The sequence below is a fragment of the Mesoplodon densirostris genome, chromosome 1 (assembly GCF_025265405.1).
Source record: "Mesoplodon densirostris isolate mMesDen1 chromosome 1, mMesDen1 primary haplotype, whole genome shotgun sequence".
Classification (NCBI taxonomy): Eukaryota; Metazoa; Chordata; class Mammalia; order Artiodactyla; family Ziphiidae; genus Mesoplodon; species Mesoplodon densirostris.
In genome coordinates, this window is record NC_082661.1 from 69,027,451 (window position 1) to 69,165,094 (window position 137,644).

The 137,644-nt window shown below is 49.7% G+C and overlaps 1 protein-coding gene, 1 long non-coding RNA gene and 1 pseudogene across 2 annotated transcripts; 2 read left to right on the plus strand and 1 right to left on the minus strand.

The window, feature by feature from the left end:
- Nucleotides 1-21,805: 21,805 nt before the first annotated feature.
- Nucleotides 21,806-61,355, plus strand: WDR1 (WD repeat domain 1). The gene is made up of 15 exons (XM_060104132.1): nucleotides 21,806-21,983; nucleotides 22,450-22,571; nucleotides 32,922-33,012; nucleotides 37,525-37,672; nucleotides 38,900-39,080; nucleotides 45,887-45,964; nucleotides 46,540-46,620; nucleotides 46,951-47,184; nucleotides 50,314-50,406; nucleotides 51,951-52,102; nucleotides 52,842-52,929; nucleotides 55,928-56,038; nucleotides 57,166-57,339; nucleotides 59,153-59,297; nucleotides 60,997-61,355. The coding sequence occupies exons 1-15, from the start codon at nucleotides 21,968-21,970 to the stop codon at nucleotides 61,101-61,103; spliced, it is 1,821 nt and encodes a 606-aa protein (XP_059960115.1). The 5' UTR covers nucleotides 21,806-21,967; the 3' UTR covers nucleotides 61,104-61,355.
- An 18,183-nt stretch (nucleotides 61,356-79,538) lies between these two features.
- On the minus strand, nucleotides 79,539-80,115 carry LOC132481703 (NF-kappa-B inhibitor-interacting Ras-like protein 1; annotated as a pseudogene).
- An 18,501-nt stretch (nucleotides 80,116-98,616) lies between these two features.
- LOC132481801 (uncharacterized) lies at nucleotides 98,617-103,950 on the plus strand. The gene is made up of 3 exons (XR_009530839.1): nucleotides 98,617-98,699; nucleotides 99,586-99,842; nucleotides 103,263-103,950. It is a non-coding gene; the product is annotated as an uncharacterized LOC132481801 (long non-coding RNA).
- The last annotated feature ends 33,694 nt before the right edge of the window (nucleotides 103,951-137,644 follow it).

A 137,644-nucleotide genomic window follows, 5' to 3' on the forward strand; every position in this document is an offset into this window, starting at 1 on the left:
CGTCCCTGTTTAGATGGTTTCTATGCTCACTGTTTATGACCTATGAGTGACATGCGTCACCTGCTTGTCACAGTCAACATCCCATGACCACCTCTAATACACCTGACAGTCTTAACTGCCTCAGGTGAGGCTTGGAGAGCATTTAATCAAGAACAAATTGCACGGAGTCAAGGAGATGGTTCTGCGTACATATTACGCTATACTCACTATGTATGTTTATGTCTAAGTATGTTCCTAATAAGAGATCTTAAAATTCACTTTGTCGGGCTTCCCTGGTGGTGCAGTGGTTAAGAATCCGCCTGTCAATGAAGGGGACATGGGTTCGAGCCCTGGTCCAGAAGATCCCACATGCCGCGGAGCAACTAAGCCTGTGCGCCACAACTACTGAGCCTGTGCTCTAGAGCCCACGAGCCACAACTACTGAAGCCCCATGCCACAACTACTGAAGCCCCATGCCACAACTACTGAAGCCCGCATGCCTAGAGCCTGCGTTCCGCAACAAGAGAAGCCACTGCAATGAGAAGCCGGTGCACCGCAACAAAAAATAGCCCCCGCTCGCCACAACTAGGGAAAGCCCACATGCAGCAACGAAGACCCAATGCAGCCAAAAATAAATCAAATAAATAAATTTATTTTAAAAATTCACTTTGTCATGCAATAACCAGAGGGAATAAAGTAATTGCTATGGTTCATTCCTTTCCTTAGCAGTAATGTGTGCAGAATAAAGGGTCAGAAATATGGGGGCAGAGCAGCATTTATACTTTCCATTCCAAGTCATGGACGAGGACAGTCTAGTTTGAAAGCCCATAACCCTGCCCAAGTTGACAAAGCTGACAGGTATTTTCCAAGGATGGCTTCAGTGTGTATTTTGAAACTATAATATACCCACAGTACAAGAACAGCAAAAGTGAATTGCCTAACGAGCCAGTTAAGGTGGTGATTCTGTCAAATCCACTCACTGCCATCTGGCAGAAGTGATACATTTCAAAGCTTCACAGACAAAAACCATGATCCTTAATATAAAGCCCTTGTTATATACAGGTAAGTCAAAGGGCTTCATGAAAATGTTTACTCTTCAATCACAATTTATACTATTGGGGTCGCTCGTGCCTTCTGAAATGGCCCACGCTCTGTCTATGGAGTATGCCTCTATATATAAACATTTTCGCTTAAAAAAAACAATTTACACTATTGGAAGCTCAGAAAGTCAGGCCACATATCACAGATGACCCTGAAGAACTTGGTTAACCTGCAGATTGCTTTTATAGCCCTACCCACCTATACCTCCCCAAAGCTGCATCATGGCCCAGCCCCCAGCAGTGCCGGCACTTAACTACCAAATGGAGACCAGTAGTGGACACATGTGACAAGTTCTGGCCACTCTGACAGCCTCCTCCCCTCTGTGAGAGCAAGGAGCTCAATCCTCTCTTCAGTCTCTCGGCCAACAGCTCCCTCTGGCCAGAGCCCCTCAGCACAAGGACCGGCACCCCCTTCTCTGCAGGCCCACAGACTACGTTTCAGAAGCAGGAATTATTCTAGGAGAGTGAACTCAGACTCAACAGGGATGGTAACTCCTTGGAGATTCTCTGGGCTCTGAGAGGCACAAGCCCAGGGGTTATAAGGATGCCCCATGTTTAGTGCTGGGGTAGAGAGGGCAAGTTGTCGGGCAGTGCATATCCTCCCCATTCTGCACAGCCACTCGGGTGGGCACACTGGCCCCCTTCAGATGAACACACAGCTTGTTCTTGAGGTTGACCTTCAAAGAAAGGGCTTGGGACATCCAACCTCTCCTTACCAGCAGGTGCCCCAGACGGTTGTACCAAGTTATCAAAAATGCCTCCATGGCCCCCACAGCCCTTTCTGGGTACTTCTCTCACCAGGAAAGACAGGTCCAGCCACAGAAGACCATCCAGGACCCCCACACTCAGTCACTCCAGGGCAGGTAGGTGGTGGAGGGCAGGAGACCACACACCAGGATAGCTTCACAGGTACACCTTATCTATGTGCTCCACTTCACTGCATTTCCCTTTTTGTTTTTAAACAAATTGCAGGTTTGTGGCAACCCTGCATCGAGCAAGTATCAGCACCATTTTTCCAACAACATGTGTTCACTGCATGTCTGTCACAATGTGATTCTCCCAATATTTCGAACTTCATTACTGTATTTGGTACAGTGATCTCTGATCAGTGATCTTTGATGTTGCTATTATAATTGTTTGGGGGCACCATGAACTGCACCCATATAACTGTGTTCTGACGGCTCTACCAACTGGCCACTCCACCGTATGTTCCCCTCTCTTTGTGCCTCTGAATTTCCTGAGATACAACAGCATTGAAATTAGGCCAATGAATAAACTCTTAGAAGCCATTGTAGGGTTAAATGAAAGGAAGAGTCACATGTCTCACTTTAAATCGAAAGCTAGAATGATTAAGCTTAGTGAAGAAGGCAGGTCAAAAGCTGGGAGAGGCCGAAAGCTAGGTCTCTCATGCCAAACAGTTAGCCAAGTTGTGGATGCAAAGGAAAAGTTTTTGAAGGAAACTGAAAGTGCTTCTCCAGTGAACACAAACGCACAAAGAAAGTTCAACAGCCTTATTGCTGACATGGAGAAAGGTTTACTGCTCTGGATTAGAAGAGCAAACCAGCCACAACATTCCCTTAATCCAGAGCCTAATCCAGAGCAAGGCCCTAACTCTTTTCAATATGAAGTCAGGGAGGTGAGGAAGATGCAAAAGTTTGAACCAACAGGCAGAGGTTGGTTCAGGAGGTTTAAGGAAAGAAGCCATCTTCCCTAACTCAGAAGTGCAAGAGGAAGTAACAACTGATGATGTAGAAGCTGCAGCAAGTTATCCAAAAGATCTAGCTAAGATCACTAATGAAGGTGGCTACACTAAACAGATTTTTTTAATGCAGAAAAAACAGCCTCATATTAGAGAATCTCATAGCTGAAGAGAAGTCAACGCCTGGCTTCAAAGCTTTAAGACAGGCTGACTCTTGTTCAGCACTCATGCAGGTGGGGAATAAGTTGAAGCCAGTGTTCATTTATGATTTCAAAAATCCTAGGCCCTGGTCATTTATGATTTCAAAAATCCTAGGCCCTGGGGTTTCCCTGGTGGCGCAGTGGTTGAGAGTCCACCTGCCATTGCAGGGGACACGGGTTCGTGCCCCGGTCCAGGAAGATCCCACATGCCAGGGAGCAGCTAGGCCCATGAGCCATGGCCACTGAGCCTGCGCATCTGGAGCATGTGCTCCACAACGGGAGAGGCCACAACAGTGAGAGGCTCGCGTACAGAAAAAAAAAAAAAAAAATCCTAGGCACTTTATTATTCTAAATGGACTCTGCCTGTGCTCTGTAAATGGCACATAGCCTGAATGACAGCATATTTTGTTAACATGGTTTCCTGAATATTTTAACAGTTGAGACCTACTGCTCAGAAAAAGATTCCTTTCAAAGTATTATTGCCCATTGACAATACACCTGGTCACCCAAGAGCTCTGATGGAGATGTAAGAGATTTATGTCGTTTTCATGCCTGCTAACAACATGCATTCTGCAGCCATGGATCAAGAAGTCATGTTGACTTTCAAGTCTCATTATTTTAAAAACATTTCATAAGGCTATAGCTGCCATGAGGAGTGATTCCTCTGAATCTGGGCAAAGTACATGAGCTTTCTGGAAAGGATTCGCCATTCTAGATGCCATGAAGAACATCTGTCATTCGTGGGAAGAGGTCAAATAAACATTCAAAGGAATTTGGAAGAAGTCGATTCCCACACTCATGGGTGACTGAGGGGTTCAAGACTTTAGCAGAGGAAGTAACTATGGAGGTGATAGAACTAGCAAGAGAACTAGAGTGAGGTGGAGCCTGAAGATGTGACCAAATTGCTGCGGTCTATAACACTTTAACGGATGAGGAGTTGCTTCTTAGAGAAGACAAAGGATCTACCTAGTGAAGATGCCATGAAGACTACTGAAATGACAAACGATTTAGAATGTAACAGCAACTTAGTCCATAAAAGCAGCAGCAGCAGCAGAGTTTCAGAGGATTGACTCAAGTTTTGAAAGTTCTATGGGTAAAATGTCAAGCAGCATTTCATGCTACAGAGAAATCGTGAAAGAGAGTCAACGTGGCAGGCTTTATTGTCGTCTTATTGAGACATTGCCACAGCTATCCCCCAACTTTCAGCAATCACCACCCTGATAAGTCAATGGCCATCAACATCGAGGTGAGCCTCCCCACCAGCAAGAAGGTGATTACTCACTGAAGATTCAGGTGGTGGTTACCAATTTTTAGCAATAAGGAAGTTAATGTACATGCTATTGCACACTTAATAGACTACAGTGTAGTCTAAACAACGTTTATCTGCATTGGGAAACCAAAAAACGTGTGACACTGATATTTGCTTTTTTTGTGGTGGTCTGGAACTGAACCTGCATATTTCCAGGTATGTCTATAATGCATAGAACTGGCCCCCTTCCAGGATTCCTGTAAGGATGTAAACTTTTAATGGCCAGTCAGTCCAAAGAACTTCTAAAAGCATGATAAAAACTGTCCAGTCTTGATTCTGAAAGATGGGATTAAAACTAATATTTCTATTTTCACTCATCACTAGACAAACCCTCTACCCCCAGGTATCGAGGACAAGGCCTGGAAAGATCCCCCAAAATCAAAGGATAAGCATCATGGTGAACCACTCAAGGCTCAAGACTGGCTGCCTAAGGAAAGTCAGGCATGTTCCTAAGTGTTGCAGAGTATAGCAGGAAATCTTGTGAGGCAGAAACAAGATGCTATTGAAGAGCTGCAACATGGTTTCTATTTTCTGCCATTGGATAAGGAGTCACTGGCTTCAAAATCTGCAACTACTTAACAGGGAAGATCTTCATATAACAATTCATTGCAAAAAGGACTGAGTTTTCAGTTCTGTTGACTCTTAACAACCAATGATCCACAAGTGTCCTTGAAGGAAGAATCTTGACCCCCTGAATGGATGGCTGGGCTTCCTCTTCCAGAGGTTAACGTAGCAGATATGACCTTCCTAGATGTTCAGTTTCAAGTATGAAACTACAAGGAGTTGATTTTGTCACCTGTGGGGGGTCTTATTCCAAAAGGACCTTAGGACCTTATGTCTTCTACATAGAAGCACCTCCAGAACCAGTTCATTGTTTGACAGTTCGTCAAAGTGCTAAGCACAGAATTACCATTTGACCTAGTCATTCCTGTTAAACACTCAAAAGAACTGAAAACATGGATTTCAGCAGTTACCTGTACACCAGTATTGACTGCAACATTCACAAGACCCAAGATGTGGAAACTCCATTATCCATCAACAAGTGAAGAGAAATAAAACTTGGTATATCCAGGCAATGGATTGTTATTCAGACCCAAGAAAGGATTGAATTTCTGACACATTGTACAACGTGGATGAAATGTGAAGTTATTTAGAATTGTTGTAGTTGTTCAGTCAGGGACGAAAGTGAGTCCAACACACGAGATGTATGCGTTAAAGCACAGTGGTAGAGGGCTGCAGCTCGCTCAGGCAAAACAGCAAAGCCCTCAGTCCACTATGGCACATTTATTTAAGCTTTATCTAATACAAAAAGGTTCTTTTTAGCACAGGCTGTGTCGTCCTTGAACATCTAAGCAATGCACCTCCTTACTTTCTTATGTTCCCAATTATACCAAGGACATGCGTGGATCAGTGCCCAGAGCAATCAGTACTGCTTGCAGTCCTGAAACATTCTCATGCACCCAGCTTCTTAGGTGAGTCGACTCTTGGGTCACGTCTTTTCCCATGTCCTCAGTTACCCTGCTACATTAATAAATAAGCCAGACAAAAGGACAAATGCTTTGTGATCAAATGACATGAAATAGAGAATAAGCAAGTTAATTAATAGATTAGAGGTTGCCAAGGGCTGGAGATGGGGGGAATGGGAGTCATTGCTTAATAGTTGCAGAGTTTTTGTAGAGTGCTGAACAAGTTTTCAAATTACCCTAACAATATTGTGCAACCATCACTAATGATTGCCACCGATTGCATACTGATTGTAATGATTGTATACTGTATGCTTAAGATAGTTCAAGTGGCAAATTTTATGTTGTAGGTATTTTATCACAAAAGATGTTTTGGGGAAAAAAACAGCTCACCTACTTCAGGAAGAGATAGCTATAGGCTCAGCTGTTATAGACAATGTTTCTATGCCCCCTAAAGTTCATATGTTGAACTCCTAACCCTCAGTGTGATGGTATTTGGAGGTGGGGGGCTCTGAGAGTATTAGGCTTAGATGGGGTCACGAAGGTAGAGCCCCATGATGGGGCCAGTGTCCTTTTACTGCGAGGAAGAGACCAGAGTGAAGAATCAAAGAATCAAAAGGAAACTCCAAGCATCCTTAACAGATGAATAGAAACGAAGGGTGATACATGTATGCCAGGTCTCTTTCAGCCATTAGAAAGGAGTAAGGTTGACACATGTAACAAATGTGAATAAACCTCAAAGATTCTAAATGAAGCAGACACAAGGACACGATGTGGCCTTATTCCACTTGTACCAGAGCGTCCTGAGGAGTTTCCCCAGCTGTGTGGCTCTTTCGCATGCCTTGAAGCCACACATCTCACCATGAGGACATAAACCCAGGAGCCCATGAGGAGGCAGCCAGGACCCAGACACCTAGAAAGCGCCATCTGGTGACAATTCAGAGGGCATCTCCCTGTAAAACCAAGGGTAGCCATCAGCTAGAGCCATTGAACTGTAACTTGCTTCATCATCTGTAAGATGCCCTCACTGGTCAACTCGCCTTGTTTACCAAAACGTGCATATCCTCCCAGCATCACGTAGTCTAAAGTCAAAAGACCCCTTCACCACCCCTATAGATAGTATCTGACATAGGATTCAAGATGTTAGTGTACAGGTTGTTTTCCAAGAACTTGGAGTCAGCTGTTGTCTAGTTCCAGCCCCAGCAGTTAAGACTGGTTAAGAACATCGACCCTCCAAATGGGCATGTGCGAGTGTCCGAAGGATGGCCTTTTGACATCAAAGGGCCAAAACCTCCCTCAGCTCCTACTGCCATTTTCCAAACATGCATCCCATGAAGAAGCCTGTAGCTTAGCTGCACCTGCGCAGCACAATGACTACCTCACCTTTTCCTTATTTCCAATCACCATTCCCCACGCTCCCCAGGCCACCCTGCTTCTTTGTCCCATAAATACCTTGAGCCCCTTCCCCTTTGGGGAGGTGGATTAGAGATTCATCCTGTATCCTTGCTTGGCTTCCTCATGGACAAACCTTTCCTCTGCTATAAGTCTCTGCATCTCAGCGTTTGGCTTGCAGGGCTTCGGGCTAAGGATCCCAGTTCGGTAACACCCGTGCATCAGGCCCGAGTCCACATTTGAAGACTCTTCCCCTTATTCTCAGTAACCCAGACATCCTTCCCTCCACCTCCACGTAAAGGGGCAACAGTTGCCACAAGAAGCACCTGGACATGCGAAAGCTGAGGGAACAGGACCCTTGAGAAACATGCCCCTTACAGACAGGAGGCAGTCGTTTCTGGCACCCAGGGGTCACAAGACAGACCCCATGTGGCCAGTGAGTCCTGTCCAACCAGGGGCTTAGTGAAACCACACCCCACCTCCTCATGCAGCAGCACGGGCTCAGTCCTGCCTGAACACCTCAGGTTAGGCTGCACCAAACTTTTGGTGGGAGAGGAAGGAGCTAAGGAAAGCCTGCTTCCCTGTCCTTAGTGAGCTCACAAGAGAGACAGCAGATAAGGCCCAGTGTGATCCCAAAGCAACAGAACCTACGGAACATCTGAGCCAGATCACATAAGAGGCAACATCCAAGCACTCAACACCCCTGGGAGGCTTCAGGGAAACTTCATGCTGAGCACCAGAAACACCACTGTTATCAGCACATCGTCCCTGCCTTCAGGGAGCTTCCATTCTGGCAGAGACTATAGCTGAGAAGGTACAACTTTGACATCAGGTGACAAGTAGTAGCAAGTCCTGCAAGTTCACCATAATGGCATCCGAGCACAGTGGGGCACCGACTCCAGGGAGGGAGGGTCCCACTTCCACTGGTACCCTTACAAAAGCACTCCCCTGGATCCTGGCTGCAGTCCACACTGTCTGCCAGCCTCTCTTCCCATCATGGCTCTAGGACACCACCCTCAGTGCTTCTGCAGATTTGCTTAGTACACAAACCTGGCAAAAGAAAGTAGAAATAATTCTGAAAGACTGAAACCAAGGTATATCATTAAGTACCATGCAAATGGCAACTAAGAGGCAGAGGCATTCAGTGACGTTATCAGACTTCCAGATTATGGCCTTGACTCCTGTCACCAAGTTCCCTCTCCCAAGGCAGGCGTTCTCTGCCTCCTGGTGTTTGTAGCCTTTTATGGTGGGTAGGAAAAGCCAGACCTCCCACACGCATCTGCCCCAGAAGTTCTCCCAGCACAGCGAACTGCTTCTCACACATCTCGCGGGAAGAGGCCAACCCAGCCTGGACGAGGAATGTCCATTTTGAGGTCCCCAACATCCGCCCAGGGCAAAATTCCTAGGTTTAAAAAGAGATTCTTCAGTTTAGGAAGTCCTTTGTCTTGCTCTGACCTCAAGCTCCAAGGTACCTCTCACTCGTAAAGACACATGTGGGAAGAACTCCACATCCACTGGAGCGACTGCCCCCCAAACCACCTGCCATAATCATCCCCAGCACCACCACCCTAAGCAGATAGCCAAAGTCCCCCGTAAGTCTGGACTGCCATGCACCAGGGCATCAGACTTTACCAAAAATCTCTTGAATTTCTTGTCCCCGATCTTTTTTTCTAGGCGGTCCAGGAAGCCCATTCGGACTGTAGCCTGTCCTGGGCCCCAGGGTTTAGCCATCAGAACTTTGCAGGCGGCAGGTGTGGCCACCCTGCTTGGCGTGTTCAGAGGCTGAGCTGTGTGCCATTGGGGGTGCTGAGTGCCCAGCAGAGGACACAGCTCGTCCTCTTTCCAGGAGTCTGAACCTTGGACATTCTGTCCTGGGATAAGGTTCCCAAACATACGCACATGAGAAAATGAAGGGCTGGAGAGGCCATTCCTAGGTCTTCTCCCGCATTTCAGCCAGTTACCATGAAGTCAGCAGCATCCTACAATGTTCACCTACATCCCCTTCCTTCTGTTTAAGGGGAAACACGGCAATTCCATTACAGCCAAAGAAACTCAGTATCCGTTTATTGAATCTTCAACTACACCAACCCACGACGCAAACCCCAGCACGGGCTCACAGCTCTCTCCCTGTGGTGTCCTTTCCCAGCTGTTAGCACCAACTCCAGGGCCCCTGTGCCCACCTGCCTCAAAAGTCAGGACATTCTCTGCTTCTGCAAGGTGGTCAAGGTTTTAAAATCAGATTATGTTGCTTGGCAGTTCCAGATGTGTTTTCTGGGTGGGGCCTGTGAAGCCGTAGCTTGGTTTTAGCTCAGGGTTGTCATTCCCATAGGGAGGACGTGGCCCAGGGCCTACCTGGACCCTCAGATTCCAGGCTCCAGGATCGGGAGGGAGCCACTTGCAAAGGGACTTACTGGGAGGGGCAGCTGGCACCCTTTTGCCCATCTCAGCCAGTTGACCCAACTCTCCCAGGATTGGGTCTCTGATCCGCCCCATCACACCACTGTTCACATTCAGGCACTGCCAGTGGGAGGGACTGGGGGGCCCACCTCATCTGGGGGAGGTCCCATGATGCGGGACCACAAGAGGTAAAGCCAACCTCTGCAGCTTTACCCTCACAATAGAGGATTTTTAAAAGGAGGCATTTGTTCTTATAGTTCTTTTGGATTTAACTTCATCTGAGCCCATCACAACCTGGTAGCATCCAGATCCCCACAGCCAGCCTCATTTCTCACTATCTCACCTACCCGTAATTTATTGCGCATGCAATTCGGTAGCCAACATCAAGTCATATTTGGAAAGAGGACACCAACAGACCAGCTAACGAGACATCTCATGACTCAACAGGAAAGTTGGAGCAGCATCTGCCAGTTTCCAGGCCAGCCTTGTGTCTGTCTCTATAGCCCTCCCAGGCCATCTCCACCCAGAAGGGAGGTTTTTTTCATCAGCAGCACCAGAGCATTAGCATGACAGATGGCCAGCAGAGAATTGACCAAGGCACAGAAGTGCAACTTCAGCAAAGATCAGGATGAGGCAGTCCCATCGAGGTGCCAGCAGCACAAGGTGCTGTCCCCACAAAGTCAGATTCCTGGCCACGAAGACTTCAGACCAATTCACATAGAACCCATCTTTATTTTCTATCTTAAACTCAATGTCTTCAGTATAACCTACTGAAGAATAGATGCTGTGACCTGAATGTTAGGATTCGTGGCCCACCTAAATGGGCCATGCCTGGGGTTGTGGAGGATCGACATTTCTGACCATTAAAATTTAATAGGATTTTCATCACTGTCTTGCAAAAAAATCTCCATGCTGAATCAGACCAACTTATCTACAGCAAACAAGAGCGAAACATTAAACCCCAGTGAGGTTTGTGCAGCAGGATTCACACTAACTGAAAGGCTGAAGGTACCTCCACATGGATTCCCTTTGCCCTCCAGTGAGGCTTTGGACACATATGAAAGGAGAGGACTCATTATGTTTAGTGAGTGGATGAGGTTCTTCTCCAGTGTGAGTCAATTTTTCCCCAAAGGATGTGGCAAGATGGGAACCAACAGGATTATTCTCCAAGGTGGATAATCACATGTATCCTAAAGGATAAGCATCCAAGGTGCTCCCACATTTACTGCGTTTGGAGAGTCACTCCCATGGGACCACTAGCCCCACATTCCCTATAGTCCTGGTGTTTTCTGGGGTGTGCTTTGGGACGAGTGCTCACTGAAGGCTGTTCACATGGATGACTTTCAGGGAATTTCTCCAATGACAGTTACTCCATCTCCTATGGGATAAGGAACCACTGAATCCGAGTTACTGCATGAATTCATAGGGTCTTTGTCCAAATAGGAGTGAAACTGGAGCGGGAATCATATACCCAGACCAAGACTCCATCCCCCAGCTCAGGCATCTGTATGCTAACAAAAGATCCAGCAAGGCTCTGTTTTCTTTGAATTCCACAGCCAGGCCCCCATAGCCTATTGGTTCTTACCACCAGCCTAGGAACCCCTGCATGACAGGCAGGGTCTGAAGAAGCTTAGCACATGCAGGGTATAAACACCTGCTACTCTGAGATTAATAGTTTGTTTCAATGGGATCCTGAGACAACTGAGTCAGCTCCCCAGCTACTCAGGACAGGGAACAGTCAAATCCTGGGCCAGGGAGGCCAAGACTTGAGGGTGGAGCCTCTATGCTCCTGATGTGCTCATCTGCTCTGGCTTGCAGAGAGCCGGCTCTGAAAGTCAGCCAGTGATGCATCCCTGAGCAGGTTTTTCTGGCTGAATTCTAAGCTCAGGGGTCTATTTCACTAGGATCACCCTCTGGAGGGCTCTGTAGAGCTCACTATGCCACACTCCTTCCATCCCACACCTTCTTAATAAGTCTGAGTTTTCCTACTGAGCACGGCCCCAGCAAGAAGGGGCCAACCAAAGGCATCACGGAGACTCATTCAGTACACGACAGCCAGCTGGGCTCCTTTCTGGGTCACAAGCTCTGGTGCTGTGTCCTCCTGTCACTACCTGCTTTCAAGCCTCTTTAGACCCCGACAAGGAAAATCTGCTCAAATCCTGAGCTCTGCTTAGACTGAGGTTGCAGAAAAGTGTGCCTCAAGTGAGTCAGATTAAACTCCTTTTCTGTTTTAAACCCAGATGGAGCCTAGAACATCAGGACACTAGTCAAGGCCACATTTGATAGTCCAGCTGTTCTGAGTCCACACATCCATGCAGGTTAAAGCCAGTCATAGCCATAAGAGCTGCTAAACTTCAGCCAGCACGCTCACAGAGTCGTCCTCTGGCATACGCAGCCCCCGTCTACGCCAAGGAGCATCCAGAGCAGCGAACACCAGCAGCCCCTCACAGCCACACCAGGAAGCTCATTCTTTTTTTTTTTCTGCGGTACACGGGCCTCTCACCACCGTGGCCTCTCCCGTTGCGGAGCACAGGCTCCGGACGCGCAGGCTCAGTGGCCATGGCTCACGGGCCCAGCCGCTCCACGGCATGTGGGATCCTCCCGGACCGGGGCACGAACCCGTGTCCCCTGCATCGGCAGGTGGACCCCCAACCACTGCGCCACCAGGGAAGCCCCAGAAGCTCATTCTTACAGGCTGGCCTCCAGCTTCACCTGGATCATGAAAACAATGCCCTTGGTGAGAAGTTAATGCCATACCAGCCCAGAGTCTGAGACAAGTTCTCCCCACAGAGCTTTACCATTACAAAAGGGGCTCATCTATGTGTCGTTAGTTCCTTCAGGGCACTGCCTTCTAGAAACCTCAAGGGCAAGGAAATGAAGGTTGGATTTGGGCACCAAAGCTCCACCCCACATACAGGAGGCCTGGATTGGGTGAGTTTACAGGAGGAGAAGTGTACTGCAGGACCCAGTGCAGTCACGGATCCAGCACCAAGAAAGCCAGAGCCAGAAGCCAGGGCCTGGAAGACCGTGACAGGCACTCAGGCAGGAATCTGGTGAGGTTTCCCTGCCAAAAAGCCTCAAAAGATTTGCCTCAATTTGCATACTGTGACCCCTAAAGTGATGCTGTGCTCCAAAGCCATTTCCCCTAAGAGGTCTTCACAGGTCATAAGAGGTAGGGAGCTGCCCTCCCTCATCTGAATTCAGACTCTTCCATTGGTTACAGACTACCTTCCTGTTATCTCCCCACGAGTAATCCAATCTCATTTGCAGGATAAAACCCTTGCCAGTGCAGTTTGTCTCCAGCACCAGACAGACCGTAGCAGTCCTTACACAGCCTAGCAGAATCAGCCATTTAGCTGATTTATCTTGGGCACACAGCACGGTGTCTGGAACATAGTAAAAAGTTAATAGATGTGTAGTCAGTGTTGATTTTGCCACACGCCTGGAGAGTAATTCTACAGTTTACAATGCACCGTTATCTACTATCTGCTCGAAGTCTCAAAATACTATTCTACCACTTATAGAAGTTGGATAGACAGTTGGCAAGGCAAGGCAGGCAAGCAGCTAGAAATATCCTGTGTCAGAGTACATCCGTGAGGCCGAGACTCGTTTGTACGTTCCATCCAATAAAGGATCATCTGAAACAGTCTAGCTTCCTGTCCACAGGGCCAGATTCAAGCTTGGGTACCTTGATTCTTTTGAGTTAACCTGGAATTGAACATAGACAAAACCAAACCTACCTAAACTGAGTTGTGTGCACAGCTGCTGATTATCAAGAATTGCTGTTTCATTTAAATGTCTTACTTGCTGTCATGTCAGTGATCTAATTTGCCGTGGGAATGAAAGTATTTTTACGGCCAAGAGACACAACCCCTTAGTCTGGAGCTCACTTATCGACACTGAAAGTCTTATGTGCTATCCCAGCACTATGAACTCAGCCAATTCCCTTTACACTGAGCATAACTTAGCTCATCATCATTAACAAGTCAGCCGTAGAAGGAACTGGTTGATTTGCTACCTAATCAGATGTAGCTTTATGGGAAATAATTTTGGGACTCTACATCCTCTAAGGTTAAAGATAGTTCTTTCTGTCCAGGTTGAGTTGTTAGATAGCTGTGCCTTCTAAATTTAGATGTTTGTATCAAGTGGGAACAATGCAAGACAGAAGGTACTCGTATTTTCTCAGGACCATGTCCCAGGGCCCACCTCAGGGCACTCAAGGAGAACTGGTTCTACTAGCTGCCGGTAGTTGTCATGACACAGCCAAAGACCACTGCCCAGCAGAGTGCGCCCAACCATGCTCTTACCCTGAAAAGTCTTCATCTATTAGTGTTATGACCATGGACCCACATGTACATCTCCCCCACATCCATAGCTGGGACTCTTCCATGGACCTGAGGAACTAAATCTTTCAACAGTCGTGGGAGATTTAGCTGCATGACATCATCTACTCCATGAAAATTATGGTCCAACTGCAACTCTAAGAATGTCACTATATGTTTAACATGCAGTATGTTTTAGAAGTTAGTTTTAAGCACTACCAAAAGATACCAGACTACCCGCAAGCTGTTCTACTCCTCACACGGCAGGGCCCCTGGAAGCCCAAGCTTACAACTGCAAAGCATGTTATCAGATCATCTGCTTGGTGGCCTAGCTTTTAAGTGACTAGATCACCTACCACCCAACTGCCCAAGCCAGAAGTCGGCCATCACTGGGCTCCTTTCCTCACCCTGAAATTCCATTGCCTACACATCTTTATCTACTTCCTGTCCCCATCACACACCCCACACACTGTAAGTTTCAATTAAGGTCACTTCTCTCAGAAGATATTCCAACACCTTAGGAAAGTGAGGAACCTCATGCCCCATGTCTCTGTAGCACCTCCAGCTACAGAGTTGACACCCAAGATGCTATTCTTCCAAGTTATGTACTTCCAACAACTGTATCTGAGCAAGGTTATGCTTCTTCCCCATAAGGAGCTCAAGTTTTCAAAGGGATAGAAAGTATCCCAGGGCCTAGTGCACACTAGGTTTTCTATTTGTGTCTAACTTTTCAACGCCCATCATTAATGCAATGGATATTTCAACTAACAAACATGATCCCGTGAGTTGACACAGGCCAAAATTTTTTGGAAACATCCTTTAAGTATGTTTTCTTAATTCCACCCACGATCAAGGGTGATACCCAATATTTTGACACTAGACAGTGGAGTGGTTGGGGGGTGGGGAACCCAAGGGAGGGTTGAAATAAACTTCCTGTGAACCAATCCTGAACTATCATGACAAAGTAAACTGACATCCATGCAATGGCTGACTCCACACTTACTTTGCCTAGGATTAAGCACTTACAATTTCCAAGTTTTAGACGTTCACAGTGGTGTTCCTGGGAACATTTCTCTTGATTCTACCACTCCTGGAATTAAACGACCTCTTCCCATTGGTTTCTAGTGGTGCAGTAATTGAGAATCACTTCAACACCCATAGCACACCAGGCAGACACCGGGTGCATGGCTGACTTGCAGAAGTCATGCTGCCTGACCTACATAGTCTCAATCCTCCAGGAGCAAGCCTCCCAAGGACCCACGGTCATCCTCCCCAGCATGTCTAAAGCCTCCAACTGTGGCCAACACTGCAGCATCCTCCAGTCTTGGGAATTTCAAGGGGACACAGATGTGCCAACCTCCTGAGAAACGACAACTACAGCCCAAAGACTCATAGAGCTTAAATGGTATGGACATGCCAGAGGAGACTGCAAGCCTCTTGAAATTAAAACCAGATGCCAACCACTCCCAGACATACACTAGTGGTGCTGCCTAGTGCACTAACTTTGGAGATAAATAAGCTGAGGCTCCGACACCAGCCTCACCCTCTGCAATCTCCCTTTGGAACTACCAACTTAAACTTTAAAGTTCATGTTGTCTGCATACAGAGGCCCTTACTATCCAGTCCCAACAATTCCATCAGTAGAGACTGTGGCCCACACAACCAGGGACAAGGAGTGTGGGCCTTCTCCAAGCCCAGACTCAAGCTGGGGGCATCAAGGCAGAGCTGTCTTGGGCCGCAGACACCACCCTCCCTCTGCCCTTGGAAGCAGAAGTACTTCATGGTCACGCCAGCCAGGCTGAGGAGTTTGGCCTCCTTACATCTTAGAGGCAGACTAGAGAAACGACCAATATATGTGAAGCAGGTTTGGAGATGGCCAGCAGTGATGCCCCAAGGAGTCAGAGGCACTGGCCTGGAGTAGGTGTTGGCAGAAGCCAGGATGAATTTCTAGAATGCTTTGGCAGTCCGAGATCCTCAGTTATTTGGGGCAGGGGTTGGAGCCACTTCTGCAGAATTGGGACTTGAAGACACCCTGCACTCAGTTATAGAGACTCAGAATTCTTCCACGCCTGCAGTGGCCAGGGAGAATGACCCAAGTGCTGACCAGACTAGAGTGCAAGGACACACCTGGGAAGCTTTCTGCAGAAAGCGAAGCCCCCTTGACTCAAGGCTCCATGTCATCACCAAGGGCACCAGCACGACTCTCAGACCAGACACCCCACAGTAACACAGGATGCCAAGAGATCCTGCAGCCAAGTGCCTGCTTCCTGGGTGCCACCCGGACAGAACAGTGCCCAGAGCCCAGCATCACCACCGACCACACAGCCAGCCAGAGACTGTTGGGTCATCTTCTGGCATCAGGATTGAGAGGCAGAAGCACTTTGATTCTGAATATTTGCCCCAAAAGGGCAAACCTTTTCAAATGAAGTGTAATTGATGTCATCCTTGAACTTGCCTGAAAGAGCTACTGGATTCTACCATTTCCTGGGACACAATCGAGTAAGTTGCCTATTCAAGAACACAACTAAGGCTGACAAGTGTTGGTCTGTCCAGTTTAGCCCTTTCTCATGTGCTTAGGACAACAGTTTGGGCTCTGGAGAAAGCAGACCCAAGTTTGAATCCTGGTTGTGCCCCTTGCTTTTGAACTTGGGCCAAGTCATAACCTGAGCCAAGAGCATGCAAAAAAAAACAGTACCTGACTCACAGAAAGTGAGTGCAAGGGCAGAAGTCTGTTGCTCCAGAAAGGGAACCAGGGAGGCTGGGGTGAGGACAGGACTCCGTCACCTGTCCTCAGGGCACTTCACCCACCATGCTGAGTCTCAGGCAGCAGCGGAAAGGCAAGTGGGGCTGTGTTAGTTGTATGACTCATGGGAGTTCTTTGTGCAAAAAGCAAAGGGGAGCAGGGGAATGGAGTGACTGCTGCCCTGTGGGGAGGAGTGAGTGAAGTACTTAGGCCCAAGTCTCTGAAACCAGGTGGGTAGGGCTCCTCTCCTGGATCTTAGAAGGATCAGATAATGGAGGTTGTTGTCTATGAGGTGATGGCTTAAAGAAATGAGGATAGGTCAGTAACTTGAGTAAAGAAGATATATCCCCTGAGCTATGTTTATTAAATCTGGGCCGAAGCTATGCAGTGCTACAAAGTTCTCAAAAGTACATCCACTGGACATAACCTCAAAGGGGAAAGTTTTGTATGCAAGATTCCATAGCTTGCAAGGAATTGCAAACTCTTACAGAACTAGTTAGAGGTGTTAGATACCTGTTTGCAAAGCCCAGAGCCCTGCCAGCCTGTGAAATACTGTTTCTTGTCTTCAACTGAGCAGCCCAAGGAGAGACCCAGTAACAAGCTCACACACAGGGTTGGAGGTAAGAATTACTTCTTGTTCTTGCCTTGGAAGAACTTACAGAGGTTAACACTCATAGGTTTATATAGGCGGGTCAGGGTTTTGCATTATTTATCCTCTGACAAAGGTGTGGAGGACAAAAGCAGAGCTTTTGCTGTCATGGCCCTCAATAGTTCTCCCTTCTAGGAGGGCAGCCCCATGCCCCGCCCCAGGTTTCCAGGACACAAGATGGGTACCATGTAGCTAAGTTTGCCCCGTGCGCCTTCACCACCCCAGTTCATAGCTAATTGGACTATGGTTGTGAAACTGAAGACTAGATCCATTAAACTGTAACTTGCTTGAATAAGTTGTAACTTGCCTTTACTCATCAAGCTTGCTGTAATTGTTCTTGCAAATTGCATCCCCTCCAAGCTTCACTGAGCCTAGATTTATCAAGAGATTCCTTTAACTGCCCCATATAGATAACAGCTGACACATGGGTCAGTAATAGTGAAGAGTTGCCTAAGTGTTTTTCAGGAACTTGGAGCTAGTTCTGGCCCAGCTCAAACCAGTCGAGACCACTGACCATTCAGCTGGGCCTGCGTGAGTGTCTGATGGATGACCTTTTGCCATCACAGGGCCAAAAACACCCTCAGATCATGTTAATGTTGCCATTTTCTGAACACGAGTCCCGTGAACCATGCAACTCAGATACATGTGCAGAGCAGCGATTACCTCTTTTCCTGCCTCCAATCACCCTCCGCTGCGTCTCCAACCTCCCTATACTCTTCACCCATAAGTAGGCCAGGCCCCTCACCTTCAGGGAGCCAGATCTGAGGTTCGTTCTCCCGTCTTCTCTCACTTGGGGGCCTCCTGAATGAGCCTTTTCTCAGCTACAAACCTCAGCGTCTCAGCATTTGGCTTGCTGTACTCATCAGGCGAATGAAACTGGTTCAGCAACAGAGGGACCCTTGATCCAACCTGGGCTCAATTATCAGGGAAACTGGAAGTGAGGGTCTGCTTGTGAAGCAGATTGAAGGTGATGGCAGTAAGACTGGCTTAAGGTAGGAGAGACAGAGGTGATCGCTTCCAGGGACATTGTATAGAGATGTTTCTTGAGTGTGGCTTACCTGAGCTTGTTTACACATTACAGAGAAGGACCCAGGAAAAAATAAGATTCCTAGAGGAGCAGGGCTAGTAATGGGGAGGTTACCCTAGTGCACAGTACATCCCGACATCCCCTTCCAAGAGGTGGGCTAGTCCAACCCTGAGCTCCTGGAGGGAGCAATGCCCACCCTGCTCCCTGTTCCTCATTGCAGCACTCGGCATGGAGTCCTTTTGCACGGGCCCAGCGCACTCGAACAGGAAGGAGATCCCTTTCCTCAGAGCCTGACGTGAGAACACCAGTGTTCAAAGTGAGCAAGCAGAAGTTCAGAACCTGTCCAGCTGCTCCTTTGTTTCTCCCCAAAGCTCTGTATAGACTCCCTGTATAGACTCCCAATTTATGGAGGAGGCAACACGGGCTGAGGCAGATTCCCGTAGGGCCGCACATCCTGAGCCCTCGTTTTCACTACAAAGCAGTTGGCAGAACCAAAGGGGGCAAAGGTAAAGCCTCTTCATACACACATCTAGAGCCAGACTAAGGGTTTCCTCCGAGTTACCCAATTCAGGTAACTGCAACCAGTTTCCCCAAAGCCAGCCTAGGAGTTTTCCTGGAGAAAGACTTAAGGAGTTGCCCCAAAGTGGAGGTTTTTAAGAGACACTATTTTACGTGCTTTGGAATTCAGTGCAAAGTCATGTGATGCTCTTGTGGCTCATTCTCTCCAGGATGAGAATCAGCAGCTTCCTTTAGCTTGTCTGGTAGGCCTTTCACTAAGGATTGGAAAAACATGGTCCCTGTTCTCAAGATGTTTACAGCAGGGGTAAGCAAGCTGGATTAATCCAGCAGGCCCAGCAACAAATGTTAAATGCTGCTTACATACAGTTTTAAGAATTCAGTTGAATGGACTCTGGCCTTAAACTGGGGTGTCAGGGAAGGCCCGGAAACAGGTGCAGTAGCCCCAAGGCGGGCGCTGTGCCAGTGGCAGAGCTGAAAGACTTGGCGAAAGAGCAGCTTGAGAGCCAGGCTAGATCAGATATGGTGAAGGATTGAATGTGAGGGTGAGAATGGGTGTGTGAGGTTTCTGACCAGCGCAGCTAGAGAGATGGGGTCACTGGTCACTGCAGGAAGGGACCCCCCAAAGGAGTCCCGTCTCATTCGCTTTGGTTTGGTCCTAGGCGCCTTCTCTGGGACATTCCCGAGGTGCCAGAAGGCAGTTTCAGAAGTGAGGGTTTCAGAAGTGGCTGGACAGACACAGCACTGAGTCACCGGAGTACAGTAGTTTCAGGGTCCCCACTGGAGGCCAAGGTCACATTGTTAGGTGGTTGTATTAAAGGCGTAGGTGAGGAGTAGGAGAAACCGAGGAGAGCTGGAAACACAGCTAGCCACAGCTCAAGTATCAGAGCCCTTACAGCTGAAACCACCAGACCAGGATCACCCCAGAGAAGAGCACCCCGCACCCCTCTTCCTTCCAACTGCCACAACTCCCTGCCAAGTCACACTGTCTGCGACTTATGTTTTATAAAGGCCAGCATCCCCACCGCACCCAAACTTTTCTCAAGCTCCCAGACCAACCTAATTTACTTGTAAGCTAAGAGCCATAGAGCCTAGCATCCTGCCAGGGGTTTGGAACTTAATTCTAAGTAAGTTTGCTTTATAATCTCATTTTCACCGAGTCCAATGAGGCTTTACCCACATGCATAAGGGCTTGAGGCTGAGGCTTCAGTTTTTACTTTCAAGTCAGTCCTTGCATTACATAGATGCCCTAGGGATGAACTTAAGTTATCACACCTGCTCTTAACCCAGTCCCAATAAGGTTAATAATTAAATCCTGGTTTCTCAGAATAATTAATTACAGCTCCCACCTGTAGAACACTTGTTTTTCATTTCTGCTTTAGAAATCTCACCCTTATGTACAAAGACACAACATTTCTAGGGTCCTTCAATTCACAAAACTACCTTCCCATCTACCCTGTGCCAGGGACACACTCCCAACAAGAACAGGGAACAGAGTATCAGGAATGCACTTGCAAGGGCTGGAAGGTTGCAGTTCAAAATAAGGTGCTCAGGGTAGGGGACTTCCACTGAAAAAAGTGACGCGAGCAGAGCATTTAAGTACTTTTCAGAGTAATTCCAGGTAGCGAACAGAGGTGGGGGGGGACCCCGCAGGTGCAAGAGCAAGCCTGGGGCATTCCTGGGGTACCAAGGAAGCTGGGGTGCTGCAGAAAGCAAGCAAGAGGGAGCAGAGCTGAAGGCAAAGGAGAGTAAGATGGAGTCTCATGGAACCCATCACACAGGGCCCAGTAGGCCACGTTAATCCCTTTGGCTTGAATTTTGAGATTCCAAGCACCTACAAGTTTTAAGCTGAGGAACAGATTTCATTTTCAATTTTGAAACCAACAGGCTGCAGTCGGGAGAGCAGACTAAGGTGAAGGTCGGGGAGCAAAAGCCAAGAGACCAGATAAGGAAACACCTGCGTTAACCCAGGTACGACTTCAGGGCTCTACAGGCCAATTAAGTGGAAGACGCAAAAAATGAACCTGGATGCAGTTTGAAAATAGAGCGAACAGGATTTCCCAGTGGATGAGATAAAGTCAAGGATGACCCCGAGGTTTTCTAGTTTGGGCTTCAGGCCCTTTAACATATTCTCACATTTACCCTCCCATCCCCCAATTCCGATGGAAAGACAGTAGCCCCCAGCCCCTGCTGAAAGGTGAGGTTCAAGGTATTAATAACACCTCAGAATCCTTGCTTCTCCCCTCGCAACGAGCCGCTGCCTCGCTCTTACAAGTGGAAGCTCCCTTTCCCTTCTGCTTTCTTCATTAGAAAATAAGCCCTAGTTTTCTTCGAACCTACATCCCCTTTGCTCTATGGCTTCCTAGCTTTCTAAAAGGGAGTTTTGAGAGAGCTCGGCCCTGCAAGGTACATCCCTAAAGTTCCTCCTGCCAGCTGTTTTTTTCGAGGAAGGGCGACTCCCAGTTAGTCTCGCTTTAAAAAGAAAGCAAGAAAAAGCACTCTCCTATGTTTGCAAAACCCAAGCTGGCGCCTCACAGCTTCTGCAAACAGCAGGCGTCCACCCGGCCGGAAGGCTGGCGGCTCGGGAACGCCCGCTACGCAAACACAGGCAGGAAAAAGGCTTTCCCGGAGCGCTCCGCTGCTTTCAGCGCCCGCAAAACTTCAGCAAGAAGCAACCTCGAGTACCCCAACCTTCCGCCCACCCTTCCCCAGCGACCCCCCCCCACCACAAACCTCGCCCACCAGTTCCCAAGAGCAGTCTGACGCCCAGGGCGGCGGGCCCCGCCTTTTCTCAGGGCCGAGAGTGACGTCACTTCCGGGGGCGGGGTGCCCTGGGCGGGGCCCGCGCGGGGGGAGGGGCGCGGCCAGGTCCGCGCAGGCTCGCCGGGGCCGCTGCCTCCGAGCTGAGCGCTTGACTATATATGGTCAAAGCTGGGGGCGAGCCGCGCGCGGGGCCGCGCTTCCGGGTTCGGCGCGTACTCAGCGGCAGCGCGCAGGGCAGGGCGCGAGCCGGCCTCGGAGACCCGGCCTCGGACCGCCCCCTCCGCGCACTGCACGCCCGGCGCCGCCTTTCGGCCCCTGTCCCCGGCTCGGCCTCGGCCCCGTCTGATTCTCGGCGCGCGCGGCCCCGGAGGCTCTCGGCGAGCGCTGCGCGGTAACAAGTGGGCAAGGATGCCATACGAGATCAGTAAGTGCCGCGGCCCGGTGCCCCCGGGATGGGCTCCGGCCCTGCCTGGCCCCCTCGGCCATCGACGGGGCGCGAGGAGCGGGCGGCCTGGAGGGGTCCCCGGAGCGCGGGGGAGGGGTGCGGGCGCAAGCCGGTGAGCGACCCGCCGCCCTCGGGGGTGCCGCGCGGCGATCCCCGGCCAGGGGGACGCCCCAAAGTTGGCGATGCGGTCGGAGCCCCGCGGAGCCCCCGCATCCCTGAAGGGCCTGGTGGAGAGCGCGGACCAGGAAGTCGCGCCGTCCCCTGCGCTCCTTCAAAGTGGAGACCGCCCCTCCGGGTGGAGGCAACAGGTGACCGGCTGAGACCGGCCCAGGGCCCTTCGCCTTTTCCCCCTCCCCTCCCCTCCCCTGCTTTCTGTCCTCAGCCTGGCGGGGGGCCGAGGCAGGAGCTGCCCCTCATGTGCCCTGCTGCGTTTGTGTCTCTGCAGAGAAGGTGTTCGCCAGCCTCCCCCAGGTGGAGAGGGGTGTCTCCAAAATCATCGGCGGCGACCCCAGGGGCAACAATTTTCTTTACACCAATGGAAAGTGCGTCATCCTAAGGAACATCGACGTGAGTACCTACCCGCTTCCCCCCACCAGGCGCTAGTTCCTTACCTGAGCGCAGCTCCTGGGTGAATTCTTCCCCTTCCACCACCTCACCGGCCGCCCAGCGGCCTGGGGAGAGGACGCCACGCCCCCTCAGCCTTGGGAAGACACCTCGGAAACCCAGGAAGACAGCTTCAAATTTATACAGGCCCAATTCTCTTTCTTCGTGGGGAAGCTGAGGCTCAGATTAGTTCAGTTCAAGAGAAGAAGGGTTCGAGGGGTGGGACCTTGACCTTGGGGTGGTTGGTGACTTGGCCTCTCTGAGTCCCAGTTTTCTCATCTGTAAAATGGAGGTTATGAGATGAGGCTCCCCTCCACTTCCCTCGGCTGCCTGGGCCCCCTGAGTGAGACGCTACATCCCTCCAGCCCAGCATGCCTGGCAGACACCCAACACTGGTTAAATGGCACTCGTGTTTAATCATTTCACATCCAGGGTCCCCCAGTGTGGCAGAGCCCAGACTCACAGCCAGGCCTCTGCATTTCAGCCTGATCTTCCACCTACAAATCTGAGCCCCAGTGCAAAATCAGGAACCAGTGTTTTCCCATGAATCATCTGCATGGGCATCCTGTACCCAGGCTGAGAATGCTTCTAGAGCCCACTCCTTGGGAAATCCTGGAGATTTTCCACTACTGCTCTGTAATCATTGAAATGACCCAGTCTGCTGGTCAGTCTCCCGGCTGCTAGGACGGCACGCGGAAATCTTTCTTCTGCCTGCGTCAGCTGAGTGGTGGGGTGGGGTATGGAAGCCAGAGGTACCAACATGACCATTTGGGGGTGTATGGGGGGGTTCTCTTGAGCTTGGGGTGGGGCCTTGTGCACAGTTTGTAAGTGGGTGATTTTGATTGGCAATGCCCCCAAGGGATGTCAACTTAAATTCACATGTGTTGTGCATGATTACCCTTGGGGGGTTGGAACTGTCGCTTTTGAGATGCCCGTGTTCTCAGGAACCTCAGGGCTGGCTGAGGGAATGAAGGGGCTCTGTGGGCCTTGGTTTCCTTGTCTGTGAGAGGAGAGGCCCCATGTGTGGAATGAGGTGCTTCTGGCTCTGCCCCCATCTCTGTTCAAGCCAAGCAGTCTGCTGGGAGTCAGAGCTCCATTTGGCAGTTTCTCCCTTGCCCAGGATGGCTGGGCACCTCACTGGATGGGGGTGGGTGGGTGTGAATGTGCCTTGAAGGTGCTAACCGCTCCTCTTCTAGATACAGATTCCTAGAAAGTGGATCCCGCCTTGCTCAGAACTGGGGGAAACATTACCAAGGACTTAGATCATAAAGATCTGGAGGTCTCCAGAGAGGTCCTGAGATATTGAGAAAATAAAAGTTGAGATGGCCCTTAGTAGATAGATACTCACTTGTAGTTTGTCAAGTAAAATGGGCGAAAGCATTCTCAGGGATACAGTACAGTGGAATGAATGCTTGGGTTTGTCCCTAACAAGGCACACACACATCATGGCAGGCTACACTCACTTCCAGATGGGAGACCTCACATGAAGACATACTGTGTGTCTGGTACCATGAAAGGTTCTTAATCTTCAGCATCTCCTTTATACCCTACCCGCCCCCCGCCGCAGTAGACCCATTGCTTAGAACCGGGGTCAGGCTCAGCAAGGTGAAGGTAGCCAGTAACGGGAGCTGCTTCCAGTGGAGGAGCTGTTTACAGTCACAGACAAGCACCCTCTTTGCAGGAGGCATTCCCTGACTTGTGGAACCCATTCTGCTTGTTCTTCTGAGCTTTTTATTCTTATCAATACTCCAGAGTTTACTATTCTCTTTTGAGGGTGCATCTGCTTTCCTTTCCTATCTATTTGTAAGTTTCTACAGGGCCAGGACAGCATTGGGATGCTGATGTGTTCCTTCCTCTCTGTTCTGGACATACATCAGGCATTTAGGCTTTTGTTCAATGGGGGTGGACCACTGGTACTTGAGTAAAGGGGGGTACATTTTTAATTAGGGCAGAGTACCCCTGGGAAAAAGACATGAATCTAATGAACATTCCGGAAATAGGAAGGAAGGTGATCTGGTTGGAATACAGGCTCAGAGTAGAGAAGAGACATGAAAGGGAGGAGGGGACCAGATCGTGGAATGTCCAACAGATGTCTGATTGGCAGCTCATACTTAATGTGCCCAAACCATATTTGGGTTTTCCATGTGTCTGTCCCTAGAACAGCGATGCCACTCCCCAGCTGGTCAGGCCCCAACCTTGGACTTCTCCTTGGTTCCCCCTTCAATGCCATATTTAGTTCTTCAGTTAATCCTATTGACTCTACATTCAAGGACTTCAGAATCTGACAGAACTACTCATCCAAGCTACCATGCTCTCTCGTCTGGATTGCAAAAACAAAAGGCTAACCTGGTCTTCCACCCTGGCCCTCCTCTTGTCTGCTCTCAGCACCACGGCTGGGCCAGTTATATTAAAACATGAGATCAAGTTGCTCCTTTGCTCTCCCCGACCCACCGAGGCTGATAGGGCCTTGCTGTCCAGTCTTGCGCCTTTGATCTCACCTCACTGCTCACCTTCTCCTGCTGGCTCCAGGCACCCTGGCTTCTGTGCTCTCCCTGGAGCACGCTCCATCGGGGTCTCAGGACACGGGCATTGTTGTGCCCTTTGTCTGGATATTCTTTCTTCAAATAGCTGCATGGCTCACTCCCTGTCTTGCTTTATGTTTCTGTTTAGATGTTGCCATGTGGCAGGGGCCCCTCCTAAATAGCGCTCCCATCCTGGCCTTCTCTGCCCTTTGGTGCTAATGGTGCATGGGGAGCCAGCCAGCGAGCAGCCACCCTAACCTGCTATGTCCTGGCCTAGCACAGTACCTGGCATGTAGTAGGTGCTCAGTAAGTCATTTATTGATTGAAAGGCCTTGAACGCCAGGCTGTGTCGTGGAGATAATAGGTAGCCACTAAAGGTTTCACTGCATGGAAGTAAGGAAGACTTAGCCTGGTTCAGGCTGCTGGACCTAGATTGTGTGGCACCCACCTTTATTAACACCAAGCAGGTGTCCGACCCTTGCTGACCTTCCACTTGGAGCCACGGCTGTCATTCACTTTATTGCCTTAAAAGTTGTTTTGTGAACCCAGCATAACGGCGCTTCTTAAGCTGGTAGAAAACAGTGTTTCTTATCTATTTTCTTTCAACACATCCCGATTGCCACACCTTGGAGAGGAAATTCTCCACAGTTAAAAGCATGCAGTGATGTGGCCGTCCAGAAAGGAGTATTCCAGAAGGAGGGAACCTGATACACTCTTAACTCTAGGGCTGCATCACCTAGATGTAGTCTGGGAAGGTTCCTCCCAGTGTCTGTGAAGGAGCCTCTTCATATTCTGAACTGCCCAGGATCACTTCCCTGTAAAACAGCTTTGGCAAGTGAGCCTCCCGGCAGAGGCCCCTCTACTGCCAGAAGCAGCCAGCAGGTTTGCTACAAGGGCAAGTTTGGGGCTTGCTTTTTTAAATAGCCAGTCCCTAAATTCCAGAACTAATATGTATATTTTATATATGTGTATACACACACACACACACACATATATGTGTGTATACATACACGTGTGTGTGTGTATATATATTTGGAAAAAATGATTTATATAAAGTTAAACTCCAGGGAGCACAATGTCTGTAGCAGTTTGACGTTGCTCTGCTTCCAGTCACAGGATCAGTGGCCTCATCTCCTTGAACAGAGTCTAGACCAGGTTGGGAGATGTTGAACTTGAGTGCTGAGTTTCACGCAGGATGATCTGCTGCCAGTCATGTGCAGAAGGGCCACTTGTGCGTCCCCTTCAGGTGGGGGAGAAGGACTGACCTCGTCCCTTCTGTCCCATTGCACGTGCCTGCGAGTCCCTGCCGCGTGCCCAGGATGGCCGCCGGCCCCGCGGGGAGCGCAGACACAGAAGCCCTGCCTGCGCGGAGCTCGCTGCCTTGGGTGGGAGTGAAACGGGCCCCCGGATGACGGGAGGAAATAGCGTGTTTGATTACGGCCTGGACAGAAAGCCAGCAGGCAGCACACGTGTGGGGTCAAGGGCAAGGAGAGCACTGAGGAAGCTGGGGCTCCGAGAAGGCCCCGGAGCTGAGTGGAGCCCGAGTGGTGGGGACGTGCCTCACTGGCTCCCAGGCCAGTGACCCTCAGGTGCTTTGGATGTGACCTCAGTGTCACCCCTCCCCCGCCCATTGCCAGTCGTGGTGCGGCCCCCCATGTGTCAGCTGGCTCTGGGTGGGCACTTCCATTTCGCTCCCCACCACCCTTCCCCCTCCATCTCCTTTACTTGAGCCCGAGTTAATCCTGTTACAAGTATTTCTAAGCACCTGCTTTGTAGTGAAGCCCATGCCTAGTTCTGGAGACACCCCAGCAAAAGCGTGTCCTCATGGAGCTTACAGTCTCCCAGGGAAACCGACACTCAGACGGGACTGATGCTGAGAGGAGGAGACGTGCCGTGAGGACTTTTGAGCAGCTGGGAGCCCGAGGAGGGACCAGTCAGTGGAGAGGGGGTAGCGAGAGGGCCCCGCACAGGTTGTGGAGTTTTGTGGCTGGAGCACTGGGGTTGGGGGGAACGACAGGCAGGCAGGAGAGGGTGCGGGGCTCTGGTGCTGGGGGCCGGGCGGCTCTGAGACAGCCCGGCCCTGACCGGAGGCCACCAGAACCATGAAAAGTTTCAGCAGATAAGCAGTGCGGTAGAGAACTGGTTCTGTATCTAAGATGTGAGGCAGGAGGGAGACCGATTAGGAATCTGCTCAAAGATTAAGGCATCATCAGCTGGTTCATCCGATCCTCGATCCTGGGTCTTGGCGTTGCCCACACACATTCCATCTTGCCGGGCCCTGCCCGCAGCCACAATGCCTAAGATTAAATCAGTGGTTCTCAGTGAAGCGGGTTTCGCCCCCGCTTCCACCCTGCTAAGGGATGCTTGGCAATGTCTGAAGACATTTTTGTGCTACTGGTATCTAGTGGGTAGAGGCCAGGGTGTTCCCAAACATCCCACAATGCACAGGGCTGTCCTGCAGCCCAAAGTGTCAGCAGGGGTGATTGGAGAACCCCAGCAGGTAACATTCTAACGCACCAGGTTAGCACTTTAAAAGAAGTGTGTCCTGAGTGCTTTGGGAACAAGAGGGAAGGACCAGCTGTGCCACAGAGCCGCAGGGAAGGCTTCTGGAGAAAGGACACTTTTGAGTTGGGTTTTGGAGGGTGAGTAAGAGTTCTCCAGGAAGGGCATTGAGACAGCAGAGATGGGGGGAGTCTAGACAGGGAGTACAAGTGCATGGAGGTTGGAAGAAGTGGTGAATCAGACCCAGGCCCTGCCCTCTGTGGAAAGCTTTGTGGGTATAAGAATGGCATGTAGTCCAAGGTAGAAAGTACTAAGGGCAATGGAGAGGGAGGTTAGGGAAGTTAGTGTGAGCTTTCTGGGCTGGGAGAGATATTTCCAGCTTGGAGCATCAGAGAAGGCTTCTTGGAGGAGGTAACCTTTGCCTGAGGTTAAAAGATAATTAGGAGAAGGTTATCTGGGACCGGGAAGTAGGGAAGATATTCCAGACTGAGGCAGATAAAGGGAAGAGTGTCACAGCTAGTGATCTGATAGAGGAGGGACGAGGGCGGAATGGGAAATGGACTTTGGACCGTAGGTCCAGACTTATGGCTGCGTTCCTCTGGGTGAGAGGGAGCCTTGAAGGTTGAGCAGGGCAGGCTGATTGCCCTGTGTGTGAAGTCACTGGTTCACTGCTGGACCCTGGGCCAGCCCAGAGGAGGTGCAGGTGTGGGGAGTTCTTCGGAGGTGTGAATGTACAATGCTTGGTGTGTTCTCACCACCCTCTGAGGCACTGTGATCAGGCTGAGCCTCTGGGTTCGGACCTGCAGGTCTGGAAGCGCAGAGGTTTGTGGAGCTGCCTGGCAGCCGGGTCGCTCTGTAGTCATTCGAGTTGAGCCCTTATCGCCAGTGAGCAGAGGGCCCTGCAAGTTGTGTTTGCTGCACAGGTCCCACCACCAGCGCCTGCTTTTAGGAACTGGCTGTGTTTAGAAAGCCAGTGCTCTGGAAACTTAATCCTCCTGAAGGTCGTGCTCACTTTGCCTGGTTTGGAGGAGGCCCAGGTCCTTCTCTGGAGGCCTCCGCAGCACTATGTCCCGCAGCTTCCATGGTTGGGCAGCCTCCCCGATCCCTGACCTGTCCATTGGGTTCACGGGGGGCCCGGTGTGCCGTGGCCGGAGCCACCCCTTAACCTTACCTGTAAAGTGCGGTGGTGACCTCTGACCTCAGCACCTGAGCCTCAGGACAAAGGAATGTGAGAGAGCCTTGAGGGGCTCTTTTAGTGACTTCCCACCCTGTGTTGTGGAAAGGTGTTGAGGGGGAGATTGCTTAGCTTGCTGCTGGTGGGGGGCTCCGCGCACAGGTGGGAGGTGGAAGTGGCCTCCTCCAAGGCACCTACACTGCTGGGCCCTGAACCAGCCCTCTGCAATGATGCGATCGGAGTTGGGACGTGGAGAGCCTGGCGGATCAATGGAAGGCAGATCCGAGCGGTTCGAATTGGGGTCAGTTCGAACGACATTGTCAGGATATTGTCCCGGTCCCAGGAGGGGCAGGAAGAACTGGATGGAGTCTGGCTGGGGTGGAAAGACAAGGTGGGGTTGAGAGCTGTGGCAGAAGATGGGACAGGGCTGGGGCAGGCCTGCGGGGTGCGGGGGTCACAGGTGGGGGGCAGGGCAGGGACAGTCCCAGGGTAGAGGGTGAGGGGCAGGGCTGGGGTGAGCCTGGGGTCTCAGTGAGATGACAGGAGGTTTTCACGGGCTCTGCCTGCCTCTGCCCACATCTGCTAGGGACCCATGGGCCTCAAATGCCAGGGCTTCCTCCTGGTTTCTGCCTGAAGTCCCTTGTCCCCTGATGGGGGCAGGGCAGGAAGGAAGTCCCAGGGGAGGGGCACCCCAGCCTCTCACCCTCTGGCAGGGCAGAAAATCCAGCCCCGCTCTGAAGGCCTCCCTGCGGCTCCTGGAGTTGGCTTCCTTCCCTTCCTCTCTCATTCCCCGTTCCCAAGTGCTTCCCCAGATAAACTGCACAGCCCGAATCCTGTTCTCCCTGGAGACCGCGGAGGGGGGAGGGGAAGAACTGCTGCCCGCCCTGAGGGTCTGAGTCCTGACCCTGCTGGTCTGCGATGAGCCTGGCCTGCAGCGGACACGTAGGGCACAGGGAGGCATCATCTTTGGCTCAAGCAGCCGGCCTCCCTGTGTGCGGAGCAGCAGGGAGGGGTTGCTGCTGGTCGGATGCATTATGTTCTTTATGTTCAGCCTGGAGAACTTGCCCCCAGTCGTATTGGGAATACGGACGAGGTGATGTCGCATCCAGCCCAGAGCCTGCTAGGAGGCCGAGCCTGCTGGGGATGACCCTGGGGTTTCATTCACCCTGACCATTTAGGGGGAGGACTTTTAGGGGCAGAACTTCCTCCCAGAGCGGCTGCTTACTCGTCGTCCACCAGCCACCCACTCACCCTCTGAGGGCAGTGCCAGGCTGTACATCCAGCGTGGGCATTGCCTTCGGGGGGATGGCTTTCCCATCCGTAGTGCCCACGTGTGGGTGTGAGAGTCCTCGGTCAGCCTCGAAATGGACAACTGAACAAGAGCCTTTGTGGAGGCCTGGCCACAGACCGCTTTTGCCAGCTTCTCTGTGAGGGAAGTTGTCTCCGTTAGAATGTTCAGGTACAAAGGACTAACCTGGGCAGGGACAGGTTGGTTTAGACGGACGTTTAATGGATCCTGGGGGTCATCATTTTATTGAGGTGTAATTTAGGTACAATAAAATCCATCCGTTTTAAGTGCCCAGCTTGAGTTTGGACAAAGTGATACTGTCCCATCACCACTGCCATGATCATGGTACAGAACGTTCCAGTTACTCCCAGAAGTGCCCTCTTGCCCCACGCCCTCTGTCGGCCTCTCCACCCTCCCCCCAGGCCCTGGCAGCCCCGACCTGCTTTCTGTCACTGTGGGCTTACCTTTCCTAGACTTTGATCAGAAAGGAACCATGCAGTGTGTTCTGTTTTGCGTCAGGCTTTGTCGCCTAGCGTGGGCTTTCGAGGCTCCTTCCTGTGGTTGAGGGTATTTAGCAGTTTGTTGCTCTCTGTTGGCCAAGTCGTATTCCGCTGGATGAACAGTGCGGTTTGCTTCTCCAGGCACCTGCGGGTGGATGTTTGGGTTGTTCCCCCTTGGGGGCTGTCACGAACCTTCAACCATGTATGTCTTCTCGTGGACATGCACTTTTCTCTTGGACAAATACCTAGGAGTGCGATGGCTGAGTTTTTGTATAAGTGTATCTTTATAAATACACGCTGAACTATTTTCTGGCTGTATTATTTTGCGTTCCCACCAGCAATATATAAGCATTCCAGACTGTACCCCACCCATCCTTGCCAACATTGGTGACATCAGTCTTAATTTATTGACTCTAGTGAGTATGTCATGGTTTCTCATTGTAGTTCTGATTTGCATTTCCCAAAAGGCTAACGACATTGAGCGCTTTTTCATGTGCCTGTTTGCCATTCAGAATATCTTTGGATACCTGATATATTTCTAATTTCATTAAACAAATGTTTATTCTGCAATGGATTAATTTACGAACCACATACATACTGTATCATATGATGCTAAGTGTTAAGTGCTAGGGGGAAAAGGACTATGTAGACTTCTTCCCCCAAAAAAACACTTATTGAGCATCTGTTATTTGCCAACTGCTGTGATGGCTAAAGAGATAAATGCACATGAAGCAGGTCAAAGAAACGTTGGAGGAGAGGGGCAAGAAGGCCAGGGACTGGTATGTGTCATAACCGCCTTAGGGACGTGTGAACTGCTTTGGAAGCACAGGAGAGAGAAGCACAGGAGGCTATGCGCAGATTTCTCCTCAGTTAGGCCTGATAATTGGGTGTTAGCAGGCAGGGAGAGGTGTTGCTGGCGAGGGCACGGCATTTACAGAGACAGGGGGCTTACAGGAAAGGCAGGAGTTTGGTTGCCAGGGCTAGAACTTAGGGGGCGCTCCTCCGGGCTTACTCTGGTGGGAAGGAGGCAGGGGGGATCCCGCGGCCGGGAGGCTGAGAAGAGTCCAGGCCTCTGACCTTGTCGAGGGGCGTAAGGAGGGGGTGAGGGGGGAGACAACGGGGTGGTCGTAAGAGGTGGGGTCAGTTGGGGGTCAGGTTAGGCGTGCCTGCAGCAGCCTCCCTGGGACCCGATGTGTCCACAGCCTGTGGGAAGCTGCCTCTTTTCCACGGGCACTTGGCTGGCGGAAAGCTGTCAGCGGGTATCAGGGATTAGACGGCTCCGTCTTTCAACCCTCCTGGGAGAAGGCTCAGCTGTGGAGACAGATGGAGAGCATCTCAGCACGTGCTCCAGGTTTGCTGAGAAGCCTTGGTTGTGTGTGCAGGGGTGGAGGGAGTGCCGTGATCTACTTGAGTAAATTCTACGTTGAAACCTTACTGCTGAGTAGCAAAGATGCTCCTGGTCCCAGATGCTGGCCCTGTTCTTGCTGCAGAGTCCAGCCAGCCTTGGATTTGTGCCACAAAAGGCAGTTTCCCAAATGAGGGATTTGGACGAGGAGAGGCTCCTGGCTGCCTGCCCCCCTCTGTTGCCGCACCTTAAGGCCAGAGGCTCTGGTTCAGGTCAGACACTGCCTGGCAGCCTGTGGTAGAGTTGGTTCTGAACAGGGGAGACCCGCTTTGAGGGAACTGGACTCAGAGAAGGCAGCAGCAGCCGGCAGCTCCCCAAAGTGGGAGAAAAGGAGAGTCATAGGTTTTTTTCTAATTTTTTCTAAGTTTCTAATGAAACTTGCATTTCCTGTATATATTTCACAAATACATATTTGCTTGTACTCTGGCAAGGAAGGAAAAGCAGACAAAGGAAAGAAAATCACCTCGAATTTTATAAAAGAGTTAAAAACTACCTAGAATTCTATCACCCAGGCAGGTAAGTATACTTCTGGATTTTTTTTTTTTTTTTTTTTTTTTTTTTTTTTTTTTGCTGTACGCGGGCCTCTCACTGTTGTGGCCTCTCCCGTTGCGGACCACAGGCTCCGGACACGCAGGCTCAGCGGCCATGGCTCATGGGCCCAGCCGCTCCGCGGCACGTGGGATCTTCCCGGACCGGGGCACGAACCCGTGTCCCCTGCATCAGCAGGCAGACTCTGAACCACTGCGCCACCAGGGAAGCCCCTTCTGGGATTTTTTTATGGAGGTTTTGACTTCAGTATTTGTGTGTGTGTATGCGGTGGTGGAGGGGTGTTATTTTCCCACCCAAATCCATTAATCTGGAGAGCGGAAAGCAGTTTGCCTGCTTCTTGGTTCCCTGTGTTCATTCTGGTCTCCTCCCTGCAGAACCCAGCCATTGCTGACATCTACACGGAGCACGCCCACCAGGTGGTGGTGGCCAAGTATGCGCCCAGCGGATTCTACATCGCCTCTGGAGGTACCTGTCTGTCCTCGCGCATGGCTCCTTGGCCCATGTGGTGTGCCTCGCCTCCCCCCAGTCCTGGGACCAAGCTGGGCGCCTGGCTTGGGAGGGTGGGGGGTGGAGGAGGCAGGGAGGAAGAGGGAAGACCCTCAAGGAGCGTGGGGATGGCAGGTGGGGCGAACGTGATGAGTTTCAGTTGGGGCTGACAAGGAAAGTGTAAGCCAGCAAAAAGCCCCTTTCCAGAACTCTAGCTGGCCGTGTTCCAGCTGGTTCCAACTCGGAGGTCAGTGGAGATGCTCATGTGAGGTTGGCTGGAGGCCTCTGTGGGCAGCTGTACCGTGATGTATTGGAGCCCATTTTGTGTGTGTGTGTGTGTTTCTGACTTGTAGCTTTGTCTCATGTCACCTTTTGCTGTTCCGTTCCCTGTACCGAGCATACCGCCAGCTTCAGGCAAGCACTTGTTCCATTGGTGGTCAGGCCCTTGGCTCCATCCAGCCGGGCTTTTGTGTGGCTCAGTGGGAGGCTGGGCAAGAGGAGGGACATGAGCTCATCACACTGTAGGATGCTGTATTCACCCGATTCTTCGAGGTTGGTCTTTTACTGTTTACAGATGAGAAAGGGAGGCACACAAGTTAGCATGGCTTACCACGAGTCTCCCATTCGTTCATTCATACACTCAGCAGATGTTGGCTGTCTTGCCTGTGTCCAGCCTGGTCTCAGGCCCCATGAAGAGCCAGGTGGATGAGCTGATGTGGGCCTTGTCAGCCTCCCTGGAGAGTGACAGAAATGAGCAAATTGCTGAAGGAACCAACAGCCAGTTGGGGAGGGCCGGGATCATACACCCCGCAGGCCAGTTGTCTTCAGTGCCCTCACTCCCTGCATGGCAGGCAGTGCAGACCTGTCCCTGAAGGGGTCACCCCTTCCTAGCTGTGCAGCCTTCCTTAAATAACTTACCTTCCTGGGCCTTAATTTTCTCTTCTGTAAACTGGGACTGTTAGTTCCTACCAGATCGGTTCGGGCAGGACCCAGTGCAGCAATTCATGTACAATGCCTGGGGCAGCGCTGTCACTGGTGGGCACCACAGGGGACCGTGGTGTCTGTCACTGAATGCCCGGACACACCAGGGTGACAGGCGTGCTGGCTGACGGCCAATGCTGGCCGCCCGGGGTTGTGTGTGAAGGGTTCGGCCAGGAGCTGGCACAAAGTGGTCACTTCATGATTTTTATGTTTAGACCTACTCTGACTCCATCTGTAAAACTTGCTCTAATTTATATCCTACGATTTACTCTAGCCCTGGGATTTCCCCGCCCCCAACCCCTGCCTGCCAGCAAAACTCCCCTTCATTTAAAGCGCCATGATTTGGGCCTGGTGCCTTTTAAAACCGTGTCTTCTCAGGAGAGAAGTGTGGTTGGCATAGCTTCCCTGGCTGCTCTTTGAGCTGTGGCCCGGCTGCTGAATCACTCATGAGCCCAGGCCTGCCCTCCAGTCCCCAGGCAGGTAGTTTAACCAGACAGGAATCACGGTCTTCAAATGCTGGTGCAGAGACCGTTGCAAAGGACAGTCCACAGAAGTAAAGGCTCCATCTGACGTTTTCCTCTCGTACAAGCGCCCTGACTTGGTGGGGGAAGTGAGGGAGGTTGGGCTGCAGGCAGGCGTGGGCGGTGTGTTTTATGTTTCTAGCAAGCTGGCCCTTTGAATGGAACGAAGACCACAAAACATTTACTGCAGAGATTAGGGCTCTGGGCTAAACGTAAAAATAGTGTGGTGTGTAGGGTTTGGAGATGAGGTGCTGTGCCCTCTGGCTAAGTGGGTTACCCGGCACCGGTGTGCCCGGGGTGGGGCTGGGGTCCCTGAGGGCAGGGGTCCCCGTACCTCAGGAACCCTGCAGTCACTCCTAGACCGGTTTCCAGCCTCAGATCTGCGAGTCTTTAGATCCCTGTAAGTCTGGCTGGTCCACGTTCTGCAAAATGATCAAACCTTCTGGAAGGCCCATGGGAGGAGCCCATGCCAGGGGCTGGACCTCCAGCTCTGAATGAGACGGCAGTCTGTGCCCTGGGGGACCCTGGGTCCTGTGTGATGGTTCTCAGGGCAGAGCCATTCCGGGGTCTGATTTCCCTTTCTAGGGGATCTTCCCAGGCTGCGGGGTAGAGGCTGTCCTGGATAGGGTTCTCCGTGCCCTGAGAAGGATGTGAGGGTTGCTTAGGTGCGGCACGTGGGAGGAAAGACCAGGCAGCAGAGCCAGAGCGGGTGTGAGCAGAGGCCACCCCCGCCGCCGCTGCTGCCCCAGCAGTGCTGGTGTGCGTTCCACACCAAGGCGGGGTAGGGGGCAGGCTCACCACAAACGGTCATTACCGGATGCAGCTTATTGTCTGGGAGGAGAACTGTTCCCAGTGATGCAAGGAGGCCTTGTTGGAGGGAGGGAGCCCCTTCCCCACTGTCACCGTCTGTCCCCTTGCACTGCGGTGCTTTTCTCCGTAGTCCTGTAAGTGCGTGGACGTGTGTGTGTGTGTGCGCGCGCGTGCGCGCGCGCCAGCGGATGCCTGGTCTGTGCTGCGCCCCCAGCACCTGGCACAGGGCCTGGTACCCAGGTGCACCTGGTCAGGGCCGCCCTCATCGGATGGGGCCTGAGCGCCTGGTCTCCAAGCCCCACTGTCTGTTTCCAGCCCCAGCTGCTTCTGAAAAGAATCAAATGCATGAGTTGGGCCCATCAGAAGAGGCTGATGGTCCGGGCAGGGAGACAGTGGGAGAATGACTAGGATGCCTGGCCTGGAGGGGGGTTGAGCTGAGGGAGGTACAAGCGGGTTGCCCGTTGAGTTCAAGGGGTGGAGAGCTGAATTCAAGGGGTGGAGAGCAGCTTCCTACTGTCTAGGGGTGGGGAGGGGAACGGGCTCAGCCTTGCGCCTGCAGACGCTGTGTTCTCCATGACTCCATGTAGCGCCCTGGGCTGACGTGAGCACGGGGACCACACAGCCCGGCGTGTGCATGAATGTGAGCACGCGCGTGAGTTTGTGTTTCCTTCCTGTACACACAGTGCTCCTTTTCTGGCTCCAGCCTCTGCCCCTTCCTTTTCTTTCCCCGTTGGCCCATTTGTTTAGTCAAGGGACTTAACTGGCTCCGGTCAGCCTTGGAGCTCGCCTCGGGCAGCGTGCCAGGCAGTCTGGCTGGACCTCATCCAGAGACCAGGGCCCCCGGGACCTGCTCATTAGTGCTGTTCACAGGGAGGCCAGCATCTCATCTGTGCCACGGCGGACGTGAGCCCCGTGTGCTTGCCCACGGGGAGGGGTCTCCAGTGGCTTCTGCAGAGCCTTAGTTAATTCACTGACAGTGAGAACTAACTCTAACTCGTTACAAGTGTCTGCGGTGTCCTAGGGCCTAGTCTAAGGCTTTATACGTGTTGACTCATTTTATCGTCATAGAAGCCTTCTGGTGGCATGTTATCCCCCTTCTTGTGGGCGTGGTTGTAGGTGGTGTTTTAGGCCTACAGAGCCGTGTGGGGCAGGGGCCATCCCGAACAGAAGTTGAAAGCTGTTCCCACTGGAACAGTCTGTAGACCTTGCGTTCAGTGCTGAAGTGGCCAGGGGTCCTGGATACAACTCGAGCTTACATGCTGGGGGGAATTGGCCCAGACCTACATGGGGCTGAGGTCTTAGCCTCAAGAGTTAGTTTAAAATGCTCCACTTTTCCTTCTTATTTGGGAAGTCAGTGCTCAGTTGGGAAGGGGATGTGTCAGGGTTGGTGCTGGGAACTTGGTGATGGGATGGTGGTGGGGAGAGAAGGGGGTGTTACTTTATCACCCATCCGCTGCAAATGCTGCAGTGAGAACAGGCCTGGCGTCAAGTTCTGCCTCTAGCAAGACTCCTTCCAGCACCCACCTGCGTGTCTTCCAAGAGGGTCTCCGTCATGGCTCAGCCATGAGTGGTGGGATGGTGCCTCGCTCTACCGAGTACGGGCTGCCGATTGCCTGAGGCAGGGAAGGAGCTCGGAGGGGGATGGGGCCCCCGTGCGGGACCCAGCATGCCCCAGGCTGCCCAGCTGCACACACAGCAGTGCCCTCGTTTGTACTGGTGACCGCAGCCCCTGCACGGGAGATGCAGTGTCACTAGTACTGCCGTGTTTTACAAATGAAGATCTTTAGCTCCTGAGTGTTAAGGAAGTGGCCCGGGGCCTGTATGCCAGTTAGGTAACCCTCCAAGGAAAGGAATACAGTCATTTCCCAAGCTGCTTCCTGGGCGGCGGGGAGGGGGGGGCGGTTGCCACCGTGCGTCCCTGGGCTTCCTGTCACCCATGCAGGGCTTGAGATGCCTGTGATGCCTGGAGAACTGCAGAGACCCCTGTTGGTCCTCATGGAGGCAGCAGGCTCCGACTGACGGTGGCTGGGTGGTGGTCATCTGATGAGCACACACGCCTTCTCCCAGCTACGCCTGGCCAGCTCCAAAACCCTGGGTGGTGCTGGGCGGCCATGCCTTGTGCCCACGTGGCCCTGGCACAGTGGTGAACGTGGCTCTCGCCGCCCCGTTGTGTCCGCAGATGTATCTGGGAAGCTGAGGATCTGGGATACCACGCAGAAGGAGCACCTCCTGAAGTATGAGTATCAGCCTTTCGCTGGGAAGATCAAGGACATTGCTTGGACGGAAGACAGTAAGAGGATCGCAGTGGTCGGGGAAGGAAGGGAGAAGTGAGTCTGGCCTCGACCCCTCCTGCCTGTGTCCCTTGCTCTGCTTCCTTTCCCGCACGCCCCCGGTGGGAGGGGTGCGGTGACGTCGCTGCAGCTTGGATGGGTGTGTGTTGAGTCCTGTGGGTACTGGGCTTCCTTCAGGGTGGGCTTCGGCAGCGCACAATGGAAAACCACACGTAACCACGGGGAACCCCCAGGGTTTGTCTCCGGGCCCAGGCGCCTTCTCTGATCTGACGTCCTTGGCCCTTCACCTCCCAGAACCCCAGCTGTCCTGCCCACGTTCCAGGCAGCAGGAAGCAGGAAAGGGAGCAGGTGAAAGCGCTACAGCTCCTAAGAGTGCTATTGCGGTCCCTCCCAGCAGCAATGCCACGACCACCCCTGCCGAGAGTGAGGCTGGTTGTGTTCCCTAGTTGGGCACACCCCATGGCCACCTTACTGAGGAGGGGGCGACAGGACGCTGGGTGAGCGGCCCTGGGGGGCTGCTGCACTCACGGGGCCGGTGACCAGCAGGGTCAGTACCGCAACCCAGGTGTCTTATTCTGAGTGCAGTCAGGGTTCCCTCCCCGGCACCTCTGCCGCCCTCAATCACTTGTACTTGGCAGACACTTATCTTTGTTTCCCTTACCTAGAGGCTCCTCGTAATGTGTGTTCTGATAGGTGTTCATTCTTCCATAGCTTTTCTTCAAGTCATTCCTGTTGGTCTTAATTCCTTCTTCATTCGGTCACAAATGGTAACCCAAACAGTACATTTTCGTTGACTATTGACTGCTGGTTGACAGTAAGGCAGCATCTCCGTTCTAGCAGGGGATGGTAACCGATGTGTCTCCTGGTCCCCAGCCCAACCCCAAACCCTGCCCCCATCCACTGCCCCGCCCCCCACCCCTTATTAAAACTGCTGTGAAGCTGATGAAGCCTCGAGCTGTTCCCTGGCAGGTGCTTTTAAGGCACCTTCATGTGGGAGGCTCCTTGGGTCTGGGCCATGAGACACAGACATGTAGTCCCTTCCCAGAGGCACTTGGGACTGCTTCTGCTTGTTTTCCTGTCCTTCAGACAAATCCTGGGTGCCGTCAGTGTTGGCTCTTTTGGGGAGCGTGTATGAAGCACAGTTGTGAGCAGGGCCGCCCTGCCAGCACCACTGCCCTCTGACTGCTGGGAACACAACTGCCCGTGGAACACAACTGTCCCAGGACTGACTTTTCTCTCCTGTGACTCCCCTCCTGGGTAAAGGTTCGGAGCCGTCTTCCTGTGGGACAGCGGCTCTTCTGTGGGCGAGATCACGGGACACAACAAAGTCATCAACAGCGTGGACATCAAGCAGAGCCGGCCATACCGCCTGGCGACCGGCAGCGACGACAACTGCGCTGCATTCTTTGAGGGGCCACCATTCAAGTTCAAGTTCACAATTGGCGTGAGTGGGCTTCTCCGGAGGGTGGTTTTTCGGTGAACTTTATGGTTTGTATGTGAAGCCAGTGGAGTCTAGACCTGCTAGATGCTGATGGCAGAAGGTCGCGGGCGCACAGCATTAATGCCAGGATGGGGCGGGGGTCGCCCTGGGATGATGGGTGTATTTCTGGGTGGGGGCAGGCACAACTCTGATGCTGTGAGACCAGGCGAGCATCCTGGCCCGGAGGTGCCTTGTTAGAAAGGGGAGCCCAGGCCCAGCAGCAGCCTGCCCTCTAGTTGTACCAGCTTGAGATCCACTGAGCCACCAGAGTGGCAGAGGAGGTGGGCTTCCAGGGATGTCTGGTTTTGTCCCCTCCTGCACCTCCCCGGGAGAGATGATGAGGGCAGGGTCACACCTGTAAAGTGACACAGGGTGAGCAGAGTTAGGAGCTTTGCCTGCGGGTATGTGCTCTAAACGCCCCAGTGGAGTGACACAGGTTTTGGGTATAAATGGCTCGGGGCCTCAGTCCCAGCTCTGCACGTGCTCCCTGACTGAGGCAAGTGCCTGAACCCTCGAAGCCTCACCTTTCCCGTCTGCAAGATGGGCGTGGAGACATGGATGTGAGAGCATTTTAACCATGGATTTGATCTGTGCATAGGGCCCGCAGGCCCAGAGCGGCCCACGATGCTTGTTTCCTGACGTGGGGTCTGAGGCTGGAGCACAGAGGAAGGGCGCCTGGCAGGGGGTGGCCCTCAGGCCGGTGTCAGGGTAGCCATGGTTCTGAACCTGCCCTCCCAGTTTGTCTTGTGAAAACACTGGAAAGGCAGCCAGCACCAGTGGTGGAGGTGGAAGTCAGCGCGGAGGATGCGAGGTGCTTTACGGCCAGCTCTTTCCTCTGGAGGTGGCTGGGCTGGGGTTGGCCGAGGCCTGGGGACGTGTCTCGAATGTTACTGGCTGGCTGAGGACTCCTGTTAACTTTGATGACAATGCAGTGAAGCACGAAGAGCAGGCAGGGCGTGGCCGGGAAGGCGGTGACGTCCTCAGCGGGTCCCCAGGGGAGGGTCCCTGGGGACAAGACTCGGGGGCCATGGGCAGCATGACCAGACACAGGTAGGTCTCGGCTCGAGTGCAGAGGGGCTCTCCAGGTTACCTGTTTGTAGTGAAATGGGGTTGGATTCATCCCGGGGCCACCGAGTGGGGCCTGGCTGGCTTCTGTGCCCTGGCTGGCTTCTGTGCCCTGCAGGGCAGGCAGCCTGGAGTCCCTCCCGACACCCCCCATCTCCCAGAGGCTGGCTCTGGGGCTGCTGCTCATGGGGAGGTGGTGGCACTGTGTTGGAGGCCATGGTTCAAGGTTGGTGTGTCTTAAGTGGGATAAAGTACCCTGGGACACCGGTGAGTCAGGCTGAGTCAAGTAACTGGGCTTCCTGCACGCCGCCCAGGGGAGGAGGGAGGGGAGGTTTCCTTGGCAGTGAGAGGCCGTCCCAGCTCGTACCCGTGAAGTAGCCCCGCTCCCCACGCCCGCCACACATGTTCTGTTTGGCTTCACGTGGCCATAATCTGGGCTGTGGATGGGCGGGGCTCCTTTCCCTGTCCCCACCCCTGCAGAAGGATTCATTTCTTCTTTGCAGATGCGGGTTAAACCCTGCACGGGGCAGTTCGGTGGCGGGTGAGTGGAGCCAGGATTCGAGTCCAGAGTTGGCCCAAATCTGTGCCCCTCACCACCCTGCCAGGCTTCCCCGTGTGCTCACTTGGGGACTTGGCCAAACGTTCTTCCTCTTTCCGTTTTCCTTTCTAACTTGAGAGCCCTGCCCTCACCCTGTGGCCCTGGCAGGCACCTGTCTCCAGGGTGGGCACACAGCTCATCCCCAGGTCTTCCTGGGTAAGGACCTAGCGAGAGATCAGAAGGGGCTGTGGACCAAGAATGGGGGACATGGGGTGGCAGCCCAGTGCTTCAGGTGGTGGCTCTGCGGCTCTCCAGCTGGCCGTGCCTCTGGGTCCCCGGGAAACGAGGTGAAGATGGCCCTCCTCCACTGGCCCTGCAGAGCTGTGGGGACGACAGGCGAGATGCTGGTGGACGTCTCAGTGTCCGTGAGGAATTGTTGGGTTTCTTTCTGCTGGAAAGGACTAACAGGCTCATTTGGCCTCAAGCAGGAAGGACAGGAGGACACTCGGGTCCCCCACACCCACCTGAAAAGCCTTGTAAGGCGCTGACAACTTGAGATCAGCCTGTGACTTTTCCACGTACCCGCCCTAGGCCCTCACGGCCGCAGAGTAAAGCTGTAGCGTGCAGGGCTGCCCTTCCGTCCCGTTCCAGCTCCTGCCACCTTCCTCTTGACCTTGTTCAGGACCACGGGGTAAGGGGTGGTTATGTGAGGAGCACAGAGGGGTCGAGTTCAAATTGCTGCCTCACAAAGGAATAAGTGGTGTTCCGAATTTCAGTACAGGCCAGAGCAACTCCAAGGAGGCTCAGCCCCGCATGGAAGGAAAACAGTATTGCAGACACATAGGGCGGCCACGTGGAGCAAGTCAGGCCACCCGTCCACCCTGCTGGCCTGAGTGCAGGGGTCCAGTTGCTTTTCCTTCTTGTTCATGAGTTCATTAGCTTAAACCAGCTTCTCGTGTTGGCAGAGTGAGAGTGCAGACGAAGCTGATTCATGGCCCAGCTTTAGCCGGACTGCCCTGGTTCCCACCTGGTCCTCTGTCCTTGTTTACCGGAACCTGAAATGGGCTGAGAGGCTGTAGGAACACCAGGTGGAAGACGCTTTCCCCTGGAATTGGCCCCAGCCCACCTGGGGCAGTGACTCCAGGGTCACAGGGGACCGGCTGTGGGACAGAGGCCATGGACAGCACGGTCTCCACCTCTGGTGTCCTGTGCGCAGGGATTTAGGTTCCCCTCTGAGGCCCTAAGGGTGGCCTGAAAAGAAGTGGGCAGGTGGACCTTGCCTCTCCCATGGAGGCTTCTTCCTGCTGAGTGCATTCCTGTGATAGACACGTCTGGATGTGTAGTAACAGGCCCCACTAAGCGTCTCTGGCTCACCTGTGTGACTGTGCACCTGGCCCACTATGGCATTGGGCGAATTTCTATGCCTCTCCAGCCTCTGTGTCTTCCTCTGTCGGGTGAGCAGGTTGGCTGCCCAGGTGACCGCAGACACTCCTGGAGCGGGCGCCTCTGAGGGCTGTGTCCACAGTACATGGGATAGTGTGTGTCTGATGAAATGATTGCTCAGAGCAACAAGGGTCAGGACCCGTATTTGCCCTGGGCCTGCTTGTCCGTCTGTGACCATGTGATCTGGACTGGAAACTACCTGCCGCATCTGCCCAAGCCTCTGAGAGCAGGTCACCCAACCACACCTGGCGGCGAAGGGGACGCCTGGCCTTCCCTCCTCTGCACGGGTGGGCTGTGCACCCTGTCACCTGTGTGTCTCACATGTCACCTAACGGGGAATTACACTTCCTTCTAGGAATCTCTGTGTCTGCTATTATTACAAGTATCACCTTCCTAGACAAGTAAAATTTGAGTTCTAAAATGCAAGGTTTTCAGGTTGTTTTTTTCCTGTTCCCTGTGTCCTTACAACAGGGCAGAAAGGGTCAGTCTCCTTCCCGGTGAACTCCTGAGCCGATGGCAGGGAGTGACCTGGCAAAGCTCTGTGGATGGTCAGTGGCCCAAAGAGAATTAGAAGGAGCCTTTCATCCCTTCATCAGGTCCCCTTTCTCCAGGGGAAAGTGGTAACTGGGCAGGCAGATCTGTGCTGGGTGACGGGAAAGGCAGGGCGAGGGATGTGGTGCTGCCCTTCCAGGCACTTTACAGGAGGACCTCGCAGAGAGAACAGGGAGCCCGGTTTGGGAGGGCGCGGTGGCCTGAAGGAAGGCGAGGCAGCGTTCCAGGTCAGGGTGGACACCCACTTTTGGAGTGCAGACCGTGGAGGCACATGCTGCTCCCAGTAAGGCAGCGGGTGGTGGGCACGGGCGTCTGAACTGCTTGTCCCTCCACAAGCCTGTGACGAGGGAGCGCGGCAGGTGGGCACAGGGCATTTCAGCGTGAGGGTAAGAGTCCTGCTGCAGGACACAGCTGAGGCTGGTGGAGCCGGGAGGGCTCCCAGGGACACCTGAGCTGACGGGCTGGTCAGGCCGTGGCGCCCAGTGGCGCTGCATCCCTGCCAGTGACGTGGACTTGGGTGCATTCCCTAATGATTGCTAATTGCTCCCATCTCAGGTTTCTCAGTGGTGGGGGGAGGGGTAATGACAGGGTCGGGGAGGTAGTGATGGGGGGACAGGTGATAACAGGGTTGGGGGGTGATTACGATGGGGAGGTCCCACCAGAGCTCCGCTTGGCTGTGACTGAGGCCAGGCGGGACAGCCCCACCCCCAGAGGTGGCTGCATGGAGTGGCGCTGCGCCTGCGGGGTGGTGCTGCCCCTCCAGGACGGTTAGCAGGGATGGGGGCCAGGAGCCCAGCCCAGTCATCTGAACCCCCCCCCATGATATTTCCCCAAGCCCGTTCCTTCCTGGTCCTCCGGCCTCCCCTCCCTGTGGACCGGGCTATTTTTAGCCCTCATTTTTTTGGTTAATGGGCTGCTCACTGTTCCTCCCTTTAAATGGGCTATTTCAGGAGCAGACATCAGTCTCCTGCTCATTTGGGCTCTTGGCTCAAGTTGCAAGAAAACCTGACAGAACTTTCTAAAGCCGCAGCGCCCAGTCCCCAGGGTGGGCGTCTGCCCTGTCCAGTCTGAACCCCGGGAGCCCGTGTTGTTCTGGGCCTGGGGAAGGGCACCCTGCCCCTGGCGGGGAGACGGACGACCGACGCGTCCACACGCGTGACATCCCCTGTAGCACCGGGGCGCAGAGGGGGGCAGGCGGTCGGAAGGGGGGGCAGTGGCGTAAGCAGGTGGCTCTGGCCTGGTGTCTGTGCTGCCCCGCTGCGGCACCCTGACCCCTGACCCGGGTGTGTGGGGGGCGGTCCTGTTTTCTCAGGGAACCACTGTGCCTGGAGTTTGACGAGTTGGAACTGCAGTGTAGCCGAGGGTCCCTCTGGTTCACGGCGTGTTCTTCACGCCGCCCACCGCAGCCCCCCTTCGGCCCCGTGGTCTGCTCCACCCAGGGGAGCTCTCGGCATCCCGGTTCTCGGGGGGTCTGGCCGGGGCTCGGTCTGTCCCAGGGAGCCGGCCCCAGCCTCCTCCCCCCGGAGCAGCAGGGGGGGAGGTCAGGACAAGAGGACCAGACGTTTGGGCAGTTGTGTAGGAGGTTCTGTCACTTAAGAGCTTTGCCTTTGACCTCCTCCAGGAGGAGCTGTGTCTGCCTGTCCGTCCTCCCCTTCACACAGGGTGGTCCTGGGGGGATTGGGAGAGGCCTGGGGGCTTTGTCTCAGCAGCCCTCCCACCGTGGGCTCTGAACCACCCGAGGGACAGAGGGCCCCGGGCCCTGGCTGTGCAGCTGGCTCCCCGCCCGGCCTGCCTGCCTCCTGGCCAGGGCCCGGGGCCAGCTTGCTCCCGTAGAGAGCTCTGGACGGGAAACCGAAGACCTAGGCTCTCAGAACCCAGCCTCTCCAGGCCGGGGCTGTCTTCTGTGGAAGGAAGAGTGCCCGAGGTTCCCCAGGGCCCCTCGAGGTGGTAGGATGATGGGTGAGTGACAGTCACGGGGGAAGAACAGTCAGAGGGCCTGAGAGATCCCAGTTTGGAAAGATCATTGCTTTTGTTGTGTTGCGCGCCTCCTGGGAAATGGCCATCCTCCAGCTCAGAACACAAACCTTAGAGCAGGAAAGCTCGGCCACAGAAGCAGGATAAGTGTACCCGAGAAACCAAGAAGGCGAAACAGGCCTTGGCCATGGGGGGATAACCCAGGCTCTGCCTCCATCTTCACGTGGTCTCCCTGTGCCTGCACCGAGTCCAAATCTCCCTCTTCCCTTAGGGACGCCAGTGGTGTTGGATCAGGGCTCACACTAAGGCCCTCATCTCACCTTGAGTACACCTATAAAGACCCTGTTTCCAATAAGGTCACATTGACGGGTACTGGGATGTCAACCTACCTTTTCAGGACACAAGTCAACCCGTAACGTTACACAGTCAAACACATGCAGCTCCTACCACCCCAGCAGCTCCTGTTTTAAAATTGTTGGTGGTTTACCTTGCTGGGTGCAGGTGATGCACTTTGAGTTGAATTGCTTTTCCTGCAGGTTGGGCGTCCATGGCTGCAGGGGCAGTTAACCCCGCATACCTTCAGGAGAGTTGATAGCTAACGCTTCTTGCGTGCTTGCAGGTGGGGTGGGAGAGCAGCCAGGCTTTGCATGGGTGGCTGGTGGGGTTTTCAGAGGATCATTCTCTGATGCAGACCCTTCTTGACTGAGGAAAGAATGAGTTCATTTACTTATTCAGGTAACGGAATCACCCCTGGAGATCACGTCTCCTCAGTCACTCAGACTCTTGTTCCCACAAAGGTCATCACCACTGTTTAATTTCTTTAAAACCTCAGTTCGTTCAGCAAATGCCCGCTGAGCACCTGCTGTGTGCCGGGCCCGGGCCAGGCCCTGGGGGCTCGGGGATGAGGCCTCACGGTCCCGGCCTCATAAGCATAAGGGTTCCGGCCTTGAGCCCCCTTCCAGGGCTGGAGGGTGGGTGGGGGGCGTTTCTGTCTGCGGAGCTCAGGGAGCACATCACAGCGGAGGGAGGCCTTCCAGGCAGAGATGCACCCAGCCACGGCAGGTGGGCTGGGACTCAGGCTGAGCTCTAAAGTCTTCCCGTGGACCGGCATCCACACGCGTGGTGGTTGTGGACCACGTGGTGCATAGAGAGCTTTCCTGAACTGCCTGTCACCAGATAACTGTCCCACTTCCTGCAGGACCACAGCCGCTTCGTCAACTGTGTGCGGTTCTCTCCTGATGGGAACAGATTTGCCACCGCCGGGGCCGACGGTCAGGTAAGGGCTGCGGGTCCTGGAGGGAGGGGTTCGTCTCTTGGTCTTCTGCGATGGTTCAGAACAGGCCGACTTAGTAAAGCTGGTCTCGATGTACAGCTCCCTCCTTCCCCCTCCTGGGATGCAGCTCAGTTAAGGGGCTCTGTCCTCAAAGCATGGTAGGCCCATCTCTCCATCTCTCTCCTTTTAAAGGAGCTCGAAACTCATCTGTTTTTAGATTCTTTGTTGTAAGAGCCACAGTCTTGGTGCCACCCTCTTTTTTTTTTTTTTTTTTTTGCGGTACGCGGGCCTCTCACTGTTGTGGCCTCTCCCGTCACGGAGCACAGGCTCCGGACGCGCAGGCTCAGCGGCCATGGCTCACGGGCCCAGCCGCTCTGCAGCATGTGGGATCTTCCCAGACCAGGGCACGAACCCGTGTCCCCTGCATCGGCAGGTGGACTCTCAACCACTGCGCCACCAGGGAAGCCCGATGCCACCCTCTTGATGGTGGAGCAGGGATGAGGAGGTCATTTAGCGTGCCGGCTGCTGGGCTTTCACACACGCACGCCTGATCCTCACCTATTTGTGTTTCCTGAAAGATCTACATCTATGACGGGAAGACGGGGGAGAAAGTGTGTGCACTGGGAGGAAGCAAGGCTCACGACGGCGGTATTTATGCTGTAAGTATGGGTCCGTGTTCACTACTTGGTCTGTGGTTGTGGTCGGGCCGTGTCTACGTTTATTGTCATCTGTACACACGTGTTAAAGTTGGAAGCTTGAGACGGGGGGTTAGAAGTAGGGGCAGTGGCAGAGACCAGGGTCACGTGGGACACGGTGACGTGGCCTGGAGAGGCCAGTGGCCAGGATGCTCGTCCTGTCCTTGCCCTGGTGTGTCCCACCGCCTTCTGGGCCGTCCTCCCTGCTCAGAAATGGGGGCTGTGGACAAGCTGCTGTCTGAGTCTCTTGCCCCTCTGGAATGCTTGACCCATGACCACCGTTTGTTTGAGTAGATCAGCTGGAGTCCCGATAGCACCCACTTGCTTTCTGCTTCCGGAGACAAAACCTCTAAAATTTGGGACATCAATGTGAACTCTGTTGTCAACACGTTTACCATGGGCTCCAACGTTCTGGACCAGCAGCTGGGCTGCTTGTGGCAGAAGGACCACCTCCTCAGCATCTCCCTGTCCGGCTACATCAATTACCTGGACAAAAACAACCCCAGCAAACCTCTGCGGGTCATCAAGGTACGGCCAGGCTGTGGAGCTGCTGTGTGTGCAGGGGCTGGCCGGAGGGGAGGTGGGCGCCCGGCCAGACGTAGGGAAACTGAGGTGAGGTGAGGCCCAGTAGAATGGCAGGATGCTGGTTGCTTTGGGGACGTGAGTTTAGCAGAGGTGGGAGGCGAGATGCCACGTTCCCCTTGAGCCTACCGTGAAGCTGGATGCTCGGGGCCTGGGGTTCAGGGCAGCAGCCCGTGCCCCTGCTGTCAGGGTTGTTTGTCTCGAGGGGATCAGCGTCCCCCGGTTAGGAGGCCACTGGCTGTGTCCACTCGTGAGGCAGGACCAGGAAGATGCTGAAACCCAAGATGGGGCACGTCGTGGGGCACCACCGCAGTCATGGGTAGCCAGCAGGCCTTAGAGCTGGGCCTTGACAGTGTGCGGGGTTTGAACGTGGGAATGGGTGTGGGCAGGCACTTGTCCTCTGTGGTTAGAGCAGGCATGAGGGAGTGGTGGGGAGTGAGAGGAAATGGACTTGGACAAGTCGGTGGAGCCCGAGGTGCAGAGGCCCGAGGTTTGGGCAGCAGGGAGTGATTGGAGGGCTGGGAGGACCCCGTTCCTGCCTCCCGTCCTCGTCGCCCAGGACGGCTCACTCAAGGTCGGCTGATCACCAGGGTCTGCCCTGAGTGTCCCCTCCAGTGGGGACTGTTCCTTGCCCCTCCGTCAGCCCTGGAATTTTTGGCCTCTCAGGAAATCGCAGCCAGACTAGAAGCTCCTATGTCCTGGGGCCCTGCTTGGGCACTGCCCATTGCAGACCTGCTTCTGCTGGAGAGTGGGCTGCGGTGGGAACTCGGGGTCAGCCTCGCCTGCTCTGTCACCCTGGATGAGCTGTGCCCTCAAGGGAGGGGTTTCCATAGCCCAGCTCCACGCTGCACCCCGTCCTGGCAGCTGAGCCTCCTGGGGCCAAACCCCAGTGCTTCCTCACACCCTGCTCACTCAGCTGCTTCAGGGCTCTGCAGACAGGCTCTGGGAGACGGCTGGGCCCTGTGGGGTTGGTGTTGGCCAGCCTGGGACTGGGCCAGCTGCCCGGCCCTGCAGTGCTTTGTACATCCCATCCCACAGTCTCTGAGGTCTTGGCCCTTGTGGACTCGGTGTACAGATGACCTTGCCCAAAGGAAGGGGCCGAGCCTGGCTGTCTGCCCCCTTAACCCTGTGTGAGTAGCTCGTGAGGCCCAGGTGGGCTCGGTGCCTGCTGCACCCCATTCAGGTGGGGTGTTGCTGACGGGAAGGGGTGATCCAGAGCAATAGCTGCTTCGGCCCTCAGTGCTGGCCCTGCACCCTCTGCTTCCACAAAGGTTTATCTGACTTGGCCACTGGGGCCACTTGCTCCACAGGCTTCCAGCCCAGTGTGATGAGTGTAAAGTGAAGGTGTGTACATCCTGTCACAGAGCCCAGGGGAGCTGGGAGGGGCCCCCGGCGCAGCCACTTCTCTGGGCCTCCATGCGATGGGGAGAAATTGCTGGAGAGAGTCAGGCGTTACTGTCTACCTACTTCCTCTTCCCCAAAGAGCAGCTTCCCGTAAGCCGCCCTGATGCTGGGCTCAGGTGGCTGTCCCAGGCATCGCCCCATGTCTGCTGGCGCCCTGGGAGTGATGGGGGCCTGGGCCTGACTGCTCCCGCTGATGTCACTGTCGCCGACAGCACAGGCGCTACCAGCCAGGCTCCTGTCCACGACCCCCCGCCATGCCCCGCCCAGGTCAGCTCAGGAACCTCGTGGGCGTTTACAGTTGTTGGAGAAAACATCCCAGCCCTCCTGCCGCACATATATGAGTCCTGAGCAGTGTTTGGTGCTAATGTCGGGCTGTGAGGGAGCCCAGTAACAAGCTGGAGTTAGAAGAATGTAGTTAGAATAGCGGTTCTCAGCCCCAGCGCACGTTCAGATCACCTGGGAGCTTCCACAAAGGGCTTGATGCCTCTGTACGGGCCCAGTGGGATGTGGTCGGAGACCAAGACCGTGGGGACGGTTCTTAGGTTCCGGTACTTTTAAGACGTACCCAGTGACCCTGCGGCTCAAGCTTGAAGGCGCATCAGTCACCTGAGCCAGCCTGCTTGTTAGAACACAGTAGGTGAGCAGCACCCCGGCGCTCGGAGGGTTCATCTGTGGGACGCTTGAGAGCTCCATTTCTCACAAGTTCCCGGCGAGGCTGCTGCCCTAGGTGGGGGCCATGCACAAGTCGCCAGCCGTCTTGTTGAGCGCAGGTTCTCAGTCTCCAGGCTGCATGGGGCGACACTCCCAGTGAGGCCAGCACTGGTCTGAGGACCATGCTTTTTAAGTAGCAGGGCCAGTGGGTTGCTGTTCTGTTCACTGGTTCTCCCGTCTCTAAGAACTGTGTGTGCCTTTCTCGGAAGATACACACCACACCGTGCAACAGTCAGCAAAGCTCAGAGGGACCCGCCTGCCTCTGGTGCTGGGAAAGAACTATGATTAGACCAAACCTCCGGGTTGTTTCCATCCAAGGAGCAGTTACAGGGGAGGTTTAGTGCCTTTCTTGAAGCAGACAACTGGTTGTAAATGAGTGATCTGGGCCCACCATGTTGCCGGTCGGGGAAATTGTGGGGCCCCAGCCCTGGGACAGCCTCGGGGGGAAGGGGAGAGCTGGGAAAGAAGAAACCTCACGAGCCAGGGGCTGGAGCTGGAGCTGCGAGCTGTGCTTCTGGGTAGAGGATGAACCGTTCGCAGCACCCGGGACCCCCTGGCCTCCGAGTGGCCTGGGGGTCCCCCTGCCTGCTTCTGCAAGGGTTGGTCCCTCCCAAGACTACTCCCCGCTACTGCTGCTTCCCCCCGGGTAGGGGCTCACCCTCTGTGGCCGTTTCCTCCTTGTGTGGGGAGGGAGGGTGACCGGGTGCTCTGTTTGGGCTTCCACTAGACCCCCGTCCTCCACCCAGGTCGGGTTGAGTGCCTTGGTGGGGAGGCCCGAATGTCGAGGGTTTGAAGGGTTTGTCAGGTGGTCGCTCAGCTTGGGGCTGTTTCGGGCCCACCGGGGCTGTGGCGTTGAGGGCTCTGCCTCCCCTCCCAGGGGCTTAGCCGGTGGAGAGCATTTGACAAGCACAGGCAGGATGGCGTGTCCTGAGCTCACCCCGCCGCCTGTCTCCTCCGCAGGGCCACAGCAAATCCATCCAGTGCCTGACGGTGCATAAAAACGGCGGCAAGTCTTACATCTACTCTGGGAGCCACGACGGACACATTAATATCCTTCAACTCACAGCGCTGGCTGGCTCTGGGGCCCCTGGCAGGAGAGTCGGGAGTTTCCTGTTCCCACGGTGCCAGAGGCAAGGCCAGCCGGCTGGCAGCCACAGGGCTCCTCTGAGCGGTCTTGGCTGCTGGGAGGTGCCGTTTCTGTACTCGGGGCCTCCAGCTCCAGGCCGCGGCCTTGACCTGACTGGTCACGTTGTGCAGCCTTGAATGGTTGCCGAACCTCCCTGAACTTGAGCTGCTTCTCCCTGTTTGTGACCTGGTGTCGGCCTCTTCCCTCTCACAAGCAGCAGCAGAATCAACGTGTGTTAGAATCCAAAAGGACTTAGAGCCTTTTGGGAGAGTCCCCTTATTTTAAAAATGGGGAAAGTGTAGCTCAGATGCCTCAAGTGCCTTCCCCAACGTTGCACCACTTGGCGACGGCTGAGCTGGGCAGGAACCGAACCCCCGCTCCCCGGTGAGGGGCTTTGCAGTCCCTCCGAGACGTTCCCGGCAGCTCTTCCAACCTCCTCCTCCCAGGATGGCGAGCGTGGGAGGGGTCGTCTGAGGGGCCCGCCTCAGAGTGTGTGTCGTGGCTGCAAGAGAGGCCTGCCCTCGTGCAGCCTGGCTCCTGGTCCGTGGCTGCCCTGCCCACTGGAGGGGCTATTCCAGACCCCCTGCTTCTCCCACCTCCGCAGACCCGCCTGGTCTGTAGGGTTTCCTCCCTGGGAAGGTCTCCCTCAGCCCCGAGGGAGGAGGGCAGAGACGTCACCCTCCACCCCGCCATACGTAAGGAGATGGTACAGCGGAGGGTCTTGCCCAGCGTCCCCCCTCCTGGAGCCGCCCCTTCCTCCCCACTCATGCCCCGCCCCGATGTCTATGCACCGTGACGTTAGCCCCCTGCGGTATCGATGGCTGGCGGTCCCTTCACAGGACCGTGTCAGGAGTGGAATACACACGCAGCTTCCTAAGGGAACAGTCTTCGGTGCAAATGAGACTCTCATTTGTTGATGTAAAAAGAGAATCTCGTAACTTAAAACACCTCACACCTGAGCCCCTCAAGCCGACAGTCCACACGCTGGCCCCGCCCAGGTGGGTCAGCCCCAGGCCCATTTACCTGGTGGCACCTAGGTGGCCATCAGGTGAGCCACGGGGCACAGCCAGCCCCCTGCTGAGGGCCGTGGGCTGGACAGCAGGCTAGAAAGAGCCGGGGGAGGGGGGCTGTGTTTTGGCGCAGTTACGCAGGGTCCCAGGGAAAGGTAGCTTCCTTCCGAGCCTGCTCTCGGAGGGAGGCGCTGTGCTGTTCCATTGTTCCAGGGCAGCGCAGTCCCGTGATCTGCCTGGTTCCTGTCCTGAAGACGGGCAGCCTGTATCTAACTGGGTGTGTGGGGTTGTAAATGGCCTACTGGCCCTCTCCCCAGAACGTCTGCTGCCTGAAATTCGGAGTTGGACGTGCGCAAGGAGTCCCCCTCAGGCCCGGGACAAGGGCCTGGCTGCAGCCTCCCTGGGGGGCTCGCGCCGTGCCCTGGACGTCAGACTCTTCCTTAACCCCTGTTCCACATTACTGGGATTCAGAGACGGGGGAGAACGACTCCTTCGCCGGGAAGGGCCACACGAACCAGGTGTCCAGGATGACCGTGGACGAGTGCGGGCAGCTGGTGAGCTGCAGCATGGACGACACTGTGCGGTACACTAACCTCATGCTGCGGGACTACAGGTGAGAGCTGCCCGGGGCCCGTGTGCTCCCCGCCCTGAGCACGTCCCCGGTGAAGCCCTCGGCGGGGCCGGGCTGCTGCCCTGAGCCTCAGCTCAGGAGAGGACCCGGGGCAGAGCCACGGCCTGGTCCCCCGGTCGCAGGGGCCCATTCACTGAGCCTTGGGGACGCCACACTTGCCAGTTACGTGGAATTTTTCTCCATTCACCATTTTCAAGAAGTTCTTTGCGTGTGCAACTTTTTCTAGTTTGTGTTTTCATCGTTTTAACCAAAAGTCAAGGTAACACAATTTTCACCCATGAAAAGTACCAGGTTTTCTCTTTTTTTTTTAATTGCCCTGTAGAGGAGACTGGTTATGACTGCGGGCAGGTGGGGTCAGAGCTCAGTTTTGTCTGTACCCGGGGAATGCCGGGGTCTCTAACTGGTGGACGTGGGCAGAAGCCAGGACAGGGCAGCTAGGGGGGCGGCACTTGGCACCGATGCGTAGGAACAGGGAGTGATCCCTTCACTTCCTCTCGCCACCCACTTCCCCTCGTCCCAGCCCCCATCGTGACTCCTCATCTCTCTCCCAGAGGCTGAGAGTCTTCCCTTACCCCTTCCTGTGTTTTAGCAAAGCCTCGTGCCGTAGAGATCAAGGTGGAATTGCCTTGAGTCACCCGAGCGCTGTGGTCCTGCAGTGAGTGTGTATTTATACCCGCCCTGTGCCCTGGAGACTGAAATAACGACTTCCTCCTTTCCACAGCGGACAGGGAGTCGTGAAACTGGACATTCAGCCGAAGTGCGTGGCTGTCGGCCCCGGGGGCTATACCGTGGTCGTGTGCATCGGTCAGGTACGGCTCCCAGCCGGGTTCGGTTCAGGCTGACGCTGCGCAGTGTCTGGTCCCCACGTCCCCTGTCACGCGCGTTCAACCTCGTTTCTACTGAGCCCCGTTTGCGTGTGCTGAGGGCTTCCCACGTGTTCGCTGAATCCCCAGGAGTCCTATCGGGTCAGGCATGGCGTCATCCCCACCTTACAGGTGAGGAAACCGAGGCACAAAGAGTAAGTTGCCCAAAGTCTGCATCTGGCAAAGGGCTGAGCTGGGATTTGAACCCGGGCAGCCTGGTGAGAGCCTGCGCTTGAGGGTCACACGCCCTGCACATCCCTCGCCCGTGAGGCCCACGAGAGGCACGGCCCAGGCAGTTGTGTCCATTCACATTCGAATCCCAGCCCTGCAGCATTGGGGTGGTGTGGCTTCGGGGATTTTCCTCACCCTCTCTGAGCTTTAGTTTTCTCATCCCTCGCAGCTCACAGAGAGGATTATGAGGAAGTATGTGTGGGGCTCCTTGTACCATCTCCATGAGCAAGGAGGCTGACAGTGACCATGACTCCCTGTGGCCACGTGATGGGCGGGTGGCGTAGAGGGCCGCTCCCCAGCACAGTGGGGTCTGGCGTTCAGCCCCGCAGCCTGGGTGCTCATTCAAGGCGGTAAGGTCTCTACACGCCGTCTCCTGGAATTTCTGGAACGAAGCACCCTTGACTGAGACCTAAGCCTGACCCACTTTATCCAGGATCCTGCTCTGCAGCAGACGCCATCTGTCAGCGGGCTGGGCATCCCAGCATGCAGATCAGAGGAGGCGGGTGTGACGGAGCCCCCGCCCACTGGCGCAAGTGACAGACCCACCGCCGAAAGCTGTCATTCCCTCCTCCGTTCTGGGAACTTCAGTGCTTTGGGGAGAGTGGATTCCTGTGTGTCCTAGATAACACGAACCTCCTCCTGTCAAGCAGTTATTGCAGACAGCCTGGCCAGTCAGCAGGGGCACAAGAGGAATCAAGGGCCGTGAGCGCCTTAGCAAGTGGGGGAAAGACTGGACGAGGACCTTCTAGAAGGACGGGCGGGAAGGCTGCCGCTCCATGGAGGGGGCTCCCCCAGCCTCGTGTCTGAGCACCTGGCCTGTAGGTGAGAGGTGAGACTTTGGGCTCTGCGGCCTGGCTCGGCCTCCCCACCTGGCCTCAGATTCCTGTCTGGAGCTGCAGTCGGGACAGGCGGTGGCCTCTGAGGCTCACGCTGGGCTCACGTGGGGAAGTTCAGGGAAGAGCCGCCTGGGGCTCTGCTCTGGAGGGGCTGGCGAGTGCAGGGTCCAACCCCCAGGTTCCAAGGAGTCTAGGGCCCACGGGGTCAGGTGTGACGATTGTCCTGTGACGTACTGTCTCTGCCCTGGTTCTCTAGGGCATCCTGACCTGAACTCCCCATGGCTGGTCATAGGGTCCACACAGTGTCCTGGAGGGGCCTGCGATTTTAGGTCAGGGAACAGCCACGTTCAAGTGTTGCCTCTGAGGCAGATTTGGGCCAGTGCCCTCAGCCTTTCCCTGTCAGATGTAGGTGGGTAAGTGCGCTTCCGGAGTCGGGCAGATGATGCAGGTGAATGTTTCTCAAGGTGCGTTTTCTGTAGCAAATTTTAGGGAGGGTGCTGCTGCCCCCCCGCCTGGTGCTTCTTTGCCTCCTCTACCCGACGGCACAGCCCACGACGCACCCCGAGGGCGGGGAGGGGCCTGCTTGCCCTTGGGACAGCTGGTGGCTTGAGCAGGGATGCGATGGGGTGAAGCCAGAGCTGTCACAGAGAGAGGCTACCCTGTTGGGGACGGTCCAGTGAATTAGAACCAGGAGAGGGTAGCAAGGGGCGAGAGGGGGTGAGGATGGTGGAGGGTCACCGTGCCAGGCGGCCTTGGGCTGTGCGCCAGAGGGCGGAAGGCACACTGTGGCTGCCAGGGCGGGGCTTTGGGACCCCACGGCCCTGTGAGCTGCGGGGCTTGCATTTCATTTGCTCCTATACACCGGGAGGTGACCCTGCCATCCCAGGGATGGACACACCGCGCTTAGTGAGGCGCGTGGCTCCCACACGGTGGGCTGTAGCTGCTGTTTTGTTTGCCTTTGCTAGGCCCGGTGTTTAATCTGAGCCCTGAATTCCGTCTCCGTGACGTCTAGGCACTGCTGGGTTCTTACCCCTGCGAGGCCGAGGTTCAGTTCAGTTCATGAGCCAGTGTGTGTGACCCATCCCGTCCCCTCCACCCCGCCAACCCCCAGCAGCAGGGGGCTGAGCCAGGCCACCAGGGCACTTCAGTGAGGCCTGCACACCCGGGCGCTCAGCCCCGTCTGAGGACCGTGTGCTGCCCTGTCAAGTAGGAGGGAGCCAAGGCAGGTGCTGGTGGGGATGGGGCAAGGGGGCGGTGCACTGGGTGCCTCCAGGCCACTTCGCTGTGAGCCGTCTGTCCTGTCCTCCCTTCCCTGCCGGGGCTGAGGGCTAGTGGAGAGCCTCGCAGCGCTGTTGCCTACCTGCTATAGTCAGCACCTGGGTTCGCTCCCAGCAGGTGGGGCGCCAGTCCTATGTCCCCGGGCTGCGGGGACTCATGCACTGACATCATCAGTTTTTTCACACACCACGGGTCAAGGTCACAAAGGGTGTTTTTTGGACCCGAGAAGCCAAAACTTGGAAGTCAAGCCTGTCCTGTTCATTTCCCGTGTCAGCTTATAGCTTCACCACTTCCGAGGGCTGCGTCCTCTTGAACCAGTGAGAACTCAGCTCAGCAAAGATCACTTATTACACTCGACGTAGAGTTGGAGGAACTAAAGTTCAGGCGTCAGATGGTTTTCGACGAAGCCCGTGCGGGTGGTGATAACAGCCCCATTCATATTGACAGATTAGGAAGAAACACCACAGGGCTGGGGCCGGTCCCACTTAGTGTGGCTGGAGCCCCGGCCTGGCCCCCAAAAGGTTGAAGATGGAGCCCAGCCCAGGCCTGGGCCGTCTGTCCCGGGGCCTCTCTCTAACGGCTGCCTGTGTGTTTCCCAGATCGTCCTGCTGAAGGATCAGAGGAAGTGCTTCAGCATCGACAGCCCCGGCTATGAGCCCGAGGTGGTGGCTGTGCACCCGGGTGGCGAGACGGTGGCCATCGGGGGTGCGGTAAGGCCCTGTCCCCACGCCCTCCGCCCTGGGGTATGTGGCCGGGCTGGGGGCGCTGTGAGCTGTGTGGGTGCCGGGCTGCCTCAGGGCAGGAGGGATGGCGGCGGGAACCAGCTGGGGTGCCTCCTGCCGCCCAAGTGAGAGCCTCCCTGGGCTGCCCTGCAAGGCCACCCTCCCCCCAGGCTGCCAGCCCCTGGTGACACAGCAGCCTCCCGGGAGACCAAGGGTCCCGGGCAGTGAGGCAGGCTCTGCTGGGGTGCGGGCCCAGGGCAGGGATGCCTTGGCCTGGGGAGCTCGTGGATGCAGCACGTGGAAAAGGAGTTGCGTCCCAAGCCGGGCTCGCTGGGCTCAGGGAGGCGACAGGAGATTCTTCACACCCGTGAAGTGGAGTGCCAGCCTGAGGGTTTCAGTTCCCCTTGAGTCTGACTTCCTGTTGCCCGCATCCTGGCGGCTCCTCTGGCCCCTGCTCTTTCCCCTCATTTCCTGGCCCCTGAGGAGAGGTGCCTGGACCCTACGAGGGTGGGGCGTTTGCTAGGAGCCGGGCTCGACAGAGCAGGGAGAGGAGCCAGGTGCCTGAGGGCATCTGCCGGGTGTGGGGTACAGGGCACAGGGCAGATGGCTCTGGCCGAGGACAGTCGGGGCAGATGAGGGGCCCTTGTTGGAGAGCTAACTCGTGTACAGGTACTTCTCAGAGCTTGGCCTGTGGATGCCTGCGCTGGAACTTACTGGAGTTTTTGTGGAAAAGGCAGACTCGTAAGCCCCCAAACACGCAGAATCACAATTGGGGGGTTCTGCGTTTTAATATAATTTTAATGTAATAATTAGACTTATTTTAATGTAACTCTGCCCGCTGTGCCTTTACAACCACGAGAGCTGCCGCAGGGTTGTAGGAGTTGCCCTCTGGTGCCAGGGGGACAAAGGAGCAGCTCTTCTTGCACAGGAGCCAGCACGTGGGCAGGTGGCCGAGCCAGGGCAGTTGTTAGGAGGAAAGGCGCTGCTTCTTACTGATACCCTGGTGCCTCCCTCCAAAAAGAAGGGCGTCGGGGGAGTGTGTGTGTGCGCGCACGCACGCGCGTGCACGCACTCACGTGTCGGGAGTGACCCACTGCTGCTCTGTCCTCCCACAGGATGGGAACGTCCGCCTATACTCCATCCTGGGCAGCACGCTGAAGGACGAGGGCAAGCTCCTGGAGGCCAAGGGCCCTGTGACGGACCTGGCGTATTCCCACGACGGCGCCTTCCTCGCCGTGTGCGACGCCAGCAAAGTGGTCACGGTCTTCAGCACCGCTGACGGCTACTCGGTGAGTGCGCAGGCCCCCTCCCTGTCTCCACACTGGGCAGTGCAGACGGCTGGAGGGGGCCGTGGCCTCTTTCCCCTGTCGTCACCGACCGGGCGGGTGCCCAGGACACGCAGCTTCGTTGCTCCTAGAGCGTGAATGACGTGGGAAAAGGACTTTCCCTGCTGTCCAGCAGTTTGTGGGCCCGAGACAGAACAGCTACCAAAAAGTTAGGGGCCTGGGCGGCAGCAAAGCTACTATGAAATCAGGCTGGTTGGCTCACCTGGGTGGCCTGGTTCAGTGACTTCTGGAACCTTATTTTTCTCCTCTGTCAAAAGGCTTAGGCTAGATTTTTTTTTTCCCCCTTGAATCTCATTGCTGCTTCAAGTCCTATAAAGTGTGAGCCCTGGTTGTCCGGATGTGGCCTTGCACTCAGGGGCAGGGGGATTCCCTAGCGGTGGATGGGTGAGAGAGAGGACCCAGTTGCCAAGGCCGTGGAAGCTCATCCCGCTCTGAGCAGGACAGCCAAGGACACTGTCGTGTGAGGTGTGAGAGTTCCCATGTGTCACCAGCCAATCCTGTTGGGCAGTGTTAGTCGCATTTCACAAACAAGACTGCACTCTGGAGGTATTCGGTCACCCGCTGGGTGTGACTGGACCACAGGGCATGGGGCAGATGGAGGGTCCTCCAGTCCCTCCCATGGAGTCAGACTGGCCCCTTCCCCCCAACCTCCAACACTTAGGATGGTTTTGAAATCTACAGCAGAGTCAAAAGAATTTTCCACCTAGATTCTACCATTACCATTTTACTGTGTCACGTTATCCATTTAGTAATCTAATTTTTTAGTGCATTTAAAGTAAATTACAGGCATCTGTATAATGTATCAGCCTACGTATTATTAACTAGAGTTCAGTAGTTTTATCTTTGGCTGTAAAATTTACATATAATGAAGGATGAGTGGGAACATAAGTATACACCAGCGCTGTGCGTATGCCTCCACCTGCACGTACGCCCACACCTCCATCAACATAAAGAACATGTCACATCCCAGGAGGTTCCCTTCCACCTCAGTATCACATTTATCAGATTTTGCGTTTATCACACTTTAAGCGATTTCATTTGCCTATAGCAAGCCTTGTTTACAGCGTGCTAAGTAATCTGCAGAGTAGAATCAACAAAAGATGGAAGAGGCAACCTTGAAGAAGATCATGGTTAATATAGGGATTAAGAACAAGATGGACTGCTCTGAAGTAAAAACGTTCCTAAAGCTTTAGTAGAAAGCGTTATTTTTGGTCATGTGGACCGCCGGGTAAGACAGTGGCTCGAGGCTGGGACATGCGGTAGACACATGCTCCTGTAGACACGTCTGCCTGCCTGCAGGCCACACCCACCCCACCCAGGCTCCAGGGTGAGGGCTCGTGTCTGGGCAGCCCCCTCCCCCGTCCGCATATGCACAGAGCTCTGTCCAAGCCAGGCGAGACCTTCTCGCGCCTCCCATTCTTGCACTTCTGTCTCTCCCCTCCCTAGGCTGAGAGCTCTGTGCAGGCGAATAGGCACATCTGGCGCATGTGATAGATGCTACAAGGGCAGCCCTGGAGTCCCGGGTCCTGGGGGGTACGGTGGCTACTGTTTGATCTTGGGCTAACCCCTTTGTGTGCCTTCAAGCAGTGGGCACCCTGGGGTTGTTACAAGGAGTCAGTGAGTTGGTGAGTGTTTCAGAAGCCAGGCACAGAGAAAGTGTTTCATGAGCACTGGCCCTCATGAAGGTTAGGTGACATGATGCCCACTCACTCTGGCCTGAACCCTGACCCACCACCTATTTTTAATCTACATCCAGGAGAACAACGTTTTCTATGGACACCACGCAAAGATCGTCTGCCTGGCCTGGTCTCCAGACAACGAGCACTTCGCCTCTGGCGGCATGGACATGATGGTGTATGTGTGGACCCTGAGTGACCCTGAGACCAGGGTCAAGATCCAAGGTGATTCACGCGCCCTCCTCGGCTCCCCAGGCGGCTCCGGAGAGGTGTCCCCAGGGCTCGAGGGTCCCTTCTGTGCTTCAGGGAGGTGGCCTCATGGAAGCCTGGCGCTCCAGCAAACATCAGCTCTGCTGGTCTGGGCAGAGGACGCCCGTGTGCCCCGCATGAAAGCAGGTGGTCTCAGTACCTGGGACACACACTGAGTAAAAGGGGTTTCCTGGCATCTCCTTTGTCTTAGTCTGTTCGGGCCTCTGTCACAAAATACCCCAGACTAGGCAGCCACTAAAGCACAGAAGTCTACTGCTCACGGTTGCAGAGGCTGAAGTCGAGGATTGGGTGTCAGCTTGGCCGGGAAAGGGTCCTCTTCCAGGTCACAGACTTCTCATCAAGTGTCCTCTCGTGGTGGAAGGGGCCTCTTGTATAAGAGCGCTCATCCCACTTGTGACCTAGGTAGGCTCCTCCCAAAGGCCCCACCTCCTACACCATCACCTTGGACGTTAGATTTCTAATTTAGGAATTCTGGGGGGACACAAACATTCAGACTCTAATACCTGCTTTCTCCCACCCACCCCACCCCCCTTCAATATAGACTCATAACTGGGTTCTCACTCTAGGACAGTAGTGTCCAATAGAAGTATAACAAGAACCACACGTGGACTTGACATTTTCCTAGCAGCCACATTTAAAACAGAAACAGGTGAAATTATTAATAGTAAATTTTATTTAACCCAACATATTTCCACATGTGGCAGTAGCTCACTTCAGGGGCTCTGTAGTCACATCTGGCTCATGGCCCTGGTAGGGACACTACTACCCATGCAGGGTGGATCTCAGATCTCTTGTTCCCGTGGCACCACGTCACATGGGCTCTGGTCCCTTTCCATCCATTCTTTACCTGGCAGGCAGCCTTTTGTCTTGAATGGAAGTGGGATCCTTTCCTATTCAAAAATTGTTCTGTGTCAGTTTGTTCTCTGTCCCACAGAGCTTTTTACCATGCCCAGCATGGGGAGGGAGGGGACCAGCAAGCTGACCCCAAGTGGGTGGGAAGGCGGTTGGTCTAGGATGGAGGCTGGGACAGAGCAGACTCAGATGGGCCATCCTGGTCTCCACAGAAAGCAGCAGTTTTGTAGTAAGACTCGAGCAAGTTCAAGAGGCAGCAAGAGCTCGCAGGGTAGAGGGTGGAAAGTCCGGTCCTTGTCTGGGCCGTGGGGTCACAGGTCACTGGACGTGCACTGGCCTGAGGTTGGGCTGTTGTGTGCACGGGTACCCCAGCCTTGTGTTTCTCAGCGTTTTATTCCTCATCTCCCCATTTTAACACCACAGATACACTGTGCACTGTTTGTGTGTTGTCTGTACATTGTTGCTTTATGCGTAGAAAGACTTGTTCACCCCCTGGGGGGAGGGGCAGTTTTGCCTCCGGGGGCGTTTGTGGTTGTCAGGACTGTGCTGGCCCTGGGAGCTGCAGCCAGGATCGCTGATCAGGGAGTGTCAGTGGTGGGGGTGCTGAGAACACCTGCTTCCCCTCCCATTACCCAGACGTTCCCCACTGAGAAGAGGAAAGGGGTCTGGTTGACCAGGATCCTGTTGGGTTTCTCGGTGGCGCTGTGGGTGATCTCGGCCCGGGTTTCCCATCTCCTGGTCTAGGTACCTGTGGGAGCAGAGCTCCTGGGTTTGGCTCAAAACGCGTGTTCTTTCTCCCCAGATGCCCACCGGCTCCACCACGTGAGCAGCCTGGCCTGGCTGGACGAGCACACGCTGGTCACGACCTCCCACGACGCCTCTGTCAAAGAGTGGACAATCGCCTACTGAGGAGCCCTCCTCGGACCAACCGAATCAGGGACTTGGGTTGAACGCAGCTCCACAGTCACTTCTCTCTGTGTCCCGCCCCCACCCCGCCCTGGGGGAGGGGCCTCACCTTGTGCCCGCCCTCAGCCCCGCCCCTGGGGAGGACCCTGCCTCCTCCCCGCCTGCCCGCTCGCAGGGTGATCCTGTCTGTACAAGTCCTTCTGAAAGCTTTAGACGGTGACAGTTTGCACATGGAAAATAAAGTGAGCACTTCAACCACGTGTGGCGCGTGACTCAAACCCACCGCCTGCCCGCACAGAACATTCCAGAGGCAGAGCCTCCAAAGCACACAGACCCGCCTGTGGCTCCGGGAGGTTGCATCCCCTCCCACTCCCCACCTGCGGGTCCTTCCTGGCCAGCAGGGCGGATGCTGTAGAGCAGGTGGCGCTCGTTCCGGGCCAGTGGGCGCACATGGAACCCGTGTTTCACTTGTCAGTTTCTGTGCTTGATTTTGAGAATGGAATCGTGGGTTTTTTTTTTTTTTTTTTTTTTTTTTAATGTATCTTAACTGATGTCTCTCAGTGTTTATAGCGCTGCCTCTAGGCTTTTAGATCCCTAGTTAGCAGGACGGGGAGGCATCCTGGTCACCGGTTCACTCTCGTGCTTTGATGTTTTCCTGTCTTTCTATCCCCCTCTGTTCCCAAGAGCAAAGATTAATTTAAAGGCAAAGATGGAGTCACTGTAAACTAACCTGTCCTCATTTACACCTTCCTTTTCTTTTCCAGTGCAGAAATTAAAATAAGTATAAAGCACAGTGATTTGGAGTTTTTTTGCGAATGTCGGAATCACTGGTAAAATGCTGGCTGAGAGCAGCCCCTCCCCCTTGCACTTGTGAAAACACTTTGAGCGCTTTAAGAGTTTAGATGGAGAAATAATTAAATACCTTTTCTCTTCATTGTGGGTCGCTGACTTTGTGTGACGGGGACACGTGGGGGCAGGGGACTGGGAAGCTGCTTGGAACCCCATGGCTTGGGCATCTCACCAGCCTGCAGCCTCGGGATGGTTCGGGAAGGCACGGGGACCTAGGGATCCCCTCCCATCCTGACTCCCCAATTACTGTGTGACCTGGGCCATCACACTTCTCTGCGCCTAAATTTGTTTGTGAGCTGAAAGCACTGGACCAGGTGAGATTGATCCATCCTGCCCGATTCTCAATTCCTGTGGCAGTTAGTGACTTTTCTGGTACTGCCTTCAAAAATAAGGAATAGTATGCATTCCGATGTTGAAAAACACTAAGTTCCCAAGCATTCAAATTAATAATGGTAAGACGGCTTCCCTGGTGGCGCAGTGGTTGGGGGTCCGCCTGCCGATGCAGGGGACACGGGTTCGTGCCCCGGTCCGGGAAGATCTCACATGCCGCGGAGCGGCTGGGCCCCTGAGCCATGGCCGCTCAGCCTGCGCGTCCAGAGCCTGTGCTCCGCAACGGGAGAGGCCACAACAGTGAGAGGCCCGCGTACCGCAAAAAAAAGAAAAAAAAAGTAAGACTATCTTATTCTTGGCTAGAAAGAGAACATCATAAAGATGTCTATAAATTTGCAGTCCCGATAAAAATTTTCCCCCTTCTGTTCTCTTACTGCCTCTACAGTTCATATATAAAAAGAAGCTAAAAATGGAAAATAAGTTGGGGCCACCACAGGACACAAAAGTTCAGGACTGTGCTTTGTGTCCTGTGTGTGTTTGGACTGGGGCCAGGTACCTTTCACATCAGTGGGGAAATAGCTATTCAATAAACTGGAGAAAACTGGGTAACAATCTGAAAAAGGATTACTTGTTTTGTCCTTATACCAGATGCAAGATCTAAAAGTAGATCCAAGTTTTGAAATTTAAATCATGGAGTTTAAGAGTGCTGGAAGAAAACATGCAACCTTGTATAGTCACACAAACCTGTTTCTAAAAATGACAAAAATGGTCAAGGAGAAAATACTGGTACATTTGACTTTTTTTTTTAATTTACTTATTTTTGGCTGCATTGGGTCTTCATTGCTACACACAGGCTTTCTCTAGTTGCAGCAAGCGGGGCTACTCTTCATTGCTGTTCACAGGCTTCTCATTGCAGTGGCTTCTTTTGTTGCAGAGCACGGGCTCTAGGCACGCGGGCTTCAGTAGTTGTGGCTCACGGGCTCTAGAGCACAGGCTCAGTAGTTGTGGCGCATGGGCTTTGTTGCTCCGCGGCGTGTGGGATCTTCCCGGACCAGGGATTGAACCCGTGTCCCCTGCGTTGGCAGGCAGTTTCTTAACCACTGCACCACCAGAGAAGTCCCCGACTTTAAATCTACATTGAAGGAGGAAAAAAAAACATAAAATGTTAAAATATGGCAAATGACACCAATACCTTCAACACATGCCAGACAAAAAGATACGTAAGTATGTTTGATGCTTGGTGTAATTTTTTTAATGGGAATTATATGTTTACACATGGGAAAATTTTCCAAATATATGACCAGAAACTGTCAGAATAATGCATATAGACTGACCACAGTTAGGAAAAAGACACTAGGATCAGAATTTAAAGCAGTGTTGGGTGTCAAAGGCCCATGGGAGGGGTGAGGAGGATGCTCACAAGCCAGCCCTAGGGCTGCCTCCCTCTCTCAGTCCTTTCACTCATAGAACTAGAGTTTTTTACAGCAGAACTTGAGTACACCCAACACGCCACTCATTTCAAGGGGGGAGGCATTTGTACTCAAAAACCTTAACAAGAAAACAATGTGGAAATAAGCCACTTTTCTGCCTTTGGAGAGAGAACGTAGCCTTTGTGAGCTAAAAGTTTGCCGGTGATCTGTGCTCACGGCCCAAGCCCCAGGTCACATTCCTTGTGTGGGGAGTGGGAGGCAGGAAAGCTGCACCCACAGGGGTGACCCAGCCGGGACCTGCCCTCGGGGCTCCACACAAGGCAGGGGTGATAGCTTTGTGCACCAATGTCATTTCCTCACTGGTGCAGGCCAGCTCTGGTAGTCTGGGAGAGTTACGAGGATCCCAGGACCTTGCCAGGCTGATCAGCAATGCCTGGCAAGGACCCACACCTGGAGGGGGAGGCACACATCTATCCTGCTCAGTTTGCCAGCTCAGGGCTGAGCACAGACTTGTACTTGCCCTAGAGAGGCAATGTGGGGAGAAAGCTGAGCTAAGTCAGCGATCTAGGATTCTGTCCCAGCTCTGCCACTTTATGGTGTGACCTCGGGGCAAGTCACCATCCTCTCCAAGCCTTCCTCTTTGTTGGTAAGATGAAGTTCAACTAGAAGAATGTTGACTCCTATGGGCCTCTTTGGGAGCACTGCCTTTCTTAAACAACCATGTAGATAACATGCATCTGAACAGTTTGGTCAGTTTTTGAACAGTGCGTCTGTGTGCATCCCTGTGCTGAATATGAGGATTTGGTCAGTTTTTGAACAGTGCGTCTGTGTGCATCCCTGTGCTGAATATGAGGATGTGCTAGAATGGAGTTCCCTGCTACAAAGATTGTTTCCATGTTTACTGCTGACCACTGGGCACTGCATTAACATCACTGTATTGATCACCAAACCGACCAACTGTTGGGTATGAAAATACTTCTCCAAGTGATTCCTGTACTGGAAAAAGTATGTCTTGGGTCCTGCCTTATATGATTGTGCCCAGTGTGTGTGTGACCCTAAGCCTGTTACAGCTTCACGTCACCTACCTGGACCTCTGAGGCCTGGGTACCCCCTTGTGATATAAACCAGTGCAGTGACCTATGGTCTCTTGACAGTCTTGACAATTATTAGAGACCCCAAAGAGCTTTTGATTATGTGGATTATATGTATTGAAATATACTGGACTAGAAATTGAACACCAAGGAAAAAAAGTTATTAATGTATGTATCTAAAATTAACAATTATAAACCCATTCCATGTTAGCACACCTTTAAGAAAAATAATTATATTTTCCAAAACCTAAAAATAAAAATAGTAGAAGAATGACATTGTTTTTTATTTTGGAAAATCTTTTTAAGGTCTGGCTTCCCCAATCTACAAAATACATCTTTTAGTTGAAGTCTATGAAGAAAACGTGGCCTTGCACTGATACACAGTTGGAAGAGGGACAAGTATTTGAATAGTGTTTTCAGAAAATTGCAGATATTCATCTTTGACACCATACCAAAACTCGACAAGTGGAAATTTCTTAACGGTTATCTTCAAGGTGGAGTCTGAAACCATTGTCAATGAACTTTTTGTACTTTGTTATGTTAAAATCCACTCTGAATACATCTTTGATTCATGCATAATTTTGTAACATTCTTTAACTATTTGCAAAATACTGGTTCATGACTTACGCAGAGCTTTCCAATGTTAACACATTTTGTACAATATCAAAAAATCACATTTGTTCGGATCATCACCAGCCTCATCAGAAACATCATTAACTATTGGGAAGGAAGCTGTCCGGCTCACGGAACTTAAGAATTCCAAATGAATAACCTAGGTCCTTGGGTATGTCTGTTCCCTGGGGTCCTCCCATAATCTCCTGTCTTGTTGTCTTGGTTGAGGTCGAGTGGCTTCTGCATTTTGGTCTCACCTTCCAATAGGAAGAGGCACACAGGTGGTCTTTAGGGCCTGCACACCCATAATTTCTACTCCCATTTTAGGGGGACACAGTCATCTGACTACACCTACCTGCAGGGACCAGGCTGGCTGGAGTCGGGGGTAGGGGCTGGGAAATGTAGCACCCCATGCCCAGCCACTCAGTGCCATCCCTGGATCTCCTCCCTGTTGGGCAGTTTCCTTCACTGTGTCCCACTACGTGATTTGGAGGAAGGAATGCTGGACCAGAAGTAAGGATGCCCAAATTCCAGGCTTTTCTCTCACGTATCAGCTGGGCAACTTTCACCTCAAACAAATCACCTCCCTGGGGCTTCCCTGGTGGCGCAGAGGTTGAGAGTCCGCCTGCCGATGCCGGGGACACAGGTTCGTGCCCCGGTCTGGGAAGATCCCACATGCCGTGGAGCGGCTGGGCCCATGGGCCATGGCCACTGAGCCTGCGCGTCCAGAGCCTGTGCTCTGCAATGGGAGAGGCCACAGCAGTGAGAGGTCCGCGTACCACAAAAAAAAAAAAAAAAAAAAAAAAAATCACCTCCCTGGTTCTCAGTTTCTCCATTTGCTCATTCATTTCTTTATTCAAATAAAGTTGATGTTTTTTGAGCATTGTGTCTGGTACTGTGTTAGGGGCTGGGGGAAGAAAAGGATTAAGAAGAAGAATATCAACTACTACTATTTATTGGGGCTCACGTAAAGGGCAGGCAATGTGCTATTCACCAGATAAAATACAGAAGACCCAGTTACATCTGAATCTCAGATAAGCAACAAATCATTTTTTAATATCCCAAATATTGTTCGGACATACTTACACTGAAAAAGTATTCATTGTCGAGCTGAAATTTAAATGTAACTGGACATCCTGTACTTTTTTGCTAAGTAAGTATGTTGTTATTTTGCTTAATTCTCACAATAGTCCTATGTGGTGTGTGTGTGTTATCCCCACATAACAGATGCTGCAACCAAGAATTATCAGCTGGGTAATTTGGGTCAAATGATTGACCTCCTGCAGAGAGGAGAATATAAACTTGAATCGGATCTGCCTGGAAGTTCTTTATTATGTGAGAGTGCAGAATCAAGACCAAAGAGTAGAAGACACAAGGAGACTAACTGCGGGTCTACAGTGGGATGGGCTGCCTTCGAAGCAGTGAGCTGCCTGTCCCTGTTTGTGTGCCGGAAATGGACGGCAGCTCAAAGGGTAAATTGAAGATACTTGAATGAAGGGCTATTTGGAGAGTTGTGAGTGGGGTTAAGGAGATCATGAAGGGGTGGTGAAGCACCCAGGAACTCACTCAGCAGGACGCTGGGCCTGAGGGTACATGGGGAGGCACTAGTACATGTACACAAAGAGAGAGGCAGTCAAGAATAGGAGTGGGGTACTCTCGGTGCCTCCCATTGGCTAAACCCAACAGGAGCCAGAGGGCCTGGTTCCTCCCCTCCCCGGCTCTGTGACTGTCCCCCTTAGCAACTGCTTTCAGATGCTTAGATAGGACAGAGCAATCAGGAAGTAACAGGGGGCAGTCCTGTGTATGCCTCCACGAAACCATCACTGTCCCAGCTCCCATCCATTGGCTCTGCCATCTTTAAATTGTGTCTTTCATTCTCATGCTGTTGTCTCATAATCTTTTAGGCAGCTCTCCCTCCAATGTCACATCTGCATTCCAGGAAGGACGCTAAAGAAGGAAGATGGAGGAGGAAGAGGTTGTCCTTGTATCAGGGAAGCAAGACTTCTTCCTAGAATGACGGCTGCCTTCCAGTTGGGTCTCATGAACCAGAACTGGGCCACTGCTCCGTGTAAGGAAAATTGGGGAACGTGTGTCTTAGTGGGACACTTGGCCGCCCTGAATAAAATTGACAGAGCCATTTTGTGCTTCACCAAATATGGGTTGGTCCCTACGTTTCCAGTCTCCTTGCAGTTCATTTGCCGCCCTGTGGCCAGGAGGGGGAGTGTGGGCACTTCAGGCAGAGACCATTCAGAGTTCATCCTCCACCTCTATTTCCCAGCACTGACCTTGGCAGCCACATATTCCAGAAAGGCTTGTCTTAGATGGGGGAAGACCACCAGACTTGCAGCAGACTGTGGTGTGAACAAGAAGTAAACTCTTATTCCACCCACTAAGATCTCATTTTTTGTTACCACAACACAGTTTATCCTAAGCTGACTTATCAGAAAGAAAAAAGAACGGGATGCATATTGGGGTTATTAGCAGTGTCTACGACACTGTGAGTCAGTTTCCACATTAGTAAAATGGGGATACTAATGGTACACATCTCATAGGGCTACTCATGAGCTACTCCAGGGAAAGCCCTAAGTCAGTGCTTAGCTCACAGTAAACACAATAAATATGAGACATTTTTGTAGATACAGAAGGCAGTTAGCAAACTATAAACGGTAGTTATTGTTGTGAATGCAGGACACAAAATCAATATCCAATTAATGATAATATACAACACATAGTGACCTGTGCCCCAGGAGGAGCCCACGTGAAGTCCAGGGGGAATTCGAGGAGGAAAATCAGGATGGGCTTCCTAGAGCAGGTGGTCCCTTGAGGCTGTGGAGGATGCTTTCAGAAAGCCCAACAGGACTCAGGATGTGACATTCCTGGAAAATATCCAAGGCAGGGCTTAATATCATCCAATGTTCTTCCTTGGATTCATTCCTTCCTTCTGTCTATGGAGATAAGCTATTATAAACTTCACAGTCTATTTTTTTTTTTAATTTTATTGAAACATAGTTGATTTACAATGTTGTGTTAGTTTCAGGTGTACAACAAAGTGATTCATTTATACATAAACATATATATATAATTCTTTTCCATTATAGTTTATTACAAGATATTGAATATATTGGGTGGGCCAAAAGTTTTGTTCAGTTTCTTCCATAAGATGGCTTTAGGACTGCTTAGTCGTCTTTAACTTCATCTGAAACAATTTTGTTAGATTGTATGTGACAGCTGTCATATCAGCATGAATTTAAAAAAAGACATCAAAATTGGTGAATTTTTGTGTAACAATTTTAATATTGAAGATGGAAGAAAAAAGCAACATTTTAGGCATATTATGCTTTATTATTTCAAGAAAGGTAAAAATGCAACTGAAATGCACAAAAAGATTTGTGCAGTGTATGGAGAAGGTGCTGTGGCTGATCGAACGTGTCAGAAGTGGTTTGCGAAGTTTCGTGCTGGAGATTTCTCACTGGACGATGCTCCACGGTCGGTCAGGTAGACCAGTTGAAGTTGATAGTGATCAAATCGAGACATTAACTGAGAACAATCGACGTTATACCACATGGGAGATAGCCGACATACTCAAAATATCCAAATCAAGCATCAAAAATCACTTGCACCAGCTTGGTTATGGGAATCGCTTTGATGTTTGGGTTCCACATTAGTTAAGCAACAAAAACTTTCTTGACCGTATTTCCACATGCGATTCTCTACTGAGACGTAATGAAAATGTTCCGTTTTTAAAACAAATTGTGATGGGCAATGAAAAGTGGATACTGTACAACAATGCGGAATGGAAGAGATCATGTGGCAAGCAAAATGAACCACCAGCAACCACACCAAAGGCCGGTCTTCATCCAGAAAAGGTGATGTTTTGTATATGGTGGGATTGGAAGGGAATCCTCCATTATGAGCTCCTTCCGGAAAACCAAACGATTAATTCCAACAAGTACTGCTCCCAATTAGACCAACTGAAAGCAGCACTCGATGAAAAGCGTCCAGAATTAGTCAACAGAAAACGCATAAAAGCATCCAGAATTAGTCAACAGAAAACACATAATCTTCCATCAGGATAACGCAAGACCACGTTTCTTTGATGACCAAGCAAAAACTGTTACAGTTTGGCTGGGAAGTTCTGATTTATCCACCATCTTCCCCAGACATTGCACCTTCAGATTTCCATTTATTTCGATCTTTACAAAATTCTCTTAATGGAAAAAATTTCAATTCCTGCAAGACTATAAAAGGCATCTGGAACAGTTCTTTGCTCAAAAAGATTAGAAGTTTGGGAAAGATGGAATTATGAAGTTGCCTGAAAAATGGCAGAAGGTAGTGGAACAAATGGGTGAATATGTTGTTCAATAAAGTCCTTGGTGAAAATGAAAAATTTGTCCTTTATTTTTACTAAAAAACAGAAGACACTTTTTGGCCCACCCAATAATTCCCTATGCTATACAGTAGGTCTTTGTTGGTTATCTATTTTATATATAGTAGTGTGCATATTTTAATCCCAAACTCCTAATTTATCCCTCTCCCTACCCCTTTCCTCTTTGGTAACCATAAATTTATTTTCTATGTGAGTCTACTTCTGTTTTGTAAATAAGTTCATTTGTATCTTTTTTTAAATTCCACATCTAAGTGATATCATATGATGTTTGTCTTCGTCTGACTCACTTCACTTAGTTTGACAATCTCTAGGTCCATCCATGCTGCTGCAAATGACATTTGATTATTTTTTATGGCTGAGTAGTATTCCATTGTGTATATACACTACATAGTCTTTTTTTTTAGTTTTAATTTAATTTATTTTTATACAGCAGGTTCTTATTAGTTATCTATTTTATAAATATTAGTGTGTTTATGTCAATCCCAATCTCCCAATTCATCCCACCATCACTTCTTCTTTTCCATTCATCAGTTGATGGACATTTAGGTTGTTTCCATGTCTTGGCTATTGTAAATAGTGCTGCAATGAATATTGGGGTGCATGTATCTTTTTGAATTATAGTTTTTTCCAGATATATGCCCAGGAGTGGGATCGCTGGATCATATGGTAGCTCTATTTTTAGTTTTTTAAGGAACCTCCATACTGTTCTCCATAGTGGCTGCACCAATTTACATTCCCACCAACAGTGTAGGAGGGTTCCCTTTTCTCCACACCCTCTCTAGCATTTATTATTTGTAGAATTTTTGATGATGGCCATTCTGACTGGTGTGAGGTGATACCTCATTATGGTTTTGATTTGCATTTCTCTAATAATTAGCTATGTTGAGCATCTTTTCATGTGTCTGTTGACCATCTGTATGTCTTCTCTGGAGAAATGTCTACTTAGATTTTCTGGCCAACTTTTAATTGGGTTGTTTGTTTTTTTGATATCGAGTAGTATGAACTGTTTGTATATTTTGGAAATCAATCCCTTGTCGGTCGCATCGTTTGCATAAGCCTCACATTCTTTACTATTAAAATCTCTGGGGGTTTTTTCTATTGTTGCCTTAAGTCCTAGGTTTCTGTGAGTCTGCTGCTTTCTGAGATACCCCTAGCTATCATAATCCTGTCTAAAATCAGGGGCCATTTTCATCCAATTAGCAGCCACCAGGAAGAAGAATCTGAGGGAAGATAAGGAGTTGTTTTCATAGGTTTATTGAAAGACAAGATGCTTAGGAGTGTGGAGCTTAGAAAATCTTTTTAGGTAATGATGCATGTTAAAGTGTTGGCAACAATATATAGTACGTGCCTTTCACTTGTTGAGGGTCCCTTTTTATTTTGAAAGAGCTAGGATTTTGTTGTTACGTAGAAGTGCTTACAACTCCACGATCCTAAAGCTTTATTCCCTTAAAAAGAACATGAATCAGGTATTCGGTTTTTTCATTCATTCATTCAAAGTCCACTCAACCTTTTATTCACTCATTTATTTGACTGACTATTCATCAATCATCTGTTAGGTACCAGGCAACACACTCAGCCTTGAGATCAGACAGACGTGGTTTGTCTTGTTTCTCTGCATTTACACAGTGTGCAGGGCTGAGTTTAGACAAATGAATCCAGGGCAGGAGGGTTGTGGTAGAGGACGCTCAGAGTGCCATGGGTGTCTAAATAAGGGACATGAGATCCAGCCTGGGGTGGGTGGGGATTCTAGCCCACCCCTCCGGCTTTATGAGATCCTGGATGTACAGAGCCTGGTTCCTTTCCCACCACATCCCAGCCTTCTCCCATCTCGGGAGCCCTGATGTCTCTGGTCTCTGAGCCCTTGGTTGTAGTGTTTGGCTAAGAACAGCAGAGAGCAGCTTGAGATCACATCTCGCGGAGGCAGGGCCGACCTGCTGGAGGGACTGAAACAGGGAAGGAAAACTGGCTCCTGGCGGAGGGACCAAGGAAGCCACACATAGTCAACCCTCCAGGACAGCCCTTCTTTGGCCTCTGCCAGCAGGAAGCCCTGGTTTTTGGCCTCCTGACCTCAGAGGAGCTGGCTGGGTCTGTGTCATCCGAAAAGGACGGTTGGCATTTGTTGTCAGACCCAACACGCTGGACGCAGAAGGAGGAATGCCATCTCTTTCATCTCCTGCAAGCCATTCTTTGGTTAAGAGCCATGGGCTGGCCATCAGCACGGAGGAAACCCCTTTGCGGTTGTTTAAAATGAGCAAAAGAGACAGTCGCTCCCCACAGGGATAACCCAAGGTCCCAGGCGGATACCTTTTCACCAGCAAATGAACGGAACTGATTCTAGCTCATGGCTGGGATGGGAGGGGGCTCAGTTGATGAGGCAAAGTGACCTGGTTTCTCACCTTCCCAACCCCATCAAACATCCCTGTTCTCAGCTTCTTTCTCTTGGGCAAAAGAGTAAATTGCAAATATTTGTCCCCAGGCAGTGCTAAGGGATGGTATTAATTTCTCATTCTCTCCTCTTCTCCAAATCACTTAGCTGGTATCTCAATGTAAGCACGTTTGTCCGCACTTACACCCCAAGGAAAGGTGAGATAAAGGGAATATGTTTGCTCACAAAATAGGGCTTTCAGGGCTTCCCTGGTGGCGCAGTGGTTGAGAGTCCGCCTGCCGATGCAGGGGACGCGGGTTCGTGCCCTGGTCCGGGAGGATCCCACGTGCGGCGGAGTGGCTGGGCCTGTGAGCCATGGCCGCTGAGCCTGTGTGTCCGGAGCCTGTGCTCCGCAAGGGGAGAGGCCACAGCAGTGAGAGGCCCGCATACCGCAAAAAAAAAAAAAAAAAAAAAATAGGGCTTTCAACGAAGTAGTGTTTTTCAGTATGGTCCAAGACCAGCTGCATCAGAAATTCCTTATAAAAATGTGGATTACACTGTGTGGCAGTGTCTACCAAAATTAAACACATACCCACCCTGTAGCCCATCAATCCCACTCCTAAGTACATACAAGAGAATGGAGCTTGTATGTCTAACAAAAGAATGGATAGGAACATTTGAGCAGTGCTGTTCAAAAGAGCCCCAAACTGAGATCAACACAGGTGCCCATCAACAGGAGAACAGAGGAATAAATTGTGGCTTATCCATATTCAGCAATAAAATTCAACGAACTACCGATACAGACTCATAAACATGATGTTGAACAGGATAACCTAGACACAAAAGAGGGAGTCCTACGTGGTTCCTTTTATAGGAAGTTCAAGCACATGCGAATCTGAGTTGACAGAAGTTAGAATAATGGTTACCTTCTGCAGAGGTGGGTAAGGGCATCTGGGGTGTTGAAACAGTCCTGTATCTTGATCTGAATAATGATTATACAGGTATATACCTATGTATAGGTAGATGGATTGATTGATCAATCAATCAGTCGATCGGTAGATAGATACCTATATGGAATTTACCTATGGTATACTACGGTTATGTATATACCATATATTCATAGGTATATACATATGAATCGAGCCCTATGCTTAAGATTTACAAACTTTACTATATGTTTCACACACATACACACACACAAACACACACAAACACACTTCCAGCCTCATTCCAGACTTACCAAATCAGAATCTCTCAGTATGGGTATGTGGGAATCTGCATTTTGCATCCCTGGTGGTGTGAATGCCCATTGAAGGTTGACTGCCAGTGATGTGGGCTGTATAGATGGTCCACAGATGGTGCTTTGTGCCCCAAAGCACACCACACTCCACTTCCCATCTGGCTTGGAATATTACAAGACTTCTGCTCTCACTAGGGAATAAGGTTGGCATGAGATTTCTCCCTTCTTAAGGTCGGGTACTAGGATCCTGTGAACAAGATTGTCACAGTCTCTACCCCGGACAGATGCCACACTCTCAGGGAAATACAGACCAGCAACTCTTCTCTGCTTTTTTTTTTTAATTAAAAATTAAAACCAGCTGTTTTGGGGCTTCCCTGGTGGCGCAGTGGTTGAGAATCTGCCTGCCAATGCAGGGGACACGGGTTCAAGCCCTGGTCCGGGAAGATCCCACATGCCGCGGACCAGCTAGGCCCGTGAGCCACAATTACTGAGCCTGCGCGTCTGGAGCCTGTGCTCCGCAACAAGGGAGGCCGCGATAGTGAGAGGCCCACGCACCGCGATGAAGAGTGGCCCCCACTTGCCACAACTAGAGAAAGCCCTTGTGCAGAAACGAAGACCCAACACAGCCAAAAATAAATAAATAAATAAAATTTTTAAAAAAACAGCTGTTTCCATCTTTCTACTTCTGAGTGGGCACATATGTATTTTAAACGCATAATCAGTCTGCGTATGATTTTTGATTCTGTCCTCTTCTCTCCATGTGTCATAATCCCCACATTCAGCGTTATTAACAAAAACAGTCAGGTGACATTCGCCAAGTGTCTAGAATAGGTAAGGCTATTTTGCTTATGTGATGCCGTTGGATCCCTAAAACAAACCTAGGAGCACACCCCAGGCTTGAAAGGATCCAGCAACTCCCTAAAAGTACACAGCAAATAGGTGGTGCAGCTGGGATTTGACCCTGATCTGTCCAACTCCACTGAAAAATTGCTGTTGCTTTGCTGGGAAGAGTCTACTAAGGATTCCTGTCTTGTTTTAGTTTGTTTTAACTTTCAACCATAAGAATTTATCCTTGTCATTAAAAGTTATAAGCAAATGTCATCTTAATATCTGCATATTATCCAATAAGTGGATGGTTAGAGCACAATATATGTAATCATTCCTCTAATATTTGTTGGATAAGGTCATCAAGAAGACGTGACCACCAGCTGACCCGTGAGCTGGACCCAGGCACTTGGAGGCTGTCCCCCACCACTGCCCCCTCCTCTTGTCCTTGGAATACGTGTTCCACTTGCCTTCCCCGCTCCCAAAAGTGCTCTAAGGCTACAGCCTTGAAATAGAAATGTGGAGTTGAGGCTACCCTAACTGGGTATGTGACTGACTCCAGTTAAGGGGTCTTTGTAAACTTGTAAGATTCTGGCCGGCGGGTGCAGAAATCTACTGGTCTTGCAGCTGCCCAAGACAAGCCTCATAAGTAAGTTTTCTCGCTTATCAAGCCTGACACCTACCAATCTGAGTGGTCTGCTTTGTTCTTGGGTCTTTCCCTGCCCTCCACATTTGGGGCTAGTTTCAGATTTCCAATTTTTGCCAGAGCAAATGTCTTGATCAACGTGTTTTCACATCAGTCATTGCACTGAGGATTGTTGCCTTTGGATAGATTATTAAAAATGAATAAGTAGAACAAAGACTATGCACACTTTTAAGACGTGGGAACTATTTTGCCAAACTACTCTCCGACAGCATTCTACTAATTTGTGTTCCTCTCCACAGTGAGCAAGGGCCTGTGTTATTCTGTTCTTGCCAACTTTGGGTATCATAACTCAGCCTAACTCCAAAACCAACTTGGCCAATATGGCACCGCAATTCAACTGGCATCAGTGAAGCTGATCATTTTTAATCTAGTTATTATTTTTCTTTTTCCAGATATGAATTTCTTAGTCTTGGGAGTGTCAGTGTGAGCTCTTGTTACATATATTAAGAAGCTGTTTTATAGTTTGCCATATTCCATATGTTTAGAAGCAGGTCACAGGTTCTATCCACGCTCAAGGGAATGAGTCACATGAGCACACGAAAGCCAGATCATGGGGCTTCCTTAACAGTGTGTCTGCCCAGGTGGTCATATGGGTGTTCACTCAATTATTTTTAAAATTGTATATATATAGATACAATTGTGTGTATATATATATGTGTGCGTGTGTGTATGTATATATTATATATAAGATATATATATATAAATATGTATATAAGATTTTTTCACAATTAAACCTTTGTTTCACAATTAAAATTTTTTTTAACTCTGAAGCAGGTTTGTTTAAATAAATTAGTTTGGTTCTGAGTGTGCCCAGGTACAGTGAGGCAAAAAGCATCTCACTGCTTAGGTGGCTGTGTCTGAATGAGCTCTTTATTTCCACATATGATTTCCACTGAATGTTGACAATCCCCAAGAACATATCTGGGTTTTAGATATGCACCAAGTTTTTGCTAAACTCCCAAATTAATTCTAAGAATTTTTATTTCTATTTTCTTAGATTTTCTAGGTACACAATGGTAACATGTAGGAACTATGCCTTGTTTTGTTTCCTTCTTCCCTGAGGCCGTAACCCTGATTTACATCTCCTGAAGCAAGTTCCTTAAAACTTTAACCTTCTGAGTCAGATAAATCTCAGATGGTTTGCGACTGCCTTGGAGAAGCCTAACCTCTCTGTACCTCACTTTTTCTTATTTATAAGAATCTTCTTCATAGGACTTTTGTGAAGATTCATACTGCTTACTTGTAGCACAGCATCTGTCGCAAAGCTTGATACATGTTAGACAAAGTGTGATTATTATTATATTTTAACAGGAACATTAAAATGACAGGGAGGGGACACCCCGGTTGTTAATTCCAAGCTTGGTGGTGGAGCAGACATATATTGACATATGGCAGATGTTATGTCTCCAGGGACTGAGCGAGGTGCTTTCCAAGCATCTTCTTCCTTAACCAACAGCCTCAGGTAAAACGACCATCCCAGCGGCTTGTAACTCCCTTGAAAGGAAGTGGGACTCAAACCCAATGCACTTTGCTGCAAAGCCCGTGCTCATCTCCACTGGGCGATCCAGCAGGGGGTGAGGCGGGGGATCAAATGTTCATTCAGCCCAGAGGCTCCCAGCCCTGGCTGCACACTAGGAATATCTAAGGATCTCTAACAACACATCAGTGCCTGAGCCCCGCCTCAGTCCAAGTGGATTGGACTTTCCAAGGGTAGCTCTGACATCGGCATCTTGTCAAAGCTCGGCAGGTGAGTGTAATGGCCAGGTCTGAAAACCACTGATGGCCCCAGTATGACATCTATAACATTGACCTTTCAGGAGGTAATCATGGAAGCCTGGCCCCAAATTCCAGGTGCACTTAAGTGCATCCTCCCCCTCTTTGCTGTGAATTAATTCATCTACTGATGCCTGTTATGATTAATTTTAGGTGTCAAATTGGTTGGACCACAGTGCCCAGGTATGTGGTCAAACATCATTCTGGATGTTTCTGTGAAGGTGTTTTTTTGGGTGAGACTAACATTTAAATCACTAGACTTCAAGTAAAGCATTACCCTCTATAACATGGGTGGACCTTAAGAAAAATAAGACTGACCTCTTCTGAGCAAGAGAGAATTCTGAAACAGACTGCCTTTGGACTTAGACTGCAAATCTGCCCGGGTCTCCAGCCTGCCTTTTGGATTTGGACTTACACCTCCATGAATTACATGGGTCAGGTCCTGCTATAGACACACACATCCTAATGGTTCTGTTTTACCGGAGAACACTGGTACACTGCCATAATGAAAACTGGCCTCCTGTTCAACACAATCATAAATAAAGCATCCCAGTCCCACTCTTCTTTGTAAAACCATGACTAGAGAGTGAGTGTTATGGAAGCACAGGATTTTCAGTCTAAGGGAGAATAATACAGATGGCTTGTTCCAACTGAAATAGAGGCACAGAGATGGAAATAGCCCTGGGGTGGTTTTACTCCTCAAGAGACATTTAGTATTGTCTGAAGACATTTTTGGTGGTCACAGTGTGGTGGGAGTGAGGAATTGGAGATGGGGGTGCAAGGTTGCTATTGGCATCAAGTGAGCAGAGGGGCAGGGAGGCTGCTAAACACCCTACAACGCACAGAATTATCCAGCCTAAAATACAATAGCACCAAGGTTGAGAAACCCTGGATTAGAATGGTGAAACACTTAGTCATTAAGGAAATTAACTTTTCACCAGGTGGAAGGAGGAGGATTGCACTCAAATCAGGAAGGAGCCCTAATCTGATTGACAGACTGGAAAAACAGGCTGGGGAAATTATTACTGAAAAGCCTACAGCACATCAGGGAAATTCTGAAAAGGCCAGCTCTACCTGGGAGGTAGGATGGAGAGGCCAGGCAGTGGGAACTTCCCGGGCATGATGTGTGGCTTGAATTATGTTCCTAATTGGCCCTGAACTCAGAAGGTCTCATCTGGGGAGTTCTGGCACCGGGTCTTAGTGGGAGACTAGAGGTGGTGAGTAGCTGTCTTGTGTTCTGGGACTGTAGCTGCTGTTGCTGCTCTAAGTATCAGAAGCAATCTGATAAACTTTCTGGGGGAGCTCAGTGTTGAGAGCTAGGATGCCAGACTTCTGGTCTTCTCTCTGCCAAGAATGATCTTTTGTACTGACTCTAAGACACGCATGACTTCATATTTTAACTTCTCAGGTGGTAGCAGTTGTGTGTGATGCTCAACACAATGCCAAATGCAGTCAACCCTCAGTAAGGGCTTATTAAAGAGTTCATGAATACGTGGAAAAAGCGAATGAGGTAGGAACAAATAAATGGCATTTTGGTTCCCTCATCTATAAAAAGGGGATGTTAAAACATTGAAGGTAGTTGTGTGAATCCAGTAACATGGATGACACAGTAACGTCATTGAAAAAGGTTAAGTGTCCTTTAAAAACTCCAGATATTCTACTCTCTTGTGTGTGTTACATCCCAGAGGATGTTTCCAGGATGACATTAAAACAAAGAAAGGGCTTCCCTGGTGGCGCAGTGCTTGAGAGTCCGCCTGCCGATGCAGGAGACGCGGGTTCGTGTCCCGGTCCGGGAAGATCCTGAATGCCGCGGAGCGGCTGGGCCCGTGAGCCATGGCCGCTGACCCTGCGCATCCGGAGCCTGTGCTCCGCAACGGGAGAGGCCACAACAGTGAGAGGCCCGCGTACAGCAAAAAAAAAAAAAAAAAAAGGATTTCAAATTACATATTAATAGAGCGGATCGGAACATGTGACATCAAATGAGACTACTGTATGGTTTCCAGAGGATTGTCTGGCAAATTGTCTAGGCTGCTTTGCATCATATTGGGAGGCAACTCAAAAGTTGCAATTCATTGTAAGCACTTATTTTAAAATAAAGTTTAATTTTCACTTTAACATATTTTCATGATTACAAAAATTAAAAAGAACAGGAGAAGGAAACAAAACTAGCACATTCCTGGAAACTACTGTGAATGTTTTCCTGTATTTCCTTCCTGACGTTTTAAGGGATGGTTTATAATCGTCGGTTTATTTATCAAGTGCCTTGGCACCCATTGAGTAAAATGGATCCATCTTTACAAACCCCAGCATCTATCCATCACAGTCACTCCCCTGAGGATATTTGTAAAGGGAGGACTCTATTATTGGCATAGAAGAAATGACATATTGCTAACGATTTTTATTCAAATTATTCATACATCTGAAAACTCTACAGTCCTCTGGGCTGCCCCCCTTTCCCATCAGCCCGCATCAGTCAGCATTTCACCTAATACCAGGGCTGGAAGGAGTGGGTTTGTTCATTTTAGCCTTGGTGCTTTTTTTTTTTTTTTAACCTGTGCATACCACCCAAACTTTATTTTATTCTCTTGACAAATGCAACACAATATAGATAACAAAGGTGCTAATTTCAGGGACAAGTTTGAAACAAGGAGAATGCAAATATATTACTTCATGTCAGGCAATAGTAACTGAATTATAACTAAAAGTGCATTAAATTACTTCCCTAGGGGTTTCCTAAGGACCAAACCTAGATAGAAATGGCCTGTTTTACATGAGCTCACGGACACCTCGAGGCAGTCACTATTCAAGGGACAGTTGTGCACCCTAGGGTTTAGTTCTCAGAGCTGTAGTTGCCTTTGCTTCTCCTCCCAGGCAGAGGGAAGCTCACTATGTTCTGGGGCTGGGAGAGCTTGCGGGCTAGCAGGGTTAAGAGCTCGATCACGGTCTTGCAGTCTGTGACCGTCACCTCCCACAGATGCACCTTCTCGCTCCTGGCCCACTGCTGTGCCACTTCGGCATCCCCTTGTCTCTGCTCAGAAAGGTCAGTTTTGTTTCCTAACACAATTGCCACCTCTTTTTTTGTCTTTGAACTGATCAATTTCTTTCTTCAGAAGCTCCACTCTTTGAAAGGACTCAAGGTTAATCACACTGTACAGAAAAACGAAGCCATCGGCAAATGAAAAATAATGCTTTAGCAGCTCCACACCTTCCTATAGGCCCCTGGTGTCGTAAAGATGTAACTGTCCCTTGACTCCCCGGTCTGTTTCCACTGAAGCCATATACACATCTTCCATTGTTTCACAGTCCTCCATTCCAATAGGATGATTCCCATAAAGGAGCTACTACAAAATTGCCATTTTCCCCACAGATAACAAGCCACAAACCACAACCTTACAGACCTTTCCCATCTTCTCTTAGGATGTTGGAAAGCCAACAACTAATAGTCACGGTGAGAAGCAGAGGATCTGAGGGGCTGACACCCCCAACCCCCAAAGGGAGAGATCATCACCATAGGTGGTGCTTCAGTGCTATAGCACACCAGGTGTCTATGTCAAAAACCTGGGTCCATGATGCCATGAAGTCAGGGTTTCACTCCTAAGCCCTGTCTTCAAGGAGGGACTTCAACTCCCTCCCACTCAAGCCACAAAGGTAGGATGACCTGAAATCTATTTAGCCTCTGCAAAGGCCATACTGAACTGAGATTTGTCTGTGGCTAGATCAGCAGCCATCGGATACTGTACATCAAGAAGCCTCTTGCTTACAGTGCTTTTAGGAGACTCCAAACCAATCCATCTCAGGGTTTCTGATGCTGGAGATCATGTTCTTCCTCTTCAGATTCTTCCAACACAAGACCCTCTAAAAGGCCAGAAAGCCAACAGGCAGCAGCTGGTTTAGGAGACCTCCCCTGTCCCCTGCTCCTATAAAATTCAGAGGGGAGCGTGGCTCTGTAGTGTTACCACACTGATGGAGAGAGAGCACCACAACGGCAGTTTAGTTTCTCTTGGATCTGGGAACAGCCTGGTGTGGGGAAAGATTGAGAGCAATCAGTCCAATTCCTGGCTGTGTGACCTAAGACAATTACTTGACTTCTCTGAGTCAGGTCGCTCAGCCATAACATGGGAATGACAGTGCTGTTGTGTCGTAGGGGTAAACAAGACAACACAGAAAGCACTTGCCCAGAGAGGTATTCAAAGGTCACTTTTCTCTCTTGGGAAGTGAGCAGGAAACCTGGAAATCAGGTTACTAAATGGTATGGTGAGGTGCTGTTTCTCTTTCAGTCTCTTCACTTGGCATTAGGTACTGATGGGCTTACTCAAGGATTAATTTTGAAGAGTCAAGCAAACAAATAAATAATTACCATTAAATCCTGATCAATATCAGTTCTCCAAAATAGAAGCTGATTGCATTGATCTATTACACTCTGTTGGCTAGGTGTCCACTCTGGGCCTGGCCCCAGGCATGGGAATGGAGCGTTCTTGACTCCAGGGGAAAACGGAACTTGCCTGAAGCTGTCCCTGAAGGCTACGTTGGAAAATTTGGATTGGAGGCAAATCCTAAAACAATGAGTAGGAATCTGTCAGGTGAAGAGAGCACAGGGACACGGGGAAGGGGAAGGGTAAGCTGGGACGAAGTGAGAGAGTGGCATGGACATATATACACTACCAAATGCAAAATAGATAGCTAGTGGGAAGCAGCCGCATCGCACAGGGAGATCCGCTGGGTGCTTTGTGACCACCTAGAGGGGTGGGATAGGGAGGGTGGGAGGGAGACACAAGAGGGAGGAGATATGGGGATATAGGTATATGTATAGCTGATTCACTGTGTTATACAGCAGAAACTAACACACCATTGCAAAGCAATTGTACTCCAATAAAGATGTTAAAAAAAAAAAAAAAGAAGGAAGGTGAAGGGCACGCCTGGCTGGGAGAGGCGGGTGCAGTGTCCGGGCAGGACTGTGAGGGCTTCGTGTGTCATGGGGGCAGGCGTGAGGGGTGAGGGGAGAGTGAGACAATTCAGGGATGCTGCTGGCACAGTGCTGCCCCAGGACGGGCTCTCCTGAACGCTTGTCCTCCCTCCCTCCCTCCCTTCCTCCTCTGCCTCCTTCTTGCCTTATTTTCTTCCTTCTTCCTCTAAATGTAGACTTAATCTAGAAACAGCTGAGAGCCACTGGAGGCTTTTGAGCAGACAACTGACGATGCCGTTTGCCTTCAGGAAAGATTACCCCAGAGGATACTATAGAGAATCGGACAAGAGGCTGGAGACCAGAAGCCAGGCTGATGTCCAGGTGGGACAGGACAAGAGCCTGGCTTGGGAGAATGGCGGTGGGGATGCAGAGAACCCAGGTAGAGACATCCTCTGAGATGGGATCACCTGGATGTGGGGTTCCAGGAGGAGGAGGAGGACAGGTTAGCTAGCTCTTATCCTGCTGGAGCAGCAGGGGTTTTGATGGTGTTACTCCTCGAGACAGAGGGAGAGGGAGAGGAAATGTCATCTTCGTGGAACAGCCTTTGCATGCCCCCCAGTTCCCCCTGCCCTGTTCTTCGCTGATGGACAGTCATCCATTCACTCACGTACTCATTCGCCACCCGCCACCCATCCTTCCTCAAACTCTCATTGCACATGGGTGAGGGTGCTCTGTGAGTGGCACTTACATTGTCTGGGGAAAGTTCTTAGTAAAGCACTCCTGCTAAGAACTGTTCCGAGGGACATTCCAGGCTGCCTCTGCACTAAGCATTAAGTCAGAGATTTCATGAGCTTACATGAACACTCTAGAACAAGGGCAGCAAACTATGACCCATGGGCCAAATCTGGCCCACTGCCTGTCTTTGTAAATAAAGTTTTCTTTATTTATTGTAACACAGGCACACGCATCTATGTATACATCTCAGGCTGCTCTCATGCTCCAGTGGTAGAGTTGAATAGTAGCAACAGATTGTATGGCTAACAAAGCTGAAAACCATCTGGCCCTTTAGAGAAAACATTCGTCAGCCCTGCTGTAGTGCATCCTCTCCTCTCTCTGGTGCTGTGAACAGATGTTTGATACTGATTTGGGGACCACAGTGCTCCTTTGTCTAAAAGCCCTCCATGCTTATGAATAAAGTTCAGGATTCTTAGTTCGTCGTCCAACGTGCTCTTTGGAGAGAAGGAGACATTCTCTGTGTCCTTGGGTGAAACATTGATGTGAAACATTGACAGACGTCAAGAGACTTAGAGGGGCTTCCCTGGTGGTGCAGTGGTTAAGAATCTGCCGCCAATGCAGGGGACACGGGTTTGAGCCCTGGTCCAGGAAGATCCCACATGCCTCAGAGCAACTAAGTTCGCGAGCCACAACTACTGAGCCCACGCACCACAGCTACTGAAGCCTGCGAGCCTAGAACCCTCAATAAGAGAAGCCACCGCAATGAGGAGCCTGCGCATCGCAACAAAGAGTAGTCCTGCTCGCCGCAACTAGAGAAAGCCCGTGTGTGCAGCCACGAAGACCCAACACAGCAAAAATAAATAAATAAATATTTTTTTTTTAAAAAGAGAAACTTAGAACTGTGCATTGGGCTTATTTTGACACAGTAGCTCCTTTATTGAAATCTAGTCTAAGGGAAGAAACCAAACGATAGAGGAACTCTTTGCTCCTTGACGTGGCTGCACCTGCTCATCTGGCCTCATTCTTTGAAATTCATCAGCCCTCACACACACTCCACAAATAAATAAACACATAAGGGACAGACAAGGGGTAACAAAGGTTTAGGAAGAAGAATTAAAGCAGGGAAAGTGGCCACGGGATGCCAAAGGCTGTTTTTCAGAGAATGTGGGTGGAAAACCTTGTCTCAGGATCCGATTCTATGCTTGTAAAACGCACCTCACTGACCTCCCCCTCATCCCCCACTAGATCCTGCCTTTATTTAAAACGTTGATATTTTGTTCATCGTGGAGTTTTTTGTTCATTTTGACTTTTTGGAAATACTGTGTTAAATATTATTTATCTCGATGACTGAATTTTTCAATACCTCCTTCGATTTTGCTCCCAAGGTGAAGATCTCACTTACTGCCCCAAGTCCCAGCTCCAGGAGAAGGAATAACTAGCGTAGCAGGGAAACAAAAAACTCAGTGTCTTGCAAGCCAAGTGAAGAAGGTTTATCAAGAAGACGCTGGCGGACAGGATGAACGTCAAAAATGTCATGCTTAAGTGAAAGAAACCAGACACAAAAGGTCATGTACTGTGTAATCCTGTTTATAAGAAAAGTCCAGAAAAGGCATATCTGTAATCTACAGAGACAGAACTTAGATTAGAAGTTGCCAAAGCTGGGGAGGCACGTGGAGGGGTAGTGTCTGTAAGGGGGCATGAGTTTCTTTTCAGGCATGGTGGTAATATTCCAAAATTAGATTGTGGTTGCCTAACTCTATAACTATTTAATTATACACTTCTAAAGGTGCCTTTTGTGGCATATAAATTGCACTGTAACAAAGCTGTTTTTAACAAAAGAAAAAAAGGCCAAATAACATGAAAGTTGAGAATTAAGCACTGAATGAATAAATGAATGAGTGAATGAGTGAATGACTCAACAAACGGGCACTGTCCCTAAACAAGAGAATACCATGACGCGGGAGCAGAAAGAACTGAGTCGAGAGGCTCAGATAGTTCCTTAGTAAGTCAGAGGAGGGACTGATGTGTCATGCAGCCTCGTATACATCCCCAAGAATGCAAATTTGTATAAATTTTCTGGAACCCAAAATATCAATGTACATCAAGAAACCTAAAAATGTGCATTGCATTTTGTGCTTGTGCATTGCATTTTGATGCAGTAATCCCATTTCATGAAACTGATTTCAAGGAAAGAATCACAATGTTGGAGGACCTATTTGCCCACATATGTCTATTCCAGAGCTGTTTGTAATATTGAAAAAAGGAAATCAACCATGACCAATTGGTTAAAGGACATATGAGCACCTAAAAGACAGAGTATTTATACAGTCAGTACAATAATGTTAATGATGATGGGAATATTCTGGAACATAAATTGGAAAAAGCAGGATGACAAAGTATAAATAGAGTATGGAAACAACCATCTGGAATTACCTGTACACAATGGTAACATAGTAACAGTGATGACCTTGTTTATGGATTTCCTTTTACTCTCTGTCAACACTGGGAGAGGACATTTTTATATGTTATCTCTTTTAATCTTAACACAAAGCTCATGAGTTAGATATCATTTTTCAATTTTACAGATGAAGAAATGAACACTGAGGTTTAAGGAAACTCCTGCAGGGTCACGCAATTGGCAAGAAGTAGAACCCAAACTTTGCTAGCTCTCACCTCTGTGCTCATAAGTGTTATGCTATGTATATTTTTCTTCTTTGTTACAAGAAGTGTGAAAATGGAAACATGTGGACTAACTGTGAACTCTGGTCTAATAACAACAGCTACCATTTATCGTTGGTGTTGTCCCAGTAGATTGTCCGAGGCAGTCACAGAGAGAGCTTTCCGGAGGATCCAAGAATCCCTCCCAGCCGGTGAGGTGGGGTTTTCTGTTGTTATTACCATTTCACAGATGCAGACACTGAAGTTTGGAAGAAACAATCATGGCTCAGGGTCAAGCAGCCGGGACTGAGGGGAGGGCCCTAGGACCCCTGTGGGTTGATCCCAGACAAACTTCTTGCTGGTGCTGAGAGAAGGCCAAGGGTCAAGGACCAAGGGTACCATGGGCAACCAGGCAGCACTGGGGGAGCCGGGCATCAGGTGCAGGAAGGATGACTTAAGTTGGCCTCATGCTGAGTCACTGGAGAGAGCTGATGCACGGGACCGAGAGCAAACACCAGGGATCTTGGTGGCACAGTAGACAAAGCCCAGCCCAGGTGCTGAGGATGCTCTTCTGCAAGTCACCTCTCAGAGGGGCCAGGCCTAGGACCTCAGAAATCTGCAGGCCAGCAGTGTTCTTCAGGAAGTGGAGCCCAGATCACCAAAAGCAAATGGTAAAAAGTAAGGCCAGTGGGCTTCCCTGGTGGCACAGTGGTTGAGAGTCTGCCTGCCGATTCAGGGGACACGCGTTCGTGCCCTGGTCCGGTGGGCCCGTGATCCATGGCCGCTGAGCCTGCGCGTCCGGAGCCTGTGCTCCGCAACGGGAGAGGCCACAACAGTGAGAGGCTCGCGTACCGAAAAAAATAAAAATAAAAAGAAGGCAATAGGGCCCGTGCTGGACCAGGGTTCAGGAATTCAGGGATGGATTGATGGGCTTTAGTGCTGAGATTGACGGTGGAGTCAGTCCAAAGCCAAGTGATCCCAGGTCCCTATGGGTCAAAGGTCAGCAGCAACACTGGCGCTTTCCTACGTGTCCTGACCCCATGCCCAGGTACAGAGGAAACCCCTCACTTGAGAGCCAGTGGCCTCTGACATGCCTCAGGAGCTAGTGCGTGGCGGAGGGAGCTGGCTCAGGGGCACTGTGCCCCCTGTCTTCCTGTGTGACCTCAGGCTGACAGCCTCCCCTCTGAGCCTTGATTTCCCCGCCTGTTATCAAGTGTTTCTAGCAGCAGATGCTGTCGTAAGCACTGCGCACATATTGGCTTGATCCGCACAGCACTCCTGTGAGGCTGGTCTCGTGGTCTTCACCCCTATTTACAGATCAGGGGACAGAAGCCCCAGGAGGTGAAGGGACTTGTCTGGAATCACAGGCAGCAGGGAGAGGAGGTGAGATTTGAGTGCAACCCCTCGGGTCCCAGGTTCTGGGCTCCGGCTGCCCCTGGGCTGAGGCTACGGGCTTGTGAAAATGAAGCCGCATAAAACACCAGGTGACCGGCTCTGACCGTGGTCTCACTGCCACCACCAAAGGCAAACACTGGGTGGTTTCTCCAGGTCTGGGCTGTACCCAGGAGATCCTGCCCCTCCAGAGGTGTCAGAATGTTCCAGCTGACAGGAGAGAATCGAACCAGTTCCTCCTGTGTGCATTTCACTTAAAGTTGTTAATGAATTAAATGGCTTAAACTTGAAAAAAAAAACATACACCGAATACATATTTCAGTGGACTCCCTGCTCTCTCTATCTTGTGTGAGTCCATGATTCTCCCAGTTTGTCATCCTCCTTCTTCCGTTTGTGTCCCTGTGGGGACCGGGAGAAAGACTCTGGGGAAAGCCATGCGGTGCCTGTCAGGACTGACAGGGGTGGGGTAGACTGGGGAAAGGGAGTGGGCACTGGTGGAAGGCTTCATGGGGAAACAATCACAGAAGACAGCAAGGTCCCCAGGGATGGAGGTGGAGAGAGCCGTGAGAAGGGGGGGACCCCTGAGAAGTGTGGAGGGATCTGTAGGGAGCCAGGGCTTGGGGTGACATGAGCCCTCGGGTTTAAGAACAGGAGATCCTATGGCTCTTCGAGGGAATCGCTTGGATGGGCCTCATCCCGGATTTCAGACGGTAGCAGCAGGAAGTCAGCCACACAAGGGCATGGACCAGGTGGCTTGTTCACCTCTGTGCCCCCGGGACCAGCCCAGGTTGGTCAGGTACTCTGTAGGTGTCAGTATTGATGACTGATTGATTGAGTAATTGAGTAGATGAGTGTAGGACACAGGCCTTGACAATGAAATCAGAAACAGCCATATTTGGATAACCAACAAGGAAGACTCAGCCCCTTAGGGATGGAGAAAGGATTTGACCATCTAGGAGCTTCGCCACATACATATTTTAAGAATGACAAACTTTCAGAGGAACCCGGCCTCTGCTGAACCAGGCCATGGGAGTCTTGGTGCAGAAGCTTGTCCAGAATAAAGCCTAACCCATGTTTATAATGTCCCTTTTCGGCTCTCATCCCCTGTGATTAAAAAACAAATCAGTGAAGGTTGTGCTCGCCGTTCTGAGTTCCTCCCAGAGTCACTGGGCTCAGGAGGAACTTGGTGCTGGCAGCCCCAGGGCAGAATCCTCAAGCAGATGAAGGCAACATTCATGCCTCTTGGCTGTGCTGGACCATCTTATGAAGGAGGCAACTTGGTGTTGGGCAGCGGTGAGTAGGTAGAGGAGGCAGCGCAAGGAGGAAGTGCACGCAGGCTCCGAGGTTGTGGCACTCACACTGCAGCCTCGAGGCAGCTGCCAGGACAGGCGGGCGGCACGCCCTTCCCCACCCAGGTGTCTGGGTGCCCCTGATGCTTGTAGTGCTGTGTTGAGAAGGATTCTGAAGCTGAATCTGGGCTTAGTGGGAAGAGTAGTCCGAGTCATTCATAATGTCTGCCATGGGACTGGGGAGGGGAGAGGGATGCTTCATTTGTTACTTCTTGGCTAGAAATGGATAGTGAGACCAAGCAGTGAAGGCTAGTGCGTACCTGGCTGAGGAATTTGGACTTGATCATGGATACCAAGTGTTTTAAGCTTAGTTTCTCCATTTTAAAAAGAGTACTACAGGCGCTTCCCCGGTGGCGCAGTGGTTGAGAGTCCGCCTGCTGATGCAGGGGACACAGGTTCGTGCCCGGGTCCGGGAAGATCCCACATGCCGCGAAGCGGCTGGGCCCGTGAGCCATGGCCGCTGAGCCTGCGCGTCCGGAGCCTGTGCTCCGCAACGGGAGAGGCCACAACAGTGAGAGGCCCGCATACCGCAAAAAAAAAAAAAAAAAGAGTACTACAACCAGGGGCTTCCCTGGTGGCGCAGTGGTTAAGAATCCGCCTACCAATGCAGAGGACACAGGTTCAAGTCCTTATCTGGGAAGATCCCACATGCCGTGGAGCAACTAGGCCCATGTGCCACAACTACTGAGCCAGTGCTCTAGAGCCCACAAGCCACAACTACTGAGCCCGTGTGCCACAATTACTGAAGCCTGCATGCCCTAGAGCCTGTGCTCTGCAACAAAGGAAGCCACCACAATGAGAAGCCCACGCACCACAACAAAGAGTAGCCCCGGGCCTCCCTGGTGGCGCAGTGGTTGAGAGTCCGCCTGCCGATGCGGGGGATGCGGGTTCGTGCCCCGATCTGGGAGGATCCCATATGCCGCGGAGCGGCTGGGCCCGTGAGCCATGGCCGCTGGGCCTGCGCGTCCGGAGCCTGTGCTCCGCAACGGGAGAGGCCACGACAGTGAGAGGCCCGCATACCCAAAAAAAAAAGAAAAAAAAAAAAAAAAAAAAGAGTAGCCCCTGTCGCCGCAACTAGAGAAAGCTTGTGTGCAGCAATGAAGACCCAACACAGCCAAAAGTAAAAAGTAAAAAATAAAGAGTACTACCTCCAGAAAATTTCTGGGTAGATATTGAGGATTTCTTAGAAAAGGCAAAACTTGGGTTGAGCTTTAAGAGATGAGTATGATGCAAAGAAGCAGAACAGAGGGAGGTGGGTGTTTCGGATACACCCAGCATCTGCCTGGAAGCCCTCTGAGACAGAAGGAAGCAGTCCAGGGATGGGTAGATAGGTGTCTGACAGAGCCAGGCTGGTGAGGAGACCTGGGCTGGTGGACAGAGCGGCCTGGCACAATGAAGCATCTCACTTGTTTATCCCATCTATTGCAAGACAAACCATCTTAGTTCTTTCCAGTAATATCTTCCAACGTCACAGACTCAAGGCAGTTATAATAAACCATTAAGAGCAGAAATTTGATTTTCACGGAGCACAGGACAAGAAGAGGAAGTTGAGTTAGATATTCAGAGACTCTTTAGCCCTGGAAGAGGATGGAGAGAGAAATATGTGCTACAAAAGATGGAGGGAGGGGGCTAAGGTTTAGCGAGCTGCCCCTCAGGGCCTGACTCACCGCATCTTCATTTGCTGCAGCCCTCGACCTGCAGAGAGAGGTTCCCATTTCCTTTCTCGAAGTGGAAATCATGGCTCAGCGTGTTTACACAACTCGCCCAGGGTCACACAGCTAAGTCAGCAGAATCAGAACTGCTCAGTGTGTCTCCGAAGCCAAAGTCCCTCCGCCGCCCACAGTGCTGCACTGTCTTCCTTTGAGGCTTCCTGGGGAGCTTGAAGGAGGGTAACGGTCGCCTGTCCGGCACAGTCTGAGGGCAGGACGGGCTAAGCCAGGTCTCCCGTTCCCGTGGACCAGGCTGTGTGTGCGGGCCTCAGCACGGGTGGTCTCCTGTGGTCCCTGGAACCACATCACGAGTCGTCCACAGCTCCTAGCCTCACTCTGGTCCAAGCCTCCATCACCCCTTGTATGGACCAGATTGGGTCTTCCTGCTTCCACTCGGTCACCATCCTCGAATCTCCCCCCAACGCTAATGGCCCAGCAACATGCGCTGCCCGAAAGGCCTCTGTAAGAGCCTGCCTCATTGCCTCCCTCAACCCCCCACCTAAATGTAGAAACCTTCAATACTTTGTTCTCAGGATGCAACCCCGCCTCCCTAACCTCGTCTCCAAGGCAGGACTTGCCCAACCCCACGGCTGCGGCTCCAGCCACGCTGGTCTCTCACACCCTCACACACTAGCCCCTCCCAGCCCCGGCCCCCACTGCCTGCTGCTCCTTTCACCAGGCCCCACTGCCAACCCCACCTATGTCCACGTGGGGTTAATTCTCACTCTTCAGTTTAGGTCAGAATCCCGATGTTCTCTCTCGTACCACCTTACACCACTTTCTAGAGTTTTCCATAATTGTACCTAAACATCCATTCAAGCGCATGCTTGTTTCCTGTCTGATTAGCCACTGTGTGAAGGGCCAGGAGGACAGGGACTTTCTCTGCCTTGTTCAGCTCTGGGTCCATGATGCCTTGAACAGCGTGGTCCCGACATGCAATAGATGCTTGGTACATACTGTGAATGAATGAATGAATGAATGAGTGAGTGAATAAATGAATACAAGAACGGGTAAACATCAAACAACACAGCCACATGTCTCCTCTCTGGCGTCCCACCTCTGCCTCTGTTAGAATATGCTGGAAACTTCCGTCATGTCTGTGACCCACTTCCCCATCCATAGCGCATTCCTAGGGGACAGGAGTTAAGCCTTATTCATCTCAGCATCCACAGTGCTCAGAATCTAGAATGAAGTCAGCCTCAGGACACGCAGCATCATCCCCTTCCACTTCTGCTAACCAGCATGTCCCTCTGAGCCCTTTCTGACCTCATTTCTAAAAGGGAAGTCTGTAACATGTTTCTTCTGATCCCATCATGGCTAGGACTGATATGCTAGGATTTTGTAATCAGAAGCACTCGTTGTCTTTAGGAAAAAAAATAATTTGGGAAATCCCTTCCGGCTTCCTACTGTGCCCATCAAGATGGGGATTTTGTGTGCCCTTGAAGAATCAGACTATAAATACAGCTGCCTTGGGCTGCCCGGGAACAGGGAGGCCTCCTTACTCGCTTTGGTGAACAAAAGATGCAGCTCATTGTTCTTGAGCTGGTCAGGGAATATGAAGCTAATTAGATTGGATCAGTAAACAGGCAGCCAGTTGTCAAACTGAGAACAGTTTTCCTGTAATTAGGCTTTGCCAGGAACTAAAGGTCACGGGCCAGCCTATGAGCCACACAAACGATGGAATCATGACAAATCTGATCCTTCTAATGCTGATTAGAGCTTGGCTTCTCTGATAGTAGTAAAACTGTATTCCTTTTTGCTAATCTCAGAAGAAACCAGAGGGAATTAATCACGAGGTGAGCATGGTAAAGCCAGACTCTTTGCAGAGTTCTGCATACATCTGAACACACTTGATTCCCAAGGTGGGTCTTTTGCAGAACTCATCTTAGCCTGTGTTCCAAACTGGTACACAGAGTGAGTCCCATCACCCCTCAATCCCACCCCACTGGAAGGTAGGACCACTCACTTCTCTGCCCCTGACCGGGCAGAAAAAGCATGATGTTTAGAGTTGGGTGGCTGAAATTGAATTCTCTGCAAGTAACGTCCTAATTCTAGAAGAGTCAGCATTTGGGAGCCTCTAAGCCTCAGTTTCCAACTCTGTAAAATAGGCATGATAGCGACCTCTGCCAGGGTTTCTCAAAGCACGGAACCCAGGATGCTTTTTAGTTTGTTGTGGAAGAGCATGCTCTTATGTTAGCATTTATGCATATGTTTCAATATCTAGTAGATTCCATGCATATCATACTTAAGGCTGTGGTCCTCAACCCTGGCCATACCTTACAACTGCCCAGGGAGGTTTTAAAATGCTCCAGCTCAGAGGGGCCTGGCTTTGGGTTTTATATAACACTCCCCAAGGGGTATTAATGAACAGCCAGGGTGAGAACCACTGTCTTAGGGCAAAGCTGGGTACAAAATATAAATAATTCTGCTTAAGGTAACACATCATCGGGGCTTCCTTGGTGGCACAGTGGTTGAGAGTCCGCCTACCGATGCAGGGGACACGGGTTCGTGCCCTGGTCTGGGAGGATCCCACATGCCGCGGAGCGGCTGGTCCTGTGAGCCATGGTCGCTGAGCCTGCGCGTCCAGAGCCTGTGCTCCGCAATGGGAGAGGCCACAACAGTGAGAGGCCCGCGTACCGCAAAAAAAAAAAGTAACACATCATCAAGGCAGCCAACTAAGGCTGAAGTTTGGGAAACATTCAAAGCTGATGATTTGCTTGAAGGCTGCACATCAGGATCATTCAGGATGGGGTGGGGTGAAGTGGAGTGGGTACTTGTTAAATTTCAGATGCCATGCCCCATCCCTGATCCATTAAATCAGAATCCCAAGGGGCAGGCTTGGAAAAATCCCTGTTCTCACCAGCCAACCTGGCCCTGGTCCTGGTCCTTCAGAGGGCACTTAGGAACCATTCATTTTATAAAGGTCAAGGCCTTGCTCAGAAAAAAGGGAGCTACTCCACAGTCTGCCAAATAGCAGAGCAGGGAGGATGCTGGCCTGTTGATGCCAGCCAATCACGCTTTGACTTCTGGGAGGTGTTGAGCCAATGTCCACCCCAGGGCAGTGAGGGGCACAGAGGCTGCAGTTCTGGGTGCACTGAGGGGTTTTCTGGGGAAACTCTGCGCTAAATGCAGGAGGTAAGGCTTCTCTGAACAAGTCCAACCCGAGTCCGTAGGACAGGAGGGAGACAGAGAAGCAGCACGAATGCCCAATGCAGGAGCATGGTTCAAGGGTGCATTTGGCAGGAGTGTTTCCTGGGCGGAAACCTGCAGGATGGTGAGTAACTTTCCACATCTAGTACCTCAATATTTCCTGCCCAGAAGATACAGGTGTGAACATCTGGAGAATTCCATACCTACGTACTCCCTGCTGTGCCTGCAGCCTGGTCCCAGGAAGTACTTGGAGAGGTTGACTGAAGAGGGACACCTCTGCACCAGGGTGACACCCCTGGCAAAAGGCTACACACAAAGGCAGCAGAACACACAATTCCGCTCTTTGACAGCAGGCAAGCCACTTCATCTCTCTGTGTCCCTGCGTGTTCATCAAAAAATGGATTCTTGGGCTTCCCTGGTGGCTCAGTGGTTGAGAGTCTGTCTGCCGATGCAGGGGACACGGGTTCGTGCCCCGGTCTGGGAAGATCCCACGTGCCGCGGAGCGGCTAGGCCCGTGAGCCATGGCCGCTGAGCCTGCGTGTCCGGAGCCTGTGCTCTGCAACGGGAGAGGCCACAACAGTGAGAGGCTCACGTACCGCAAAAAAAAAAAAAAAGGATTCTTGCAGGACGATCGGGAGGATGAAATGCAAATTTATTTGAGGGTCTAGCACAGGATAAGCTCCTAATAATAACAATCCACTGCTTGTCAAAGGACAAATGTAGTACGTATTGACTTCCATCTTTGCTTGGGTTCCAAACTCCAGCTTAGCTACAGAGCCCAGCCTATTCATTTCAGCAGCTCTTTTCAATACCGTTCAAAGGATCCTTTCAAGTCAATTCAGCCCCATGTACTCTGGCTTGAGAACTCTCTAGGAAGTGGTGGTCTTTCTTAGCTGGAAGGAAGCTACGTTGGAGGGGAGGTTGGAGCCCGTAATGGGAGAGTGGACTCTGTTCCTTCTAGCATCTTCTCTGAGTGCCATCCAGTACAAGAACCCCACAGGGCTGGGATGGTGGTGGCCTGTGACTTTATTCCAGCCTTGGAGCTGATGTCTGCTTAGGCTATTTCATAGCTTGTTGAAAACAGATGAGATAATGTCAATTAAGTAGTAACCAGAATGTATGATATTTTAATTGAATCTAGCCATTTACTTACACACTTATTGATTGATTGACTATGATGACTTTGCAGACTGAGCATGCAAAGAGTGGTGGGGAGCATTAAAGCCTTGCTGACGTGGGGGAAATAGTGGGGAGAGGCCTGGGTTGAGAGCCAGGAAGCCTGGTTTAGTTGTGACTCATTTACAACTCACTTTGTGGCCTTGACTTACCTCTCTGTCCTTCAGTCTTTCATCGTGAGTGTAAGGTGTGAGTCCATCCACCCCACAAAATTCTGGGGAAGATTATCTCTGCTAACAAACATGAAAAAGTTTTGTAAGTTGCAATGATTTATAAAAATGTTATTTACCCCAGTTATTTAATTTGCATTATCTCATCCATTTTCTAGAACAACGTTTGAAACAGGCTTGGGGGTAACATCTTTAAGTTCAGAAGGTCCAGAAGACACACTCTCACATCATCAACTTTCCCTTTGCTTGGAGGGGTCCTTTCCAGATGCCTGGCCACATTCCTGTAAAGATAGCTCCCGTGGGGAGTCAGGAGTCCAGACACTCAGAGTGAACCTGAGTCATCAGTGGCTTCAAACCGTCTCTAGCCCAAGCATCTGTTACAGTTATGTCCCCTCTTCCGTTTTATTACTTATTCATTATTTCTTATTACCTTAGTCTTGTTTTATCCGTTTTATTTTAGTGTCGGTACCCTGAGATCTTCCCAGAATTAGGAGGCTCATAACCATTAAATATGTCAGCGGGAGGAATGCACAAGCCTTGAAGGTGTTGCAGGTTGAACCGTGTCTCCCAAAAGAGATGTTGAAGTCCTAACCCCGAGTATCTCAGAATGTGAACTTAATTTGGAAATAGGGTCATTGCAGATGGAATTAGTTAAGATAAAGTCACACTGGAGTAGGGTGGGCCCTAATCCAAGATGACCGATGTCTTTACGAGAAGGGGACATACATGGAGAAGGCCAGGTGAGGATGGAGACAGAGTTAAGTTGTTTGGCTATAAGCCAAGGATGGTGAGCGACACCAGCAGGTGAGAGAAAGGCACAGGACAGATGCTCCCTGGATCCTTCAAGAGAGAACAGCCTTGCCCTGCTGACACCTTGGTCTCAGACTTCTAGCCTCTAGAAGTGTGAGAGGACACATGTCTGTGGTTTTAAGCCACCCAGTTTGTGGTGTTTTGTCATGCAGCCCTAGGAAATGAATGCAGATGGGGATGCGAGGACTCTGATTTCCAGCCTTGCCTCGGGTATACACTGGCTGCTCATCCTCGGGCAAGTCTCTGGATGCCACGCTTCCTGTCTGCAAAAAGAGGGGGTTGTGTTGGATCAGCATTTGCCAATTTGCTGATAATTAAATTACCTGGGGCACATTGAATGACAGTTTATTAGACCTTCCCATTGGGTTTTCAGAATCAGTGGGTCTGGGTGGGGGCCAGAAATCTGTTTTTAAGGAACTCTCCAGGTGGTGGCAGTGACCGACGTCATGCTGTCGCTGCCCTCTCTGGTGTTCTAGGTTTTTTCAGAGTCAGGCTTTGCCCCTTGACTCCACACGCTATGCAAGCCTACCCGGGATGGTGCATGTTGGAATCCATACCCCTACACCCAGATTGCAAACCCAAGAGGGTAGATCCATGTCTGTATCTCCAGCATGTTGCCTGGAAGATGGCTAGTGCTTAGGAATCAGGCATCGAGCAAAGGGATAAATCATCTTTGCATACAAACATCCTGCTCTAGGACATGTGATCAAAGACCTTGCAAGCTCTCAAGTGCGCCTCCCTTCCTCCAGGCTGGCCCGGCCCCTCCGTGCTCTTTCAGAGGAATAAATGATGCAGACACAGTTCTAAGACACTTGGTCCTGTGAAGTGGGTTCTGTGACTCTTGTCTTTTACAGATAGGGAAGAAACTGAGGCTCAGAGAGGTTAAGTGACTTGCCAGTGTCACAGAGCCAGTGGTGGAGCTGGGGTTTGAAGCTGGTTTAGTGGTCTAGTATCAGCATCTTAATCTCTCTATCGCTCACCATCCCACTACTCAAAGCAAATCCCTTGCCAACAGGACCCAGTCCAAGCAACTGGGTTCATCCCATCTTCCTGTCTCACCGACCTCTCTGGAAAGATCTCCTGTCACTCTCCCCACCCCCTCAGTCTACACTCCAGTAGCTACTCGCCCTTTTGGCCCTCCTCCCAAGGCTGTCCTTCTGCTGGAAATCTCTTTTCCTTCCCATCCCATCCTTCCCATCCCATCCTTCCCATCCAGAGAACTTTTCCCTCTGGGCTGCAGGAATAGTTAGACCCTTGTGTCTTTGACGATTGTAACACACAGCCCAGTGCTCCAGGTGGCTCAACCTCTCCTTTCCTTCAAGTCTTTGCTCAGATGTCACTTTGCAGGGATGCCTTCCAGAACCATCTTTTAAAAATTTGCTATCTCCTTATGCCCACCACCCTACACTCCCATCTCCCTTCTTTAATGATTTTTTTCCCCATGGCATCTCTCACATTCTAATATACTGCATCATCTACTTATGTGTTTTATTTACGATCTCTCTCCCTCCCTGAATGTCAGCTCCACGAGGACAGGAATTTTTGCTGTGTTTTTCCATTGCTCCATCCCAGCACCTGGAACAGTGCCTGGACCACAGTGCACATACAGTGCATGTCTGCTGGATGGATGGACAGAAGGACAGTTTCCGCACTGTTACACTTCTCTGCTGTGCGTCTGTCTCCCTCCTATGAGTGCCAGCTCCTTCCAGGAGGGACTTTATCTGATTCATTTCTGTATCCCAGCAACTCACCAAGGGCCTGCCTCTTAGTAAGTCCCCGGGAAACCTTTGTTGAATAAATGACCGAGTAAGCGAATGAATGAATGAATGGACCGAGGGATTTCTTTCCCAGAGGAGAGCTTGCTTGGCAACACGCAGCGAATAGGTGTCCATGTGTAGCTTCACCTGTGGCTGCTCCTCAGGGAATGAGCCCCCTGCACTGCTGCTGGGACGTTTATAGCCCCGGGAGCAGGGTCAGGGCTGTAAAAGTTGGACAGAGTCCGCAGGCCTGGGCCCAACAGTGACATCAGCTGGTGTCGGCCTTGATTCTGCCCCTCCCGTGCTCTGCCCCTTTGCCTCTCCCCAGAGGGAGCACTTGGCTTCTCCTGACCTCCAGACCTCACCAGGCTGGAAAGGTGGGGCTGGCAGCTGGGGCTCCAACGTCAAGGGGATTTCAGACTCTGTATGCATCTGCCTGGGAGGACGTTCCTGTAATCTTAACCTTCAGGGTGAGAGCCAATGGAGGAGACAGGCAGGCTCAGTGGTCCACTGAGCGCACAATTCAGAGAAACCCAGGGATTCTGTTCACCTTTTTTTTTTTTTTTTCCATTTATGCTTCCATGAAAGCTAACTCATCTGCTTAACTCATTTTTTCTTTCAAGGAAACAAAATGCTTTGCTCCATCCGTTTATCTATCCATTCTTTTAAATAGCATATTGATTTCCTTCCATTCATTCTTCTGCTAATTAATTCACTAGCTAATTCATTGTGAAGAATGTTTATTAAGCGCCCACTACTTTCGGAACACTGTCCTAGGTGCTGGACACAGCAGAGAATGTGACAGGCTGGCAGGGCTAGGGTTTCAGGAGGAATCAGAATCCACCCCAGATGGTGAAGGGAGGACTTACAGAGGCCCGGGCAGAGGGAAAGGAACAAACAAGGGACAGCAGGAAGCTGTCAGCCCAAGTGCGAGGGCGGGGAAGGAGCAGTGTTTGCGGAGCTGGTTGAGAGCCTTGGAGGGTGGGCCGCCTGGGGCTGCTGGAGTTGAGGATGTAGCTGTTACCAGAGCCACTGGACAGAGCAGGGAGGGAGAGGGGAAGAAGCGCCCCCAACTCCTTCTCTTCACACCCCTCATCTACTGCTGGGCTGGCAGCCAGTTGCAAGAGAGCAGGCCAGCCAGGGCAGGAGCAGGGCAGAGAAGGTGGAGGACCAGAGCGGGGAGGTGAGGAGTGGCCAGCACAGAAAACCAAATCCCAGCTCTCTGGGCTACAGGTTCCTGTTGGAGGACACGGATCAACAAACAGGTAACTATTCACCAGGTGGTGATGGGCGCCATTCCAAAAGTAAAGGGCTAGGGTAGACGGAAAGGAGGCGTTGATTATGTGGGCTGCATTTAGTATCAGGAGGTCAGGGGTCCTCTCCAGTGGTCCTATTTGAGTGGAGACCAGAGGGAAGTGAGCAGGGAGCCCTTTGGGAATCTGAGGCAGGGTGTTCTCGGCAGAAGAACAGCAGGTACCAAAGGTTCTGAGACAAGTGTGTACTAGACTTGCTTGAGGACACCAAGGGGTCCAGCTGGCCAGAGTGGAGGGGAAGGGGGAAGAGAGGGTGGGGACATGGGTCGGGTATGAGTCGGTGAGGGTCAGAGCCTGTGGACCTTGCTAAGAGCCGAGGACATAACCCTGAGAGGGTCGGGAGATGATGAAGAGAAGTGGTCAGATCCTGGGTAGATCTCAGGGGCGAGGTGGGGCGTGGACCGCAGGTAGAACAGTGATGCCGTTTACCTGGAAGGGAAGACTGTAGGGGAGCAGGTTCCAACGTAGTGAGTTTGAGACTCGGATTATTCATTCTAGTGGAGCGAGTAACTGAGTGCAGCCCAGGGGGACCGCTCTGGCCTCAGGCACATGACTGTCTTCAAGTCCTTGTCCTGCCAGGAACTGACCCAGCCCCTTGCCAGCTTCATTCCATTTGGTATCCGAGTGACGATGTGCTCTGGACAGGAACGTGAGACACAGGTCTGGGCTGGTGACGTAAAACGCGGGACTGTAAAATGAGTCCAAGCTTGCTCTGCCGGCGGCACGACAGGCCAATAAATGGGAGACGAGGTGTGGAATACGGCTGGCGCACGACAGGCCAATAAATAGGAGATGAGAGGTGTGGAATACGGCTGCCGGCAGACCGAGAAGATGGCAGACTAATGTCTCAGAAGAACCATCTTATTGGGGTTTGGATGCCAGTTTCTTTTATAGAACGGAGAGGGGGAGGAGATGAGGAAGTAAAGTAAAAAGGCCATAAGATTTGCAAATGTCCCCTGGAATGGCCAGCCTCAGGGAGCAGATGTGTTAATTTCTTCTTGCTTGTAGCCATCCACAGGTGAACAAAGGCACTTCGGTTTACCATTCAGGCAGAGGGGCAGGGTTCCCGGAGGCAGGTCATTGTGTACAGACAGTATTCTTGTAGTGAACAAAAGCAGTGGAAAACAAAGGTTAAAGTCAAAGAAACAGGTCCAACATGTATTCAGATTTGACTCTGCCCTGTTACAGGACTCCCCAGTGTAGAGATGGGATCAGAGCCACCCAGGGGACCAGGGGGCAAGTGCAGAAAGAAGAGGGCGAGGGGAAGGGGAGGCCCCAGAAGAACATGGAGGGCGGCCAGTGAGGCGGGAACAACCCAGCAAGCTCAGGGAAGGGGCTCGGGTGAGCCTCCAGGTCTCAGCAGGATCTGAGCTGACCATGTCTGGCCCACAGCCTTTCTTTGACATCTAATCCGGACCCTCTGAATTTTATGAAAGATTGATGTAGAGATGTTAAAAACTAGGTACAATTTATGAGTCTCTGCTGGGTGTTGAGTGTCATGTCCACACATGGCTACTGTTCCCCACACGTGTTTTTATGGGACATGCTGTTTACGATACAGGTAAGGAAGCTGAGCTCAGAGAGGGTAGCTGAGTTGCTTAAGGTCACACAGCTGGTGGGCGGCAGGGTCAGGGTTTGAAGCTGGGTCACTATGGATGCCAAAGCCTTGATCTGCCTACTGAAACCAAACTGATGAGTAGGGAGGAGGGTCTGAATTTAGAACATTCCATTCCACCTTTTTTTTTTTTTAAACAGGTTGAAAATTTTAATTTATTTCAAAATGGTAACTAAGTCGAGGCATGTTGGCTGGAAGATGGGACAAGGAAGTTTGTAGAAGGACCCAGAAGGAAGAGGAGTGATCGACTGCACCAAAGCTGCTGGGAGGTTACAGGGAATTGACTACTGACTTTGGATGATTGAGAGGTGCAGTGGGTCAAAAACCCCATGGGCACCAGCTGAGGAGAGAAATGAAAATGACACAGTGAGTTCCTGTAACAAGACCAAGGAAACAGGTGGGAGTGGGAGATCATGGGGTCAAGGGGAGGTTTTTTTTTTTTTTTTTTTAATTGAGGTGAAATTCACTTAACATAAAATTAACCATTTTAAAGTGAACAATTCAGGGACTTACTTCCCTGGCGGTCCAGTGGTTAGGACTCTGTGCTTCCACTGCAGGGGGCTCGGTTTTGATCCCTGGTACAGGAACTAGGATCCCACATGCCCTGCGGTGCCAAAAAAAAAAAAAAAAAAAAAAAAAGAACAGTTCGGTGGCATTTAGTACATTCACAATATTGTGCAACCACCACGTCTGTCTAGATCCAAAACATTTTCACCACCCAAAAAGCAACCCCTTGACCCATTAATAGCTGCTCCCCAATCGCCTCCTCCCCTGGCCCCAGGCAACTACTAATCTGCTTTCAGCCTCTGTAGATTTGCCTCTTCTGGACATTTAATTTAAATGGAATCATACAACAGTTGACCTTCCAAATCTAGCTTTTTTTTCACTTAGCATGATGGTTCAAGTTTCTACATTGTAAAACATGGCAGAACTTCATTTCTTTCTTTGGCTGAATAACATTCAGTTTTATGGAGAGACCACAATTGCTTATCTTTTCATTTGTTGACGGATATTTGGGCTGTTTCCACCTTTTAGCCATTGTGAATGGAACTGCTATGAGCTTTCATGTACAAGTTTTTGTATGAACACCTGTTTTCAGTTCTCTTGGGTATAGACCTAGGTGTGGAATGGCTGGGTCATATGGTAATTCTACGTTTATTTTTTGAGAAACCATCAAACTATTTTCCACCATGGCTGAACCGGTTTACATCCCCACTAGCAATGTACAAGGGCTCCCATCTCTCCACATCCTTGCCAACAGTTAGTTTTGTTTTTGTTTTTTAATTAGTGACATTAAGACGTTTTTGTACAGAGCCTGGGATGACCTAAGAGAGAGGGAGAAATTGATGCTATTGAAATGAGATAATTGCTGGAAAGAAGGAAATTTTTGAGAAGGTGAGAGGGATGCGCCCGTAAGACCCACAAATGGGAGGTGCTCCCAAGTGAGAAGTCTGTCTGGATGCTGGGCTGTCAAAAAAGAAAGAAGAGAAAGGTGTCTGACATCAAGGTCTCACCCTGATGGACTTGTTCTCTCTGGTGAGGGCCTTGCCCACACAGCAGCAGTGAACAGGTGTCAGGGCAGACAGAGCGGGTGGTCTCGCTTTAAAAGCGTCAGTTCTCATACACAAGACGTGGTGCATTGGGCAAGTGGGGTGACCTCTGAAACCCAGCAGGCTCAGCCGTAGAATGGAGATAACAAGAGCTCAGGGGCTGTTCTTCGAATTAGATGAGGTTATGCCTAACCAGTGCCCGGAACATAGTAGGTGCTCACTAAAAGTAGGTCCCTTCCAGTGGCTCATCCTTCTGATTAGACTGTGAATTTCCTGACAGGTTTTTCCTTCCTTGCAGCCTTCTCAGCATCTAGCACTGTATTGGCCTCACAGTAGGAGCTCCATAGACATTTGTAAAAGAATAAATAAAGGAACAGAATAAAAATAATGAGCGATAAAGAGATTTCTCAACAGTAACTGCAATAGCAAATATTTACCTGGAGCTTGCTACATTGCAGGCCATTTCAAAGGTATACACCAGGGAGTGATTAGTGGGAATGTAAACTGGTTTAGCCACTGCGGAAAATAGTTTGGTGTTTCTCAAGAAATAAACACAGAATTACCATTTGATACAGCAATTCCATTCCTAGGTATATACCCTTGCATCTCATTTGGTCGGGACGTGACCTTGAGATGATTATTCCCTTATCCCCACTTTGCAGAGAGGTGACTTGTCCCATGAGACATGCTGGGGAGCAGCAGTTGGGATTTGAGGTATGACATCAAATCTCAGGCTCTGTCATCATCTTATACTTTTTATCTAGATGCTGCTAAACCAATGGTTGAATTGTCCTGGCACCTGAGAATGATTTATTACAGCAAAAAAGATGTCAAGAGAGAGTTTGGGTGACTGCTTGGGGAAAGGAGGGGTGGGCGCCAGCTGGGTAATTGTGGAAGGTTTGAAAAGCCTGGGAAAGCAATCCCCTCGCTCCACAGCCTTTTCCTGGTGTGCCTGCATGTCCTAAAGTACAGCTGAAGCCACCCAGACACAGAAATGTCATCTTTCTAGCGTGCGGGCTCTGCAGGAATCAGAGGTCGGTTGATAAAGACACCTTGAGTAGGTGTCTCCAGGGATGAGGTGATTTCCTCCTGCTCTCCAGCCCTCCTTTGTCAACAACAAGGCACTGGGGAAATGGGATTAGCCATGAGGAGGTTGCCCGGTTGCTTCCAATCGATGCCAAGGGAATTGGATGGGCTTTTCCAGGCTCCCGAGACAGCACTGTTTCCCAGGGCCTGAATTCATGCCTGAGCCAGGCGCAGGGTTCCTTGCCCGAGGTGGGTGAGACTCCTGGGCACCCATCTCTCTGTGCTTCACCCCAAAACCATGCATCACTTCCCACGCCCTCACCTCTCTCTGTGAGCTGCTCAGAAGGAGGCTGTTGATGCCCTTGGCTGAGCTTGGATCTAGTCCCAGCCGCCCAGCAACGCTCTTAGCCCCTCACCTCTCTCCCTCACATATCTCTGCCACTCCAGCCCTCCATCTATCTCCTGGTGCTGAAAAAGAGTAAGATTAGCACACCCGCATCACTTTTGAGCTAGAGAGAGGTCAGGAGGACAGCGTGCATTCATAACATAACAGCAATGGCTGTGACCATGGGAGCAGCACTTCCCAAGTGACGGCTCTTGTGTATTTCACCACGGGCTGATTTTACTCCTCCATCGACAAAGCAGCAAGAGTTGACCCCTCATCCTGCTCCTCTGGGCTTCAGACTCGATCAACCTGCATTCCTTTGTGTTTTGCTTTACAACTCTTGGGTGTCATTTTACTGACCTTCATCACAGCTGCCCGGGCAGGTTGGTCCTACACTGTTATCCAGAAGGGAGCTGACACCCTAGGGCAGTCAGCAGTGACTTCACCAGGGTACCTCTGCCTTGGACTCCCAGGCCAGAACTTGCTGACCCACAGCTGGGCACGTTTTTTTTTTTTTTTGCGGTACACGGGCCTCTCACTGTTGTGGCCTCTCCCGTTGCGGAGCACAGGCTCCGGACACGCAGACCCAGCGGCCATGGCTCACGGGCCCAGCCGCTCCGCGGCATGTGGGATCCTTCCGAACCGGGCACGAACCGTGTCCCCTGCATCGGCAGGCGGACTCTCAACCACTGCGCCACCAGGGAAGCCCCTGGGCACGTTTTTAATAATCTGAGCTAGCCATCAGTAGCTCGATGTTAATCATTTATCGCTTGTCAAGATTGCCATCACAGAATGTTCACGGTAGCCGCTGGATGCCTTTTAGTCATTAATGCCGCTTTCTTTCACAATTTCCCAGGCTTATATCCGATTCTACCAGGAGCCATTCTATTCATGAGGCATCTTCTGTTTGCTCTCTAGACGGGGAACGGGCTGAGGAAGCTCCAGGAAACAGGGAAGTCAGGCTCGCAGGTTTGGATTGGCTTTGGGGACCATTTCAGGAATTACCAAGACTTACAGAGCCGCTTGGGCAAGAGATTTAAAAATTGAGGGATATGAAAATCAACTAGGTGAAGATGAAGTGAGAAATGCACTTGGAGTGCGTAGCGTGGTGTCTGACAAATGTTTATATAAAAACGAAATTGATTATGGTGTGGTCCTTATTCCAAAGGCAGCTAATACTCTCCTCGTCCCTTCCCTTTCTTCTTTCCCGCCCCTCCCCTTCTTCCTAGCTGCCCTATTTTCCACATTCCTTTCAGTTAGCTTTAGCTCCATGCCAAAGTCAGCAGAGAATTCACCCTGAAAATTAAGCATAAAGTCACTGTGAAGTGTTGGTCAGAGAACTGGGGCCAGGGCATGTGTGGTATTTTCTGCTCAGAGCTGTCAGCCAGTGACTCGCTGGGCCCACAGGGCTTTATCAGCAGGGCCACATCTCGGGGTGGACCGGACAGAAGGCCACGGCTCCAGACAGTTCAGGGAGATGGCTGCCATCCGCTGGAGCCGCTCTGGGAGAAGACATCCGCCTTTGCTGTCTGCTGACATTTTGTGCTGCACTGCTGCAGGTGGGTGCCTTTTCTTCACTTGCATCCTTACTCTCAACGCAGGCTCGTGAGCACGGGACCGACTTCAAGGGGTCTGGGCTCAGATCCCACCTCTGTGGTGGGTTGGGTGGGAAAAGATTCTTCTCCAAGCCCAGCTTGCTTTGCCTCTAACATGGCCAGTTAAAGCATCCAACACACGGTGCCCCTGAAGGTTTTATTATAAGGAGCAGCAGCAGTCGTACCGGAGAGGTGATTTTCTAAGCATTTAACCCTAGGTACAGCCTAAGTGGGCCCAGTCAAATTGTCAGGATCAGAGTCCTGTTGCCTGTAGCTGCTGGATTGTGGCAGGTGGGCCCCCGGGGCCTCAGCACGTGGCTGTTCACCAATGGGAACGGCGGCAGTCCGACCTTTTAGGCCACAATGATGGGCACTGGCAGGGTGTTAGACTTGAGTAGCAGCAATATTAGTATTGTTACCGCAGATTCAAAAGACAGGAGCTAGCATTTTTTGGAACCTCATGCACTGGGCTTATATTTATGTTATACTATGTTATGTTATTGATATTATTCTATTTAAGCCTAGAAGATTATTTTGAGGCGGTTTAACATTCTCTAGTCAAACACCAAGTGGGTCCCCCTCCTTTTTCCTCTGAACCCGTTCAAAGACACCGTTCGTTCCATGAGATCTCCCAGGAGCCTATGGTGATGCCGATGGCTCATGATCCTTTAGCATTTACTATGTTCTTCACATACACTGATTCAATTAATCCTCATGGGAGCCCTATGAGGCAGGTCCTATTATTATTCCCTACCTGACATAAAGAAACAGAGGTACAGAGAGGTCAAGTAACTTTCCCCAAGGCACACAGCTAGCGAGCTATAGAGCTGGGATTTGAACCCATGACTCCATGCTGCCTCGGATGCGAGCCATCTGCACTTGGCCTTGCACTGCACAGGCGGCAGCTTCCCCCTGTGACGTGATGTCCTGGGGACGTGGCGTCATTCTCAGCTCCGTGGTGGCCTCTGCATGGGAGGCACACAGTCTCAGGCTTCTGCTGTAGAGAGCAACCCTGGGCAGTGGGTCCTTATGGACTTAACAACCCTCTCTGACCAGGGAGTAGAAGGTCAGAGCTGGCTTTGGCCCCAAAGGAAGCACAACCCACACCCCACACACACATCCTCCTGGTACCAGCAAAATTTCTCCTTTGCAACATGTTTTCTGGGAAGAATGAACAAATACCTCTGCATCCTTGGCCTCAGGCACAACTCACCTCTCTCAGTGTAGAAGATTTATTCAACCTCTTGTGTTGGATCTTCTGAGCGCACCGCTTCCCCCATCCTGCGCCCGTGCCCCCTCGTCCTAGTTGTACCCACGGGAGGATTTAACACAGGCTGTGATTAGTTAGTGTCCACTTGTTGCCTTCTCTTCTCCCACCCACATCTGTTCTCACTCCTTCCTCCTCATCTGGAACCGTTCATCAGCTCTGACCATCAGTTCTAGGTGGTTCCAGCTTTGGACACATCCTCACAAAAGCCACCCTCTGATCACAGCTTGGATCCCATCTTCTCTCAGGTGTTCTGCAATCTAAGCCCCCAGGGAAAGCTTCCACCCTCCCTTAACTGCCTCATCACGCCTGCCACTCACCCTCCGTCCCTCCCTCATGAACCCCCAGTGCTCCGAGACCCACATCTTCCTTCCCCAGGACCAAGCCGGGAATGGACCGTCCACACCCTCCTACAGCCCAACCAGGCTTGGTTTTGTTTTGTTTTGTTTTGTTTTAAAGAGAGACATCTTTTTTTTTTAATTAATTAATTTATTTATTTTTGGCTGTGTTGGGAATTCGTTTCTGTGCGAGGGCTTTCTCCAGTTGTGGCGAGCGGGGGCCACTCTTCATCGTGGTGCACAGTCCTCTCACTGTCATGGCCTCTCTTGTTGCAGAGCACAGGCTCCAGACACACAGGCTCAGTAGTTGTGGCTCACGGGCCTAGTTGCTCCGCGGCATGTGGGATCTTCCCAGACCAGGGCTTGAACCCGTGTCCCCTGCATTGGCAGGCAGGCTCTCAACCACTGCGCCACCAGGGAAGCCCCAGGCTTGGTTTTTAAGGCTGCTCCCCAGAGGTCCCCGGTGGCAATTTCTGTTTCACAAACCTTCCTGCCCCTTCAGTTGGTTGCTTGGCCTTGTGCTTCACTGAGAATATGGACACCATTGGACAGAAGTCTCCCATCTCCCCACTTCCAAACCTGCATCCTGCCCGTGCTTCACCCAAGTTCCGTCCTCTGATTCCACACCCACTGCCCACCCCCTTCTCTGCTCCTCCTTGAGGCCAAAGTTCTAGGAAGATCCATCTCCTCCTCCAGCTGGTCCAGGCTCTCCCCAACCCCCTGACTTACACTTCCCTATGGCCTCCTTGTGGCCACATGCCCTGGACACTCTTAGCTCTTCTTCCTTGACCCCTGAGCCATATGCACACAGCTGACCACTCACATCCTCTTAAAGTTCTCCTGCCAAAGTTCACTCTCCCTGCTTTCTCCGACTCAGTCCCCTTTGCTGTCTTCTGTCCCCCATCTGCTGTTTCCTGGTCGGAGTTCCTCAGGAATCTTTTTCTACAGTCTGTCCCTGGGTGATTTATCTAATCCCATGGTGTTGTCATTAATTTATCTCCAGCCCAGACCGTTTCTTGAGCACCGCTCTTATTTCTAACTGCCAGAGTGATATTTGTACTTGGATGTCACACAAATGTCTCAGCCACACGCTTCCTAAAGAGAATTCTTTATTTCCTCCCATCCCCATATCTGTTGCTTTCTGAGTCTTCTCCAGCTCAATGAATGATAGTTGCCATTACTTAGACACCACAGATTTGCCAGGCATCTCCCCAGGCCTTTTATGTACATTCCCTCATCTAACAATCATGACATGAGAGAATGATAACAATCATCCATTGACTGATAAAGAAACAGACCCAGAGGTTAAGTAACTTGTCCTGGGTCACGGTGGCAAAACCAAGACTGGCAGGTTTCTGACTCCAGTATAGCTTTGCTCTTTCCACTCGGCTCATGCCTTTTCAAATCAGACTCTTGCTTGATTGTTTGGAGACCATCTTCATCCTTGGGTACCCGCAGGACCCCCATGTTGCATAACTCCAGGGGGACTTTGACAATGTCACCTGTGTAATTGGTGCTCCCTGGAGTCATGTGGTGATAGCCATTCACATAAGCTAGAATGGGAAAGCAGTCTCTGGAACTCAACAGGTGGTGGCCATGGATACCATCATTCTGGCTCCCTTGGTCCCATCCCATCTCATCTGATCCCATTCTGACTCCTCTCTTCCACCCCAGCCACCCATTCTGTTTACTATGCTCGTCTCAAGCCAGTCACTGTCAGACTCTGTGGGCACAGAGATGGGTCAGCTGTGATCCTGTAGTGTGAGGCGTGTATCAGGCAGTGTTCTCTAGAGAAACAGAACTGACAGGATGTATGGATAGATAGATAGATAGATAGAGATATTGATAGAAGAATAAAGAGAGAAAGCTTTTAAGGAATTGACTTGCATGATCATGGGGTTGGCAAGCCCCAGACCCATAGGGCAAGCCCACAGGCTAGAAATTCTGGCAAGACTTGATGTTGCAGCCTTGGTCTCAAGTCTGGAAACTCAGGCAGGATTTCTATGTTGTCATCTTGATACTGAGTTCCTTCCTCTTCAGGCACCTTAGTCTTTGCTCTTATGGCCTTCAGTTAATTGGATGAGGCTCACCCACGTTATGGAGGGTCATCAACTTAAAGTCAACTGATTGTAAATGTGAGTCATACCTAAAAACTACCGGCCACATCTCGCCCATTCTCTAAGTGTCCGACCACACAACTGGGCACCATGGCTTTGATGAGCTGCTACATAAAATGAACGCTCAGGAGGAAGTCACAGTCACTGGCAAGGACACAGATAAGAGAACAGTCAGCTGGTACAGTCTGGCTTCCGCGAGACTAATGTGATGAGCTAGGGGATGCACAGGACAAAGTGATTCAGATTTTCTGGAAGGAATAGATGGACAAGCAGAGTAGGTGAGCCTTGAAGGTGAGACAAGGACAGGAGGAGAGGCACTCCAGGCCAGGGGCCAGCCTAGGAAACAGCCAGAGTGGCCTGAACACAGAAGTCCAGTGCGTGGCATGTCCCTGGGCATATGCTGGAGGGAGAGAGGCGGTTCCCTCGGTGGAGGGCCTCGAATGTCACGCTCACGTGTGACCAACTGACATTCTGTCAGGCCAGCTTACATGACTTCGGACCTCACAGCCCGTCATCGTATAAGAACTGTGTATTCTTCCACAATTGTAGTTTTTAAGTCTACTTGGCTCCTTGAGATCTTAAGGGCTTAATTCTTCAAAAAAAAAGGACTGTTTCTTTTTAATTTGAAGAAATTCTAAAAGCTTATTTTTCCAGTTGTAGAAGTGGTTGATTTTTGTTGGATCATTTCAGTGTAGAAACTTGGAAAACTGTAGGAAAACAAATCAGGTTTAAAAATTGGCTAAGGGCTTCCCTGGTGGTGCAGTGGTTGAGAGTCTGCCTGCCGATGCAGGGGACGCGGGTTTGTGCCCCGGTCCGGGAAGATCCCACATGCCGCGGAGCAGCTGGGCCCATGAGCCATGGCCGCTGAGCCTGCGCGTCCAGAGCCTGTGCTCCGCAACGGGAGAGGCCACAACAGTGAGAGGCCCGCGTACCGCAAAAAAAAAAAAAAAAAAAAAAAAAATTGGCTAAGATAACCACGGCTAAGTGGTAATTGTTATTATGCTGTGCTGTTTCTAGGAAGTCTATTTTCTATGCACAGAAATATGCGATCTGTCCCCTGCTCATCTCTGCAGTCCATCTCCCACTACTCCCCCATCCCGTGCTGGGCCAGGCCACTTACCTTCCATATGCCCATGAGCAGCCCATATGCTCTTCCTAAACTGTCTCCTCTCCCAGAATGTATGCTCCATAAGGGGAGGGCAAGGTCTGTCTTGCTCGAGATCGCAACCCCATAACCTAGATACCAGGGGCTTAATAAATAATTTAATGTATGAACATTTTATTTAACTCTTAATTTTAAATTAGAAAGCACATGGACATAGTTTAAGTACATATATTGTTTGATAGTATGACTCTATTAATAAGTACACCTATTTTATTTTATTTATTTATTTATTTATTTATTTGCTACACTGGGTCTTCGTTGATGCACCCGGGCTTTCTATAGTTGTGGTGAGCGGGGGCTGCTCTACGTTGTGGTGTGCGGGCTTCTCATTGCGGTGCATTCTCTTGTTGTAGAGCATGGGCTCTAGGCACGTGGGCTTCAGTAGCTGTGGCTCGTGGGCTCTAGAGCACAAGCTCAGTAGTTGTGGCGCACGGGCTTAGTTGCTCCGTGGCATGTGGGATCTTCCCGGATCAGGGCTCGAACCCGTGTCCCCTGCATTGGCAGGAGGATTCTTAACCACTGCGCCACCAGGGAAGCCCAGTATACCTATTTTAAATGTTGGCTAATGTATATTCTTTTATATATCTTCCTTCTATCAAGTAAGAATGTATTATGAGCAGTTTCCAATGACATTAAATATTCCTCTTTAACATTAGTTTTAAAGTGGTGCATGAGTTTCATCACTTTAAACCTTACTCTTAGATATTTTGTCCTATTGTGAAGACCATTTTTCTACCATGAAAAAATGCTGCAATGACCATCTCAGTCTTGAATCTTCACACATTGTTATTACTGCTTTAGACTATTTATAAATGGAGTCATTGGGCCAAAGGACCTAAATATTCTTATGGCTCTAGAAACATATTTCCAAACTCCAGAGAAGCTGTATAGTTTTCCATTTCTGTTGTGGCAGTGAATTGGGTTATAATTTCGGTATCTGTGTCCAATTTGACAGGGCAGATTGGCACTTTGTTTGAATTTGCACTGCTTTTATTTTCACATCTTTGGGACAGAAAGTCTAAGGTTTCCAAAGCATGTCCCACTGTAAGAGTGACCTTCTGAATGAGGATGTTGCGGGGAAGGGCCTGTACTTGATAAGTGATGTGGCATATGTAGGAAAACAGAGAAGTGGTCCAACCTGACCATCTTGCAAGTGGAGAAACCAAGGCCAGAGAGGAGCACCCAGGTCTCTGGGGGAGCTGGGACCCCCATCCTGATGTCCTCACCAGGGACTCTCCCCTGGGTTCCTGAACTGTGACAGCAAGTGTCGGTCTAATGGCTTCTTCCTTTTTTCTCTTTTTCAGGAACAAAAAAGCCCAGCCCAAAAGCTGAAAACTAACCATGAAGCTCAGGGAAAAGAACCCAGCAGATAACAAAGAAAGCGACTTGGAGAAAAAGAAATTGGTTAGTCCTGGTCTCCCTATGTCTCCCTTGTAGGAGTGTTCAGGTGACCCTGGGGCAGACCCTCCTGGCACCCTCCCTTCTCCCAGGGGAAGGGATGTTGAGGTGAGATCAGGCAGAGAAGGAGCAGAGGCTGGAAGCAAAGTTATGCAGGAAGGACCCTTGTGAATTGTAAATTGTATACGGTGAGGCACAGGCTGCTGCTGCTGATGTACTCTGGTTGATGGTGATACTATCTGTGGTGACCTTCCAGACTGAGGGGTGGTCTCCATTCCAAATGTCATTCCTCAGCAAGAGGACATTGATGTTGAAGGTGATAATGTCATCATCCTTAAGGAAACACTGAAACCCAACCCTCTGCAAGGCCCAGTCCATGTGCCCCCTCCTCCAGGAAGTCCTTGGCACTTAGAAAGTCCCTCTCCTTCCTCAGGACTCCTTGGACCCTCTCTTTAAACCAGATTCAAAACCAGCAGCCAAACAGTGCCTGCTCTGTGCCAGACCTTACATAGGTCTCTCATTCCATTCTCCTGGCTACACTGTAGTGGAGGCATCACTACCCCCATTTTACAGGCGAGAAACTGAGGCTCAAAAAAGGCTGAAGCCACATGTCCAAAGCTACGTAGCTAGTTTAAGGTGCAGCTGATCTCGAACACTGGCCCATCTGTGCCCCGTGTCCCGTGATGGATGTGGAGGCAACCAGGACTCAGAGGAAGATGTGTCCATATTTGTAATAAACCTGTATTTAGCAAGACAAAGATCAATACAAGTGTATTTACCAAATTCCCTGGGGAGTGTGAAATGGCAGCTAAGCATCCCCATCCCCATCACATAGGTGTGAGCTGGCGGTCCAGAGGGGCCAAGCCACCTGTCTCAGGGGCCCCAGGGACCCTGAAGACGCAGGCTAAGCAGACAGAGATTCCCTCCAAGTGGACACAGTATCTTTTTCTTGGTGCTCATCTTAGGTTGAGCCAAGGCTCCACTGTCTAGGCACTGGGTGTCAGGAAGGAAGGGGTGAAGTCATTGCAAACATTCTGCTCAAATGATATTCAGTAGAAAATTCCCCTTTTTTCCTACTCTCTCTTTGGTAGAAAGTTTTCATGTTATCCAAGCCAACTTAGTCTCAGGACTTCACCCAGGGGAGAGTTTGAGTTCAGTTCCAGAAGTATCTACTGGGCCCCTTCTCTGAGCCGGGTGGGAAGAAGGCCCTGGGAATTCAAAAAAGGCTTAGGACACCATGTGAATTTTTTTTTTTTTACAAGGACAAAATTTTTATTTGTACTAAAAACCTCAGCCTATATTCTCTTTATTCTTGATTCCAAATAAATTCATAATTTAATTGCTAATCATGCCAAGAGTAGTAGCTAGACTGGTTTCTTTTATTTGCGAGGTAAATTTCACAAACCTAACGAAACGATTTATTTTATTCTTCAGTGAAAATTGGCATTTTTATTCAACTTACATCCAGATTTTTTTTGAATTTTATTTTATTTTATTTTTTATACAGCAGGTTCTTATTAGTTATCCATTTTATACATATTAGTGTATACATGTCAATCCCACTCTCCCAATTCATCCCACCACCACCACCACCCCCCCACCACCACTTTCCCCCCTTGATGTCCATACGTTTGTTCTGGAAATACAAGAAAAATAACAACTCCTGTCCGCAGGCAGCTTACCACCTGGTCAGGGAGAGGGTTAATAAACAAGTGACGCTTCCCTGCTGGGTAGCGGTGAATGGTTTAAAGAACAATGAAGCAGAATAAGTGGAGAGCTGGGGGAGCCCTTAGAAACAGAGGTCAGAGAGAACTTCTCTGAGAAAGAAAGCCAAGATGAAGGGGAGTGGGAAAGCAGGATGTGCAGACATGTAGAAGATTATTCCAGGAAAAGGGAAGAGCATGTGCAAAGATCCTGAGGATATTGGAGGAGTGTCAGAAAGGCAGTGTAGTGGGAGCAGAGAAAGAGAGTGGGAGAGGGTGGTCAGAGAAGTAAGGGGGCCATGTGGGTGCTGGGCTTAGAGGCCGTGGTAGGGACTTGGGCTTTGCTCACCTGCCTTGGGATGTCATGGTGCATTTGGAGCAGAGGAGTGACACACTCTGTCCTTTGCTCAACAGAATCACTGTGGCTTCTCTCTTGAGAATAATCTTAAGCCGGGACACAGGAGAAGCAGGGAAATCTGTTGGGAAGCTATACTAACAATCCAACGCAGAGATGATGATAGCTTGCACCAAAATGGTAACAGTACAAGTGGTAACAAGTGCTCGGATTCAGAATACATGTCAAGGTAGAGCTGACATGATTTCCTGATATATCAGATGTGGGTGTGAGAGATAAAGATAAGTGTTTGGTTGGCTTAAGCAAATGACAGGATGGAGAGGCCATCAACAGAGGCCGGGAAGACCAGAGCAGGAGCAGGTTTAAAGGCTCCATTGGGACTTGGTAAATCAAGATGCACATTCAGCATACAAGTGGAGATGTTGAAAGCCACATGAAATGAATATATCTCATTTCATCTTTAAACCAATATGTGGTATAGATCACCATGTTAGAAATGAGGAAACTTCAATCAGTGCATTGAAGTTCTATCCTAAATGGCACATCTTAAGTGTTGACACATCATGTAAGTGATGGAGCCAGGATTTGAATTCTACCCAACTGACTATAGAGCCCACCCCCTCCCTTCTCTGTTCCACTCATGGAATCTCTGTGGACAAGTGGGAAGGCACATGCCCTCCCAGCCAAGTGCTCCCAGGTGTGGACTCTTTACTCCATCCAGGACTGCTCTATGACCTCTACAGGGCAATGCCTCATTTAATTCGCACAACAACCTATAACTACCATTATTATCCTCATTTTACAACGGTGGAAACTGAGGCACAAAGAGCCTCAGATTCAGTACATGGTGCATCTAGGATGTGATCCAGAGATCAAGTTCTTCAACACTATGTCTTATTCCAAAATTAAATGTTTGTCAAATCAAAGAATAGCATGTAATTGTCTAAAATCAAGATATCGCTTGCTGTGAAGTATCATTCAAAGACAGTGTCACCTTATCTTTGAATCAGTAGACATTTGTTAAATGAAAAAGGCACAGCCCTGACAGCTGGAACCTATAAAGCCTTTTATTTAACAAACATTTATTGATCAACTACTATGAGCCAGGCACTGGATAGGAACAGGAGCTACAGAGGTGACTGAGTCACGGAGAAGCTCAAGGTCTAGTGCAGTGGGCAGGGTCATTCTAGTGCTATAATCAGGATACATAAAGTAAAGTGATTGCATTCAACATTTCTCTCTTTTTCTAGTCTCTCTTATTTGTAAGAAGCCGTACGTCTCAGAGCAGCAGTGAGTTAAATCTTTTGCATATTAGAAAAAATGGTGTTATCTTGGCCTAGCCTATGCTCTGGAAATTTTTTATGAACTGGGGAATTTCACTTCCCTTTTGACATTGAACTTTTCTCCTGTGTATATTGGAGGGAGGAAGAATGTGGTTAATGGTAAATATGAACTTAGGATAACATTCAGCAAGTATCACATTTTGCTTTCATGATGAGTAATTTTTATATGCCTTGTTTTCAAAATAAATAAAAACTGCCATTTCCTCATCTTTACCAGGGTTTGAAGCTGATTCAATTGTGTCTCATGTGAGAACATCTCATGTAGACATTTATAAGGCACATTTGCCCATAGAGCCAGCCTCACACCTGCAGTGTTTTATCCAGGAACATTGATACATGAATGGGAAACTATTAAAAAAAAATCAGCCCAGAGATGGTTTCACAGCCAATTTAGCAATTGTCTTTCTGATGTTTTTTGTCTCTGCCTTCCCACAGAAAAGTCTGGACACCTACTGTTTCCTGGTCTTTGCCGCAATCTCCTCGCAGGTGCTCTCTATTTGTATTTTTTCCTGCCTGAGACCAAAAACAAAACCCATGCAGAAATCAGCCAGGCATTTGCCAAAAGGAACAAGGCCTACCCACCAGAGAAGAAAATTGACTCAGCTGTAACTGATGATAAAACAAATGGAAGGCCTGAACCGGACTCCTCCTCCACACTGGAGAATTGTGTCAAAAAGAGGATTGTCTGGGGCCTCCCTGGTGGCGCAGTGGTTGAGAGTCCGCCTGCCGGTGCAGGGGATGCAGGTTCGTGCCCCGGTCTGGGAGGATCCCATATGCCGCGGAGCGGCTGGGCCCGTGGGCCGTGGCCGCTGGGCCTGCGCGTCCGGAGCCTGTGCTCCGCGGCGGGGGAGGCCACAACAGTGAGAGGCCCGCATACCACAAAAAGAAAAAAAAAAAAAAAGAGGATTGTCTGAATGGATGATCTCACCATTTTTGGAAATGGAAGAGTCCCCTGCAAGTTTAACACTACTAAGTATTTAAAAATAAACCTTTGCTAATCTAACATGGCAGCCATTTGGGGTTTATTCACAGCTGAATCCCCCAAACTCTTCTGGCAGCTGGAAAGAATCACCCTATGTTTTAGTGGACCCAGCATTCTTCTGTAGAGATCCATGGGCTGCTTTCTTCATGACTTACCCCATGGTTTCAAAATGAAATTGGGGAAATAACATTTGAATGCTTTCTCAAAGAATAACTAGTCTGACAGAGGACTCGATGGACTAGAAATCCAGACTGAGTTTCCAGTCCCAGCTCTGCCAGAAATAGCCTTGAGCCACCCTCAACCTGGATCCTGAAGCATCCAAGGACCCTTGGCTTTGATCCTGGATGAAGGTTTTCATACCTCCTAATAAATGCCTGTTTCCAATCTTTAGCTCTACCTTGTGGATCTCAGACTCAGGAGAGGCTGATACCAACCCACCACCCTCCAGGTCCCATCTCTCCCAGGATGTCCCATGGGACTCCAGAAATATCTTCACCTCTGAGTATCAGATGTGCTCACAGAGGGCATAAAGTGGATCAATATGTGGAAGACCTAGAGACGCAGACATAAGAAGTAACTTCCCAGAAGCTGAGACAGGGACTGCAAATTTAACACTGTTCAATTGAAAAAAACAATGTTAAGAATGCTTCTGAAGTTTAACCTAAGCTTGGAGGAAAGGAACACTGTGATTGATTAGTGATGTCTGCCACAGGTACAGAGTGAGAGTATCACACATGATTTATGTTTGCCAATCTTAGAAGAGATTTACCTGAAAGACAATGTATTAGGGTTCTTTGGAAGAACAGGAAAAAAAATATGTATATATATTTATATATATATATATGTATATATGTAATTTATTATGAGGAATTGGTTCACACAATTACAGAGGTTGAGAAGTCCCACAGTCTGCCACATGAAAGCTAAAGACCCAAGAAAGCCAAAGGCCTGAGAACCAGGGTAACAAGTGGTATGAGTTCTACTCCAGGTCTGAAGGCCTGAGAAGAGAAGTGCTGATGGTGTAAGTCCCAGCCCAAGGGCTGGAGATCAGTGTCCTAGCTCAGCCATTAGGCTGGGAGCAAATCCTCCCCTTCTCCACCTTTTAGCTCTATTCAGGCCCTCAGTAGATTGGATTCCCACCCACACTGGGAAGGGCAATCTGCTTTACTCAGTCTACCAATTCAAATACTAATTCCATCCAAATTACCCTTGCAGACACACCCCAGAAATAATGTTAACCAAATATCTGGGCACCCCATGATCCGGTCAAGTTGACACACAAAATTAAACATCACAAGTCCACCACTTGTCAACTTGGCACCTATATGCATCCCTTTAAATCATACTCAGACTCCAAAGACCATAACAAGGTCATAAATCTGCCTAACATGATAGAACTATCCTATGTTCAACCAAAAGTTCACTAACCCCTTCTCCAGAAGAGGAGGTAAAGTCCTTGAGTGATGTTTACTCTTCTCCTTGATTCTTCATAACTGAAATGCTATGAGGTCAAATTAACAATACTTAAGTACTATGATACAAAGTCAATACATCTTATGTTACATGGTGAGGACATAAAAGAAAGAAAACAAAGTTATTGTTAGATCTATAGAGAGAAACATAAACCTATTCATAAAGTGAGGAAATACTCATGATAATTACAATCTTCATTCTGTAACTGGTCCTATGGTCATAGCTGGTATTATCACTACCTTCTTCCACTTTTTGTATTCCCTTGGCCTTCAGCAAACACCTCAGCTGGTCCTGGTTCCTTATCTGGTAGGGTGACCCAAACCTTCTTTCCTGAAGGATCTGGGCCATTATTAGTCCAGTGACAATTGGGTTGTTATCGTTTTTCATGACCCTTAATCACAGGGCTTGGTAATACTAATGATGCCCTAAGGGATCTCCTGTTTCCAGACACTCTCCCTTACCTCCACTGTGGAACAGTCATCCAATTTCCCCTTGGTGGTCTGAATCAATCACCCTAGACAGCTCAGTATGTCCCTTTTACTGTTTGCTTGTTGATTCAGGGGCACGAGGAGCCCAAAGTGGCTGGGTGACAGTCTCAGTGGAATCATTATTGTATATCCTGGTGGAAGGATTCCTCCTCCTGGAATTCAGACTCCTAAGCCAGCAGAGCCTAAGGCTGCAGGAACAGGAAACAAACAATTTGCTAGGGGATCACTAGGGGTAATAGTGAGTGATACCACTCCCATTTCCACCCCTTGATTCCTGGACCCGTGAATTTGTGCTATGAGAGAAACAGCACCATATTGGACACTGATTTAGAGCATACTCAGCCTTATAGGGAACTTTGCCCCAGCTCTGCAAGGTATTGCCACCTAGCTGGCACTCTTGACAAGTCTTCAAAAGGCCATTCCAGCATTCTATGGAGCCAGCTGCTTCAGGATGGTAAGAACATGGTAAGACCAGTGAATTCCATGAGCATGAGCCCATTGCTGTACTTCTTTTGCTGTGAAGTGAGTTCCTTGATCAGAAATAATTCTATATGGGTATCATCATTGTGGATAAAAGATTCCATAATTCCATGGGTGTATCAGAAACACTGTGTGCAGAGTAAACAAATCTGTGTCCAGAGTAATTGTCTATTCCAGTAAGGATAAAACACTGTCCCTTCCATGATGAAAGTGGTACAATGTAATCAACCTACCCCAGGTAGCTGGCTGATCACCTAGGGGAATGGTGCCATACTGGGGACTCAGTGTTAGTCTTTGCTGCTGGCTGGTGGGGCACTCAGCCTTGGCCATAGCCAGGTCAGCTTTGGTTAGTGGAAGTCCATGTGGCTGAACCTGTGTGTACCTCGACTCCTGCCACCATGGCCTCTTTGTTGATGAGCCCATTGGGAGATGACAAGGGTGGCTGGGGAAAGAGACTGACCGGAATCCACCAAATGGGTCATTCTATCCATTTGATTATTAAAATTTTCCTCTGATGAGGTCACCCTTTGACGATCATTCACATGGAATACAAGTATCTTCACACTTTTTGCCCATTCAGAGAAGCCTATCCACATACCTCTTCCCCAAATTTCCTTGTCACTGATCTTCCAATCACGTTCCTTCCAAATCCCTGGCCACGCAGCCATACCATTGACGACAGCCCATGAATTGCTACATAATAACATGACTGGCCATTTCTCTTTCCAAGTAAAGTGAACAACCAAGTGCACTGCCCAAATTCTACCCAGCAGAAGGGTCTCACTTCACCACTGTCCTTCAGCGATGTCCCAGAGAGGGGTTGTCATGCTGCAGCTGTCCACTTTGGGATGTTGCCTGCATATCACGCAGAACCGTCTGTAAACCAGGAAGAGAAAAGACTCTTCTCTTCCTCTGTCAACTGACTGTAGGGAACTCCTCATGGGGCCACTGGTGCAGACTGGGAGAGAGGAGGCAGCGCAGTCAGAGTGGGGACCGTGGGCATCTGGGCTACTTCTTCATGTAACTTGTGTCTTCAGGGCCTGCTCAGGCCTGATCACATATACACCATTTCCATTGGATAATAGAACTTATGGCTTAGTGGGTCAGATAACACCCAGTTCATGATTGGCAACTCAGGTCAAGTTGTAACTTGGTAGCCCACGGTCTAGTGTTCAGTTTCTACTAAGGCCAGTAGCAGAACCAAGAGCTGTTTCACAAAAGGAGAGAAGTTATCCACAAAGGATGGCAAGATTCTATACCAAATTCCTAAGGTCCTATGCTGGGATCCACCTATAGGGGCTGCCAAAGACTCCAAATAGCATCCTTCTCTACCATTGAGACTTCAAGTATCATTGGATCTGGTGGCCCAAATAGCAGAGCACAGCAGCCTGGAGCTGGTACAGAGTCTTATCTTGGGCCCCATTCAAAACTAGCAGCTTTTCAGTAGGTGGGCGAGAGTAATACACCCAAATGTGGAATATGTTGTCTCCAAAATCCAAAGAGGCACACTAGGCATTGTGCCTCTTTTTTGGTTGTAGGAGGAACAAGATGTAACAACTTATCCTTCACTTTAGAAGCAACATTTGACATGCCCCACACCATTGGACTCCTAGAAGTTTTACTGAGGCAGAAGGCACCTGAATTTTTGTCAGATTTATTTCCCACTCCCTGGTAAGACATGCAAATATCTTACCAATAAGTCTAGAGTCCTTGCTACTTCTTGCTCACTGGGTCCAATAAGCACAATGTCATCCATGTAATGGACCGGTGTGATATCTTGTGGAAGGAAAAGACAACCAAGGTCCCCGTGAACTAAATTGTGACAAAGGGCTGGAGAAATGATAAACCCCTGAGGAAGGATAATGAAGTTGTATTGATGGCCTTGCCAGCTGAAACAAACTGCTTCTGATGGTCCTAATTAACAGGTGTCAACAAAAAAGCATTTTCCAGATCAATAGCTGCATACCAGGTACCAGTGGATGTGTTCATTGCTCAAGCATTAAACCGACATCTAGTACAGCAGCTGCAATTGGAGTCACCACCTGATTAAGCTTATAAGAATCCACTGTTATTCTCCAAGATCCATCTGTCTTCTGCACAGACAGAATAAGGAAGTTGAATAAGGATGTGGTGGGAATCACCACCCCTGCATTTTTCAAGTCCTTCTTAGGGACGCTAATCTCTGCAATCCCTCCAGGAATTTGGTATTGCTTTTGGTTTACTGTTTTCCTAGGTAGAGCCAGTTCTAATGGCTTCCTCTTTGCACCATAATAGTCTTCATTCCACAGGTCATGAAATCAATGTGGGGATTTGCTGATGCATATCTATCCCAATTTTGTGCTGAGAACTAGGAAGATAATCACAGGGTGGGTTAGGAGACCCACCGGACCCAACTGTGAGATGGACCTGAGCTAAAGCTCCATTGATCACCTGTCCTCCATAAGCTCCTACCCTGATTGGTGGACCACAGTGATGTTTTGGGTCTCCTCGACTTAATAGCAGGGCAGAGCCCATCCAGTAGTCCCCAAAGGCTGATTATCCTCTTTCCTAATTTACAGTTACCTTGGTAAACTTGTAGGTCACTTAAGGATAGGCTGGGAGAAAGATTAACAGGATAAGTTTTTGGTATTGTACCAGGATCTTTCTTCAAGGGAAACCGGCCTCTCCTTCATTCAAGGAATTCTGAGAATAGAATGAGAGGCTGTGTCTCTGTTTTTAGACTTTTGTTCACTTGGTCTAGAACTTTTCTGCTAACACAGATCAAGTAAGAATTTACTAGGCTTTCTATCTATTTCACTTCCAGGAACACCATGATCAACTAGCCAATGCCATAAGGTCTATGCTAGTCAGACTATTCTGATTGCTGCTTTGATTCTACTGCCAATTATGGTAACCCAGCCCACCTTGACTTTGGCAACTAAGTGCCAGCACTTGGCCATGGTCACCCTGGGATCCAATTACTCCCATTGCATTTAGGTTTCCAATTCATTGACTGCAGTTCCCATTGTAAGGTCTTGTCTATAGAGAATAATCATTGAGCTCTTCAAGAATGCGATATTTTTCAAAGTATTGGTCAAATGTATGCTTTCTGGACCCTCCCAGTATGGGTGAAGAGGTCTTAAATGACAAATCCACTCTAACATGCCAATCTCCCTAAGACCTTGAATCCCTACATTAAACAAAGGAAGGTCCAGCATTTCTAATTTGCCCACTGTGGGCCACCTTTTTTGTATCCATATTTCAGCCAACCAACCAAACTAACCATTGGAGCTCTTTCGAACTCCCTGAGCTACAACATTAATTGCAGATCTCTGCTGAGTCCATATCAGTAAGTTCAGCCTGATCCAACATTATGGTCCTCCTACCATTATCCCACACCTTTGACATCCATTCTGACACATGGTCCCCATATTTATGTCTGTTGAATTAGAAAACTCAAGCTGTTCTTTAGGAGTGTGGCACACCTCCATGGGCCACACTTGTACCTCACCTTTCGGGGCCTGCTGGGACAAACCCCCCCCATCAGTTGTTGAGTCTGCCTTTCAGATGGTTGAAGTGATTAGTCCAGCTGTGAAGGTCTAGGCTTACAGATGTCTCTGCTAGAGCTCGCATTCATGCAGACCTGGGACCAGACTCCTGCCAGGATTGGGAGTCTCCATCAGTCCTCATCTTGGTCCTGATGACCCTGACTTCACACTTGAGTCCAGTGCTGTCATGCAAAGAGCAGAGCCTTGGGACAGTCATGCCAGGGTTTGGTTCCAGGCTCAGCCATTTTCTAGCTGTGGGACCAAAAGAAAGTGACTTATCTTCTCTGAGTCTCCATTTCCTTATATGTAAAATGGAGATGTGATACCTGATTTATGGACCTGTGAGAATTAAAATCATTCTTGCTGGACCCCAGGAGGGGTTACATTTTCCTGGGGGCCTCCTTGTGGTCTCCTGTGCCACTCCAGTTACTATAGTTACCACACGGTGGTGAGAGCACTCTTGAGGGCTGAGTCACTGTCTGATTCATCTCTGAATCCCTATGCTTGGAACATTTCCTGGGGACTATTAAACACTCAAGAAACATTTGATAATACTGTGGGAGATTGTGTTACTATATGTTTATTGTTCAGAAAACATTTGCTTTCCCCTCCCTTCATGAGAGTGATATACTTCCCCACCCCACTGATAGTGAACCTGGCTGTGTGACTTGCTTTGGCCAATGGGATGTGAGTAAACTTAGTGGATGCCACATCCAGCAGAGGCATTAAGTTAGGCATGCCTCAGGTAGCTGCAGCTCCTTTCCTGGACCCCCTAATGGGAGCTATATGAAGCAGGCATGAACCCAACTCACAGCCTAGACCTAGGCCCATCTGAACTTAGCCAAATCCATTAGAGACTTGTAGAGCCAAAGCTTATCTTTGAATGTGAGAGGTAAATATTTTTGTTAGCACTGAGATGTTTGGGGTTGTTTGTGAAGCAGATTATCACAATAGAGCCTGACTATTACATTATATAAAGTTAATTCAGTACTAACAATGTGGCATGGATTGTTCTAAGTGCTTTATATAAAGTATCTCAAATAATCCTTATAGCATTGCAGTTGGATATAATTATCCCCATTCAACAGATTGGGAAACTGAGGCACAACTTATCCCCAAAGTCATATAGCTAGTAAGTGGGAGAGCAGGGATTCTGAACTAGCAACCCAACTCCAGAGCCTAAGTTTTTATGGCAGGCATAAATCCTTCCATACTGCCTCTTGTAATGGGTCAGTCAATGAATGAATAAATTAATCTATTAATTAAATTAATCTGTTAAATTAATCTGGAGACCAGCCTGGGGTTTAACCCTGAATCCTGGCTGTGCAGTTACAACTATACTGCCCTTCTTGGATTGTGCTGGTTAGACACCCCTTCCTCATGGGCCCCTTTTCCCAGCCCAGTGCCAGAGTTTTTGCCTCATGAGAACAAAGTTCATGGCCCCCACTGGACACTCAAAAATAGATTCTGCTGCCTAGATTCTCAGACCACTTAATGGGAAACCTTATTGCCAACTGCTGGATTGCTGGCCACCTACCTTACCCTTCAAATTTCCAGAATCAGTCTCTGAAACTGCTCAGTTTCCAAAGCCTCAGGTCCAGTTAACAACAAGTCAGAGACTATATTAGTCAGGATTCCCCAGAGAAACAGAGCCAACAGGAGAAGGAAAGAAGGAAGGGAGGAAGGAAGGAAGGAAGGAAGGAAGGAAGGAAAGAAAGAGAAGGAAGGGAGGGAGGGAGGGAGGGAGGGAGGGAGGAAGGAAGAAAGAAGAAAGGAGGAAAGAAAGAGAAAGAAAGAAAGAAAGAGGACAGAGGGAAGGAAGGGAGGGAGGGAGGAAAGAAGGAAGATAGATATAGATATGCCACATCCAAGCAGAGGCATCAAATATTCTTGGCTGATTTGACATGGTCTCTTGTGATCCTGTCCTCCAACATGAGATGAGAAATAGGAGATATATATATATATATATATATATATATATATATATATATATACACACACACACATACATATATACATATATATGTATATATATGAATATATATACATATATATATGACTTTTCATATATATATATGAAAAGTCATTTGTTATAAGGAATTGTTTCATGCAATTATGGAGCCTGAAAAGTCCCAAGATCTGCAGTTGGCAAGCTAGAGATAGGCAGGAGACTCAAGAAGAACCAATGCTTCATCCCCAGTCTGAAGGCAACAAAGAAGCCTCAACGCAGCAGTCTGGCAGGAGTCCCTCTTACTCACACTTTTTGTTGGTCAAGTCTTCAACTGATTGGACAAGGGCCACCCACGCTGAGAAGAGCAATCTGCTTCACTCTGCCCAGTGGTAATTTCATCCAAAAACACAGACACACCCACAATAATGTTTGACCAAACCTCTGGGCACCCCAAGGCCCAGTCAAGTTAACACATAGAATTAACCATCACAGAGATCAAGAGAAAAGAAAACATGCAAGAATTTTCACAATAGTTTTATTCATAAGAGCCAAAAAGTGAAAATAACCCAACTATCTATAAACATGTAAATGGAGAAACAACTGGCTATTCACACAATTGAATACCACTCAACATTAAAAAGGAACAAACTTCTGATACATGGATAAATCTAAAAACACTATGCTGGTTAAAGTCATCTCCATACTAGTTGATTCCATTGGTATGAAATTCTAGAAAGAAAAAAAGGATTCTAGAGTGGAACAGAAGCAGTGGTTGCCCCTGGGTGTGGGGTAAGGATTGTCTCAGAAAGCACAAGAAGGAAATTTCTGGGGTGATAATGATGTTCCAGGTGTATGTTTTTCAAAACTCAGGAAATATATACTTAATATATCTACATTTCATTGTAGATCAATTTCCCACCAAAAAAAAGTTGTAAGCAAATAATTGATCTCTAGTTAATAATAAGCATGCTGAAGAATTCAGACTTACATGTACTGAGTCTGCCATTTACTCTAAAATGCATCAAAACTAGGTGGATCAACAGATGTATAGAGGGATAGATAAATGAATATATATGTGGTAAAGCAAGGATCATAACATGTTAATGGAAAATCAAGGTCATGTATATCAGGTGTTCACTGTAACATTTTTTCAACTTTGTAGAGGGACAAGAATTAAGCAGAAAATAGATGCCCATTAAATATTTGTTGAATGAATAAATGAGTATATAACTTGAAAATAAAACTGATCTAGACATTCCTTCTGCATCTACCTACATGAAAGCATCCCTCTGTGATGAGGACAGGGCAGTGGTCCACACAGAGTCCAGCGCCAAGAGGGAAAACCTTGTGACTGACAGGGGCTTGGTGCTCCGGCCGGGTTTCAGGTCTGAGCCTCTGAGGTGGGAGAGCCGAGCTCAGGACATTGGACCACCAGAGACCTCCCAGCTCCACGTAATATCAATTGGCGAGAGCTCTCCCAGAGATCTCCATTTCAATGCTAAGACCCAGCTCAACTCAATGACCAGCAAGCTCCAGTGCTGGATACCCCAAGCCAAACAAGTAGCAAGACAGGAGCACAAGCTCACCCATTAGCAGAAAGGCTGCATAAAATCATAATAAGTTCACAGACACCCCAAAACACACCACTGGATGCAGTCCTGCCCAACAGAAAGACAAGATCCAGCCACATCCACCAGAGCACAGGCACCAGTTCCCTCCACCAGAAAGCCTACACAACCCACTGAACCAACCTTAGCCACTGGGGGTAGACACCAAAAACGACAAGAACTATGAACCTGGAGCCTGCAAAAAGGAAACCCCAAACACAGTAAGTTAAGCAAAATGAGAAGACAGAGAAATACACAGGAGATAAAGGAGCAAGGTAAAAACCCACCAGACCAAACAAATGAAGAGGAAGTAGGTAGTCTACCTAAAAAATAATTGAGAGTAATGATAGTAAAGATGATCCAAAATCTTGGAAATAGAATGGAGAAAACACAAGAAACGTCTAACAAGGACCTAGAAGAACTAAGGAGCAAACAAACAATGATGAACAACACAATAAATGAAATTTAAAATTCTCTAGAAGGAATCAATAGCAGAATAACTGAGGCAGAAGAACGGATAAGTGACCTGGAAGATAAAATAGTGGAAATTACTACCACAGAGCAGAATAAAGAAAAAGAATGAAAAGAATTGAGGACAGTCTCAGAGACCACTGGGACAACATTAAACGCACCAAAATTCGAATTATAGGGGTCCCAGGAAAAGAAGAGAAAAAGAAAGGGACTGAAAAAATATTTGAAGAGATTATAGTTGAAAACTTCCCTAATATGGGAAAGCAAATAGTCAATCAAGTCCAGGAAGTGCAGAGTCCCATACAGGATAAATCCAAGGAGAAACATGCCAAGACACATATTAATCAAACTATCAAAAATTACATACAAAGAAAAAATATTAAAGGCAACAAGGGAAAAGCAACAAATAACATGCAAAGGAATCCCCATAAGGTTAACAGAGATCTGTCAGCATAAACTCTGCAAGCCAGAAGGGTGTGGCACGATATATTTAAAGTGATGAAAGGGAAAAACCTACAACCAAGATTACTCTAACAAGCAAGGATCTCATTCAGACTCGATGGAGAAAGTAAAACCTTTACAGACAAGCAAAACCTAACAGAATTCAACACCACCAAACCAGCTTTATAACAAATGGTAAAGGAATTTCTCTAGGCAGGAAACAGAAGAGAAGGAAAAGACTTACAATAACAAACCCAAAACAATTAAGAAAATGGTAATAGGAACATACATATCAATAATTACCTTAAATGTAAATGGATTAAATGCTCCAACCAAAAGACATAGACTGGCTGAATGGACACACAAACAAGACGTGTATATATGCTGTCTACAAGAGACCCACTTCAGACCTAGGGACATATACAGACTGAAAGTGAGGGGATGGAAAATGATATTCCATGCAAATGGAAATCAAATGAAAGCTGGAGTAGCAATTCTCATATCAGACAAAATAGACTTTAAAATAAAGACTACTACAAGAGACACAGAAGGACACTACATAATGATCAAGGGATCAATCCAGGAAGAAGGTATAACAATTGTAAATATTTATGCACTCAACATAGGTGCACCTCAATACATAAGGCAAATGCTAACAGCCATAAAAGGGGAAATCGACAGTAACACAATCATAGTAGGGGACTTTTTAACACCCCACTTTCACCAAAGGGCAGATCATCCAAAATGAAAATAAATAAGGAAACACAAGTTTTAAAAGACATATTAGACCAGAGAGATTTAACTGATATTTATAGGACATTCCATCCAAAAACAACAGAATACACTTTCTTCTCAAGTGCTCATGGAACATTCTCCAGGATAGATCATATCTTCGGTCACAAATCAAGTCTTGGTAAATTTAAGAAAATTGGAATTGCATCAGGTATCTTTTCCGACCACAAGGCTATGAGACTAGATATCAATTACAGGAAAAGATCTGTAAAAAATACATACACATGGAGGCTAAACAATACACTACTTAATAACGAAGTGATCACTGAAGAAATCAAAGAGCAAATTAAAAAATACTCGGGAACAAATGACAATGGAGACACGACGACCCAAAACCTATGGGATGCAGCCAAAGCACTTCTAAGAGGGAAGTTTATAGCAATACAATCCTACCTTAAGAAACAGGAAACATCTCGAATAAACAACCTAACCTTGCACCTAAAACAATTAGAGAAAGAAGAACAAAAAAACCCCAAAGTTAGCAGAAGGAAAGAAATCATAAAACTCAGATCAGAAATAAATGAAAAAGAAATGAAGGAAACGATGGCAAAAATCAATAAAACTAAAAGCTGGTCCTTTGAGAAGATAAACAAAATTGATAAGCCATTAGCCAGACTCATCAAGAAAAAAAGGGAGAAGACTCAAATCAATAGAATTAGAAATGAAAAAGGAGAAGTAACAACTGACACTGCAGAAATACAAAAGATCATGAGAGATTACTACAAGCAACTCTATGCCAATAAAATGGACAACCTGGAAGAAATGGACAAATTCTTAGAAATGCACAACCTGCCAAGACTGAATCAGGAAGAAATAGAAAATATGAACAGACCGATCACAAGCACTGAAATTGAAACTGTGATTAAAAATCTTCCAACAAACAAAAGCCCAGGACCAGATGGCTTCACAGGTGAATTCTATCAAACATTTAGAGAAGAGCTAACACGTATCCTTCTCAAACTCTTCCAAAATATAACAGAGGGAGGAACACTCCCAAACTCATTCTACAAAGCCACCATCACCTTGATACTAAAACCAGACAAGGATGTCACAACAAAAGAAAACTACAGAACAATATCACTGATGAACATAGATGCAAAAATACTCAACAAAATACTAGCAAACAGAATCCAACAGCACACTAAAAGGATCAGACACCATGATCAAGTGGGGTTTATTCCAGGAATGCAAGGATTCTTCAATATACGCAACTCAAGCCACGTGATACACCATATTAACAAATTGAAGAAGAAAAACCATATGATCATCTCAATAGATGCAGAGAAAGCTTTTGACAAAATTCAACACCCATTTATGATAAAAACCCTGAAGAAAGGAAGCACAGAGGGAACTTACCTCAACATAATAAAGGCCATATATGACAAACCCACAGCCAACATCGTGCTCAATGGTGAAAAACTGAAAGCATTTCCACTAAGATCAGGAACAAGACAAGGTTGCCCACTCTCACCACTCTTATTCAACATACTTTTGGAAGTTGTAGCCACAGCAATCAGAGAAGAAAAGGAAATAAAAGGAATCCAAATTGGAAAAGAAGAAGTAAAGCTGTCACTGTTTGCAGATGACATGATACTATACATAGAGAATCCTAAAAATGCTACCAAAAAACTACTAGAGCTAATCAATGAATTTGGTAAAGTAGCAGGATACAAAATTAATGCACAGCAATCTCTGGCATTCCTGTACACTAATTATGAAAAATCTGAAAGTGAAATCAAGAAAACACTCCCATTTACCATTGCAACAAAAAGAATAAAATATCTAGGAATAAACCTACCTAAGGAGACAAAAGACCTGTAAGCAGAAAATTATAAGACACTGATGAAAGAAATTAAAGATGATACAAACAGATGGAGAGATATACCATGTTCTTGGATTGGCAGAATCAACATTTTGAAAATGACTCTACTGCCCAAATCTATCTACAGATTCAATGCAATCCCTATCAAACTCCCACTGGCATTTTTCACAGAACTAGAACAAAAAATTTCACAATTTGTATGGAAACACAAAAGACCCCGAATAGCCAAAGCAATCTTGAGAACGAAAAATGGAGCTGGAGGAATCAGGCTCCCTGACTTCAGACTATACTACAAAGCTACAGTAATCAAGACAGTATGGTACTGGCACAAAACCAGAAAGATAGATCAATGGAACAGGATAGAAAGCCCAGAGATAAACCCATGCACATATGGTCACCTTATCTTCGATAAAGGAGGCAGGAATGTACAGTGGAGAAAGGACAGCCTCTTCAATAAGTGGTGCTGGAAAAACTGGACAGGTACATGTAAAAGTATGAGATTAGATCACTCCCTAACACCATACACAAAAATAAGCTCAAAATGGATTAAAGACCTAAATGTAAGGCCAGAAACTGTCAAACTCTTAGAGGAAAACATAGGCAGAATACTCTATGACATAAATCACAGCAAGATCCTTTTGGACCCACCTCCTAGAGAAATGGAAATAAAAACAAAAATAAACAAATGGGACCTAATGAAACTTCAAAGCTTTTGCACAGCAAAGGAAACCATAAGCAAGACCAAAAGACAACCCTCAGAATGGGAGAAAATATTTGCAAATGAAGCAACTGACAAAGGATTAATCTCCAAAATTTATAAGCAGCTCATGCAGCTCAATAGCAAAAAAACAAACAACCCAATCCAAAAATGGGCAGAAGACCTAAATAGACGTTTCTCCAAAGAAGATATACAGACTGCCAACAAACACATGAAAGAATGCTCAACACCATTAATCATTAGAGAAATGCAAATCAAAACTACAATAAGATATCATCTCACACCAGTCAGAATGGCCATCATCAAAAAATCTACAAACAATAAATACTGGAGAGGGTGTGGAAAAAAGGGAGCACTCTTGCAGTGCTGGTGGGAATGTGAATTGGTACAGCCACTATGGAGAACAGTATGGAGGTTCCTTAAAAAACTACAAATAGAACTACCATATGACCCAGCAATCCCACTACTGGGCATATACCCTGAGAAAACCATAATTCAAAAAAAGTCATGTACCATTGCAGCTCTATTTACAATAGCCCAGAGATGGAAACAACCTAAGTGTCCATCATCGGATGAATGGGTAAAGAAGATGTGGCACATATATACAATGGAATATTACTCAGCTATAAAAAAGAAATGAAATTGAGCTATTTGTAATGAGGTGGATAGACCTAGAGTCTGTCATATAGAGTGAAGTCAGAAAGAGAAAGACAAATACCGTATGCTAACACATATATATGGAATTTAAGAATAAAAAAAATGTCATGAAGCACCTAGGAGTCAGACAGGAATAAAGACACAGACCTACTAGAGAATGGACTTGAGGATATGGGGAGGGGGAAGTGTAAGCTGTGACAAAGCGAGAGAGAGGCATGGACATATATACACTACCAAACGTAAGGTAGATAGCTAGTGGGAAGCAGCCGCATAGCACAGGGAGATCAGCTCGGTGCTTTGTGACCGCCTTGAGGGGTGGGATGGGGAGGGTGGGAGGGAGGAAGATGCAAGAAGGAAGAGATATGGGAACATATGTATAACTGATTCACTTTGTTATAAAGTAGAAACTAACACACCATTGTAAACCAATTATACTCCAATAAAGATGTAAAAAAAATAAATAAATACATAAATAAAAAAAATTTATGGAAGCAACTTAAACATCCATCAACAGATGAATGGATAAAGAAGATGTAGTACATATACACAATGGAATATTACTCGGCTGTAAAAAAGAATGAAATTATGCCATTTGTAGCAACATGGAGGGACCTAGAGATTATCATACTAAGTTAAGTAAATCAGAGAAAGACAAACGTCCTATGATATCACTTATATGTGGAATCTAAAAAAAAATGATACAAATGAACTTATTTACAAAACAGAAATAGACCCACATAGAAAACAAACTTATTACCAAAGGGGAAACGGGGTGGGGGAGGGATAAATTGGGAATTGGGGTTTAACAGATACATACTACTATATATAAAATAGATAAACAACAAGGACCTACTGTATAGCACAAGGAACTGTATTCAATATTTTATAATAACCTATAATGGAAAAGAATCTGAAAAAGAATATATGTATGTATGTATGTACGTATGTATGTATATATGTATAACTGAATCACTTTGCTGTATACCTGAAACACTGTAAATCAACTATACTTCAATTAAATTTTTAATTTATTAATTGTTTTAAAAAGAAATTTTAAATAAATATATTGATTAAGGGTGATATCAGCTGTGCATAACAGAAAGCCTGACTATTCGTGGTTTATGCACTAAAGATATACATAACAGGAAATTCAGAGGGAGCCGGCAAGGGCTGGTGCAAAAGCTCAGTGATACAACTGAGGACCCAGAATCTTTTCATCTTTTCATCCAAATGCTCCACCTTCTCAATGCTGTGGCTTTGTGCCCTTGGAGCCTCATGGTCACAGGATGGCTGTTACAGCTTTAGACATCATGATCAAGTTCAAACTCCAGGAGAAAAATAGGGGGAGACTATGTCAGGGGAACTTTTCTTGATGTGTCTCTCACCTGTCACCAGTGAAGAAAATCTTCTTAGAAGGACCTTCTGTCTCCCTAGCCAGAAGGGAACCACATGGCCACCCCTAGCTACAAGGCAGACTGCAAAATGTTTCCAGTATCAGGGAAAAGGGAACAAACTGCCCGTGCTTGGCTTCAACAGACCGTGAGTCATCACCTGAGACTGGGCACTTTGAGTCCCCAACCAAAGTCAGGGTTTTCTTAGCAAGCAAAGGAATTGTTCTCGGAAAGCAATTAGCAGTGTGTGTCATCATTGATATTTGTTAAATACCTGCTCGGTCGACATTGTACTGAACATCAGAGATGAATTAAAGAGATGAAGACTCAGTCCCCATCCCTGGAGCTCACAGTCTGTAATTCTCCCATCACAGCCCTCCATCTGGAGTGTGGAAGCCCTTTCACAGTTCAATTAGGAAGTGGTACCAAGAAAAGGTGACCTCACAAAGTTTATCTGAGTTTTTCCATAGCAAATAAATAAATAACTTTTTAACCTTCCTAGCCAAATATCAAACAAATACTTGTTTTCTTACTGAGTTTTCCATAGTATTGAAACTATCTTCCAGTTCCCCCTTTTTGTCTTAAAAGATCTTTAAGCATTCATTCACTTATTTTGTCATTTGACAATGATTATGGAGCTCCTCTTCTCCTGGGACTGAGGACACAGTCCCCAGGAAAAAAAAAAACAGACACTGTCTCTCCCTCTTGAGGCTTGCAGTTAAGTGGTTTTAAAAAAAGGACCACTATTCAAACAAGCTGACACATAATTGTACGATTAAAAGGTACAATAGACACAGTGAAGGAAAGCTAAATGGTGTTGCAAAAGTTCATAGGGACACCAGACCTGGTCTAGGGGTGAGTGAAGACTTCCCTGAGAAACCATTGTTTGGATGGAGATCTGAAAGATGAGTAGGAATTAACTAACTGAAAGGAAGAGGAAACAGCAAGTGCAAAGGTCCTGGGGCAGGAGGGAACATAACACATTCAAAAAGCTAAAGAAGCTGGTCAGTGTGATGGAGCACAGAGGAAAAGTGAAGCACAAGGAAAGTGATATGAGATCAGGCTGGAGAGGTGGTCAAGAAAGACCATGCAGGACCCGGGGCCAAGGTAAGTTTCTCTGTCTCAGCAGTGAGGGGAGGCCACCGGAGGATGTTGGGCAGGGGAGGGATAGGAGCATCTTGGCCTTTCTCAAACACCACTCCAGCCATAGCATGAAGGACAGACTGGTAGAGGCAAGGGATGCACTGGAGAAATGAGTGAGGAAGCTACTTCGGAAGACCAAGACGGAGACGATGGTGGCTTGGAGTAGGGGGTGGGGTTGCAAGTGGGGAGAAGTGGATGCAACCAAGGTATTTGGGGGTGGAAGTGACAGGTGTGGCCACTGATTGGAAATGAGGCATAAGGGCAGTGTAAAGACAGCCCTTGTTTGTCTGACTTGAATAACAGACAGAGGCTGGAACAATCCATGGGGATGGAAAATATGAAGGAAGAAGTGGCCAGAGGAGTGGGATATCTTGAGTTTGGTGTTGGACACATTCAGTATAAAGTGCCTTTGAGACATCCAAGTATGCTGCTGGAAATAACCAGCCTGCAGTTGAGAGGTCAGGCTGAAAATGCAAATTTCAGAGCCAACAGTATCTGTACAGTAGGCAAGCCCTTGGCCATGAACTAGACCACCAAGAAGAGCAGTGAGAAGCCAAGAGGACCCAGTATAGCCCCCCAGGAATTCCAACACCAAATGGCCAAGAAGAGGGCCATGAGCCTGCAAACAGCTCTGAGAAGGGAGGCCAGAGAAATAGAACCAACCCAGAGGAAGTGTGTCATTGAAGCTAAGACCCGATTCATGCTGTTCACCTGCTCCATCTGCAGACAGGGAAACCAAGACACAGATGGCTTGGTAGTGCCCTGGACCATCCAGCTTTTTCCGGTGTAAAGGGAAAAAGCATTTCCTATGCATGCGATAACAAACTGCCACAAACTTTGTGGCTTAAAACATAAATTTATTATCTTACCGTTCTGGACATCAAAAGATCAAAATGAGTCTTACTGGACTGAAATGAAGGTGTTGGCAGAGCCATCAACAGAGGCCTGCACAGGGAGATCAGCTCGGTGCTTTGTGATCGCCTGGAGGGGTGGGAGGGAGGGAGATGCATGAGGGAAGGGATGTGGGAACAGATGTATATGTATGACTGATTCACTTTGTTATAAAGCAGAAACTAATAAAAAAAATACACATTAAAAAAAAACAAAAACAAAAAAACAGAGGCCTGAAGAAGAATCCCATCCCTGCCTCTTCCAGCTTCTGGTGGCTGCTGGCACTCCTTGGCTTGTGGCCACATCACTTCAATCTCTGCCTCTGTAATCACATTTCCTCCTCCTCTTCCATAGTCAAATCTTCCTTTTATAAGGACATTTGTGACTACATTGAGGGCCTGCCCTAATATTCCACGAGAATCTCCCATGTTAATATCCTTGACTTAATCACATCTGCAAAGTCCCTTTTGCCTTCTAAGGTGACCTATTCACAGGTTCCAGGGATTAGGACGTGTGGACATCTTTAAGGGGCATTGTCTTTCCTCCTACGGACTCTCTGGGCCATGTAGAGGACCAGCAATCTGAGAATTCTCGGAGCAGCACTTGTCGAGTGCAGAGAGACATCTGGTCCACACTCGGCAGCATCCCTGGAGGCAGAGACCTGAAATTGTCCGTGTAGCCATAATAATAACTTGCTGCCAGGGCTTCCCTGGTGGCACAGTGGTTGAGAGTCCGCCTGCCAATACAGGGGACACGGGGCCCCTGTCCGGGAAGATCCCACATGCTGCGGAGCGGCTAGGCCCGTGAGCCATGGCCACTGAGCCTGTGCGTCTGGAGCCTGTGCTCTGCAATGGAAGAGGCCACAATAGTGAGAGCCCTGCGTACCGCAAAAAAAAAAAAAAAAAAAAAAAGAACTTGCTGCCCGCCAGGCTGTATGGTTCCAGCTTTACATGCATCATCTCAGTTCATGCTTTCAGTGACCCTTTAAGGTGTGTCAGGCTATCCCCACTGTCTTATAGAGGAGAAAACCAAGGCTCAGGGAGGGGACAGTAACTTGCAGCAGAGACCTGAACCTGGACTCAAAGCCTGTCCGTCTCCCCAAACCACACTTCTGCCATGGAAGTACCATTCGTCAGGGACACATTAAGGGGTAGCCCCGGCTCTCTGTGCACCTGAGAGGGTAGAATCAGGGCCCTTTCCTGGAAGGCCCCACCCCTAACTCTTGCTGGGATCTTGTCCTTTTTTCAGGGTCCAGCATAGCACTCAAGGAACACCCAGATTCTAACATCAGGGACAGAGCCCTCACCTGTTTCTGCAGTTCGTGACCACAGTGCTGGCCACGGTCTTAAACACCATTATGCCATCATATCACCTTTAAATTGTAGGACAAATTGCACTTTCGGGGATGGTGCTCAGTCCAGGAAGGTGATCTGCCCTGTTCCTCCTTTGACTATTCTTTGGCTCTGTGACCTAGTAGACATATCTGTGGAGCTCAGTCCTGTCCAGTGAGTGGGCCACGCCATCCCCTGCCAGGCAGGGTGGGTGAAGGGCTGACCGCAGCCAGAGTAGAGCATCGAGGGGAAGCAGGAGCGCCTTTCATTCCCTGGATCTCATTCCTGGAAAAGGTGAAACCGTTTTTGTTAAGGTCATGTGCTCACAGGACAGTTGTTAGGACTACGAGAAGATATTGGAGGAAACAGTGGGAAGCATGATGTGGACATGGAGAAAAGGACATATCAGTGGGTGGACTTTATGTGCTAATCCCCCAGCACCCACCAGCACTGCAGCACCTCCCCACTCTCAGGCTTACCCCTCCATGCTAGAGCTCAGGGGCACTTCTGAGCTGAGGCCGACTTCAGAGAATGCTAGTTAGGATGGGTCAGCTGCAAGCAACAAAATACCCAATGCACAGCAGGCATCAGCAAGCTCCCAGGGCCAGATCCAGCCCACTGCCTGTTTGGTTCAATAAAGTTTTATTGGCACAGCCCCACCCATTCATTGATGAATCACCTGTGGCTGCTTTCACGCTACAGGGGCAGAGGTAAGTAGTTGCAACAGAGAGCTGATGGTCCACCAAACCTAAAATATTTTCTACCTGGCCCTCTACAGAAAATGTTTGCCTACCCTTTGCTTAAACAACAATAACATTTACCTCCCATAAGAAGGAGTTCAGAGGACGACAGTTCCAGGATCAGACAGGGGCTCAGCAGTGTATTCAAGGACTCAGCCTCCTTGCATCTCCTTCCTCTGCATATTGGCCTCTTATTCTTGGGCTGCTTGCTTCATGGTCACAAACTGGCTGCCACAGCTCCAGGCTTGACTTCCTCCCACAACCACATTTAGGCAGGAAAAAAGGCAAACCTCCTCCTCATCTCTTCCTTATTAGGGATCCAAATCCTTCCAGGGCTATCCAGCAGAGGCCTCTTACCTCTCATCATCAAGACCAGGGGTCAGCAAACGTTTTCTGTAAAGGACCAGATAGTAAATATGGTAGGTTCTTATGGGCCATAAGAACCTTATGGTCTCTGCAGCATATTCTTTTTTGAATGTGTTTTTTTAAAAACAACCTTTCAAAAATGTAAAACCCATTCTTAGCTCACAGGCATAGGTTACCCCCAACTGGTCTAGACCTACTCACATGCCCACCTCCATACCATCCATACCGATGCCCAGCGAAGGGGAGGAGGGTGTCACTATGCTTGGCTTGGACCAATCACCCAAGACGGGTGTTCTAGAAACATCTGCCAAGACATGTAGGCAGCCCTTGCGGCTGTCAGTCTGTCGGGGAGACAGTCGAATCACTTCCTGTCCTGGCGGGAAGGAGCGATTGGCCGCTGGTTCCTCCCTACGGAGGAGAGCAGACCCCACCTACAGGCCTCCCTAGAACTGGGTGCCCCTGCTTAACTCCTGATGCAGAGCAGGAAGAGGGGAGCACATCCTAATGCACGGTCTTGTCTGGACTCTTTATTAAGCACCAGGCTTAAAGCGCCCTCTTGTGCCTTAAAGGTAAACGAGGGTCCGCAGATGTGGACTAGAAGCGTACAGAGAAGTTCTGCCAGGTCTGAAACAGGCCAATCACAAGCCTTCCCGGGGTCTCCCCATGCCCTGCGACAGTCTGGGGTCGAGAAGGCAGCAGATGTGGTCATGCAACCCACGTGGTGAGGCCCTGGGAGAGAAAGAGGCAAAGCGCCACCCTCCCAAGAGAAAAGCACAAAAAAAGAAGTAACTAACTATGGAAGTAACGGTAAAGGGTGCCGAGGTGAAGCACAACAGAGGGTCTGTTTAGACAGATGATCAAGGAGGGGTGGGAAGCACTGCAAAGGTCCTGAGGATCAGAAGAGCTTGGAATATTCAAGGACGTGCCCTGGGAGGGCTGTGGTTGCAGCAGTGCAGGCGGGGGTGGCTGGGGGAGGGGGAGGCAGAGGGAGGGTCTGGCTTGAGAAGAACATGGAGCTGCAGAGGCCAGATCCTGAAGATCCCAACAGACCACGGTTAGGAGTTTGTACATTCTTCTAAAAGCAACGGGAAGCCGTTGAAGGGTTTTTAGCAGGTGACTTGATTTGATTTACTTTTTTTAGACAATTAACATACCGTCATCACTGTGGTGTTTCCTATGTTAATAATGCGGCTGAAACACCACACCAGAACTACCATCCCTTTTGAGCATTAAAACACTACACTCATCATTCTCCTGTCTCCTCACCATGGTCCCCATGGCTCTGCTTTTAGGACAAGCTAAATGTCTCGGTCATTCCCCATCAGACCCCATGGAGTGCCCTCCCGCCAGCTGCCCTGACCAAGTTCCACCCCAGCCTCATAACACCCTGCATACACCCTGTTCCTCCAAACCTCCCCCAGGAAGTGGGAGGTGCTGAGGGCACGTGGAAGGAGCATCCTTGTTGAAACTAACTAGTTCTCAGCTTCCCTGTGAGAACTCAGAATTTTCCCAGCCCTCCGCTGGGATGGTGACAGCCATCTCTAACACATCGCAGGAACCCAGAGCTATGGATAGAGTACAATCGGGGCATTTTTACCCTTAGGCTGCTACCACAACGTCTCCCCTCACTTTGGCCTGAAAGTGCAAGTGAACTGGGCTCAGAAGGAAAAGCACCAGCGCCGCCTTCTGGTCATGCTCTTCCACAGCAACGCTCATAATCCCAGGGAAGAACCAGCTGTTTGCAGCAGCTTCCGCTCGCTCTTCACCCTGTGAAGCTAAGTGTAGCAATTTACAACTGGGAGAAAAGGGAGATGTTCTGTCCGTGGATGCATTGGCCTGTACACACATCCTCAAGCGACTGTTTGAATGATATTTTTACCGAATTGGCTTTTTTTTTAAGACGATATGTCTAATAGAGAGGAAAAGCAATGGGTTTTTAAAAGGCTCAGTGGTCCAAATGCTACAACTTCCTCGTGATGTAGGCGTGGTCAAAGGTTCCCCGCATTTTTTTTTTTTTTGGCCGCACCGCGCAGCATGAGGGATCCTAGTTCCACGACCGGGGATCGAACCCCGTGTCCCCTGCGGTGGAAGCACAGATTCTTAACCACTGGACTGCCAGGGAAGTCCCACCCCCCATTCTAATAGAGTAGTAATGCTTATCCAGTGAGGTCAGCTGGCAGCTCAGACTTCATAGACAGAGACAGACAAGAGGAGCTTGGTGAATTTGAAGGGTTATGCAGTGAGCAGGCGAGAGTAGTAATTACTCCAACTGGGCTTCATGTTCCCTGTGGGGAGACAAAGGAGGCTAATTTGACCTCCAGGCAAGGACGACTAGGCAGATGCTGGTGCGGTTTAGTCCAGCAGTTCATAAAAGGTCTTGTGGAAGGGAAATCTTTTCTAAGGCACACCCAGGTGCCACGGGGCTAGTTGTGACCCTGGGTGTCCAGCTCCAAAGTTTCTGCCCTTCCAATTCAGCCTCACCAACAGCCATGGTACCCAAAAATCACGAGTTCAAATCCTACCTTGACCAGGGTCAGGGATGAATGAGCTCAAGCTGCCAAATGCATAGGCTCTTCCCTGATCATGTTGCCACAGGTGAGAACAGATGAGAAAGAGATTATCCTGGTAACTTGAGTGCCGAGGGCATCAGTCCCCACAGTAGAGAACCACATGGGAAAACAAATCC

What these genes read in the sequence shown, in the direction of transcription:
- WDR1 (XM_060104132.1), top strand. An exon ending in ACGACGGACACATTAATATC is followed by an intron (nt 50,407 to 51,950) that starts CTTCAACTCACA and finishes GTTCCACATTAC; the next exon opens with TGGGATTCAGAGACGGGGGA. An exon ending in TGGTCGTGTGCATCGGTCAG is followed by an intron (nt 52,930 to 55,927) that starts GTACGGCTCCCA and finishes TGTGTTTCCCAG; the next exon opens with ATCGTCCTGCTGAAGGATCA.